Raw genomic sequence first — 134,560 nt, 5'->3', positions numbered from 1 at the left:
AGTAATTACTATTATCAGAGAAGTGGGACTCAAATGATCAGGCTTATCCTCGGGTCCTGATGTGACGTGAAACCCAGGTAAGATGAAAATACACCCGAGTGACACTTGTCTAGATACGCCACGCAAAAAGGCATCAATCAGCGCATGCATCAGTCAGAAGTGCAGCTCGGTCTGGTCCACACTGTGCTATACGCAGCAGCTTCTACCATCAGGGGAGGCTGAGGGCTGGACCTGTGCAGCCGCACATCCACAGTCATGTGTCTGCAGGTCTTCCTCCTCTCCTCATGTTCAGCTTGGCACATGTTTGGACACCACTGCTTTGGCACGTCCCACTCCATAACCCCGTGCACCCGCTTCCCCTCCCCTTCCCCAATCCATTCCATGTGCTCCTGGTGTCCTGAACGTGGATAATCAGCGTCAGTTTATCACGCCTCCGCATATTTCCCTCCCTCTCCTCCTATAAAAACCCTCACCTCTGTCGTTGGACCCGGTTCTGTCATGGGAGATTACGGGGGACCGATTGCACAAGACTGAATGTGGCGCGAGGAGATTAGCCGGGGACGCCATAGAAAATAGCAACGGGGCCAACAGATTCCTCGCGAGGGGGCCTTATCGTGCAATTACACGTTGACACGTTTTAACCATTTTTCAGCCTCTTAATCCGAGCATCCCCCCGCCCCCCCTTTCCTCCCCCTCCTCTTTTCCAAAAGCAGACCTATTGGTGCTGAGGGAGCCTCGCTGCTCTCTGTCTGACTCTCTCCATCAGTCTCTGCTGCCGTCTAAAAAGTCTGCCTCATTTGCTCTCTTTATCAGCTTCTGTCGACGTTCCAAAATCTTTCAAAAGAAGAGGGGAAAAAATACGGATGAACACAACGTTATCTTTTTTCTCAATTGGAAAAAAGACTTTTAAGATAAATTAGACCCCCAAAAAAGTTAACTCCTTTGGAAGAGATATAAGAAGATCAGTAACATCTAAGATCGAAACTGGACAGAAAAAGTCTAATTTTGTCAGCCTGGAGGCAAGAATCAAAAGTCCCAATGAGTATGAACAGTTTTTCTGTCCATATTCACGTTTGTTTTTAAAAATTAATTGATGCTCTGCTCTGGATAATTGCTCTTGTTTTGGTTTTTCTGAGACTGATTCGCAATGTGAGGATCTAATTGTACCCAAAGTTGGAGCACAAACTGGACTATGGTTATTTTAGTAATGTGAAAAGCAGATACTGAACACATTAGCTTAAATTCCACATCAAAAAACACCAGCTTCTTGTATGTTCTCTATTTTAGAGTGCAGGTCCATGTTAAGCTGGTTGGGATAGTTAGATATTTAAATATTTTCCCCACTGCTCACCCTTACCTTTTTTCTGTTATTTGGAATATATGTAAGATATTTAAAGCTTTTAAATATGCATTAAAACTGGCTTCTCACACACACTGATCAGCTTTTTATTAACCTGGTTTAGTTGCCTCTGAATGTTTGCAGATTCACCCACAGACCATTTCCATGATATGATTGAATTGAGCTGTTTTCTTTATGTCCCTTTTCTGTTTATTCCAAGCAAACATGGTCCGAGGTAAAGGTCAATATAAAGGCAGTCTCTCACAGGCAAACTGTGCACAAATGCACAATTTAAAAAAAAACAATATATGAGGAACAGGAAGGTTAGGTTTTTACATTTTAAAAAAAACAAAAGAAAAAAAACCTGAGGGCAAAGCAAGTGACACAAATAATAGATTTTAAAGCACAAGTCCTGGCGTCTATAGTCTAAAAGTAGCATTTTGGCTAATATGAAGATGACCTCAGTTAAAGTTAATGTGAAAAAAAAAGAATTCCATTATAAATCTCCCTGCACTTTTTATAGTGGAGCAGCTGCCTGGAGGCATTTTAAACAAGTCACCAGGCATCAAACAGACTGTGTGGTGTCTCGTTCCCCACCGCTTCTCAATTCAATTAGAGCCTTTCATGACAATCAATTAGGGAGTACCCCCTAGATCTCCCTGGGGACCTATAATCATCACTCGTCGTCTGGACGCTTCAGTATAAAGTAACAGGGCCACTGGGAACTGCAAGGAGACAGTCTGCGGTTTATTTCAGGGTATTTTACTTCATATTATCCTGTGTTTGTTTTTTTCCCCTTTCTCACTGGCTGTGTGTGTTAAATGTAGATTTTCCCCCTGTAAGTTTTACCCGCCTGCGCCATTTTCCAGCATATTAGGGGTTTACTAGGAAGGCTTTACTGCCTGTCTTTTTATACTTCTTGTCTTTTTTTGTTTGTTTTAATAGTTCTTCCAGCTTTCACTCATAGCCAAAAGGTTAAACCACAGCTTCCTGAAACGCTGTTCTTAAAACAGAAACCATGAAGTACTTAATGATGGCAAAATTCTCCGCTGCGGGTCTTACCTTGCTTCATAATGGAGTAATTAGATGACTAATGATGTCTTGAGTTTTCATCCAAAACCATACGCTCCTGCTGTAGCTAAATATAATTTTCTACTCTGCTATATCCTCTGCTGTCTTATACTTCTAATCTGTGATGCACTTAGAGATAAATATTTTACATATATTTTTCACTTTAACACACATACACACACACACACACACACACACACACACATATAAATCATATGATCACAGGTTTTTGAGTCAAACAAACACACACACATCCCATAAATGTCTGTCTGTTCAGGATTAGTTAGATTTTTTCTCTACAGCAGAGATGTCTTTCTGAGGGCATTTTAATCTAGATGCTTTTCTTTCATATTTTCATTACTTTGGTGGGGAAATTGCTCCAGAACTGCTCGAGTATGTAACTAAATAGATGATTATACAAAGACACTGGTATTGGTAACAATATACTATAAAAATACCATCATTGTAGATATATTTTGGTAGTCTCCACTTCCTAATTCTCACCTATCAGACAATGATGGAGTGAAATAGACTGTTTATTACATCATCGATCATTATTAGATGCCCTTATTGAACATACAGTAAAATGCATTAAACTGGGAGCTGTCCAGGTGCTGAAATGAGCCAGTAGTGAGATTGCTTACCACAACTACCACATCTCTATTTATTGGCCCTTTTAAAGTTTGCTAAACCAGACTCATGTTTGCTAACACTATAAAGATTGTTACTGTCCCGCGATGGCCTTGTCTATGTTTCAAAACACCAGCAATTTACTTGCACACAGTTTTAAACCTGTTGTGGTCTTCTTCCGAAGGAAATGTCACAATTTTGAGCCACTGAACAACAACGCAAAATGTTTGCAAGTGGCTGTTTAAAGGCCTTAAATGAAGCAGCGAGTGTTCTTTGAGAAAAACAAAACACTGGTCGAAAGAAGGCAAAGAAAAGCTTCAGGCTATCTACCTTTAACCAATTATAAATGCAGGAGCAAAAGTGAGGTCTCTTCAAGCCAATTACCTCAAACACCAAGGTGCTTTTCCTGGAGGGTTAAAGCACTTTAGTGCGGAAAGAAAAACGCAGGTGAGAGAAGAGGAAGGAATGGAAGAGAGCAGGAAAACGCTAACATGATTACAACTGTAGCTCGGGCTCAGGTAATCACTGGAGTTAAAAGGTCTCCTGCCAGCCCAGAAGCCAATGAAACACTCTCTCTTCCTTTCACCTCTGCAGAGGGGAACTCTGTCATTTGCAGATTGCAGGTGAGATCTGGTTCAAATCTCGCCACATTTCCACCAAACCGGGTGCCAAACACACTAGTGAATTAGCGCCATTCATCAGCAGCAGTTCCATAATTATCTGGTGTAGTTTGACATGGGGAGAACTCTGTGTGCATGTGTGTGCATCTGTGTGTGTTTATATCTTATTAATCTGCATTTTTAACACATTCAGGCTGAATGTTTTGTTTTTTTTTAATTTAAGATTCAGACCTTCAAAACTGAAAAAAAAAAAAATATTTACTGTTAGACGTGTCTAAGCAGGAGCCTTCAATGCTGACTGTGTTCCACCCATGTTTATGTCCTCGGCTGTGGACAAGGCTGAGCTCTGATTTTTGCTTCATCCTAACTACCAGCTTTCATTTTAATGAGTAAAATAACCGAACCTCGTGTCTGCAAACAACAGACCCTGCAAACATAATACAAAGTATTTTGGTATACTTGTATGACAACTATCCTTTTATAGACAAGACATGCAGACACGTACATCTCTCATTAAACACAGTGGTTTACAGAATACCAACAGACTCCCTCATGTTGCTGATAGACAGGTGTATCCATACAAGAAGCTGCAAAACTTTACAGGTAAAGGAACAAAATGAAGGTTACTTTGAAGATGGGCGTGGTTCTGACTCAAAAGTACTGCGTGTTAGTAATGATTATCTCACATTACTTGGCAAGTGTCACCATATGTCTGAATGTGTCGTGTATTCAGCTCTAGTTTCCTCCACTGAGGGAGTTGTGCTTTTGGTGGCATTTGACTGTGTGCATGTCATTCTGTCTGTAAACATCCTGTGTTATATCGTTAAAGAAAGTATGATCAAGAGAAAGAGAGTGAGCTACCTAATTAGAAATATGCTGTAGCATAATATAATATAATAAGTTATTCATGCCCAGTTATGTGCAAATCAATCGTAATGTCACATAATCTTATGTATAACCAAAGTAAAGATCTGTCATGCTAAACCTTATCCGATTTTTGCTGTTTCACTGCTTGTTTTTTCCACATTAATTGTGTTTGATTGTTCTTCCAGGTAAATGGAGTTGTGCTAGAAACCCTAACTGTTACAATGCACGGTGATGCAGTTACAGGAACACACACAACCTTATTGGGGGAAAAAGGGAACCATTATCTACCTGAAATTAACAAAATGCACATATTTGATCAGTGTTGTGAACACTTTAAAGTAATATAAAACGTGTGACTTATAGACTAACACACCAGAGCACAATCCTCTTTTTTCCCCCTAAAAAGGCCTAAATAAGTCACCTCCCCAAACTGGACTGTGAATAGAAGGAGTGTGCGTACATATGTGTGTAAGTGATTGTGCAGCCTCTACAGGCAGTTCATGCACTCATTATAACATGGTGACCCACAGTAGCCAAGGTAAGACACAGGGCAGAGAGCCATTAGTCGCACTACTTAGGCTGTCTGTCAGAGCAGTGTGTGTGTGTGTGTGTGTGTGTGTGCGCTACAGAGAGGGAAAAGAGGCAGAGCACCAAGCCTCACTGCATCCAAACTGCATCAGTTCTTCAGTTCTGTTAAATGCTGCCACTCTGCACATGAATGATTTGATCTTTTTTCAGCATGTGTACAGCTGAAACATCCTAAAGACTTTGACTTTTTATTTGACTTTAAATCAGTAGTGACATTAGGGATGTTACAGTCTCACTTCAACGTATGCACTTAAACGTAAACTCCTTATGAAAAAGCGTGTTTATATCACTGCTGATGGCAGACCATTTATTTAAAATGTTAACATTCTATTTTACTGATGGGACACAGAACACGTTAGCTACCATGACATCATCCATTGGTTTTTGAAGTCTTGTTTTGAAGCCTCAATATAAGTTTCAACCATCTCCATCTTGGTTTCAAAAAAAGGTTGATGGAAAAAAAAGAACGGCTTGTTAGCCAATGAGCATGCGATTTTATTCCGCAGACAGTGCTCCATTTTCCAACGTGGTATCACGAACATTCACAAAATAAACGTATTTTAATTCAATATGATCTAAAGCGAGTGACTGAGTCCTTAAACTCAGCAGGAAAGTGTTTATCCAGTCACAAAGCTGCTTTCCTGTAGACTTCCATAGGACCGGAAGTACTTTTACAACCACAGCTATCACCACCTGGTGGCCATCAGACATAATGAAGGCTTGTTCTGTGAAATATTTTGGAAGACACCAGCCTGTGAACCTATATATTAAGTAGCCAACCTGGCTAATGATGAGAAGGCGCACTTTATCATTAGTTTGCAGTTTGTCGCATTTCAAATCTCAACTAACACTAACATCTGATTCACGGTCACTTTAAACAATGTTCCCAGTTTATTACAGCTCTGCTCATAGTTCAGACCAACAGTTATGTTAACATAACAGGGATGAAACAAGTCTAAAGAAACTGTGGAGCCTGGGTCTTAAAAACCAATTACTCTGAAGGTCAAACTCAAAGGTGAATAAAATCTACGCAGTAATATTTCACATGTTTCTCACGTATCTGCAACTGCAACTTTGTAATTACAACCTTATTATAGCTGACAGGGATGCTTACTAACACAATCAAAATAAGACCCAAACTGTAAAATGATCATTATTGCCAAATTAAAGGATTTAATGCATTTTTTGTTTGTTTATTTGTTTTTTTTATATTAGCTGTTTTATTAAAGCTGTTTACTTTGCAGTTCTTGGTGCCATTAGAGAGTGTCTCTGCTCAGAAAGATTAAGTATAAAACACCCTACTGTTTATCTACCCAGCAGTGTGTGATGTCGCTTACTAAAAACTCTCCAAAGAGGGGAAAAAATGTTACTCTACCTCTGTTACGGTAGAGGAATGACTTTTTTGAATTCTAACTTTTAATTCGTGATACTGCGAGTGAACATTTCCCTCCAGTGTCCATGCAGACTTTATCATCTGGGGCAATGCAACGCTACATGTTCATAATCAGTAGCAGAGAGTGCGTATGTGTGTGTGTGTGTGTGTGTGTGTGTGTGTGTGTGTGTGTGTGTGTGTGTGTGTGTGTGTGTGTGCGTTTGGGTAAAACAATATGCTAATCTCTGGCGTGGAGTGGAGGGATTTGCTGTATAAAGAGCGAGAGAGAGACAGGGAAAGAGAGGGGAGCATGCTTGTTAGCGATAGCCTGGCTGAAGTTTCCTACACACACCCACCTCCCTGATCCACTTATGTAGGCCTTCTAGTGTGTGTGTGTGTGTGTGTGTGTGTGTGTGTGTGTGTGTGTGTGTGTGTGAGAGAGTGAGAGAATAATCTGTCAGAATATGTGGTGTCATCCATACATGCTTTTCCTATTTGTGTCATTTGTGGATGTTGCATATTGAATATTGATATTGTTGTCTTTGCTGCGATTGTGAGCGTGTGTGTGTGTGTGTGTGTGTGTGTGTGTGTGTGTGTGTGTGTGTGTGTGTGTGTGTGTGTGTGTGTGTGTGTGTGTGTGTGTGTGTGTGTGTGTGTTTGTGTGAGTGCAGGGGGATGATCTGTGTTGGCAGCCAGTAGTTATGGACTCAGATTAAACATGGAGAGGGATTCAGTCTGAGGGTATTTACAGATTCTCATTATAGCCTCAGAATCCGAGTGTGTGCAAACACACACTCACACACACACTAATCTTATCACCTATATAGCTTAATCTGTTTACTGTGATTAGACCAAATTTGAACATAGCATATTTTCACTTTAACCTGGCTTATTTGCTTGAGGTTTGAATGTACATGAAAATACACTGAATTTAGAAGGTAAAACCATATTTATAAATGTAATAGTAGCGCAGTGCCTAACGGGGTGTACCTCTGTCCAGCCCTGTGCTAAACAAGAAAAGCTGATTCCTCAGTTTCTACTATACATGATGTTTCTTTATGACGTGCACACTTGAACTGACCTATGAACTGACCTGACTGGGGCGATCGTGGCTCAAGAGTTGGGAGTTCGCCTTGTAATCGGAAGGTTGCCGGTTCTTGGACAGTCTCGGTCGTTGTGTCCTTGGGCAAGACACTTCACCCGTTGGTGGTGGTCAGAGGGCCCGGTGGCACCAGTGTCCGGCAGCCTCGCCTCTGTCAGTGCGCCCCAGGGTGGCTGCGGCTACAATGTAGCTTGCCATCACCAGTGTGTGAATGTGTGTGTGAATGGGTGGATGTCTGGTTGTGTAAAGCGCTTTGGGGTCCTTAGGGACTACTAAAGCGCTATACAAATACAGGCCATTTACCATTTACCATGAACTGAGGTAAGTCTGGGAAGTATGTACAGTATGAATACAAATAATATACAGAGAAAACCCAACAATCATATGACCCCCGATGAGCAAGCACTTTGGCAACAGTGGGAAGGAAAAACACACTTTTAACAGGAAGAAGCGTCTGGCAGAACCAGGCTCAGGGAGGGGCGGGGCCATCTGCCGCAACCAGTTGGGGGTGAGAGAAGGAAGGCAGGACAAAAGACAAGCTGTGGAAGAGAGCCAGAGATTAATAACAAGTATGCTTCAATGCAGAGAGGTGCAAGGATTGTCAGTCCAGTCCTTGTATCTGACCATTTTCAGAAGAATGTTTTTGTTTGTTAAGCCATTTAACACCGACCTATGTTAGGTATAAAAAAAGGCAACTAAGGCAAAGAATGAACCAGTGATGTGTGTACAAATAACAGAAAAGTGAAAGCAAAGAAGCCACTTTATTTTGTATCACAAGGCACTTTGTTGGCCCTCAAGTTTGTCAACTGAAGATGATCACTTAAGCCTCATCAGAAAGGAGAAACAGCCAGAAAAGACTAAGGAATGCCAAGTTACACAAGTACTGGACTGAAAATTAGTGGCAACAGGACTTTTAGAAAGATTAATCCAAATTTGAAATTTCTGATTCAAATCAAATTAAATGAAATCAATCATCGATATGTGCAGAGGGTGTCAGGAGAGCGTGTGTGCAGGCCTCTGTAAAATGTGGAGGCTCTCTCACAGTATGGGGCTGTATTTCAGCCAGTGGTGTTGGGGAGCTTGTCAAAAGTAAAGGAATCCATCATCCAATACCATGTGGAAAGCAGCTGACTGACAACAGTTTCATTTTTCAGCAAGACAATGATCCCAAACACACTGCCAGTGCAGTAAAATCTGGATAGAAGAACACACGGTGGAGCACTATCAGTCATGGATTGGCCTCCCCAGAGCCGGGACCTCAACATTATTGAAGCAGTGTGGGATGTTGAGAGAGAACAGAACAAAAAGCAGAAACATCCAAAGAGCTTTGAATGTCCTTCAACAAATCTGGAGAACTATTCCTGAAGACTACTCCTAAAGAAATTACAAAAAAGCTGCCTAAGAGTTCAGCAGCTCAAGAGTTTTGCACAGTACAGTAAACAGAAATTACTGTACAATGTACAGAATACCTGTACATCTACTGTCCAAGTCCATCTTGGAAAACAGCACCTTCAGGGTATTTATAGAGCTGACGTGATGTAAATTGGCAGACTCGAAACAAACTGTGATAACAATGGAGAAAAGTTCTATGTTGATTTTAAAAATATCTTAACCTACTCACTATTTAGATCATGTCTGATCAATAAAAATAAATCATGTTTATTAAGATGTGAATGAGCACATCAAAAAGGAGCCAGTTGAGGTGGTTCGGGCATCTGACAAGGATGCCCCCTGGGCGCCTCCTGGGCAAGGTTTTCCAGGCATGTCCCACCGGGAGGAGGTCCTGGGGCAGACCCAGGACACGCTGGAGAGATTATATCTCTCGGCTGGCCTTGGAACGCCTTGGTGTTCCCCCGGATAAGCTGGAGGAGGTGGCTGGGGAGAGGGAGGTCTGGGCTTCTCTGCTTGGGCTGCTGCCCCCGCAACCCGGCCCCGGATAAGCGGAAGAAAATGGATGGATGGATGGATGGATGGATGGATGGATGGATGGATGGATGAGCAAAATACAAAAACCGGCAAGAAAATACTGCAGTGCTGATGAGGGATTATTCAACCTTGATCTAAACTTTGTGGATACACACAAAGTATGTGAACACTGCAGCATTCTTTATGTTGTGCACTTTACCCCAGACCAAACTCTTTAATCTAACCAACACGCAAAAAATAGGGAAGCTAATAAACTTGTGACTTATTCTGTTATTGCCACATCTGGTGTGTCAGGGCACCGACACCAAAGGACACCTTGTACATAAAGGGAAGGCGCAGGAGGCTTCTTGCATAACCTCATTATATCGCACGGTTTTCATGGAATAAATATTTTGAAGCAACACAGGGCTGGTAGAACAAGTTGTGCACACAACAGTGACACACTGATAAAGCTGATGGAGTTAAAGTCATATTTCAGGCGAATCTATTATTCATTCATTTGGCTCATTAGCTTCTAAATGCTCAGTAATGTTTACTGTGACTCTGCATCTGCTGTTTGCAGATGAATGAACCAACTGCTGCTCTACAGAGCCGAGGGGAGTTGGTTTTTTGTGGGTTTGTCATTACCGCGACCAGTTCTATGTAATCATTTAACCTGGACCTTATGACAGCTGATGCATCTTTTAAATATTTAAAACACAAGAATAAACTAATAGGAAGAACAAAAGCAAGACATCAAACGGCACGCCAACTCTACAGTTGTGTCAAACATCCTCATGAAGAAACTTTAGACAATGTGGCTCTTGTTTAGACACAAACTTTTTCTTGTAATTTTTTTTTTTTTTTTTTTTGTCTTTAAAGTAGACAACTTGGTCGGTGGAGATGAGAAGAAGAATTGAGGGAGTGGGGGTGATGGTGAGGGATGTGGAAGGATGAGAAAAAACAGAGGGAGGGAAAAGCAGTGCTGAAACACAACGGGAGCATCCATCCTTTAACCGGTGGGGAGTTATCGCCTAACGACAGAGCTTTTCCAAACGCTTTAAAAAGCACATTTGAAGATGTATTAGTGCATCCCTGGATCCACTTGCTGCCAATAGGGGGCTGCTCACTGGGATTTGTGCATGTCTGTGTGTATATACGTGATTTTTTTTTTGTGTGTGTGTGTGTAGCTCCCTTCAAATTCCCTTAGCGAGCGTTGCTAAGGTGCTTTAGGGATGGGATTAGCTGGAGGCTCATCACACATTCCATAACAGGAAAAAAAAAGTATGAAGGAAAAGAGAGAGAGAGACAGAAATGATGGAAAGAATTAAAGGAAGAATAGGGAGAAGAGAAGGAAGGAAGGACTGTGATTAAATAAACAAATTTAAAAGACTAGAAAAACTTTTTTTTTAAAGAAGGGAAGACGTTAAAGACAGGAAATAAAGAGGGAGGGGCAATGTGATAAGAAAATGAAGATACACATGGATAACAGACAAGAAAGGAAAGCAGACGAGAGCAAAAAGATGGAAAGATGAAAAAAATATAGAGCTACTGAATAGTTGTAGAAGGCCATGATTTTTAATGGCGAAAAATAATAAAAATTTGGAGTAAGCGAAAGAAATAACAAATGGTGAAAGTGTAAAAAGGAGGAAGGAGAAATAAAAGAAAGGAGGCGACATGGAAGGAGGTCACTGAGAAGGAAGAGAGGACAGAGTAGAGAGAGGACGGAAGAGGAGTGAAAGAGTGAGCTTGCTGACTGTTGCATCAGCGTGTTAACCGAGGGCAATATGAGGAGAATAAGCCGCATAATGAAGCGTGCAGGCAGCTGCAGAAATGTGTCCAGGAAGCCACCTTGTCTCCACTGCTGTGATGTCTGAAATCCATCAGAGGAGCCGTCTGCCAGGTTTGGCATCCTGGTTTAACACGACATTGAGATTAACGACACGCAGGCAGATGAAACCGCTAATCTTCAAGATCGTGGGTTATTTTTGGTGAGGTGCTTATGCACTGCACTTCCAAGGTCTCAGTCGCGTTTTTGCTGCGATAGCTGTTACTGCCTGTACCAATTTTTTAAAAAACAACAACAACAAAAACGCCTCCCAATGACACGACAAAATGTTTGTTACTGTAAAGTGTTTTCTGATCTGATGCTGCTATCTAAGGACAGCAAGGAATACAATGCTCAAAAAAATAAATACTCAGATCTCAATGGGAAAAATATCATGCTGAAATATTCATGAAATGAAAACTATCAACCTACAGAGGGCTGAATTCAAAGACTCAAAATGATGTGGCAGGCTAGTCCAAAATGGTGTTCCTAATGAGATGATGGATGGTGTCCTGGAGGATCTGCTCCCAGATCTGGAGCTGGGCATCACTGAGATCCTGGACAGGCTGAGGTGCAACCTGGTGGCATCAGATGAATGAAAACATAATGTCCCAGAAGTGTTGTGTTGGACTTAGGTCAGGTAAGCGTGGCAGCCAGTCAGTGGTATTAATTTTTTTTACCCTCCATGAACTGTCTGCATACCACAACATGTGTCCAGGCATTGCCGTATACCAGGAGGAACCCAGGACCCACTGCACCAGCGTAGGGTGTGCCAACTGTCCAAAGATTTTGTCCTGATGTTTAATGGCAGTCATGGTGCTGTTGCCTAGGCTATAGAGGTCTGTCCATCACTCTATGGATATGCCTCCCCAGATCATCACCACCAAACTGGTCATGCTCACTGATGTTACAGGCAGCAAAATAGTCTTTATGTCACATGTGCTTAGGGTGAACCTGCTCTCATCTGTGAAAAACACAGGGTGCCAGAATGTGACATGCCAATTCTGGTATTCGATGCCAAATGCCAGGCAGTGAGCACAGGGCCCACTAGAGGACACAGGGCTCTCAGACCACCCTCAAAAAGTGTTTCTGATTGTTTGGTCAGAGACATTCACACCAGTGTCCTGCTGGTAGTCATTTTGTAGCTCTGGCAGTGCTCATCCTGTTCCTCCTTGCATAAAGGAGCAGATACCGGTGTATCCTGCACACTCCATTCATAAAAAAGGGGAAAAAGGATAAAAGGCAAGTTGTCCCAAATTGTACAAAATGATAGCAGGTGTTATGGAGTGAGGAATCTAAATTTGACATTTTTGGTTTTAACAAAATTCAGAAAAGTAACATCAGGTTTTATGCAATATCATCTGGAAAAGCATCTTCAGCATGACGATGATCAAAAGCAAACCTGGATAGAAATAACAGACAATGGAACATTATCAGTCATGGATTGGCCTCCCCAGAGCCCGGACTTCAACATTATTAAAAGCAGTGTGGGATCATGTTGACAGAGAACAGAACAAAACATCCAAAGAAGAGCTTTGAATGTCCTTCAAGAAGCCTGGTGAACTATTCCTGAAGACTACTTAAAGACATGACAAGAAAGCTGCCTAAGAGAGTTCAGACTGTGCTGAAGAATAAAGGTGGTCTTGGCAGATATTGACTTTCAAGCTTGTCAGAATTGTTTTGCCTTTATATTCTGTATTTCCATGATTGTTTGCACATATTTAAAAATTGCTGAGATGGTGTATTTTATTCATTTTAGGGCTGTTTGTCATTTATTATTTTACTAATAAATAACAACTGTGAGCTGGAAAGAAGTTGAGTCAGTGCATCCCTACTGAGAATAAGAAGAAAAACAGCATTAGTCATGGTCCCTGAACCACTCGCTCTACAGTAAGTCCTGCACATTAAGCAGAACAGCTGCCACCCACTAAACTCCTATAATAGCCTAATGTACATGTCAAGTCTCATGTTTTACCTGTAAGACTCATATTTCAGTCCCTCTGATCACCATCTGTGATATGAAAACATCAAATTTCCACACAGACAGAGAAATACAGCATCTCTCCTGTGCCGTAAAGTTTCTTAGGTAAGAGGCTGAGAACAGGCTGCCCAATTTGCACCCACATTTAACCCTACTGTACTTCTACATCAGGAGCTACATATCCTGCTATTCAAAGTCTTTTTTTAAACTTTGTTGTTGTTGCACTTAGCAGCACTGTGGCAAGCCAACTAATGGACGAACCAATTATGACAAGTGCATGAGGGGGGGGAAAAGTTAAAAGCAGCAAAATAATAATAATGTTGATGTTTTCCTGTTTTTTGAAGTCCAAAGTCTTTTTTTCAGCTGTCTAATAAACTTCAATATTTTCAAATATCTGTTTTTCTCTTCTTTTTTTTAAGTCAATGCCAGTTATAGATTTTAGTGATTTCTTTAAAATCTATCATCTTTAGACTGTCGTGAAAACCAGCCACTCTATACATTTACTGTATTTGCAAGCGTTTGCTTGTAAAGCAGCGGGATCAATGTTGCATAGGTGTGGTCTGTCAGAGCTCGTGTTACCTGGCCCTGCAATGCAACCTGAGTTTCCTCTGTTGGACAAATTGACACAGTGAACTGAGCCGACAGGCAGCCAGATTTCCCTCTCTGTTTATCTCCATCTCACTCTATTTGTATTTACTTATCACTTTCTCTCCATCCTATTAAATAAACAGAAGTGCAAACAGTTTAACAACAAAGTTATTGAATTTTTAACATTAATGGTGTGTTAGATATTTCAAAATTTCTCATTAGGATAATTCAGCAATTAAGAGCATTTTATTCGTTCATTTTTTTTTAATCTAGAAACTTTAGATATCTTAAACTTTTCATCTATGCCCTGTGATTTGACCTCTCTTCTTTTTCTTTTAATATATTTTTTAATTTCCATCTTTCTTTCTTGCCCCAACCATCCGTTTAAGGTTTCCATGATCTCATTATGTGTCTATGAAAAGGGACAGGTAATGCAATCTGGCATGACGTGGCATGACTTATGTGTTTGTGTGTGTGTGTGTGTGTGTGTGTGTGTGTGTGTGTGTGTGTGTGTGTGTGTGTGTGTGTGTGTTGATTACCTGAAAAGCGGTCAACAGAGTCTCCATTTCACCCGCTTATCTTGTCGAGAAATAATCATCTAATCAGATGCACACACACACACATACACACACACACACTGTATGAAAATTTCTCATGCTTGCACAGCTGAATGCTTACACTCAACCAATGAGAACAGTGTTTACTTACAGCCCTTCTCTGTAAACTACCTTAAAGGGTAACTCTGCTGGTACTGAAAAGAGGAGCTTCTTCGTTGTTGAGGCACTATAATAAATATCAGTAAGCGAAATATTATTAAGTTGTCATATACTTTCATTATGAACACGAATACTAGGGGAATAGTGTGTTTATTTTGGGTTTATATAAACCCTAGGTTTTGCAAATTTTGATGCTTTTTTTTTTAAATAGAGGATTTTTTTCCAATAAAAAGAAGTTCTAGTCAGAGAAAAACCACCAAAATGATCATTATTAATAATAACAACAACAACAATAATAATAATAATAATAATAATAATAATAAAATAATAATAATAATAATAATAATAATTGAATAATAAGATATTTCCTACTAAATTTTCAGAAATAACAGGACAAGACAAAAGTCTCTGTCAAATAAGATCAATTGTTGTAAAAGCTCTGGTTCTGTGCATTTCATTTCAGGAAAGGTTTTAAAGTCTTGCTTTATATGAAATCTTTATCAAACCAATAACGTGGTTAAGAACAATAAACTAAAAGGAGCAATGCTGATATGTTCTTATTACTTTATCATCTATTGACAGTTCATCTATAACATCTCTTAGCATTTTTGCTGACACTTAAATGAGCGAATGGGATATATGGCATTAAATCTGTGATAGAGCATTTATGTTACATTATGACTGAACACAAACTTGTGAACTAAACAATAATAATATATTATAATAATAATATTGTTGTTACAGTGTGATGACAGTGGCTATATGTAACAGAGGATGTCTTACAAGCGAGGTGCTCATGGATCCAGAAAATTGTTGTTGTTTGGTTGTACAAGGCACCATCAGTCTGTGCACGCTCTAACAGTATATAGTTTGACTTGTTTATAATGTCTTACACATCTGTATTTTATGTCCTCGTTATCAGCTAGAGGCCATATGTTGGTCAATTTCACAAAAACTAGCTGACAAATGTTGGCATTTAGAGATCTGTATGATGGGCTTCTTCACAACGTATTTAAGGATACACTAGAAAGGAAGTTCAACACAGCCAGGCTTTCTTTGGGTTAGCTGACTTGATAAAACCCCAGTCAGAGATAATGGGTATCACAATGGTGATTATCACCTTTCTCTGTTAAGCCGAGCTTTCTGCTTCACGCTCTGTGCATACTGAAATAAAAAGGGGAGTTTCGCGCGTCACACGACTCTTCTTCAACACAAAACGATCCCCATGAGCACCGCCTGCTCCAGTCGGAGATGTTATAAGATGATGATGATGATAAAATGCTGTTTAAAGGGGGAAAAAACTATAAAGACATAAATTAAAGAAAAACGTATCAATGTTGCAAATAAGACAGGAAATTGATGCTGCAGAAAATCATCATTCCGACAGTGGCAGAATCAATATTTCCATTTGAGTTCCTTTATTTTAGCAGACTGCATTCATGGTGCTGCTGTTTATTGCTAATGTGATAGAACTCCTAAACTTAATCATCTGCCCGACAGCCTAACAAGAGATAGAAAACACTTCAGTTTGTTGGCAGATCAAAGTGAGGATGTGTTTTACTGACTGATCAGACTCTTGGTGTGTTCTGTGTTCTACCAGCTGTAATTCCACTAGAGTAAAAGAGACTTAGCAGCAGTTTAGAAGATCAGTATAAAAATGTTCGTACATTTTCTTCAATACCATATCTATATACGCACCTTCAAATTAAGACACGATGCACAGTAACCTAACTACCTGCACATATAAAACATGTTCACTCACCAGAGAATCTGTATTATACTTAAAACATACTGTAAATCAAAGGATCAGTGAAAACGCAGCACTTTCAGCTGGTAAAAAGAGAGACACTTTCATGACAGAAAACTCTGACTTCAGCCCTTCAGTTCACGTCTGCCCACAAAGAACACGACACAAAAAACGTTGTAGCTTTGGGAGGTCTCAGCATTTGTTCTCTAGTTTTAATTCTGCACTCCATTTATGCCTGTTAAAGTTTAGTAAAGCCACTATGCAGTACCCAGAATCAATTATTAAGCCTCTGTACATATGGTTAGGTTAAAAAGCGAGATGAACACAATCTGGATCTTTATCTTTTCATGGCAATCACAGCAGGTGATTATTTTAACCCTATTTTTCTTACATTAACCTAAAACTATGACTCAACCCAAAACTGTACCTAGTTAAGACATATAAATATCAAGACAGTGAGACAATATGACACAGTAATATCATATAAAGATGTCTCAGCTGTGCATAGGCCTCGTGCTGGAAGTCTCCTCTCTCTTATATAAAAAAAACACATAATTCACATAATTTCACTTCTAGCAGTGTTTGTGTCCACCAATGCTCTTTCCCAATGCTCAATTGGCAGGTGTCTATGATATTAAAAATCACATATTGAACTGCAGTAAAGTCACAACAGCAAGAGAACTGAAAAATAGATCAATCGGGGGGGTGGGGGGGGTGATGAAAAGAAAGGGAGGGAGGCTGATCGACTGTAGTTCTGACCTCTCTGCTCACACAAAACTCAAACCAACCAAAAAATAAAAAATAAAAAAAATAAGCCTCTGAGCCCTGCACGGCCAGGGCATTTTACTGTAGCAATCGCCCCCCCACTCCCACGCCCTCTTAGCCACCAACCCCACATGGCTGGACAGCCGATAAGTTGGAGCCGAGGACTAAAAGCTCCCGCAGGGCGAGCGACAATAGGACTCCTACAGCCATGGAAAGGAAAGTGCTCTCTCTCCTCTCTCTCACTTTCTTCCTCAGCAACTCTCTCTCACTCTGCTTCGCTGTAGGGAGACATTATGGAAGTCATTATTCTGGCCCTCCAAGTTGCCACAGAAGCTTCGGGGCTTTGACCTGGCCGTGTGTGTGTGAGTGCATGCGCACACATAAGCCCCGCAGGACGTCCTCCAGCCCCACAGAGTGTGAGATGAGGAGAATTAAGAGTCATTTTTCCTGACTTTTTTTCCCGCTGAGGAGCTACGCCACACATTTTACATTTCTACTGGATAAATTTTGATGTACACACACACATGCACACACGTAGCATGGGGTAAATTTAAAGTAGGTAATATTGAAAAACTGAAAACCAAATCTACGCTGTTAGAGCTAATGACTTGCCTCAAACAAACTTATTATAAACATGAAAAACTGTCGCCCACGGAGAGCGTTTTCTTGTTTTATTTTGAAATAATTATGCGTCAAAATGAATTGTTAATCAACATCATACTGGTCAGCATTTATATAGAGTAAAGAGTAGATGTTTTTTTTATATTATTATTCAGCACCCTTAACACTTATTACCATTTCCTGCCGTTTCAGTGGGGATTTCTTTTTATATATCAAACTACCCTTGCCTACGGAAGTAGAGGACAGCTTCTGTTATCAGCTTGAATTACAGAGCAATTACAATCCTATTTTCAAAAAATAGTTTAGAAAATGTTCAAAAGATGTAAAAAAAAAAAAAAAAAATTTAAAAGAAGTTGTGGTTTGATTTATTTTTTTAAAGATATGGTCTTTTTACATTAGCAACATATTAAAAACATTGGGACAGAAATTATGGATACCCCATTTTCTGAAAAAAAAAAATACTCTTAGCATTTGGGAACTGAGGAGATTAAGCTGTAAATTTGAAGGGAAACTATTTTCCTATCCTTGCTTTACATGAGATTCCAGGTGCTCACCAGTTCAGGACCTCCTTTGTTGTATTTTCTGGTGTTATTAATGGAAATACATGCATTACATGGTTTGATGTCATCTAGCTTAAATCAAGAAGGCACTTCAATGACTAACACATTACTTGGATGTGTTTGTGTCGTCCTGTTCTGCTCTAAAAGCCTTCTGTTCAGCATTAAGGTTGCCTTCACAGTTGTGCAAGTTACAGAAACCGTGTTTACTAATGAATCCAATCATAGATGCTGGCTTGGAAGTTGGGAGCTTCCCATGATGTCCTTTTTCCCGTCTCCCTCCCCAGACCCCCAATCAGGAGTGGTTTGAGGAGCACAATAACGAGTCTCCACATCTTAATCCAAGTGCTGGACAAACAAGTTCGATCCACAGAGGCCCCACCTCACAGCCTACAGGACTTTAAGGACCTGTTGCTAACATCTTGGTGCCAGAGACCACATCTGAGTCCATACCTCGATGGGTCAGGGCTGTTTGGCAGCAAAAGGGGGAACAGCACAAAATTAGGCAGGTAGTCACAATTTTATGCCCAGTCGGCATTTTTCCCAAGAAAATAGAATCATCTTTCAGACCAACAGGTGTCATTATGTTGAGCACTGAAATCCAATATATCCCTCTCTGAGAAAACAGGTTAGATAAAGTGTCCCCTCTGGTTGGAAGAGTTATATGTTCAAGACCAATGAAATGCAGGGTGGCAGGAGAGCAATGTTTACATTCATGATAGTGTTTATCTATGGCATACACCATGTTTTTAGTATGAATGGCTATTATTATCTGAAATACATTGTTTGTCCAATAAGAGCTTGACTACAAGCGCTGTTGAGCATGTAGACAAATGATGTCATATTGTAGTCTATCCATCCAAGACCCGGGCCTGATGGTGGAATTGAACTCAGGACCTTCTTGCTGTGAGGCAACAGTGCTAACCACCGTATTGTAGTTGATGAACTGCTTAATAGGAAATTTCTTAGGTGATTTCTTCCCTTAGCTGTTTTTTATTATAAATTGTTGCTGTTATAGTGAAGAAGAGTATTGCGATTCATGGGTTTCGTGTAAATCGCAGTATAGATGCATCGATCTTGAAATTTAGAGAAGGCTAGATCAAAAGTGGTGTTTTAATCACATTTCACTGTAAATCACATTCAGAAACAAGTCCTTGAAGTTATATTTATGTTTATATACTTATATAGTTCTTCTATTGTGCCATTCCAAAACATTAGGATTTCATCCAAAAATCTTTTCCGCAACTTTCTCTTTGATCTGAATGTATTCACATTTTCATTATTCAGAAATTACCTCCTCCTCCCAGTCGCTGTAGTGGAGCAGTTGCTGTACCCATGCCAGTGTCCTTCATTTGTAAAAAAGTAGCAGTCCTCAAATCTGAAATAATTATTTGTTAAAACTAAAATCAACTCTTTTGTTGAGAGTTAAACTCTGGGGGCCTTGTTGAGAAATATATTTGAAGTTAAACCCGTTTCATTCAGAGTACAAATATACAGGCTTTCCACAGCCATAGATACAAGCAGAGTTGTCCACAGTATAATTTTCCAAGCAATTTAATACATCATAGAAGATGTTGATGCTACAATACCCTTCAAAAATGTTTCTTTTATTTGTCACTCATTTTAAAAATAAATAGAAAAACAAGCATGCAGCTTCAGTGCCCAGAAGTGTCGCTTTAAGCGCCAAATTTGTGATGTGTTGGCAAAATAAGGCAAGTGAATTTGCTCCAGAGATGTCTATCAGATCATCCTCAGGACGATGTTTTTTAACTGCACTTTTTTAGGGGTAGTGTTTTAATACCAGCTTCATCCTGTGGTGTTACAGTTCAAGTTCAAGCAGCAGCAGAAAAAGCATGTGAAGATTCAACTGCATGAGATTATTGTTGGTTCGGTTCAGGTAAACTGCTATTTTGTGCCAAAGAATTTCAGTTTATTTTCCAACATAGAGCCTGAGTCAGTGCAAAATTAACAGGCAGGGCATAAATCATTTTTCTAGACTTTGATGATGGTGACATAACTTTAGGTGAGCTGGTTTACAGATGAGCAATTTAGACGTCATGAAGAATGATGCAGGGCTGGCTTTGCAGACAGTTACTGCCACCTAATCTAAATGTTACAGCCAGATGAGGATGCAACCAAATTGAATTGCACGGTGAAGCAGGGTAGCTGCTTAAATTGATGCCACAAAGACAGATACATCCAAAGCTGGTTTCCACTTTTCTCCACAGATGGTTTGTGAATACATTTTTTAAACTGGCTAGTCCTTGTAGGGGTAATTCACGGGAATCCATACTGTCAGCTCTTTACTATAGCTTACTCAACATTAACTGAAGGTTCAGGAATAATCCCCAAAGTAAAATAATCCGGTCAATTTTATTTTTTCTTGTGGTCATGTTACACTCCTCCCATCGTTCAGTCTAAGACTATACTTATCTTTAGTTTAACTAGACTACTTAAATCTGTCATCATCACCTCTAATCTTTACATTATTCCCGTATTTGTCATGTTAAAGATCGTCATCATAGGTTTCTATCTGCCGTTATTGTGTCTGCCATTGTCACGAGCACCTTTATTTTCACCCTCATCATCATCACTGCTGTTGTCGTCACTTTCCTCTTTAGGCTCTTTGATTGTTCTGGACCTCTTGTATCTTTTTATCCAGAGTCTAGAAAGGGCCTTTAGCTTTTAGGCTGAGCGCCTGATGGTTAGAGAGAAAAGGGGACAGAAAAAAAGAGGAGGGACGGAAGAAAGAGGGGAATCAGGATGGAGGCTGTAATAGGAGACACGCAGCAGGGGGGCTGTTTACTGTCACTGAAGGAGGAGAAAGAAGAAAAGAGAGATGGGGGGTGAGACGGAGGGAGACGAACAATGAGAGGGAAAGAGGGAAGATTAGAGGAAGATGAATAGATGAGGGTAATGTTCAGGGGAAAAAGACAGACAGCACAGGTTCTATACAGTGACAGAAAACGTTTCATAAGGCTTGTACCATCACAGTCTTCTACCATACCACCGTACAGTAACAAAGAACCTTTGTCCAACTTTCTGAAATCATCTGCTCCAGGGCCACTATATTCTAAGAAATGTTAAGGATTTTGAGACATCTTTGACCTGGCAATGACCTTGTCTGACGTAAAATCAACAGTAAAAATTGTAACAAAATCTTCTGTATTCAATGACTTCCTTGTATAAAGACTGCTATATATCATGCTTGAAGATAACGCTTCATTCATTTAGAAGCTGTTCAGGAGGTACATATAGAGAAATATGTCCACATCGTTAGCAGCTCATGCTTTCACTGGAGTCATTTGTGAGGTAAACTATGACTGTCTACAGACAAGAATGGCACAAAAACAGGATCAGACATTCAAGAGCTGGTTATGTCTCCCAATTTACTCAAACTGTGATACTAAAAACACTCATTAGACTCTCATTTATTTAAATTTGTTTTCACTGGCAACTCTTTTGCAATATTTAGATTAATCCATTTTCACTTGATAGGAACATGGTAAATGGACTGTATTTGTATAGTGCTTTACTTAGTCCCTAAGGACCCCAAAGCGCTTTACACTACATTCAGTCATTCACCCATTCACACACACATTCACACAACAGCCTAACTAAAACAGCTTTAATAGCTTCTTCTCAGAATCCATCTCTTTTTTGGCCAGGCATGATACATAACTTCCCTGTGAATCTCTCTTGACCTCTAAACTATTTAAATACACCTACTCTGGTTCAAGTGGGATACGAAGACAGAATTATTCAATTCAGGATCAGAATAAGTCCACATCTATTACTTTGAGCTACTAATATATCAAAAACAACTACACTGTGGATAAAATCCAGAACAGTCATAATGAACCCTCTTTTCCAACAATGTGGACTGTCACACTTCCACACACAAAAAAACAACGATTCCTGGCACCAAGCAGCAGACAACAGCCCGCTCACAACCACAAAACTACTGATCTGAAAGCTCAAGAACTACTGATTCCATCAGCATGAAAGACGCTCTGACTTGCAGAGACACCATGAAGATTATGACCATCAAGATTTTATTCCCATGAAAAGTATCTCTAACTGTCTCTGTTTAACAAGAGATCATGCTTGGCTAACATGTTGACCTTTGGCAATGAAAAGACACCCCAGTAGAACTGGTTTCCCACCAGCGCCAGCTCCGACACCGGGTCAGTTGAAACCACTGCATGAAATTTGCCACAGCTCGGCTTAATCAGAGCTAAAACATTACATCTGCTTCTATAGACAGTTGCATTAAATGAGATTTCTTTTGAAAAACCTTTTAACTGCTACTTTAAAGTAGCAGATCAAGACTCTCTTTGTAATGTGAAGTTTAAGTATTGCTTCGCCCACAACTTAACCTTGATGGGCTACTGCTTTACAGCCCTCCCCAAACTCTTTCACTCCTCTCCCTCACATCACCTCTGGTTTCACAGCAGAGACCATTCAAGGAAGCAGCTGCCAGCCACCGATGGATGCTTTGCTCTGCACTCTTCATGATTTTGTACATGAACTGGCACCTGGCTAGTTGAAAATAGGATAGCAAAAGACTCTGTGAGGGTTCTGCAAAGAAGCATGACTAACCACAATCAAAGGTCGGTCTTTGAGAGCCACTGCTCTGACATATACTGTCAAATTTCCATTACATAGAGATACACACACGTATTCCACACTATGAAGAGACATGGCCAGAAGCCATCTGGCGGGCAAGACGCCAATGTGTTAGACATGATAGGAATGGTATAAAGCCTGGCTTACTGTAATCATGTTTTGGTGTTTTCAGGTTTGACTGAACTGCAGTGAATACCTGCCACCTTTTCCTCCAACCACCAAGTCCTGGCTGGATCTGATAAACTTTGGAATATACTGACCAGTTTATAATGACAAGTCATTAAAGTTACAGAAGTGATGGTGAATGTTCCAAGCAGGTAGACGTAAAGACCGTCCAGGATGTTATTGGAGGTTTTGTTCTTCCCGTAAGTACAGTTATTATATTTCTTTGTGAGTATTAAAACAAACAAACAAATTTATGTGTGCTTGTAGACTTGTTGCACACACATATATGCAGAGACGAACATGCACAGATACAGTGTTAGGTCCTGATGCAGTTGGGAACATTCACACACCGACACTAATGTATGCTGCTGCTTTGAAGATAGCTGAGCAACGGGGTAGGAGGAAGGAAAGAAGCACAGTTTCTAGCAATCAATAACAAAAAGGCTTCCAAAAGTAGCATGAGTGGTTCCTAAAATGTTTAGCATGTTGCTGTCAAGCCACTTTTCGAATTTTGGACATAAATTTCCAAGAAACTGCCCAAGATGACATGCATTGCTTTAGTTTTAGCAGCAAGGTTAGAAGCAACTTTGATATGAATCAGCTGCAAAAAGACTGAAAGAACATCATTTAATTTCACCGTTGAAATGAACAGTACTGTCTTACCTCTGCCACGGAAATATGTTTTTGGTAGCGTTTGCGTGTGTGTATGCGTGCCGGTCTGTCTCTAAACACAACAGCTTGAGAATTCTGATAAAACTTTGTAGGGTGTAAGAGAGAGGCCACGTTAATGAGTCATTAAAATCTGGCTTACATCTTCAATGTCAAGTCAACCCTTTATTGGCAGAAAATTGACAAAACAAAAAAACAACTTGTGTTGTGTGTTGTGAACATTTAGAAATATGTCACATTTGACCTCTACGTCAAGGTCAATGGCTTGATCTGAAGGTTAAAGTGATAATAATGTGATAATGATGCCACAGATATACTTAAACCTACGTTTCTTATTGCCATTGTTTATATTGACAACATTTAGGGAATGATATATGGGGATTTTAAATATCATGTCATATTGACCTCACTTTCACATATGCTTTTCTGTCAAGTTGACCCCATAATGTGTTATATCTTTAAAGTATAATAACGAGAAAGAAGCTGCCTAGTCAGAAATATATTGTAGTTTAATATCATATAAGCAGCTTAGGTTATTCATGTCCAGTTCTTTGAGTATGATATTATCTCCTAAGTGTCTCTGAGTTTGTGATCTTTGCTTCTAGTCTTTGGTTCCTTTTTAGATGATGATGTTAGTTCTCTTTCGTGTCCAGCCTATCCCAGTCTTGCGCGTCCTGTGACAGGTCACTCTCGTCTCCATGTTTGTTTCCCTGTCTATGTGTCAAGTTCAGATGTTTGAGTCTATGTCTAAGTGTTATTCCTTTTTTAATTTTGATAGTCTCTTGTCTCTTGTGCATTGTATTTAGTCCTTCTTCCTTTGTCTCATCTTCAGTGATTAGTCCCAGCTGTGCTCCCACCCATTTCCTTTTCCCTCATTACCTTCTATGTATTTATTGTCTCTCTCTCTCTGTTCTTTGTTGTGTCCTCCCTAGAGTCTAGTCTTGTATTCCCAGGCCCAGCCCTGTCTCACTTGCCTTCTTGGTCCTAACCCTCCCTGCCACAAAGTGTTTCATGGCACAAAGAAAAAGAAAACAAACAGAATATAAAGAAAATCCAATACTATTCTGTTCCATTACTATTCCAATACTGACCAGAGTGTGAGCTGAGGTTTGAGCTCTTGGAGTGCTTCTTGTTTCTTTATATTTTCACATAAAAATTAGAAATAGGTGCCACAACTTACTGAAACTTGCAAACACACATTAACATACTGTATATAAGGCAAAAACAGTTTGTACAATTTTAATGAGCTTAAATTCCAATATTTGGCATGACTGCCTTTATTCTACAGCACAACCTGAACATGAGTGGAGGGGAAAAAAGGAGTCAATGTGTGAGATGTGATCTTACATTCTATTTTATTTAAGATGCACAAAGTAAATACGATTAAAAATTAAATAAATAAATCTTTGGGTCCTGGATGTCAAAATAAATGATCCTAAATACCTAACTGAGAGTTGCCACCAGTGTGTTGCAAGCCTGGTTTCATGTTTAAAGTACAAATATCAGCTTGTTCTCGTGAACATTCCCTTCAATGAAAGGACTGCATCTCTCATTTGTTCTGAAATACTCAAACAATGTATACTGTATGCATTCCTCCACTTAAAAGGAGAGAAAATCCACAAAAGAATGGAGGTGGAAATGGTAAAAATATATCTGATGTTTGCCCGGGAACTTTTAAGGAATTTTTTTCTTTGCTTGCCACTAACTGCAACTGATTTTTACTCAGATTTTGTTGACAGTTAGTCAAGTGCCGAATACACCACATGTACCTAAAACAGCTGATGGGTCTCTTATAAATCCAGTATGCACAGATAACCTAGGGGAGGATAGTCCTTTGTCTAATTCTTAATGACAACATGGATCAGAAAGACTCCCGAAATGTATAAATGCTTCCTTTAAGCTCTTGGCAAACAGTGCAGATGCTCTTCACACAAAAAGACTGTGCTATAGATTAAAGAGTGCTTCTTACTCATTCATGGAAACACTCTTAACCTCTACGATTGATTCTTATCAGATAACACAGCCCTGCAGTGTACCAAGACCTCACTTACACTCACACTACACACCCACTCAAGCCCTCACCTGTCGTGCTCTTCCAGCATTCTTTACCTGGCACTGGGATCAGCTCCAACAACTGTCAATTATCTGTAAGCCAATCCCACAAACGATTGACAAGCCAGTAGAGCCAGGGATCAAGTTCAGTCTCTCTGGGATCTGTGTGTGTGTATGTGCGGAATCAAGCAACAACACTACTAAGCTCTGACTTCAAGCAGCTCATGTTGACTAGAAGTTGATGGGCTGATAAACCGCAAAGTGTGTGGTGTCAGCCTTGTTGTCTCAAGACAGAAACCATGGGAACACATGGACACTGCTCATCCTTCAGCTCCCACTGAGACAAATCAACATATAAAAGCACGCATAGATGTATTTTGTTAGACTGGGCAATAACATTAACCGATGGTTTACCATAATGATTTAATTATGAACTTTGTAAAAGCTACAAACAAATAAACTGTTTTCATCACAGATAATAAAACTATGACATTTCTACACAAAGATTAAGCTTGGGGCAACCTGGAAAACAACAACTATTGTATGATTACTTAAAGCCTCCAGGGAAAACAAGCACCATTTTGGTGTTTCTGGTGTACAAACAAAGTTTCTAGCACAACTTTACCTACTTCCAAAGTTAGGGTTTGGTTAACTGGTAAACTGGCAGAAGGCCACTACATTCAGACCCTGAATTTGGAGAAGAAAAAGAAATGGTATTTTATACAGGACAGGAGTAAAGTAGGGAAAATACAAAAATAATCAAGCATTTAAATCCACATATATACGGCTTGAGTGAGAAGTTTACAATCATCATGAGATATGTCATGGTAATTTGGGGCTTTTAATGATTTATTTGAACTGTTCTTTTACCAGGGCTCATCTTTAATGACTTAAAAAAATAGACTGGATGCACATTTTTATTTTTTTTTTATTTTCTAATTTACACAGTGTCAAAATTATATATATAGGCTCAGATATATACATATGCCCCACTGGTATTTGGTTAAATTACCCTTCATCACAATGAGATGTGATGCGCAATGGCGCGCTGCGAGAGACCCTGCTTATGCAGTTCAACAACCCGACCACATTCAAAAAGGGAAAGTACCCGAACCCTTTGCCACCAGAACATCATGACAGTGTGACTACCTGACAGAAAATGACAATAAATCCACATTTTTCCACAGATTTGGACTTTTAAAGGCATGTGCTCCTAAACTTTCGATCAGCTGTAAAACAGCCTGTTTCAGTTTAAGCGTTGTTTTCAGTAAATTGCATCCTCAAAAAAATGTTTTGTCTAACTCCCATTTCTTCTTGTTGCATGTTGAAGCTCTACTTGGAACCTTGTTAAGATCCAACCATGCAAAATATGATTTTTTACCATTTTTCAAGTGGCCTTAAATTTTGATCCAGACTGTATCTGGTGGGGCAAAACTACAGACACATGCATGCATGTTTGTTGCATTTATAGGGACAAGGTCAAGACTTCTGCTTCTGAACTTTGGTCACAGCAAAAATGATTGCCTGATGAAATATAATTAAGTAGAGATTATTTTCAGCAAATGTGTTCCCTCTTGAGTCCTAACACACTTGGGAGATTTAGTTTGTCACAGACAGTCAGGTGTACAAATTTGGACATCTTTATATTTTAAGTAGCTCACATAATCCAACATAAAGCTGAGAATAAAGAAAAAACTCTGATTATTAATCTAATTTTATGTGTTCAAACATTAAGTATATTTTCCAAACACCACTTCTGCCATGAATGCAGTCTGTCTTAAACAGGTCTTTCACACTGTGTGTTTACAAAGCAGCAAATTGCAACACCCAGTTCCCCTCCCTTATAATTAAATTACACCCACGATCTGAAAGTTATAAGTGTTTTACTATACAATGAGAGAAACAGCTTCTATGTCCAGTGTTGGGAAGGTTACTTTTAAAATGTATTCCACTACAGAATACTGAATACATGCCCCAAAATGTATTCTGTAACATATTCCGTTACGTTACTCAATGAGAGTAACGTATTCTGAATACTTTGGATTACTTAATATATTATCATGCTGTTTACAACTACATGAATGTCCTATTGCTGTGATTTATTACTGTTACTGAAGGTCCGCGGCTCTGAAACGTAGTAAAGGGACCTCTGGCTAATACGTCCGGTTCCCTGTCGGGCTGGTAGCCGAAAACTAGCTTTACTTTTTTGTCTGGGTCAACTTTGCTTGCGGGAGACAGAGAGAGGCGTTGAAAGGCTGCTCCAACGGAACTTATTTTTTCCGGAGGAAAAACACGAACACAGTGTACAGTTGAGTCTTAATAGCTTACTTACAAATGGGCTCGTCAGGCACTCTTCTTGGCTGCAGTGGTTATTATTATATTTACATGCTTCCAGCTCCCGTTTTTGCTCCGTGACAGCTCGGACTTTTCCTTTCTCTCCCTCCCTCGCTCACGGACACATAACGGGTATGGTAGTCCATTCTCCCTGCAGCACGGACTACACTGACCATCAGGCTACATGCTTTAGAGCTATGCCTGTAGCATTCTGCCTTTTAGCTTAGCACAACAACAACAACAAAAAAGCGCTCTCTCACCCAGGAAACACGCAGAGAGAGAACGCGTCACCCTGTAACCATGGCAACCGTAACGCTGCCGCCTGGAACAACAGAACATAGCTGTCAAACAAACCCAAACAGTCCTGACCCGCGACAATATGAAACAGGGAAGTACCGCCGTGTATTCCATTTATTTCAACAAAGTAACTGTATTCTGAATACCACCTTTTTAAACGGTAACTGTAACGGAATACAGTTACTCATATTTTGTATTCTGAATACGTAACGGCGGTACATGTATTCCGTTACTCCCCAACACTGTCTATGTCATTATTAAAGTTAGTTGTGAAAATATATAGTGAGTTAAATGTTGGAACAGGAGGATATAATAATTTATATTCAGGCTTATATTCAAGCTATAATTCTAACTGAACTTTTTTAGATCCATCCATCCATCTCTTCCGTTTTTCCTTATCAGGGTTGTTGGGGGGCCTGGAGCCAGCCGTCATAGGGTGAGAGGTGGAGTGTTTGTAATAAGAATTTTCATAGAAAATAGGATCAAGTAAGATCAAGACAGGTTTAAGGATGGCTCTTAACCTCTAAACCTGTGTGTGGGTGTGTCTCTGTGTGTGTGTGTGTGTGTGTGTGTGTGTGTGTGTGTGTGTGTGTGTTGTGGGTGGGTATTAATTTCCCGAGTTTAACAGTAATTATTCTCCTTTATTGTCCCCATACTGGGCCATCCATCAGATCCTGACAGTGCTGAATCAAAGAGGCAACTTTGAACTCCTATCAGATATCTGCTGGGGGAGAGAAGGAGGAGGAGGAGAGAGTGAAGGTGGAGGAAAAGAGTATTTTTCACATGGACTTTCTGTGTAAGTAACGCAGATGGCAAGTGAGTTGTTAAAAAAAAAAAAAAGTACTGCAGACAAAGAAGTATTTTTGTGAGTAAATCTGTTCTCTGGGGTATTAATCCACGTCACAGAGGTTAAAGTAATTCTGTCAGTTTGCACAGACTTCACATTAGGTGAACAGCCAGAAGCTGAGTATAAATGGCAGCTTGTTATGTGTATGAACAACGTGTTCTCAACCTGAGGCATCAAATACTCTTTCAACTGAAGATACTGGCATCACACACCTTGTCCAATGTGCAAGTGACTGCAACTCCCTCAGAGATTGGTGAAGGTTTGTAAATAACTGTTGTCTAATTTATAAATGTAGACAGATTTCCTTTGTCAATGAGCACAACTCGAGGGAACTCGACTCAGCTGGCTACCAGCTGGTTGTATTCTGGTTATATTGCTATAGAACAGGAAGGATGATGAGCACAAATGTAATGCTTAAATGTGAAGTTATGTCTATGTAGACAGTAACAGATATGTGATTTTTGACAATTTTCACAGTTAATTGCTGAATTATCAGAAATAGATATTAACAAGTTTAACTTTGGGGACATAAATTGCAATAATATTGTATTGCGTGTTGTCTGATAATTCCCACCTCTAGTAGACACATGTCACTCCAATACTGCATGCAGAGCAGTAAAGGTCCATTTTTAAAGTGCGACAATATAAGCCTTAACAGAGGGCTAGAAGTGGGCTTGGGCTGTTGGTTGACAAACTTGTCATGCTTTACTGTTGAACATTTTTTTTAATGCTGTGGTCAGGAAAGAAGCTCCGCATTAAAGAAGTTGATGACACCAAATAGCTCCAAGCATCAGCCCAACCTGTGTCTGCACTGCATTCAGCTCCACAATCCTTGAAAACTCCCCGAAGGTTAAAAAACTTCACGAAGTGCCGCAGCTTCCCAGGCAAGTTCTATTCAACAGCTCCCCCTTGAGAATAGCAGCTCTCAGAAGCATCCAAGGTTGGAGGGAAAGAAAAAAACAGAGAGGTAGAGAGGCAGAGTAGAGAGAAAGAGTGAGATGAAGACGAAAGAGGAGATGAATGCTAGCAGAGCTCAATGCTGTTTTCCAAGGCTGCTCAGATGGGATCAATTCAGAAGCGAGTGAGAACTGTGAAGAGAGGTAAACATATTAGAAGGTGTGTGTGTGTGTGTGTGAGACTGAGTTTAGCTGTGAGTGTAGGAGTTTGAATTCAGTCGGGGAGGTCTTTGTCTTCAAGTGAATCCAGTTAAATGGAGGGGTGATGAGAAATATGAATCCTCGGTCCAAACCAATTGATTGCCTGCAAGGTTAGCCGCTGTAACAGAGAAATATTAACCAAGACAGCCAGAGCAATGGACAGACGAGACAAACAATGATATCAAGATCTTCTATTCTCGGTGTCCTTGCTCCTTTGAGTTTTCTCCATCTCTAGCATGGTTATTTTCATTTATTTCTCCGTAATGGTGAATAAAAAGAAAGTGTTCTCCACTGAAACGTCTTCTCCTTTGAAGTCCCTTAAAAAGAATTCATAAGCCCCGTTTTATTGATCAGTTAAAAGCTTTACTTCAATACAAAACACTAAAACAATTCGACTACATTTTTTCTGGCACTTAAAAAGCAAACACACAACAGTGCAGCCAAATAAAGACAATTACACACACAGACAAAAACAACCAAGAGAAGATTGCAGTGAAAACCAGCACAGCCTATACCTCGGCTTGAAGTTCCTTCCACATAATGTTCGCGACTTTCTGAGTAAGATAAGTAGGTAAAGTATGTCTTATGTGTGGAACTTGTGCTTTGAAGTCCAGGTGTAAAGGCCACACACAACTTGCAGTCTCAATCTGTAGACTGTTCTAAATGTGGGAAAGAAACAGGGTGGTCTTGCAGCCCAGGAAAGGTTCATATAAAAAGCCAGAAATCCCTTTTTGTGACCATGCTATAGTTTCATTCCTGCATAGGCTGTTATTTTGAATTCTTTTACATTTGACCTCATGAGTCTTAAGTGGGGATTATACTTTCTGTTTCTTCGAGTCGACCAGGGTCCAAGTGACATAAATTTCATTAAGAAAGAGTGAGCATGAGGGATCACAACGATGTCCACATGCCTGCCTGATTTTTGTGACCATGCAGACCCGTCTGCAAAAAATTTACATTACTACACCAACTACACATGAAACCATACAGCAGACTTCAAAGTAGTATAGCAAGAATGACTATAGGCTGTCGGGTCTCCAGCTGCCCATGTCCATGTCCGCAACAGAGTATAGTCCAGGCTTTATTGTTAATAGTACCAGGACTTCTACACCTCACAAATTAATCACTGAATGAGTGCCAAGGTCCACCCTTCATCGCTTAACTCCTTCAATACAGCATTTTTACTGCAAGAGCAAAACTTCCTGCAATTTCTTTAGAAAGGAAAAATATCTGGCAGTGAAGCACGATTTCATCTTCATAATCAGAGGTCGGCATCGTAACCCTTTAATTATCAAGTTTTTATTTTCCTCTGAGCTGTTAAGCATTTCTTAGCTAAATGTCTCTTTTGTATGTCCAACCTTGACTCCAACACTGTTTGCCATTTAACTAGAGATCCAAGTGGAACAGTTTTTTCCTGTAACTGGACAACTTTTCCTTACTTAAATTGTTTAAAAGGTGTGTTGCACATGAGGCAATGTCAATTCTGATCTTGGCTGTTAGAAACATAAAAGAACAGAAATTAATTTGAATGTCAGAAGACTATTTAGAGTCTGTAAGCCTGGCCAATCCTGAGTCTGTCAGTCACCATGACTTTAATACACACTGTATAAAGGTTATTTGAGTTCTAGTTGAGGTAATGCAATGTTTTAAAAAGATTCTACCTCAGCTTTCTGCTTTAGTGACGCTTAAAAAATTAACAAGTCAAAGTTAATCTAAAAACAAAAAACTTTATTAAATCAGATGTTCTTTATTAAGCCTCATAAAATGACACCGGGCAAAACAGACTACTTTCTCATTTGCATGTGTGTGTGTGTGTGTGTGTGTGTTTGTATTTAACATTTCACAACCTCACAAAAAAAAAAAAATAAGTATGATTCAGCCAGAGATCCTTGTGAATATACTGGAATTGCAGTGTTGATGTTTCCCTTCCCTGGTTGGCTTGGCCTAATTATCCGTGTAATGATATAACCCTTGGGGGGAAAGGGGATCTGCCTCCATCTGCCGCACATACGCACATATAGACACACACACACACACACACACACACACACACACACACACACACACACACACACACACACCTGTGCACAGCCCCATCCCAAATTCCCAGAGAAGACCTGAAAGCCTCTTCCTGAAAGCAGCCATAGCAGTCATCTGGTTTCACCTGCTAGTAAATAAGAGCTGCACCATATATCTAGAAACATTTGTGTCATTCATTAGGTGTTCTTTAAAAAAAAGTTTGTTAGATTATCAAACGTGTGCCTTCAGGTTGGTGGGTTTCACAGCTAGTATTACATTTCATACAGGAATACTTTTTTAAAACAGTTCCAGTAGTCTTAAATCTTACCTTCATTGTTGAAAGATATTTTAAAATGTTCTAATGTTCTCAGTAATAATTTTCATTCATTTTTATGCACAAAATACAGACGTTTACATGGACCCTCATCCTCATCGTCAAATGAAAATATTTACGTCACAAATTTATGTATCCAAGCCGACCTGTGGATGCAGAAAGTGTAATGAAGGCTTTCAGGCTTCTGCAGCACTAAATGTGGGTCTGTCTTTGGCTTATTGGAAATAATTAAAATGCAGTGATTAGAAGTGGAAAATCAAAGCACACACACACATTATACTTGTCACACCATTGGGCTGCTTATGAAAATCTCTAGAAGTTGAAGAGCAGATTCATGTTAGAAAGCATATTTCGGATTAAAAATATATCAAACACACATGAAAATATGTGACTGCGGTCGTAAATGTCATGAAGTTTAAAAACTTCATAAAAGATAATGTGCAAATCTTTTAAGTATTATCGTTCTCATGTTATTGCATTCAAAAGATTTTCAGAAAACTTCAAACTTGTGCAAGATTTTTAGTAGATACACCCACGGTATCAGTTTGGAAATCCTATGTCACCTCGTTCTCAAGTTATCGCATTCACAAACTTGGGTGTCCAGGTTGCCCACCCAGCGGGGTAACAACAATACCCAATCAGCCTTTTACAGCTGAAGGGTTAAAAAAAAAAAAAAAAAAAAAAAAAAACACACTGCATCATAAAAATCGAAGAGTACATATAGTTGCAGTGAAAAAGTATTTCCCCCCACCTGATTTCATTTTGTTTTTGTTTTGTTTTTTGCATATTTGTCACCACTTACATGTTTCAGAGAATCAAACAAATGTTAATATTAGTCAAAGATAGCCAGAATAAATACAAAATGCTGTTTTTAAATGATGAGTCATTAAAAAGCTATCCAAGCTTAGTTGTTCCTATGGGAAAAGTTTGGGTGGCACAATCACTTATTAGGTGTGGCTAAACTTTTTCTATTAATAAATGAAATTATTATTTAACAACTACCATTTTTATTTACTTATTGTCTAATATTAACATTTTTTGATGACCTGGAACATGCAAATGTGACAAATAAGCAACAAAAATAAGAAACCAGGAAGTGGGCACATTTTCTTTCATGACACTGTATATATAATTAATGTAAATGTATCACTGACACAAAATTTCAGTTAAGCACAGTTATAAGCAACTTAAATCTATTTTTAGCAGGATGATCCTGCCTGTGTTACTACTGGATCATTATCACACACATATACACATATATATATATATATATATATATATATATATATATATATATATATCTTTCTGTCTGTCTCTCTCTCTATATATACAGTTAAGCCCATAATTATTCATACCCTGGCAAATTTTGACTTAAAGTTACTTTTATTCAACTAGCAAGTTATTTTTTGACTGGAAATGACACAGGCGTCTCACAAAAGATAATAAGATGATGTACAAGACGCATCATTGTGGAAAAAAATATTTCTCAGCTTTTATTTACATTTGAGCAAAAAGTATCATGTCCAGAATTATTCATACCCTTCACAAACTGTCACAGTCTCTGGGAAAATCCAAAGTTCCATACCATTCCAAATAGTCAAAGCTGTTCTAAAGCATCATAATTACCCTGATTAATTGAAAATAGCTGTTTTGATCAACTCAACAGTTGAAAAACAGCAGCTCTTTGCAGGTGGTCTGTGGACATTCATGGCTAAGACAAAGGAACTCAGTGAGGACCTGCAGCTGCGCATTGTGGCTGCTCACAAGTGAGGAATGGGCTACAAGGCCATATCCAAATGTTTTCAAGTTCCAGTGGCTACAGTGCAAAGTATTATTAAAAAATACAAGATGTTCCGCACTGTGGAAAATCTCAGAGGACGTTGTCGGAAGCCAAAAATGAAACCTGTGCTGGCCAGGAGAATAGTGAGAGAGGTGAAAAAGAATCCAAGGATCACCACCAAGGCCATTCTGGTGAATCTGGGCTCTGCTGGTGGCAATGTCTCAAGGCAGACAGTCCAACGGACACTGTTGGGTTCCATGGATGCAGACCAAGGAAAACGCCACTTCTCCAGGCACTTCTAAGGCATGCCAAAGCTCGTTTGGCCTTTGCAAATGCTCATCTGGACAAAGAAGAAGGTTTCTGGTCTTCAGTGTTATGGTCAGATGAAACAAAAATTGAATTATTTGGTCACAATGATGTTGCCTTCATTTGGCATAAAAATGGAGAAGCCTTCAACCCAAAGAACACCATCCCCACTGTCAAACATGGTGGTGGGAACCTAATGATTTGGGGGTGTTTTTTAGCCAATGGACCAGGGAACCTAATCATAGTAAACAGCACCATGAAAAAAGAGCAATACATGAAGATTCTCAACAACAACATCAGGCAGTCTGCAGAAAAACTTGGCCTTGGGAACCAGTGGACATTTTAGCACGACAATGACCCAAAACATACAGCAAAAGTGGTGAAGAAATGGTTAGCAGACAACAACATTAACGTTTTGCAGTGGCCTAGCCAGTGTCCTGACTTGAATCCAATTGAGAATCTGTGGAGGGAGCTAAAGATCAGGGTGATGGCAAGAAGACCCTCCAACCTGAAAGATTTGGAGCTCATTGCTAAAGATGAATGGGCAAAAGTGCCTGTGGAGACATGCAAAAAGCTGGTCTGCAATTATAGGAAGCGTTTGATTGCTGTAATAGCCAATAAAGGCTTTTTCTATTGATTATTGAGAAGGGTATGAATAATTCTGGACATGATACTTTTGCTAAAATATAAATAAAACCTGAGAAATATTTTTTTCCACAATGATGCCTCTTGTACATCGTCTTATTATCTTTGGGGAGACACCTGTGTCATTTCTGCTCAAAAACGAACTTGCTTGTTGAACAAAAGTAACTTTAAGTCAAAATTCGGCAGGGGTATGAATAATTATGGGCTTAACTGTATATATATTACCTTTAAAAAGAGGCATTTCATAAACAAGGGAGTTCTATGTTTATTTTTCCGCACCTTGGCAGTGTCTCTCAGGGTGTTACTGTCTTTCTTTGTGAAATGTTTTGAAAAGCTACTACCAGAAAGGCAATCCACAAAAACTGAATGATCCCTCCCCCATTCTCTGTCTGTGGCTGTGTGAAATTGAGGAAAAGACACTGGCAGGTTTGGCACCTTTTCAAATGATAAAATGTCTGAACCCATTTAAATGATAGTTAAGCAGAAACAGAGGAAGAAGAAAAAAACTGGTCATATCTGGTTTTCTAAAGATGTGCGGGTGCTGAATTGCACCAGGATTTATTTGGCTGGTTAAAGTGTCATCATTTGGCTATGTTTAGGTTTATACATAGCTTTAACAGCATTACCTGCACATAAAACTGGAGTTAATGCTCAAAAACCACTGACACAGGCTGCTGAAGGCCTACACAGGGTTTCTGAATATGATGTCAATCATACCCACTTCCAGATTAGGTTAGAATTAGAGCATGATCATTTATTCATAGTTGCTCTTTTACTAGAAATGTAGTCTAACAGCAGAGGTGAGATAACGGTCAGCATCAAATAAGGAATGCACACTTTACACAGTAGGACTACATTTAAGTCTAATTGTTTATACTGCAATAGTTAGTGAGTGCTTGTACTGGATAGCAAAGCCCCACTGGTGTTGTAGGTCACACAGGACACAGGAGGACTGATGTGTTGTGCAGAACTGCTCATCAAGCAAGCTGATGAGTTAATATGACTTCATTTTGAGTTATACCACCAACGCCAAAGTATTCAAGAGGCCCAATACATTTCCTTATGTGTATATTTAAGAAGAGCCCAAATTTTAAACACAAACATTTAAAAAAAAAAAAGATCATACAGCATCAAATCACTAGTACGATAATATGGCTTTTCAACTTTAATTGATAAATTATTATTATAACCAAAATAACACACAGTCACAAAGCAGCAAGTGAAGAGAACTATCAGTTGATTAATGAAACGCTATATACTTGTTAATTGAACTGACTGCATACATGTGTACATTATACTGAATATTAAAAGCTACTTTCACTTTCCCCTATTAGGAGAATGTGTAAAACACTACGTTATGGGGGCACATGGGCACAAACTGCATGTGCTTCCTCCTGTGGGACACCAAGCAGACCACAGCAATACAATCCCAGCCTTAACCCTTTATCACCCAAATACCATACAAGTTGCCTGGAATTATTTAGTAATTTTGGCTGTAAAATCACAAAAATAAAATCTTTCAGGAACCATTTGAATATTCTCTCTAGATTAAAATGTTTGCAGAGTTACAGTAGTATTTCTCTCTGTGATTAGTCCCTGTTCAGACAGCAGTACATTGTGAATGCTTTGTGCTACTGTGATACACCAAACATCCCCATAAAGCCAGTCTTCTCTTCTTTCCAAAAAAGTCTGAATTTGGATTCTAACACAAACAGTAATGGAGTTAATCACTAACACTCACAATCACACCTTTGGGCTAACCTAACCCCCTGTTCACTCCGGGTACTCAGAGTTCTCAAACACTTTAAATTGTTCATCAAGCCAAACTTGCGTCCACCGTAAGTAACTTTTTGGCTGCTCCAAATTATTCTTTAGCTTTAGAAGTAGTGTGGAGTAGGTACATCTGATTTGGCAAACACGGTTTTCATTGGATAACAACAATGGGGTGGTTCTTGTTGTCTCCTGCCAAACATTTGTTAGGAGATTTGATTGATCTCCTGATTGACAGAGACACATAGTCACTGCTCAGATGTGATTGACTGGACTACAAAGGTCATGATTAAAGACAGTTTCATGAAAAGCGCACCATGTGGACTCGGCATGAACTTCAAAAAAGCAGCTAAACTGAATTTCTCAGCTCTCCCTGCCGTGCACAGGTCTGAGCACAGACAGGCGACAGGCGATATTTATTGACAACGGCTGCTCCGCTTGATAAGACGAGGCATAAAATCAATCAACCTGATTGGTAGACAACATGAAGCAAGGGAGGGGGGAAAGGAGAGCGCCAAGAAGGCTGGAATGTGTGGTGCTGAAATAGAGGAGTGACTATAAGAAATAAAGGAGGATTGAGGGGAGAAAAGGAGAAGAATTGCTGTTTTCAAAACCTCAAAACATAATTCACGTTCAGAGCAGCGATTTAGCTATTCCTGCGAAAGGGAATCGCAGTGAGTTAGTAGCAGAGAAATGTCAGGTTTTTGCCTTGAGTGTTTGGACTCCATTCAGCATTGAAGAGGGTGATGCACGCTAATCAGATTAGTTTGTTTCAGCACTTGTAAAAGGAGACAGTCAGCAGAGTGATGCAGACGGTGTCCCATATTTAGCCTCCGCCAACATGAAACAGGCCATCACCTCTTTTCTGTTTACTGGTGCTTGCAGCCCATTGAAACTACGGAGGACAGGCTGGGGACAGCAGAATCTGAAACTATAGGCATTAAATGGGATGTTTGTTTTTTCCTATTGGCTTCAAATGGCTCGTAAACTGATTTTTGCATTTCCTTAAAGTGGCAAAAAACTGCAATTTTATTTTTACAGCACATTTCATTATATGCACAACTTTAAAACCTGTGTAGGCTTACAATGACATAAATTGTACTATTAGTACACTCAAAGCAATTCCTTTTCTTTGTGGAAATTTTACAATTACCTACTTTTTACTTGCTAAAAATAAATAAATATAATCCAAGTCACTGTAGAAGACATTCTTTGAGCATTATACAGCTCTGCAAACTTAAAATGAACAAGTTAGTATTCACTTTAAAGTAAAGCCAACTTTTAGCCAGCAGTGTAGCTGCCTAAAATACATGGTTTGCATTTATATTACTGGGATTTAAAAAAAACTGAGCTCCAGGACCTGCAAGCCTTACAATACGTTAGTTACATTACATAGCACAACAAAACAAGAAATTGAGGCCTTCTCCTTCTGCACCGACAAATCTCGCAGTCAACACAACAGGTGACAAAATAACCAGCAAACACAAAACTGGGAGAAATCACATACTTTCAAAGCCTCGGCAGGCTCCTTCTCTCTGTGTTGACAACAGCAAGAACACTACAGCCTCAGACAAACAGCAATCAGCATAAAAGACCTGCAGCCGGTATAAAAAAAAAAAGTACCCAGCAAGGAACTGAATCACCAAAGAAAGCCCGCTATGGTAGGAGGAGCAGCAGCGAAGAGACACGCAGATACAGAAAAAAGGCGAACAGAGCCTGTATTTGACTCACATTTGATGTTCAAGAACACTCTCCTTCAGGTCATGAATGCAGTATTCATGTGCAGTTTGTTTGTTGACAGACCTCCTCCTATCCTCTCCTTGCTAGTGCCGCTTGCTTTCAAAGGCGCCATGGCTGATTTAATGTTAGCGGCAGCTTCATTTAAATGATGTTGTTGACTTTCTGTTGCTTTCTTTTCACTTTACGCTGAATATTTCACCTCCGAGTTTCTTTTCCAGTGGCCTGTCAATTCACGCTATGATGCCGGTGTTTGCTTTTGATAATTTTTCATAGTTCAACTGTTTTATTTTTTTTTTTTTTTTTTTTTTGTAAAGTCAAGGATGTCAACTTTCACCCTCCGTCCCGTTAGTCAAGGCTGCAGTACCCACTTTGACCACTAAGATTGGGTTACAATAAGCAGCCTTTACAACCCAGAGAGGCGCTGTTTCACCGTTTCACTCTTTTGGCGGGAAATCGGTAATAAACTATAAATAAAAGAAGAAAAATAAGCAAGATGGGGGTTTTTTGTTGTTATTAAGGTAACTAGTGTTATATCATGTTAGCACGAAGAGATTTTAATAGCAATATCGTGCTATCTCCTTAGGTTTTTGTCTTTTTAGACAAATAAAATACTCTATTTTTCTTACTTTGGACCCACTGTACAAAACTGATATTTCTATAGCAGATAGTGAAAAAACTTTTCTGTCGTTTAATTGTTTATATTTTACATAATAACATTTGTGTTTATGAACGGGCATGGGGAAGGTCTTTATCAACAGGAAATGCTTAAACTTATGAAAATACAGATAAAAGTCCACAAATCAACCCCTCCTTCACATTTTATGAAACAATTCAGTGGGCCGGATTGGAGTCCTTGCCGGGCCAATTCAGGCCCCCGGGCCTTTTGTTTGGCACTCCTGATTCATAATATATATTAACCCAAGTGTGTGTGTGTATTTTACACTGCATGCCCTTGTTATAGCAGTTCTCATAAAATATAGGCTATGAAATCATTTGCAGTTCAGATGTGAGACACAGAATTTAGCAGTAACCTTGGGAGAAACATGTGTGTGCATACATAAATTGGTTGCGTGCACTCTAAATGAAGCTTACAGCCCCCTCAGCCTTCAGCTAACTAGAAGTCTTTACAGCTTCGATTGTATTCTATTGTATTTCATTGTATTGTGTGTCAGGACATTGACAAGAGTGACAAAGACATGATGAGATGACAGATGGGGGGGGGGGGTTTCTGCACAATTTACCTCGTTTAGACAAGATGCAGAGGCAGAAGGTGATTGAAAACATTAGAGACGGAGATAAGATGGAGAAAGAATGAGCTAAATCTGAAGCACAACATATAGGTAAAATGTTAAAACCTTCCTTGGCGTCCCCCCCATTTATGAGTGTGTGCATCCATCCTGAAAACATCTCCTTTTGAAAACCATAATAATGATAAGAAAACCCTTTGTGCGGACAAAAGAGAAGGCCAGAAAAGAAAAGAAAAAACCCTGTGTACCGAGTCATAAACAATCAGTGGCAAATAACAGCAATTTCACAGCTAATTCGTAGATTTCACGTGTGGATGGCTGCATCACCTCCCTCCATTTAATGCTGTGAATAGATACACGCTGACATTATAACCATGAGATCAAACTCAGGGTGTGTGTGTGTGTGGAGGTGGAAGGTCTATACTAATAATTTAAGGCTAGCTTGAGTGTATGAACTGCAGGGTGCAGCAAAACACGCTCTTTCCCCGTTACTGCACTTGCCAGTTTTACTTTAGCTAAAAGCTGGCTGGCAACAGGTCAGCCAATAAAATCCATGCAAATGGACACACAATCACTTCCTGGATTATTTTCTGTCGTATAGTAACTGTTATAATGGCGGATCCTTGCATTAAACATGGCCAAAGTTTCAAACAACGAGTTTGGCTTGTGTGCAAGTAATCACTGTGAGGGAAAGAGAGACTTCGATTTTGCGTCAGGGACACAGGAGCCCCTCCAACCTGTTGTTCAAACCTTCTTTTTGTGAGGGGCAGCCAATGAGATGAAAGTAGGGTGGTCTAAAAGAGAGAGAAGAGAGAGGCTGCAGTAAGGCCACGTATAAGCTAAATACAGCTCTGAATAATACAAATCTAATTAAATACAGAGACTGAAGTCATCACAGTAAGTCTACTTTAATATTTAAAAAGGCCTCTATAGAGAGAACAGTACAGTGAGGTTGTGCCCCCCAAACACTGCATGTGTGTTTGAGTCCTAGGACATCCTGGGTGTGTGTAGAAGAAGTGAAGCCTTTCTGTGCCATCTGTTGGGAGCAACTAGTTGAGTTAAAACTGTCAGTGTGGAGAGCCCGAGACATTTAACCCATCTAAGGGTGGAGAGGAGGATGTGGCAGTGTGTAGTGGCACTGGGAGTGCAAAAGAGGGCCATCACAGCTGGAAGAGTAAAAGAGCCCTCCATCCACAGATAAATAGGATGAGAAAACACACACACACACACACACATTCACTTTCATCTCAATGAAAAAAAATGTCTGTTGGTTACTTTAACTTGACACTAAGACATGTTAAAAAAAAAAAAAAACCAAAAGCCTACCAGCACCTGTAAAGTTCACTAATTAACATGCTATATCTCATTTTCTTAATCCGTACAAAAACCAAAGTGGAAAACAAAGACGAATCCACATTTTACTGGAGGTTGAAGTGTTTCCTGACTGGGGACCATGAACATCCCGGAGTCTCCTGTTTGGACGGGGGAAGCGGTTCCACATGGGAGCTTTTGTGAGGATTAAGCAAATGAGATAAAACTTGCTGAATAATGAGCATTAGGGGCACTAGTAGGTGGATTTTGTTACCTTTGAACCGCTTGCCGTTTCCACCTATTTCCACCTCTTTGTGCTCAGTTGAGTTAGCAGTCTAGTTTTAACTCTGGGCAAAAGTGCTTTTCTCAACAACAAAAAAAAAACATGTCAAACTTCAACACTTATTTCAAAAAGAGGACTTACAGGATTAGCGCCTATTGAAAGCTTATATTTTTAAAACAGTCACCTGTTGCTTCCAGAGTTGCTCTTTGCAGCTTCAGGGAGATAAGTGTGGCCCTTATATATGTGACAGATACGCCGTCTCCGATTGGGAGCCACATCCAGATTTTTCCTCTGCCAGTCCCATTTCTGTCTCCACCGTTTCATTACTTGGGGGTGTGAATTCATCTCCCGTCTTTGTCACGAAACCTTCGTAAGCACACACCAAAGTGCTCCGAGCAATCCAACCTCAAGCAGCGCGAGAAGAAGGAAACAGGTGATGAGGAGGTTGTAAAGGACTCTGTTACACCTTAAATTTCACCGCCCACCTTTCTATATAATTTTGGAGTCTCTACTGAGTAAGACACCGTAAAGATTCGTTTAAAAAGGTCTTCACACTGCGTATTTATGGTTGAAGTTTTTAAGAAGACTTTTGGTTTTTTGATCTGAAAGGTGACTGCATGAGTCACTGCACTTTAACTCGTGATAAAAAACATAATTCTTTTAAAAAAAAAACCTTATACAATATAAACGCGATGCAGCATTTCATATCTACTTTTCTTCTTCTGTGCAATCCCCCACCTCTTCTTCTTCTTCTTCCCCAGATTTCACCTCTGACAGTCTTGCCCTAGATATTTCTCTATCCCTGTCAGACACACTTGCAGGTCTCATCGGCTGCCAGCTGTGGAGGAGAGGACGTGGAGATCAGCGCAGATGAGAAGTGAAAAGGATGAAGGGAAACCAATCGATCGAAAAGCCTCCATCCTAATCTTGTTGACGTCCTCAGATGGTGCAGACAGGAGCCCTGGAGCAACTTTGGGGAACATATTAAATCCAAAACATAAATAAATTTTAAAAAATGACTTTTTTAACCATTTCCTGTGTTGTTTTTAAACAGAGCTAGTATTTTAGCTTGAGACAACACAACACAGGCGTGCACACAGGTGGGTTGCGTGCACACACACACAGACACACACACGATCTCTCTACTAAAGAAACTTTTGATTAATTTCATTTCATCGGCGTCACATATGTTGACTTGTCAACTCCTTCAGCCTTCAGCAGCACATCAGAAGCACTCGGCTGCACCCTTCTGGCTGAAGCGTGTAGTGCATCTTTTTTCATAAGAAGAATTTTGTAACACATTTTCGCTTTTATTTCCAAGCAAATGTACAGATGTTCGCCATTTACAGCCACAGAAAGGTTGGCAAAAATCCACAAGATATGACCGTTTAAAAACTGTATACAAAAAGAGCCCCAAAAACTGTACATTCATTAACATAACTACATTTAAATATTGTTCATATATGTATATACAGTACTGTATCTCAGTTCGTAGATACTGCCGGTTATGTGAAGTACAGCTCGCTATACAATAACACATTTTCAAAAAAAGATAACATTTGAGCTGAAAGGCCGTCAGTTCAAAGATTCAGTGTGGACAGGAGTGACTGGTGCAGAAGGTCTGTTGATGGCTTCAGCAAGGTGTCGGTCCTCAGGAACGACGGTTCAGTGCACCTCCGAGAAACAACTAACACCGCAAATCTCTTTGTCCTTGTTTCGTTTAAAGCTATGCATACAGACATACACGTGTCCACTTTTTTTTTTGACACAATCCAGTTTTGGTTGTTGGAATACTCTGAGATATAAACAAGACACACATTAAATACTGTCTCTGAAAAGTAAAACAAAAAAGAGGGGTTTCTAAGATACCTCTCCCCCAAAATGGCAGTGCAGTAACTTTTCATTTTTGTAGGTTATTGAGACTTCCAGATGCCTCCAAGTGTCAGTAGTATGTCAGGTTTCAATGACCAACCGCAACCATAAATATAAAAGGGTCTTTTCATTTTGAAGTAATCCCCTAACCCACTACAGAAAGAATTAATCCATCCAAGAACTTTCATCAGTTAAAGAATAAGGACCATGCTTAGTCACCGCTGTGTAAGTACTGATCTGAGATCACAGACAGGATAGGATAATGGATTCTTCACTGTCATGGTTGACATTTGAATATAAGTGACTCTCTGTCGCTTAGCTAGTGCTAAGAGGTCACATTTGTTGCAGAGAGCCATTTACAAGCAGCTTCAGTTTGATTATACTTATTGCTTCTCCCAGCTAGTTTAGTCCGGTGGTCATAGTGTATCAGCTCTCACATGGCATTATACTGTAGACTTTTCTTTTTCGCCCCCTCCCATTTCATTAACAATTGTTGTGTTATTTGTGTGATTCTTTAGCAGTTAAGGTACTGAAGCCTTGGTACATTGTTTGCAATGAAAAACATCTTCCTAGTCCAAAGGCCAATCAGAATTCAGGGCAAACAATAAAAGGAGGGACAGGATCTTTGTTTTCTTCATTCAGATAATAAAAACATCAACAACAACAAAAATCCAGTATTTTCTAATTTACTTCAATTGTTCTAAGTCGTAGAACCCGACAGATATATGATTTTTTTAAACTGATACCGATATATGGTGATTTAAAAATCCAATTTTCTGATATATGTGCTGATTTTTTTTTCTCCCTTTCAGATACAAAAACACATTTCCCTAATGTTTGTCACGTGTAGTTATCAGTTTGCTTATTTAGGCTCAGCCTGCTCAGATAACCTGTTTATTATGTTTGTTTGTTGCCAAAAGGGATGTTGCACAGTGCCCTCTGGTGGAAAAACTATGCACTGTCCTCAAAACATATCTGTAGGTTGTATTATTGGCTGTTACAAATACTGATGCCAATACATTGGAAAATAGCTAATGTAGGAGCCATTTTTGGGTTAATGCCTTATGTGGCCGCTAGAGGTCACCTTTTTCTGTTTTGCTCATGTAAAGGTATTTAAGGTAGACGCACGTAATCAGCGTCAGATGTGTCGTTAATTGTGAGAAGGCAAACAGTTTGTGACCGCTGCGCTGTTATGTCAAGATGGTATTGGAATAAAGAACAAAAAGGACAAGATAAGTACAGCTGGATTTCTTGGACTGTTTACTTAATTCATACATACCAGTGACATCGCGTCACCCCCCGTTAACGACCACCTCAGTGGCTTCAAGTGTAGGCTTAGCCTCTACAGCTAATATCATTCGATAAATATCGGCTGGCTGATAAATCAGTCGGGCTCTACTAAGCAGATCAATCTGGAATGTTCTTCTTTTTTTGGTGCGTAAAACAGCAACACAAAATACTTTTACTTTTTGGAATTTGGCCCAACCAACCCTTCATTTTAGACAATTCCAACAGTACAAGAAACCCTTTTGCTTTACCATCAACTTTAAATCTCCAAAACTTGGAGATGGAAAAAACAAAACAAAAGAAAAGCTACCATTGATCACCTGTAGCTGATTGGAAAAAGCAGAGCTGGAGCTCTTCAAGTCTATGGTCATAAAAGTCATTGTACATAATCAAAAACAATAAAAAAAATAACATTTCAGAGACAAATGCCCTCACGGGCATTTATTTTAAAGAAAAATTGAATACAAGCTATAAAAAAACAGATACTAAACATAAGTGGTATTTGTTCATTGATTGTGTGTCAGTTCTGCTTGTTCAGTAGAAGTCTGCATAAAAACTCGATTTCACATTCACCTTTTCACCTACAGTAGTTATTTCATTCCTCCAGTTACATCCATCATCTGCTGTGCCCTTGTACCATTGAAGCGCCTATTAACAGTATCAAATTGACCACAAAGCAAAGCAAAGACAGGCTGTGAAAACTAGCACAAGGCACCTAATGTAAAGCAGCTAAAGAATCTCTAGCAGCAACAAGGCTTTGGTTCATAGAACTAAAAACATCAGATCTACTGTCTCATGATGGATGAGTCAATGTATGAACGGAGGAACGGCAGAGAAGACGCAGAATGGGACGGATGAAATGATGATGATGAGGCAGATGGAGACAACTGTCACAGAGGTAGGAACAGCTTCAACATCGCTTCAAGAGAGGGAGGGTGTGAGGGAGAGAGAGAGAGAGAGCTAGAAGGAGAGACACAGAGGGTACGAGTTGAAACAGGAACGTGTGAGACAGAATTCAAAGAGCGCACTGTAAAGGCCCTTTTTTTAAGCTGGAGAATCCCATTAGACTTCTGTTATAAGGCTTTTAAGGGCGGGAGCACTAAACTGTTAGATGCTACAATCAACCTGATCTGCAGAGCTAAAAAGCATCTTATTCTGTTGAGATGAGGTGGAAAATGAGTATGAAAGGATATCAAGACGCTCGCTTCTCTGTCACATTATTAAAATAGATTTTTTTCACATTTTTTGTACATGCAAATTTTTTTTTTTTTTTTTGCACTTAAAGAACCCCATATATACTTATTCTGCCATTTTCTACTGTACACAGAATATGAGAGGGCACTTTGCTGTGCTACTGGTCAGTTAAAGGTCCTCTCACGGCCATGTAAAAAAAAGTGTTTCTATCTCGATTCCTTTTTTTTCTTTGAATTGGTTGTGCCGGCTGTTTGTTTCATAATTTAATACATTATAAATGATTTGATATTTATTTAAGGCATCAAACCATTTGGGGCACTTTGAGTGAATTATATTAAAAGGAACTATATATCATTTTAAAGTGCTTCAATCAAAGTAAATACAAGCAACCAGCTAATATCTAAAGGATGTCATAAAGCGTTACCTGCTGTTTCTTTGGTAAATGATATCAGTGAAAAATACCGCAGAGTTTACAAGACGACATTAAGGCAATAAGAAACGGCCAGGTAGCGGTCACACAAGCAGTTCCTCTGGGTCCTACTACAAGACATTTAGTCATCTAAAGATAAGGTAAGTTTACAATCTACTGTTCAAGATGATAGGATAGATGGAGATTAAAAGATACACACACAGACACACAGTCTTCTATCAGCACACACAGATACGCACACAAACCTCTACCACACCAAAGCTCTAAGCTACCTAAATGTGACTCTGAAAGTTTAAATGTTGGATGTATAACATGATAAAACAATAATTGTTCACAAAGACCAACTCCTACTGACTCTGCTATTGGAACCCAGGAGTAGCCAATGAGATGCGTACGTGCATTATGACTCGTTCCCATGTTTTTGTCTATTTGTGCCGTTTGCACTCGCTCTCTGTATTTACACCCTGTGTGCTGTACAGTATGATGATGATCTCAATGCTTACATGTTGGCTTTGGTATGGACTTAAACACTGCTTTTGTTCACTTTACTATCAAAGTAACAAATTACCATGGAAACAGGATAAAAAAATGTGACAAATTGTAATTTGCCTACAATATTTGCACTTGTTGCATTTCAGCTTACATTTAAAAAACATAATCGTGCTCAAAATACTGACTTTAAGTAATCAGATTACATGTAAATTTTCCATGTATTTTGTTATTTAAGTAAACTGTTAAATTTGTTACCAGCATATATTTCTTAATAACAAATTATTTAAATAAATGAACCTTTGTTTTTCTTTTTCTATTTCAAGATCATTTTACTCTAAATTATTGCTTCATGTTTATGACAGCCAAGAGGCTTTTCTGTGTTTTGTCGTTAAAGGTGAGCTAGTTTAAGAGCTTTCAAAGCTCCCCACACATTTTTAAACCAGACATATTGTGACACAGAAAGCACCATGAGCTACGCTTTTCTGTCATTATTAACTGACTTGACCACCGTTTTCCATCTAATCAAAGTTAGGACAATCAGCTTGCTGTATCGTTTGCACAAATGAATCAGAAATTAAGCAAAAATTGTATCTCATCCCAATATAAAATGATTTAATTCCCCTATACGGCTACTTCCGGGCTCCATAGACTAATTTTTCAACATTTATTCTTCCTTCTACTACAACCCTCCTTACAATGATGCAGTTTCTGATCCCAGAGTCCTAAGCAGTGTTTCTGGATAACATGTTTGCACACAGGCAACACCAGTTAGTCCTAAAAAAGAGGCAAAACAGACAGAAGGGAATAAAGACAGATGGCAGAGACTGAAGACAAGAAAATGTTTGATCACAGAAAGTTTAAGCTAGCTCGAGCACTTCTACAGTCGTCCTCATTATCATCATCATCATCATCATCCCGGTCATAGAGCATCAGCATGATTATCACAATAGCCATTAAAACACCCTAATAATCAGAGTAAAGTACACTTCAGCTACCATCAAAGGCAGGCAGGCGTAAGAGCCAGTGCACATATTTTTCATGTGAAACCAAAGCTCGAGTCAGTTTGTTTGCTGTGACATCATTACACTGAGCCCTTTGCACGTTGTGGCAGCGAACCAGGCCCTGCCGACGGGGTCCATTCCAGAGCCGTCCCATAGTGCTTTGCGCCACACTTGGCTGCGAACTTGACAGAAATTATGAAGGTCACTTAGCATTGCAGTCTCCTCAGCTGTTTATTATTTTACTCCAACTCAGTAACGTCGAAGTAAGTAAGTAAGCTCCAAGTTTGCTTTCCACCAATTTATCTGAGTAACTCCATGTGGATGACATTGTTTCTGATATTAGAATATAAGGTTTAAAAAAAATACCCCAGAGAAGAAGAAATAAATTAGACTGAGGTCTCAGGCCCCGCCCCGCTGTAATTGTACCCCTGCCTTGAATGGCGGGAGCTATCAGCAAACCGGAGGAGGGGGGTGAAGGTGCAGTAGTCTGGCGCTTTTTGCCAGCGTGTGAACATAACTTTCTTGGTAAAGGGTTCAGACCTTCGAGGGTTCCTTTGGTTTTCCGAGCCTCGCCGGTGGCTGCTACCCTTAGACGGAGCGTGGAGGGAAGCCAAGGGGGTGAACTCAGACAGCTGGCCCTTGTAGAGTTTATCTGCATTCTGTATGAGGGTACAAAGGGAGGAAAAGGGGACAAGGAGGAAGAGAAAGTTCAGAGAAAGTAAAGAATAAAACATGGCACTTGTGGAGTAATGCAAAAGAAGAAGGTGGTAACACGTCGCAGCTGGCCATAGTTTGAACAGATAGCATGTGACTTGGTGGAGTCAAGTCTCCATCCTGTAACAATGCCTCTGTGAGGTCCTGAACTACAAAACTGCCTGTAAACCAGGACTCTTCACCTGATAGCCATCACCCCCATCAGTGCCCCCAAGGCTTAATGGGAGCAATGAGCATTATGTGCTGTTAGAGCAACTTATTAATGCTCATTATAACTAACAAATATTAATACATCTGCAAACTGCAGGCACCTGATCCTGGGCACAATGCTACATCCTCAAGCTTCAGTTGTTTTTAAATTAATAAAGTTTTTCATTTCCTTTAATTTAACTTGCCAGCTGTGAGGTTAAATTTTCCATCCATTCTGTTCAGGTACAAAAGCAAGCATGTTAAGAGCAACAAAAAAAATAATAAATCATAAACACCAAAAACATGCAAATGTCAACAAAAAGCTAAACATGCATTCATTTCCTCTGCAAATATTACTTTTCTGTCTCTGCAGCAATACATTATACCACTAGATGGTGCTAAAGCTCCATTTGAGAAATCACCCAGCTTTAAGTAAAGTCAGTTGAAATACCTGGAGAAAACGGTTGAGCTTTTAGGACCTTCATACAAATAAAGCACACACTCCAACCCTTGTGTTAGTCAAGTACAACAACCCAAAGTCAAACCGCACACCACACCAGTTAACCCACCATCACACACAGCAGCAACGTGTGCATTTTACCGTGCTGAAGCCCAGTAGGCTTCTGTGACAGCTACTCCATCAACAAGGAATCAGAGCTCATGTAGGCCAGGGCTATCTCATACCTTTTATTATTTCTCCCTTGCTGCAAATACACACACACACACACACAGACACACACACATTTGAAGACAAACACATCTACCATACGGACTCAAAATTGAAGCATTAAAGTAAGAGTGGTTTCTAAAACAAACGGTGATTAAGGCCACACTGAATCAAGATGTAGATGCACAGGCATGCAGTCAGATAAGACTGTAACTTCATGCAAAACAGTGGAAATGACAAAGTAACAGGATACAGACTGAAAGGAAAATAAAGAGAAAGACGAGACAGTAGGAAAGGCAGAGGGTCACCTACAGAAGGGCTGGGTTAGAAACTGATTCTGCTGGAGGTCTGAGACAGCATAAAGATGGTGGAAGGCTCGGAGGCAAGGCACCGACGCTTAGTCTGCCACGGAGGAGAACCACAGAGGGAGAAGGAGGAGGAAGCAAGAGATCAGGAGGGGTGAACAAAGGCAGGGAAGAGTTACAGCTGGGAAAGAAACATGTCAGATCTTCCAAATGTAAACATTCTTGTTAGGCTTCTCAGGAGAGGCTGGATCATACTGAGTCTTTGGTGATGGTTATTAGCTCTCCACAACCACAGTTATGAGGGAGGTTACAGGAAAAGGAGTTTGGGATGTAGAGGGAGAAAGAATTAGTATCTGTAGGAAAAGGAAGTGAAGCAGACTGCACTCCAGCCTTCCCAGAAAGGCTGACATCACTCATCCAGTGCTATCCATACAATGCACCTACTCATACAAAAACATTTGTGTTGTGTTTTTCAGTAACTCCACTGTAACTGGATCCCAGTGCTTCATATATTATGTATCATTGTATCGTCTTATTTTTTTTATGGGCATAATTTCTTCTGTCAACTTTCAGTGGAATACTGAATATTTCAGTATTTTGCTGCTAATGAATGCCTTCTGCCATTCATTATTTCTGAGCCACATGTCAGTGTTTATACACCTAATCATGTTTTTCTGGTCCAATCTTTCAGTCCTGATGAATCAGTACGCATCAGATAAATAACTGCTGTTAACGCTGCTCTTGCAGCACCTCAGAGTTCAAATCAGTGCATAGCTTTGAGTTTATTCTCTTTTTTACATAAGCAGGATGGTGTTTTTATCCCATCTTTCCTTCTTTCTTCTTACTGTGCAGCATTATTTAACGTTCATTTTCAAAACTGCTCTGGAAATAAAGTTTCGATTGCAATTTTCCTTCTTTTATACACTGTTTATGAAACTCTAATGCACATTTCCACACTGCAACCCATTAACAATTAATGCCTTTAGAGGCACTCCTGGTTCAGCAGAGGACACTGTTCTTATTCTCCATTAATAAAACACAGAACTCTGAGTGTTAGCCGCTAAAAAAATAGACACTATTGTGCGCACTCGTCTTAAAAATTAAAGGAGCGCTGCACACAGACACAGAGGCTTAACTACCAAAGCAGGGATGTAGCCACACCCTGCATCCCTCTGCTGACCCACAGTTGTCAGTTCGACAGCTGCGGGTCAGGTACTGAAACATCCCAGTTAATAATAAACAGTAAATTGTGTAAACGCAGGTAGCTTGAAGGTAAATATACAAAATTGATTTCTGCCTTGCAAAAGGCAGGGGGCGCTGTTTGACCTGTGTAAACTGAGCTTTCTTGCATTTTTCATTATTAATATTCAGGTAGAAAAGAAGCAGCGACCTTTATTGAAGAACAAATGAAGTAATGGCTAACGACACGTCCTACTTTGGCAGGAAGCAAAATATTTACAGGATGTGTGGTCATCAGTCTTCTTGCATTACTGCAATTATTCCAAAATATCCATAATACTTTAAAAAAAGATTAGTCTTCTTTTAGTTTTTTATGCAATTACTCTCTATTTCTGCAAGCATTTGTACCCACCTGTATGCGCTCAGTAGTGGTGGGCCACAGTGTCCTCCATATGACCTTCTTCACCACATCTGGCAACAGACTGGCTGTTATCAAAAGGATTATACTGAGCCAGGCTGGGCCACTGGACAACATCTGCATGAACACATAGTACATCCTCTGGTAGTTGAGGAATGGCCTGTAAGAGAGGAAAGGACTGCATGAAAACAAATGCAATAAAACATCTAATAAAACGTCACTCTGACTGACACAGTTTTACATCAAGTAAACATCAAGGAATCCATCCAGCATTTAAATACGAAAATATTTCTTTAAACATACCAGATGATTCCGCCCCACAGCAGAGAGAATACGACAAAGAAGATCAGTGAGCCCCAGATAATGAAATGATTGATCCAAGTCCAGTAATGAGTATCTAGGGCCAACTACGACACAGAGACCATGGAAGTGAGACTGGAGCCAGACTTGCCTGGGTGTTTCTGTGATGTTCTGATGTGTCTGTGTGGTTACCTTGAATGTAACAGTGAAGACTAGCACAGTGAAGACGAGTGTCCCAAATGTCCAGTTTCCAAACATCTGCAGAAAGTAAAAAAGCAGTTGCTGTTATTGATCAGGAGATTTGTGCATGAAAAACTTTTAACTTCTTGTTTTTGTTTTTTTGTTTTTTTTATTTTATTGTATGTTTGATGTGAACAGATTCTAAGCAACTGTTAAAGTAAATAATTTGACTTATGCTTATTCAGTACTTAAATGCTCAGCACACCTGCGTTAACATGCTTTTCAGATGACATGATTAGGCTATGAGGTAAAAGTTGACATATTCAAGTAAGGAATCAATCAATCAAACAGATGGCAGGGTGCTCAGGTAGCAACATTCAGGTGAGGAGCTGGTTATCAGATGACTGATGGATGGAAAACAGGAGGATGATGTGATATAGTTTAATATTCCTATCAGTCTCTTCTGTGATTCTGAGGTGTCATATTAAGAGGTACATGGAGAACATTTAGTGATTCTAGCAAACCATAACTGAGAAGTGACTGTTGCATAATATACTGTTTTTCACAGGCCTGTGGCAATAAGATGAAGCCCAAAACGAAAAATTAACTAGTATCATAAAATTACAAGTATGGGTACACTGAAGGTCATCTAACTACTTGGGCTACACTACACTTCGGCTAAAAAGAGGTACCTTGGGTGAAACGTGATAAATAAAGTTAAAAAATAAAAATGATGAGCATGAAATGATAAAATAAAAGCTTTTCAGAGGCCGCTTCCAAATGCAGCTCTGATTTTTACATTGTTAGTACAAGTATAGTAAAAGCCACTATCAGATACATTACAACATAAACTGTAGCGCTACAGAAACACTCGCATGAGGCAGAAAAATGATTTTTATCATTGATCAGATGCATTTCATGTTTTTCTTTCTCCTTCTCTTTTTCTAACATTTCAAAAGCTTCAGATTTGCTTCCTGTCAGATAAAGATATTACCACTTTTGTTATGTGTTTATAAGTAATCCTATAAAAAGTTGTAATGCTTTAGGCAATGATCTCTAACTGTTACATAATGGAAGCAGGAACACTTATGCTCTGCTTCTAAGAGAAATCCTAACATATCTGCCACAAACAAAGCACACAGGACGTATAACTAAGGTGTTTGGTCACTGACAGCTGGACACATGAGCATGGGTCTGGGAAACAGCGAGTCACTACAGAAAAGCCTACAGCTGACGTATCTACAGCAAGCACTGAGGGCTGGACATGAGATGAACAGCAGTTTGTATCGGGCTGTGTGACGGTGGCGAAACAGGGAAGTGAAACTAAGGAGAGACGACAGAGAGACAGCGACAGGCTTACCATCTGTGTGTTGGTTGTCATTAGCTGGGAGGAGGAAAGAGAAGCAAAAAGAAAAAGCAACACAAAGGTAAGAGGATAGGAAGAAGAAGAGCATGTGGCCAGAAGAAAATCATAATAACATAAACAGTTTTATGGTTGAAGGGAAAAAAACGAGAAAAGAATTGGATGCAAAAAAAGAAGAAGAAAAACCAAGTGAAATCAAGCAACTCAAAAACAGTTCAACGTGTTTCTGGGAGAGTAATGCAGCTTGAGAAATTAAACAAACCAAATAGAGAACAGAGAGGAAGATGGTGGGAAACCCGCCATGCTGTCGTGTCTTACTACAGATTTATGCTTCAGCTGGAAATCTATGCTGTTACCTGCAGCGTAAAGGAAAAAATCCCAGTATTTTATCTGTTTCTGTCGTCCAGTACTGCATATAAACACCGGGACACGACCACACAGTAATTACCACATAATGCACCAGCACGAGCATGAATCCTGCCAACAGCATCGGCCACTTATGTAGGTTATGTCCTAGGCTCTAAAAAGATTTCCCACAGAAGTCTAAATCAGGTCTTAGATGTAAACCACACGTCATCAGATTTTACTTAAACATCTCCAACTGACATTAAATATTATTTACTAAAAGGCAAAATAGTCTTCAAACTTTATCAGCCAACAACCTGCATTTTCAAGTGAAATAAATAATGTAAATTAGATCAAAATAATAAATAACCATCCAGTACAAGGTCATTATTATGAGTAATTATTACCTCATAACTACATGTAACTACCAGATAGTTACTTTTCAAACGAAATAATGTGCAGTGTCAGGAAAATACATTTATAATACCAGATCCATTTACACTATAGGTTTAATGTTAGTTTGTGCTACAACTTGATCAGTTTCTGCAAGCAACACAATAAGCTACGTGTCAGGCATTAGCCAGGCCATTAATAAGTGTCAGCAGAGCAAAAAGTGGTTGAGGAACAAGCTGAGATCTAAAAAACTGTCACTATGTTCCCTAACTAAACCCAAAACATCCCAAGAAGACTAAAAAGTCAGATGACAAACAGAAAACAGATGTAGCTTGTGGAAAACTGAAGCAGCCTATAGATAAAATAGCCAGTTACTATTTTTCCTTTACTTTGAACTTTACTTTAAATATTTTCCAGGCCTTTTTTCCTTGTTTCAATTAAAGAGTCTGTCAAAGCCACATGGTTATTACCTGTCCATTGCTGGTGAAGGTGGTGTTGTCAAACAGGAAGTAAGCACCAAAGAACATCACAATGGCATCATAAACCCCCAAGATGGTCCAGTATATGAAGGTGGGCCACCGCAGCAAAGAGTTCTTAGCAATATCTCTGTGTAGATATACAGAACAGAGATTACATGTTTATAGATTAATACCACAGTACACTGCTTGCCTCACAACCAATAAGTCTCTAATCAAGTATAATATAGACACAAATACAGACAGCGTCATTGTTTGTGGGCAAGGTTGATTCTTTTTTAGAAGAATACAACTTATGAGTAAAGCTAAAAACGTAGCTTTTCAAACCCTGAACACATGCAAAACCAAATCCAAGAAGGCGGTTATCTGCCTTATGATAGATGTAAAATAAACTGTAATGTAAATATAAATGAATCAGAGTAAAACACCAAATCATCTCCTATTACTCTGGAGGCTGTTAGAATTTTAAAGTGTATAAAGTGTCTAAAGAATTATTGAAATATTTATATTTTCTGTTGCTTAGACGACTTTAATTCAACACTGTTCTTGTTACATCACGTCTCCGGAAGAATCCAACTACCACGCAGTCTGCTTTGCATAAAACAGATGGTTCATTATCTGCTGCAGAAGACTGGATTACTGAAACATGCGGAGAATTTCTTTTTCTAATTTTCATGTCATGAGAACAAGTTCCTGAAGAACACGTGATATTAGAGTCGATCCAGCTGGTCGATTTGCAGTCTTACTAAACAACACATTTCTGACATGACGATCTTGGACAGAAATCCACCTGTAGAGACAAGGGTCTTTCTTCAGGATGTCCATATTAATGTGCTGCTCCATGAGACTGTAGAGCAGAATGGGCAGCGAGGTGAAGCTGATGTTGTAGAGAGTCAGGTAAGCCGTGTCATACAGCGGCTGGGGTTTGGGAAAGAGAGCTGTGTTAGTATTTTTGTTCTTGTTGTTTTTATGGTATTTAGGTTTTGTGAGTGCACACCTGTTGTGAGAAGCCACAAAAGAACTGGTAGAGGAACTGAGGGAAAATGAAACAGACATTCTGCGAAAAGAAAGAAAAACAATTTAAATGTGTACAAGTCTTTTTGTTGCTGAACGCTAATTTTACAGAGTATAAATGTCAAAAATATAAATTTTTCTCTTAGAAGCATTAACTACTAAATAAATTAATAAATTAAATCTAACACAAAGCATTCCTGCACACTTAGTCTAAAGCCACAGACTCCGCAATTACAATCATTTTAAAACAAACTAAAAAAACTATACAAAATTTTTTTTAAAAATGTAAACTCAAAACATTCAGGGCGACTACCTTGTAGAAGAAATATTGTACAAGTTCAGAGATGCGTATGTAGTAATAGTGTCCGTGGACGAGCAGCATCTTCTTGAGGTGTTTGAACTTCGGGATGGCGTAGTCGCTGTTCCTCACTGCCTGGCGACCCTCCTTACCCATAATGCCTGCGTTGTGACAATTTACAGGGCAAAATATTATTGCAGTGATAATAGTATGTTTCTAACAGTTTTAGCACTTCTGCATAAATTTAGTCTTGGAGATTCAAAAGCATTTTTTGTGTGGAAAAGGATTTTGTGTGAATGCAGGTGCTGTACACAGTGCTGTCGTCTGTACACAAGGGGCTGCTTTTAAGAATTTCTATAGTTTCTTCAAATTGAAGCTATATTAAGAAGGAAACAAACTTTACCAGAGCGTGGCATGTTGCATAGGAATAGACAGAATACTAACCAATACCAACGTGGGCCTCCAGGATCATGCTGACATCATTAGCTCCATCGCCAATGGCCAGCGTGATTGGGTGCTCCTCCGAGGCTTTGATCAACTTGACAATCTGCAGGATGTGGATTTCAGCTTAGCTTCCATCTGACTCTTAATGACATGAGTGAGAACATCTGTTTCATCGGCAAACTCAGAGTACAGATGGCCTTCGTACCTGTGCCTTCTGAAGCGGCGCCATTCGACAGCAGAGCACGGCACTGCAGTTGCGGCAGATTTCCAAGAATTTCTCTTTGTAATTCCCTGAGTTTGAGCCCTCCTGGCCGGGCCTCATTACAGCAGAGAGGGTAGCTCCGTCGATGATCAGACCATAGTCGGTGCAATCACCTGATAGCCTGGAAAAAAACACAAAACCTGTCAAATACGAGTAACTGCAGGATGACACTGTCTGAAGCATGCTGTAAATATAATACCCACTCAGAGAAGGTGTCCCGGGTCATGCCCCCATGCTGCCTAAGGACCGTCCTGCTCAATTCAAACAGGACGTCGTGAAGGCTCTGCTCCTCAGTGCGTTTGGTGGTCAGCTCCAGGATTTGGGTGTTGCGATGAAACAGCTTGCTGGCATAGCACGTTGCAGCTGCAGTCTCCATCTTGTCTCCTGTCAGCACCCACACCTTTATACCAGCTTTGTGCAGAGACTCGATGGTGTCTGCTGCTTTTTCCTGTAGCCTGGTACGCACCCAAGAAACAAGAGGTAGCATGTTTTTAGCTGCATAAAATAAATAGGTTTGTTTTGTTTCTCTTTGCCTTTTATTCAACAACAGCTCAACTGTGCAGTACTCCAGCACTTGGATTATTTCCTCTCTGTGCTGGATGGGTGAAACGCCCTCTGGGCTGACAAGTAGTTTTAAGCCTGCACTATAATTGCCTTAGTGGCACGTGTGTGATTGGAGGGTTAAACTGCCACTTTCCCTCACTCACTTTGGTTCACTCAGAACTAGGACAGCACTGTCCATGGCAGCAGACACAGAATTACTGTAATGTTAAGGGTCACTTGAGCTGAAGAGGTTTAGACATTTATAGGAAAAAAAGGTACGTAAGTGTAATTTTTGAAAGGGCATTTCACGTAAAATTTGCACTTAGAAGGACAAATATCTGAAATGACAACAGCATGCAATGTAAATTGTGGTTATGTTGCCAAGCTACCAGCTGTACAGGAAAACGTTTGATGAAAAAAAAAGTGCAGGATGTTGATATAATTGGTTGTTTAGGTGTCCTTAATAACAAAAAAAATTCTGCACCTGTCCTCGACAGCAGTTGCTCCCAGCAGTATCAGGTCCTTCTCGATGAGGTCGTAAGCCTCTGCCAGCTGTTTGTCTCGGTCTTGTAATGCTAACTTAGCTCTGTTCAGCTGTTGGAAAACCTCCTCGTACTGTTCTGGGTTCAGAGAGCGATAGGCAACACAAAGTGTCCTCAAACCCTCCTGGTGGAGAAGAGAGATTCACACAAGGTTAGGCTGGTATATAATTAAGACTCAATAGAAACTAATCTACAGAAAACACTGTTTCTTGAATACAGCCTCTGAATGTGAGTGTATGGTGGGTGGATGCCAACTACCCATTCAGCCTCAATAGTACAACACTCACCACATATTTTTCAGTTTCCAAAGAAACCTGTGATTTATCTGTAGCTGCAAGCACAACAACATTTGTGTCACTCGTCTGCTTTTTACTGCATGCAAATTGAAGCTATCGCGGTATTTTTATGGGTAAACTGAACTTTAAATAGTCTTATTCAGACTGCGATATTTATTTTTGCACTTTGGAAGTCATTATGAGATTTTGCAGTTAACTGCTTAGTTATGTGCACTCTCTTACTATCTGCCTACTTATTACTATTTCCTACTTTTCCCACAAGGATTTTGTGGGTGTATAAAGAAAACAGTATGCAGAGTCCATCACTGTTTATGGTTCTGTTTAGTATTTAAAGAAAGCTTCTTTCTGCCTTCTGACCAAATCCTACAGCAGTCCCACAGATAGAAAGACTGTGCTGATGCAATTATTAAATATATGTTAATAAAAAATGTAAAAAAAAAACAAAAAAACTTGTGCTTTTGTCAATTAAAGGCCACACCAGACCCACTTAGAAAGAAGTTCTGTTTAATGGAACTACATGATGCTAATCATGTGGTTGTGTAAACTGTAACCATGCAAAGAACTTAGATAATCAGATAAACTCTAAAATTCTCAGAAATGCTTCAGGAAAAAACGACTTCCTGTTATATTGTATGAGCCTATAATGATATGAGAAAGATGAGAGTGAGCCTGTACGTGTGTGTGTGTGTGTGTGTGTGTGTGTGTGTGTGTGTGTGTGTGTGTGTGTGTGTGTGTGTGTGTGTGTGTGTGTGCTCTCACCACTGCGTTTTGCTCCACCCGAGCTCGGACCTGATCCACTTTGCCTGAGATGACCCTTGGGAAGATAGAGGAGTCTGCACCTTTACAGAAGAGATAAACCTCACCTGCTCAAACGCATGCACAGAAAACAAAAGAGTATCGGATTAAAGAAAAACATAAACACAGACACATAGAAATCAATATAAAGAATATATATATATAGTTTTGTGCGCATTACCAGTGCTGGCCCTGACAATAACGCTCATCCTCCGTCGGACTGAGTCAAATGTCAAAACCTCTAGCAGGTCAAACCTGATAAAAACAGGAAGAAAATCCCACAAATACTACTGAAAAAATAATAGCTAACTATCAATTAAAGAAATTAAAAACAGATAAAAATAACAATAGTCATCTGATTTTCAAGGTTCACAGAGAATAATAACATTGCTTAAAGCGGCACACTCACTTTTCAACTTCATCCTCCCTATTTAAGATTTCCATCCTACCGTCCTTGAGCCTCAGATAGGTGAAACCGAGCCTGCAGCACAGAACAACCATTATTGGAGTGAATAAAATGAATGTCCAAAAAATAGAAATAGAAAAATAAAAAAACTAAATTCTTCTGAGCGCAGCAGTGATTACTGCTGCCATTGTGTGCAACGTGAGTGTGTGTGTGCTGCACCTCTTCATGCCCTCCACCAGTGCAACCTCGTCAGGAGAGGAGGAGATGTAGAAGGAAGTGGACTTGCCCTGGTGAATGCCATGTTTGATCCCATCTACAGTATCCTCCTCTTTCACCTGCACCGTGTGGCACAAACACAACGCCCGGAAAAACAGCTCCTCGTGCTCCTGCAGTGGACGACCGACACTAGATTACCCTCATTCGCACGAACCACACACGCACATTCAAAGCGAGTCAGCACTTACCCTGGCTGCGGGACCTGGGGATGAGTCGATCATGTCCATACCGGCAGCTCCAGGCATCACCTGCAGACATACAGACCACAGATCACTCTAGGAGTCACTGGTTATCAAACACAGGCTATGATGATATGTACATTTGGCATTTTAGTACTAAAGCTTGATTCTAAGGCTTGACATATACAGCACGATGTGCATGTTTATGTGACAGTAACCCCTTGACTCTGAAGTTTGAAGTCCTATGTTAAAAGGAGTAAATTGTAATAATATTGCAACACAACAACTTATCTCTCCTAAAATTATGACAGACCGTCTGTTCATCACATGTAAGGTTGTACGAGCTGCTGACTTGTCAATTAATGCTCATGATCAGTTACTTGGCAAACATAAATGGCCATTTAGCTCAATAAACAGCAGCAAGACTTGCTGGCAAAATTTGATTTCCTCGTATGACCATTAAGCACTGAACACAGATGATTACACTTAACACACAATGCCCAGGAGTTTTATTGTCAGGAAATCTGTATTAATCCAGTGAAAACACAGAAATGACTAAATACATGAATGTTACATTCTTCTCACAGATTTTTATTAGATCTCAAAAAACACACAAACAAATAAAAAACCAACCTAATTTGGCCTAAACTGTTGCCTTTCTGTCATTTGATTTTTACACCTCCATTACATAAAATATGAACTCTTTGCAAATAAATGAATGGCTACAAATGAATCAATCACAAACACTGATCCATCTTTAGCTTGTCCACAGAGACTGTATATAAAGGATGGAAGTAGTGTGACATCATTAAAATGGTTTTGAACCACCCTTGGAATCTCCTTTAGAATGCCTTTATTTGTATCTTTAGAAATGCACTACATTATCCAGCAAGTCTTATTAGCAAGCTGCATCCATACAAACTGTGATTCTTTCATGCATACACAGAAACACCCACAACATCTACTAACTGGAAGGCCGGTGGTTCAATCCCTCGCTCCTTTAGTCTGCATGCCAAAGTATCCTTGGAGAAAATACCTGAACCCTGAACTGAGTTTCCCCGGGTGCATCCACTGCACTGTGATTATGTGAATGTCAGGCTCAAAGTGCTTAAGCACAGAAAAGAAAGTGCTTGTAGGACTGTGTATGAATGAGGCTTGTAGCAAGAAAAGTTCATGGCTGAAGCTAAATATCTTACAGATCAATCTAGTGGGACTGAACGTTTTACCTGTCCATTACAGATAGCGTGAGGTACGTAAACGTGTCCATCCACACAGCACTCTATAAACTCCATGTTGTTCTCTGTTAGCGTTCCTGTCTTGTCTGTAAACACGTACTCCACCTGGAAAGAAAGCAGGGTAAGTGTCTTTTATTCTCATCTCTAACTCACGTTTCCATACAGTAATGCTTCTTTGCTCATTAGTCTGCTCAGAGTGAAGTGCACTTTGCTACCTGTCCCAGTTCCTCATTCAGGTCTGATGTGTTGACCACGGCTCTCTCCCCCAGCTCCTCATCGAACATTTCATCATCCCACATGATGAAGTAGGAGCCCAGGAACTTCTGCATCTCCACAGTGACATACATGGACACGGGAATGATGTAGTTGAAAAGAACCATGAAGGCCAAAAAGTCTGTGAACGCCCTGATTAGCTGAGGAGGAGGAGGACGAAGACAAGTGTGAGACAATAAAGAGGGGATCGAAATATTTTTATTTTCCAGGATTCGAGACTCACAACATGTCTCTGTCTCTCAGCTTCCGTCTTCTGGTTGTAAAAGGGCTCGTCTTTGTTGGGGTCGGACTGCCACACGTATTTCAGTGCCGTGTTGATGAGAGCTTTGCTGATGAGAATGCACAAGTAGACCACCAGGTAGGCATTCATTGACCTGCAGAGGGAGAAGTTAAAGATCTGTGACATATTTGTTCATGATAGTGATAGATGAGTTTTTCATTAATCTGCTTTGAACAATGCGGACAAAAATTTAGATTGAAAACCCCATTTGAAAAAAGGATTATGGAAACTATCTGCCAAGGATGGAGGAGTCTGTGCCTCCTTTAAGTACTGCCTTAAAACATTCCATTGACTTCATTACATTTTTCCTGCATTGATCTGTCTTTATGACTTGTGTGCTTTATTCTTTCCCTGAAAAATTACGCACAAACTCCAGAGTAGAATTTAATATGACTAAGTGGAGAGATGGAGCATCAGCATGGCAGTTTGTGGATCCAGATCACATGTTTTGATATAATTCACATATACAGGTTGTAAGCTTTGGACTTTGTGTAGGATGTGCTTAAGTGTCTTGTATCACTGCCATGATTGTGTTTCTTGATCCCTCTTTTCTCCTGGTGATAACACATGTTCTCATGAGTGCACACAAAAAAAATAAGGGGGCAAAGCTTGGGGCCCTGGTACTATTTTTACTATTTTGGTACCATTTCCCACTGTGGTTGAGAGTGTAAAAAGCACAAGTATGTTCAGGTGCAAATGAAAGTAGTGTGAAAGGCAGTTAGAAACAATCCATAAGAGATTTCTGACTGCCTGTCACCCATTTGGCGATTTTAACAAACAGGAACTAAAAAATAAAAGCACTAGAACCCAGAAAGACTCGCAACCCAGTCCACCATGTAAAAGGTAACTTGGTAAACAACTCAGTATACTTGTCAGAATATTCAAACTTGAAAAAGGGGAACAGCTGAGACAAGACATTTACTCTGAGCTGAGTCAATGAGCCGACGAGTTAATGAGACACACGCAGTGAGCAAGTGTGAATGTAATCCACCTACAGTCACTCATTTATACATCTGGATACAAGACACTGTCTACGCCAGATGGAAAGAAAATTGATCCAGTCAGCGCAGCGAGCCAAAGAGACACACACAGACGCTCAAGTCTCAATGAATAAACGAAGACATGAGAAGTGAACAGATGGAACTAAGGATGGGTAAGAAAAATTTCAGTTATTATCTAAGCTGGTGTTAGAACAGAAACAGCCAAAGACTGTGAAGCCACACACTGTGAAACTTGCATGAGAGCATTGATCGATGCTAATAGGCTCCTTTCAGAAACAATTCATAATATAATATAAAAATGAAAGAGGAGGAAACGAAAAGAGCTTACTTTTCCACTGCAGATCGTTTCTGAGACTTGGACTGGTAATTGAGAGCCATCTTGGTTTCCATGCCAGTGTAGATGGCCACAGCTACAGAGGGGAAAAGGAAAAGTCTCATTTAAAATGCTGCACTGTACATTTTTTAAAAAGAATATTAAAAAGTGTAAAGTTGAGGTAATTTCTAACATTTATCATTAATGGTGTAGAATTACCATAGATATATTCAGTGTTCTTGAGTGTGGCTCCTCGGAGCAACAGGTTCTCTGATCCTAACGGCCTGCAGACAGTCCAGATGATAATCATTTATTTCTTTCACAAACAAAAAGATCTAATGTTAAGAGTCAAATAAGGAATGCCATTTCCATCTGAAGAACTTTATATCTGGCAGCATGGCTCTGTTCTGGGAATTGCCCACCATTGCATGCACACATACAGAAAGCTAGAGACAGGAAAAGCAGGCTTTAAGAACAACAGATATGACACTTAAAAAGTCAGCTGCAGAGTAAAAGTGGGTTTCAAGGCATCCTGCAGCAGTGCAGCAACTGAGGGAAAGATAAAGTAGTAGTGTACTCCATAAGAGATTTGCCAGTTGGATGCAGAGGTGTATCAGGTGAGCCATCAGCTGATGGGGGCTTGGATTGTTATCAGCTGATCTGCTGGCATTGCAGCTGAGGTGAACTAATGCTGAGCTTAATTAAATCTAATTAAGATAAACAGGTAAGCTTTGCACTAAGTCGTCATTCTGCAGAAATGCGAAATCTTCTTTGAAAGACTGAGCAGCATCACACTTTGTTATCAAAGAAATTTAATACATGTCTGGATGGTTTTGAATTTTATTTTTAAATGATGGGTGAATACAATAGAAATATGTCAATTTCTGATGATCTTTAATATAAAAGTGTAATATTTTTGTGCTATGTTACCTTGCCACTGGCTCAGTGGTCATGTAGATGTTGATACGCCCCACGAATCTGTGTAGGAAAGAAAAGAAGTGAGATAAGGCACGTTTATTTTGCAAGAACGCTTTGTTCAAGTCTGTGTGCGTGTGTGCGTGTGTGCGTGTGTGTGTGTGTGTGTGTGTGTATGTTACTGACTTGTACAGGTCTGGCTGTGGTTGTTCACATTCTATTGTGGCGTGGATGGTGTCCACCTCTTTCTCTGCGTTGTAAGCTTTGGTTTCCTGAACTGCATAATATGTCTAGGTTGGAAGAGGGAAGGGAAACAGAAGAAATGGATGGGTAAATGAACAAAGAGAGAAAGATGATGGGAGTGTAAGTAATAAGGCAACACAGGAGGAGAAGTATTAAAGACACACGTTGTGGGATGGTGACAGAGGGCGGTAGGGAGATGAAGGGAAATAAGAAAAGCAATAAGGGAATGGATTAAGAGTTAGATGAATGAATGGATGAATGGACAGAGAAAAACATAAATCACAGCAAATCAGAATACATCTAGTACATATTTAAGTGGATTAAGTTTATCCAGCACACCTTGTGACTGCTCTCTCCATCCAGGCTGGCTGTAGTAACAAAGCAGGTCCCGTCATCTCGAGACGAGGAGAGGAGGATGAGATCACAGGGGAAAGCCTCATCTTCTTTCACCAAGACCACATCTCCAACCTGTCACACAGACCGAGACAACAAATCCTGTGTTTACTTCTAATACATGCAGGGCCTTGATACCTTGAAGCCAACAGCTGGAGCCTTTTGCATATTTAAATTAATTCGCTGGTATAGTGGGGTCTAATTTGCCACTACCCTCCTGGCTCTGACCACCTAAGTGAGCATATCAGTGAGGAGTCCTAGCAGCACTTTAGTAGAGAAATATAGTCACTGAACAAAAAATGCAGTCAAATGCAACTCACCTAATGACTTACCAGCAGTAAGCTCATATCATTTCAGTCTTATGTCGTTACATAACATACATCAATCTAACAGTTCTTTTAAAGCTAAATTGCTTTTAAATGCAGGCAAACACACACACAAACACACACACACACACACACACACACACACACACACACACGTACAGAGAGCTTAGTAGCAGGAAAATCCCTCAGTGTGAGCCACTAAAACAAATGCACCAATGCTCTGTTAGATGGGGTGAGTGAGTTATCTGGTTTCACACACACACACACCCTGAGTTTGCGGCTTTGTTTGCGGACCACTTTGCCATGATGCACCACGTGGACAGGACACTGGTTGACAGCGTTGTCTGCTTTGTGTCTCAACCAGTCCTCATAACCCTGAGAGAGAGGAGGAGACAGAGAGGAGAAAGTAAAAGTGAACACGTGTGCCTGCAGGTGTGGCTGCTGGTGTAGAGTTTACTGTCAACAGTCACATTAGGTGAACTCACCTGTTTAATGGCGGTGACTGTGATGACAAAGAACAGTGGCAGTCCGCTGGTGACCGGACTGGTGGGAGTGTCAATAATCAACTGAAGTGACCGCACACACGAACATACAGCGAGAGAGAGAAATGAATGCCAGAAAAGGTTTCGGGGGAAGAAGAATATATAGAAATGACAGACAGCAGTAAATAGGCACTATTTACGTCTGAGCTTTATGGCAATAAACAAGAAGGTAAAGGAGGTATAAATATGATGAATGAAGCTACTTTAAGCTGTCCCCTTATTCACAGTGGTGAATAAGTATAGTGACAGTAAAGTGACAGCTCACCCTGAAATCACATATACACGTTTTTCCTCTGGTCTATCGCGACAGTTTTAGTGTGAGTTTCCCAGTTTTGAGCAATTTAAGGTAGAAACCATTCTCTGTATATTGAACTGCACATGTCAACAATGAAGCGTAAAGAAAAATATGTTTCTACGTGAAACATTTCTTCGATTGACTGTAATGATTCATAGAAAGAGGTGTTTCTGCTAAGTTTTTCTAATGTATGCTTCTGATGCAAGTGCCATTAAATTCAAGAGAAGGCAGACTTCTCTAGATAAACAGCACACAAGGAAAACTCTCCCTTATGGAAAAATATGAATTATCTTTACAACATGCTTTGCAAAAGCCTTGTAGTGAAGTTCAGTCAGTGTGAGCAGGAAAATGTTTTACCTGAACCAGAAATATGATGAGAAAGTAGAAGTTGGCGACTCTCCTGAACTGCTCAAACATATTCTTTGGGATGAAGTTCCAAAACGTGTACTGGAAACAAGATTTTTTTTTATTTTTTAAGATATACTGAGTTTCACTTATCAGATAAAATCTTAAAATCCCAGCCTTTAAAAAGATGCCACAGTGTTATCAACATCTACCCACGCCAATGGAAACAAAAGCAAAGAGGCTTAAGACCAGATTTCCTAACACAGTTAGTGTGTTAGTGCTAACTGAGTTTTGGAATTGGAAAAAAAAGTACTGTTATTAATAACAAACACAGCAGAGTGACAGGATTCAATTCAATTCAATTTTATTTATACAGCGCAAAATTACAACAACAGTCACCTTAAAGCGCTTTATATTGGAAGGTAAAGACCGTACAATAATACAACAGATAAAACCCAAGCAATAATATGACCTCCTATGAGCAAGTGCTTTGGCAACAGTGGGGAGGAAAAACTCCCTTTTAACAGGAAGAAATCTCCAGCAGAACTTTCTCAGGAGGGCCAGTCATCTGCTGTGACCAGTTGGGGTAAGGGGAGGAAAACAGGACAAAAGACATGGCGTGAAAGGGAAACAGAGATTAATAATAACCAGTGACTCAATGCAGAGAGGTCTATTAACACATAGTGAGTGTGAAAGGTTACTGAAGAAAAAATGCTCAATGCATCATGGGAATCCCCCAGCAGCCTATTGCAGCATAACTAAGGGAGGATTCAGGGTCACGTGATCCAGCCCTAACTATATGCTTTAGCAAAAAGGAAAGTTTTAAGCCTAATCTTAAAAGTAGAGATAGTGTCTGTCTCCCGAATCCAAACTGGAAGCTGGTTCCATAGAAGAGGCAGGCACCTCCCTCGTGCTTTACTCTCGCGCTGCTCTGTGTGGCAAATCGAGCGCACCTCTCTGCGTTTCAAACACGCGCCACAACAATTAAGAGGAGCTAACAGAGGGAAGCTCGGAAAGCTTAGCAGAAGTTATTTGGAGAGGAGAGTGACTGCCGTTGGTTGAAAAGAGAGGTACAAAAAAAACCTTCAGTGGTGTGGAAACATTATGGGTTCACTAAACATAGATGTTTACATTTTATTTTTTATATTGCAAACATTTGCACTGTAATCAGTATTTGCACACTATTTTATACTATTTTTGACAATCTTTAAAGCCATTATTCAATACATTGTTATTGTTAAATGAATATCGTCAAATAATTGAGATCTCAATTTCAGAGAAAATAATCGTGATTATCATTTTTGCCATAATCGAGCAGCCCTATATGTGACATATTGAAATTGCATTTGAATTTGCGCTTGTTTTTTGCTTTCACTTTGCAATCGTGCAAACTGTGTATAGAGAGCGACAGTACTGATTGGTGAGTGACGATAATTTGCGCACCAATTCCTCTGACATCGTCTTATCAATCGTTAGCTTACTATGCGAACATGACAAGTGAAATCTCCCACAGCAAGCTTAAACATGTGAGAGGTTGATCGCGCAGAGAATCGCTGAGCGTTATGTGAGTGCGTGTGTAAAAGAAGCAGGATATATATTTTAGTTCTGCTGAGCCAAATAAGACCGGTCAGGGTGAAGAAGTGACAGCCAAAGGAAAGCTTACCACAAAACGGAAAAGTTATGACAAATCAGACTATAAGGCAAAAAGAAAGTGCAGCTTTATGGTTTCATGGACAAAAGAATTTCTGTGGCTGCAATATGACAAGCTAAATAACCAGGGGTGCACATAAGTGGTCCACAGGTGCGCATTCGCTGTCAAAATAAAAAATGCGCACTAGATAAGAAGTTGCAACGCGTGTTTGCGTACATAATTTTCTGGAGGAGGACAGGCATTTGTTTAGAACTCTTAAAGATGTCGAAGAAGCTCCTTTAAGCAATTACTTTGGTGTTCCTCCACCTCCAAAGAAATGTCAGATGGAGAACCACAAAAGAAGCGCGTATTCTCGGAAAAGTGGTTGCAGGAGGTGAGCTGGCTTCAAACAAATGATGAACGCACAGAGATTTGGTGCAGAATGTGCCGTGAAAATCCCACTCTAGCAGACAAAAACAGTGCCTTTCATATGGACGCAAACGTGCATTGCAACTTCTTATCTGGTGCGTGTCTTTTATTTTGACAGCGAATGCGGACCACTTATGTGCACCCGTGTAAATAACATAATGTTCTGCCGGGTGTGTTGTTGGTTTCCCTTGATTTCTGAGTGGACAAGTGCCTTTGTAACTGGGATCAGTAATTTTAAGAAAGGCCCCCATTAGAACCCATGAGAAATGCAAGAAATGCATTATCGCTCAGTCTGCAATATCTTTCCCAGAACAAACACCAATTGCAAATAACATACTAATAATCAACCTGAAAAATCTGTTTAGAACAGCGTACTATGTTGCAAAGAGTGAACTACCACTGGCAAAATTTAGCAGTCTTTGCAAACTTCAAAAAGCAAATGGCCTAGATCTTGGTTCCACTTGCTTCTTATCCGTGACTTCAGTGGAAATTTCAAATTCAGGATCTGACACAGACTGATTCCTGTTGTACACAGTTCTTACAAGTTCATAGAAATTTCTGTTCAATTAGAACCAAGTATTTGAGTTGATGATTGTAATTTTTATACAATGTTGTAATTTGTGTTTCAACAATTTTTTGATTAATGTTTTGTTTCCGTTACAATATTATACTTTAATGTATAATATTGTAACGGAAACAAAACAGGAAACAAAACATAAAAAAATTGCTCCCTTTTTTATTCGGGCTACTTAAATTTATTTCGGGCTACCACAAACTGAAGAGTCCCTGCCCGAAGGGCTACCAGGGATTTTGAAATTTTGCGAGCCCTGAGAGGGGCCTGAAAACTGAAGGCTCTGCCTCCCATTCTACTTTTAAATACTCTAGGAACAACAAGTAAGCCTGCAGTGTGAGCCTGTTAGTGCTCTAATGGGTGATATGGAACTATAAGGTCATTAAGATAAGATGGGGCCCGATTATTGAAGACCTTGTATGTGAGGAGCAGGATTTTGAATTCAATTCTGGATTTAACAGGGACCCAGTGAAGATAGGCCAACACAGGAGGAATCTGCTCTCTCTTTCTCTCTCTCTTTCTAGTGCCTGTTATTACTCTTGCTGCAGCATTTTGGATTAACTGAAGGCTTTCCAGTGAGGTTTTAGGACATCCTGATAATAATGAATTACAGTAGTCCAGCCTAAAAGTAATAATTGCAGTAGTTTTTGCGTGTAATAGGTAGGAAATCATAATTTTGCACATGAACACACATGCTATAAAACAGACAAATATAGAGTTTACTAAATGTTTTTTTTTGTTTTTTCCTTTTTTTGTTTGTTTTTTTAAATCAGGCAGCAGGAGGAAGCTTTTTTTGGGCAAAATGTAAAATAATGTTTATTGGTACAAACTCAGACATGAAACACTCAAAGGACCTGTGATGAACAGTTGAGAGAGGCCTGGTTAACTTGCTGTAATAAGTGAGACTTAGTTATGCCAGTTGGACCATATCAGCGAAAGCTTTCTTCATACTACAACTGGATGTAAATATTACATCCAGGTCAGAAATCTAGGCTCCTTTTATTTACAGCTTGTAAAACTAAAATTAATGTTCATGCAGCATAGCTTCAGTTTATAACAAGCTGACATTTAGACTGGAGGGACAGAATTAATCAACACAAAGTCCACTCCAAGACCAGCTTAGCAGTTGGAACCAGAGTAAATACCAGCTGGTTCTACCAGTCCCTGATGCTGTTTGCTTTAACAGTGAAAAAAAGTAATAAGGTATAATCAAGCAAACTGGTACAAATATACAATATATATTGTGCAAACCACAGACATAAAATTTTCAAAAAGTTGGAGAGGGCTAAACTGATTATTGAAATTAGAACACAGCACAGAGTGTTCTTTCCCAAAAACAGCTCATTCACTGAATAGTCTTTGTCCCATTACCAAGAATAAGTCGCCCACGCTGTAAAAACAAGCATGAATAGTGCTGGAGTACTAACAGCTCTGTTCTGTTGTGTCCTTTTGTTTAGACACTGATGCTTCGCTCAAATCATAATTGATTTTAAAGCTGAAAGAATAAAACCTGTTTGTGCGTTCTTCACCTCTAAACTCTCATTATATTGCAGGCGGACCCTGATAAAGCAAGTCCTGCTTTGAATATGTGTGCATCTGTGTGGGTGGGCGTTTCACTGACCTTTGAAGAGACTATTCTGTTGTCAGGAAATCTTTGCTGTATAAAAGCCTCAGTTCCTGGAGGAGGCTCCTTATGTCCAATGTAAATTGTCCGGCTATCAACCCAGTTCTCCTCCCCGACACACTATGGGAGGAAAGACACAGAACAAGTTTGAGTATCCTGAAGCATACATGATGGTTTCATGTAGTATCAGTTTATATTGTCATTGTTTTAGTTTAGACAGTATGCAGTACGCTGACAGATGTCTATGAGGACCAGTGTGTACGTACGGGACACACAGAAACAGACTCACAAACACTGAGAGAGAATTACAATGAATGAGTTATTTCTTCTCAATGAATGAGAGCTTTTGTTGCCACAGATACACAGACCTGCATGTGACTAAGACTGGAATGCATTACACACACACACACACACACACACACACACACACACACACACACACACACACACACACACACACACACAGATGAAACACCAGGATTGTGTCTCTCTGCGCTGATGCTGCTTTTTGTTATTTTGACAACCCTTTGTTTGTTTGTTTGTTTGTTTGTTTTTATTTCTTTCTGGTCTTCAGGGTAGAAAATTAATTATTTTCATCACAATTACCATAACATGTGTTAACATAAACTCCTTCCTAGTGGTATTTTAAAGCCTCTAATGCTAATTTTTTAAACCTAGAAAATAAAACCTAGAAAAAACTTTGAGCCATTCAGTTTATAAGTGATGAAGACAAACTTGAATACTCAAAGCTAACATGTGGTAGATTAGCAGTGGTGAGAATGCAGCATGTCAGACAAACTGGTTTAAAGTAGAGCTGGGCGATAAAACGATAACGATATGTATTGCGAAATAAATTTTTCTCGATAGAAAAATTAAACTATTGCGATAGACCTCATCTCTCCCTTGCTCTCTTAAAAAAAGAAAAGAAAAGAAGAACAGCCAATCCAAATTAAGTAGCGCAGAGCCGAACCAATCACAGCCGCAGCGTCACGTCACGTGACTTGTTACGTACAGTACAAGTGTCAAGCCGCGCATGTGTGGTTTGGGAAGCAGCCAGCCGCTGGTAACGGAGGAAAGTGTGTTTCGTAGTGATGTGTCGGTCGCGAACGAAATGGCTTGACGTGAACGACGCCAGCCGGCTCCTTATCGCGAGCCGTGGGTTTTTTGCTTTCTTTCTCTCACCCTCTCTCTCGCACTTTTTTTCCGCTTCACTCCGCACGCGAGCCTTGTGCTTTGCACTGAGCAGAGGGGGGGGGGGCGGTAGTTACAGTCGCAGTAGCACAGGAACAGAGCGGGAGGGAGAGAGAGAGAAAGAGAGCCAGGGACAACAACGTGACATTAGAAAGGTATAGTGATCATCCACAACTATTTTCAGTTGCAGATGATAAAGGATTCAGAAAGTTAAGAAAGCTACACAACAAGGAGAGATTGAAAATTTCCTTTTAGTTCTCAGTTTATTTGATATTGACAAAAGTTAGTCAATTTTGTCTGTTCTTCTGTAAAACAAACTAAGATTTATTTTTAGAATTAAAATTTTGTTTCTAAGTGGAATTGACAATTTAGTGGTCTGTTTTGTTTGTTCTATTTTGAAACTTAAACGCTTTAGCGGCTGCCTTTTGTGTAGTTTGCAATATTTGCCTTTATTTATCTGAAAAATTCTCATGTTCCTTAAGTACATCTACCCTGTTGAACTTATTATGGGAAATAAATATTTAAATCAAAACAAGCTGCTGATTATTTCACATTTTACTTGTGAGCAACGGCACATTTAAATCTTACAAATATAGTTATTTGGCTTATATCGTGATATATATCGTTATCGCCTGAAATGAAAAAAACATATCGTGATATGAAAAAATCTTATATCGCCCAGCTCTAGTTTAAAGTATTTAAGACAGGTCTGGACCTGCATGAGAAACACACTTGTTGGTCCGCTACCTCCAATGTCAACACAATCTTTCCCACTAACCCTGAGAAAGAAATCAGTTACCTGATATTTTTTCAAATCCACCCCAACACAAAGATGCAGGTAGAGCACCTTTCTACAACTATTTTCATCCTCTTTTAGTGCTCATTGACATTTTCATTTGACACAATTTAAAGAGGCCCGCAAGTGCCGCAATTCAAACAAACATTGTGCTTTATGCTCTGCTGCATTTATTTGAAATTTATAGGTACTTAAAAAGCAAGCATTTACATACAAAACAGGCTGTTTGGATTCCTCCATCAACAAATGACTGTGGCTCCGGTTAATGGCTTTGGATAACAAATGGGTGACCCTGAACATCTCAGCATGGAGCATTTTGTCTGACGTCTCAGCTCTGCTGCCACAAGGACAGCTGCTTATATTATATCATGTTTCAGTTTTGATTTATCGACCTCTTCCTTTCTTTCCATTTTATGCTTTATTGAGCTGCTTTTGTGCAATTTTAAACATCTTAATTCTGAGCTATTTTGTTTTGGGATGTTGTTGTTGTTTTTATTATTGGGATTTTCTTTTCCTTTTCATGGTTTTGGCTACTGTGACAAAGAAACTGCCCAACGTTTGAGCATAAATAAAGTATATATTTCACCTCTGAACATGGATATCAGCAACCTCAGAGCTCTACACGATATAACATCAGTCCTCTCACACGTAGCTCTTTGTATTTTGTCTAAAATTTCAATGATTCAATCTTCACTTCTTATCCATAAGTACTCTAATCACAAGATTTATGCACAGTGTAGTTACTGTATAAAAACATCCAGGTGTGTAAAATGATTAGCAGATAACACACTTTATTGTTTACAGTCAATGAAGCACAGGTAGCTTCCGTGACAAGTCCATTTGAAATACCTGCAACAATGTGCATCTGTTTTCAGGGTCAGAGGCGGGCTGGAGAGCACCCTGAACAAGTGGTCAATCACTCACAGCGCTAACACAGACAGACAGACAATCCCTCACATCTACTCTAATGTAGAATCACCAGTTCACCTAGCACGCATGTCTCTGGGCTATGAGAGGAAGGAGGCATACAGGAGAGAAACCAGCAAACAACAAATACTATTTTAGCCTTCATATTTCTGTTTGAAAAATGTCCATAATAACCATGGCTGTAGTCTTTTAAGTTGAGAAGGGTCATCCAAAGCTTCAATCAAACAGTCTGAATTATATCTAGACAACCATGTCATCGCAGGCAGCAGCCATCTGGCCATTTTGACCTGAAGTAACCAGAATGAAGAGCAGGCCTGGGCACCTAAGTCTGTCTCTCTCTTTTAGCCATGAAACTATTCCCTGCACATATTACAACTGTCAGTGTCAGCAATCACAACAAATAAACACAGCGAGTCGTTTAATTTGTCCCCAAATCATCTGCCTGCACACACACACACACACACACACACACACACACACACACACAGAGGCTAACGAGAGGTGACAGTAATCTGTGGCCAGTGAATGAGATTGTGTGTCAAGAGGCTGCATGGCCCAGATTTTTTACTCTTGCTCTTTCTGTCTTTTACACACACACACACACACACACACACACACACACACACACACACACAGAAACAAGTTAACTCACAGCTCTAAGATTACCTTGTTTAGGATGGAGGTCTATTTATATCCCGTGACCTCCAATTATCTATGTGACACAGCAAAGGAATAATGGAAATGGAAGGAACGGGAAGACTAGAAGCAAAATGGAAACTGATGAATACTGACATATAAAGCTTAAGCCATCTGCCTACTTCCCTCTCTTCCTTGCTAAAAGCCATTGTCGATGCCCCATTGAGACCAAAGTTGCTAAAACCGGAGTTTAATTTCTGTGCTGACATTTAGATGGGTTCACATCATGCGCCTCACAAGCCGTTCTATAATAAATCCAAACCAACATCATCCATCATATCTGAGAATCACCACACTCTGATATCTTGTTCACTGTGAAGACGGGGATGAAAACCAGATAGCACGGACAGCTTGCCAATCCTGACGCCCACACAGTGTTGCTGTTCCTCCTCTTCTCTCCCACCTGCCTGCTCCGTCTGCTTCACCTCACACATTTCTTACATATTTCCTGTTAGCTGTCTGCTTATGGAAGACTGCCATATTTCTATACAAGACTTTGGCTGGTGAACTATATAATATCTGGCATGCAGCAGAAACTATTTCTCATTTCTGTCTTACAGTTACTGATGAAAACAGACAGAAGGAAGGGGGCAGTTAATGTTGTTGTGGTTTTATAATCAATCAATGCGTAATGTGGCCCAATATAAACATGTTGCATAATAACAGTTAGTAGGAGATGCTCCGATTATTAACTCATAATTGGTAGCAGCGCCTAAGCCTAATATTAGGATCTTGTTCACAAATGTAGCACCTGCAGGAGGCAGTACCCGCTTTCTTCTGTGTGAACACTATGGATTTGAGGACCATCACAGTACTAAGAGCTGGGGGGGTTGTGTTTTTTAAGCTCATAGTACCATTCCTAGCATAACAGGAAGTTTGAGTGTTGTAGATGTAAAATGGTTGCTCCAGATGTACGTCTAAACATCAGCAGCTCTTAATATTAGTGTTGAAAGAAAAATCAGAATTAAACCTAAATTAAATGAACAAGCTGAAAAGTTTAGGCTTTTTTGACCCTATTAAATATTAAAATATTTACCAGCAATACCCTTGAACTTGCTACATGGAGAAGCAATAAAGAGAGACACTGAAGAAGCTGAAACAGGATTAAAAACAGAGATAAATGAAAAAAGGGATCAAAATAAGAGGCGATGTTGGAAAACTAGCTGCTGGCCAGCTTTTGTATTACTTCAGAGTTCCTATTAGTCAGGCAAATACAAGCAAAAATTAAAAATAAATAAGGATTCGAAAGCAAATAGCTCCCATGGGACCTACTCAGAGGGTACTTACCCTCAGACAGTCCCCAGAAGAGTTTGGTCTGAGGTGGCTAATTAGACTAAATTACTGCGCTGCTTCAGTTTGTTTCATCCAAACTACTGAATGGATCAGGGATATCATTAAAGGGATGAGCCCGGGATAATTGTTCACATTTTTTGGCGATAAAGTCAGCCGTCTTATCTGTGACACAGATCAGCAACTGCACAACTATACTAACTGTACACTATTACTACCAGTGCAGTAATGCTGCATGACTATTGTTTAAAAGCTGAGTGAAAAGTTGCGCAGAACAATGAATTTGTTTGGATGTTATGATCATTTCAGAAATCTGTATTGATCAGTGTTGTTGTTTTTCTTTAGTCTAACCAGATGGCACTCCACAAGAATCAGTGGGCCTTCTCTCTCACTGTCCATTTTGCCGGTAATGCAACTTTATTGGTTTTCTCACCTCTTTCCTCTCCGTCTCTCACCACAATCCGGTCGGCCTCTAAGTCCACATTCTCTCTCCTATCGATTATGTTTAGCTTTCATCCGGATTTGAGCTTTTTACATCAAAGGCTGTCTGCGTTTAATCAAATAACATAGCATCTTTACAAAATAAAAGCGGGGCTTATAAAATAAAGGTCTGCCGTATTAGCTCGGGCTTTTCGACTTTGAATGTAACTGGAAACTTCGGGCTATTCTGGACCTTGATAATCACTTTTAGCGCCGGTTCACGTTTCAGGACGTGGGAGGTTTCAGGGGCGTATTTATAGTTGGAAGGGAAACATTTGTGGTCAGGAAAGAAAGATGGAGAGAGCTCAGAGGCTTTGTTCGTGTCTGTCTCACTCAGCACCCATATTCACTTTCCTGAATGTTAGTGGAAAGCGACGGGCTCACATACGAGGACTAACACATCCCTGCAACATCAAAAGACAACTGAGAAGCCATACATGAACAATGGCATATAACGTTACCTGTGCAGACACAAGATATATTTAGACAAGCCTAACTTGTGTTGTCATTGTGTGTCTGTGTCTGTGTGTCTGTATAATACAAGAATGATGAGGTAAGCCCACCTAGTGTCAACATTAACGTAACAGGCACTGGGCTTATTTTAGGAATTTCACATTTAGATTAAGTGCCTGAATGTACACACAGGTGCAAAGATCAGCGGCACAATTCTCTGAGAGTCTTAGGAAGTGAAAGTAACTCTGCGAATTCTATTTTTAATGTATTATAGCTTTTTAAGTGACAGTGTCACAGCTGTCACTATTGTTTTTAATATTAGTAGTAGTAATATTATTATTAATAAAGGACAACCAGCTTGATGCCGGATCCAGGGAAGACCTGTTTTCTATGGGCCTGGGCCACATAACCCAAACAGCAATCGAGCCAGATGTGGCATGCCATCACATAAACAGTGGCATCATTGCCAGACCTGGCCCATATCTGGATGACATATGTCTTATCATGCCAGAAGTCAATCAGCAGTGCTGGCTTGATACCAGATCCGGTATCAAGCCGGGGTATTTCTGTTAGATTTAAAATGCTAAAAGATAAACATGAAGTGAAAAAAAAGGAGACGAAAAGGTCTTCCAGTGCATGACATTATTCACATTATCCTGACTTAGATCTCATTTAAATGTGTGAATACGTCAGAGTTTTAATAAATCACACACTTTTAAAATGCCCTGAGAACTGAACGCAGCATTTGAGAGCCAGAAACTGAAGCCCCACTGTGACGAGTAACACAGGGCCATATTGTAAACAGGAAAACATTGACCCACCCACTCACACACAAGACGCTTCCTGCAACAGACACACACCCCAGCCCCAGCCCCACCAACAGTGGCACAGAGGAGCAACAAATTCATGTGTGAGAGAGAACGAGAGACGATGTTCGACAGGCAGGACCCAGAGAAGAGAGACAGCTGATACTGTTCCTTCCATCAATACCAACAAAAAAGACATTATTTTGATTAGATAAGGCATACCTATGTGTTTGCTCTCTAATGAGACATTGGAGTACCTGTTGAGTGGATTTTCATTATGTGGATTGTTTCATTATCGGGATCTTTTGATATGTGCCCAGCTACAGAAATGACAGCTGGTAAATACAGAAAGATCCATAAAAATCCATCATCACAGCAGCACATGGCCGAGACGTGACTTTAAGATTGACATCAATAGAGCGCACATCAACAGTGTCACCTGTAACTGAACTGATTGTTAAAATTATCCTATACTCTTTATTAAATCTATGACGAATGCACCCTTAGGTGAACAAGGTCATAATCTGGTCTCTTTAATGACTGACACAAAGGTTGTTACAGTAAGAAAACCACTAAATGTCTATGACCTCATCTGGTGTCAACAACATTAGATTAAGTAGACACCAGTTACTCTGGTGTGTCTGAGTTGGTTAAACTTCCACCCATCTCCACACTACTGAACTCATGACTGAGTGCTTCTCATTTGATCACATGACAAAAATGAGCACATCCACTCTACATATCTGTTCCAGAAAGCCTGGAGCTTATTAAGAGCTGCGCAAGAAATGAGGAAATGGAGCCACTTCTCTCTTCTCTTACTCATTTTCCTAATCTGAATCATTGGTTTAAGGTTAGAGGGCTAGATGTGTGTAATGTAGTTTGTGATTTTGATTTATATAAATAAAATCAACTTAAAAGAAAGAATTTATAATGACCAGGCTGAATGTAGTCAAATTAACACCTTCTTACTCACTGTACTAACTGCACAATCTAGAAACCAACCTCCACATTGCACTCAGTCAGTGCTGTATGATGCCTGGCAGTTAAAGATAACATTTACAGGACAATGAGCAGCAAAAGAGGAAATCACCACAAAACACACAAACTATTGTTCGTCTGCAGATTTAAAGGCTGAGTTTGTCATTTCCACCGATGACCAGCCCGGCATTGTTTTATCTCCCACTGCAACAGGCAGCGCTCAAAATGAGTCAACAGCTTTCTGCCATACAGCCGATCTACGTTCTATGTCATACATCATGTTTGCATGTGGAAACACATTTCTCACGTGTCACATGAGTGTTTATTATCGCTCAGCTGCCACTGCGCCACAGAGATAAAGCAAAACAAGCTTTCTTCTCTAAATCACTAGCTGATAAATGCAAAGTGTGTGTGTGCATTAGCAATGACTCGTACACTTGAGTCAGATGAAAGGTAAATAACTGATAACGTGCAGAAGCGGGGAGATTCTCATACTAACTTTGAACCCATGAATGTTTTCCCATTTTCTACACAACAAGATTTTTCACACCATCTCTGCGTGGCTTCTCTTACAGTTTTTTCTGATTGTTTAAGCACATTTTTTGTAACTATTGGCTATTTTTGCAAAACTCTACACACAAATAAGAAAACCTGTCACCCAATTATCAAAACATTGTAGTTCTCTTGCAAAAGTGAACACAGCTAGATTAACTCTTCACACCTTCGTAAAAATGGTGTTTTCGTATCAAACAGTACACACAAGCCATCATCTACTAAGCACACAATGCGGCAACTGCACACTGATGGTATGAATACAAAACACATCTGACTTTTGCTTTCTCTGTGCACAAGGTAGGCCATGTCAGTTTGAGCTCATACTTTTGTCATAGATCCGTAAGCATAGAGGGATCCAAATTTCAAGTACTGGTTTTTATTCACACACATCAAAACAAACACAAGTGTTTATTTCCAAGTATAGGATTATTTGCAATCACCATATTGACTATATGGGTTTCTTGGTCTGCAGTGAACATGCTTCCTCTGCCCCCAGCATCTGGTCGTCTAGCAATTCTGTAAAGTAACAATTTCAGTATTTTTACATCTATGCTATTGTTGTGTTTCTCATTAGCATGGCAGTGCTACAGATCTTAGTGCAAAGTGACTGTACTAACCAACTGTCATTTCAAAATGTCCTTATGATGCTTGCTACAGTGTAGCGGCTCAAGTTAGGCTGAACCCGTTGGTGAGCTTCCCTCAGCGTCACTCCATGGTTGATTACATCGTCCACTATTGTAGCTCTGATGTCATCAGCAATTCTATTTCTTACTCTTCTTACCCTTCCTCTCCCCTCCTCTCCCCCCTCCTCGTCCTCCTCTCCCCTCCTCGTCCTCCTCTTGCTCCTCCTTGTCCTTGTCGTCCTCTTCATCCTACTTCTTCCCCTCCACGTCCTCTTCCTCGGCCTCCTCTACTTCTCACTCTTCCTGCTCCCTCCATTGTACTCCACACACAGAGCTTACCTGTAGCTTATTCATAGTGCTTAGGCTGATTGCAAAGTGAACTAATTATCTAAAAAAGTTTTCACATGTGAAAGTGTGCCAGACAGTTGGCAAAATAGTGTAAATAATGGCCATAAATGTGTATAGTTTTGCTAGGAGTGTGTTGAAAATTTGGTAATTGAGTGTAAGCAGTGAGTTGTGTTTAAAGTTCTGCAAAGTGTGTCTTACAAAATGGCAAACTGAGTGCAAAGCAGTGTTTGTGCTTTTAGTTTTGCAAACTCAGTGAGTGGTTTTGCTATAAGTATTGATAGTTTTAGAAATTGTGCTATAAGAATCACAGTTAGGGTTTAATCATTTAGAAAAAACTGTAATGGACTTGATAGGGAAAAAAGGCAAAAGAGCAAGCCAGAAATAGCAGTGAGCATGTACTATCATGTGTTTCGTGGGGAGGGTAATAAAACAATTGACTGTTGCACCTCCAGAGAAATAAAAATAAAATAAAACACCACACAGATGATATGGAGGTTCACTCACCCCGGCTGTCTGTAGTTTATCTTTATGTGTTTGAGATGTTCTGATAAGGGTGTGGATATGTGTGTGCAATCATCTTGGCATGTGTGTTACCTGAATAACAGATTAAAGACCAGCTGTGCTCTCCAGCTGTCACAATGTTGTCTAGCCTTACCCAGGCCACCCTGGCCAGGCCAAATGAGATAATGATAAATCCTCATCATCTAGCCTTAAATGCCTTCAATCATAACGCTGTGTTCACCCCAGAGAGAAGTTAGCAGTCATGCATTCAGAGCTGAGTGTCTGGGAAAAGTGATCCAGAAGCCTGTAGTTAAGATTACACTACATCCTTTTTCTAACACAAATTCAAAATAAAATGCTGACTGTTTCTGTAATAGGAATTTATGCATTTAAACATGACAAAGCAGCTTGGACTTGGACTTTCTGTTAATGAAGAGTGTGTGATACAGCTGATCTTGCCATCAAGTAACCCACCGCTAAATTTCTTTCCCATGTTTGAGACCAGACAAAGGCTCTACGAATGAGCTCTTAAAGGGTGGCTCCATCTCAGTGACAAAACTGATAAACTGATCTATAGCACAATCTGCACCCAGTCTCCACAATTTCATATTGTCCATCAGCATTACACATTGCTGTGGCCTGTATAACATGGTGGCACAGGGAACTCACAAAGTAAAGGTCAACATTGTAGCAGCAGTGCTTTATGCTGTGAGAGAAGAATTAATTTTGCTAGAGACCTGGAACATTGTAGCTTTGCAAAACTGCATAATGGGGACACTTTAATTCTGAAAAACACTACTGTGTGTGTGTGTGTGTGCGTGCGTGCGTGCGTGCGTGCGTGCGTGCGTGCGTGTGTGTGTAGGTAAAATACCAAGCCACTATGGCATCATAAAGATCAGACAACAGAATGCTAATCAGTTACCCACAAACTAACTGTGTCTCTGTCTCTGTGTGTCTCCGGGGGATTTAGTGATCTGACTGCTCTCGTCAGTGTTTTGTAACCTTCTACATGCACTCACACGCAACCACACGCACACACACAATGGCCTGATCACATGAGAGCACTACTCGTATTAATCAGAGTCAGTGGAATTTACGATTCAGCAGTTGTTCAACCTTTATGTGTGTGTGTGTGTGTGTGTGTGTGTGTGTGTGAGAGAGAGAGAGACAGAGAACTGTTTTTAACATAACTCTACACCTGCATGTCCTTAAAAACTCTTGTATCTGTAGAACTAAGTTAAACCAGGAGCAAAAAGGAGGGAAACGCAGGAACGATGTATTGACAAAGAGCTTCAGTTTCCAGTATTCTTCAGGTCAGCATGAACTCCTTTGCACTACAATGGAAATATTAAGTGCTTTTCTTACTATACTGTGACTGCTACTTTTAATGCAACTGAAGTAACTATAGTTGTCACATTTGCTACATAATTGTTAACACAGCTACATACAAAGTTTTTAATTGCCAGAAAAAGGTTGGCAAGTAATGTTTGCCTAAAAATCATTCTTCTGATCTTGTATGGACATAATAAATAATCAGAAGATAATCATTTGTTGTAGTCCCAGTTTCTACATCTGCTAGATAAGCTACGACTAGCAGTTTAACTGCAATGGCTGCTGTGACCAGGTGTTATTAGTAACACCTCTTTTTTAACAACAACTGCTCTTGTTACCACTTCTAAGGACTACTTCTCATCCCAATGCTTTCAGCATGCTTATTTAGTCAAAAATTATTATCAGCATCTACAGGTTACGCATCAAAATTCATGCAATAAAATTTCAGTAAACTGTCTCAGTCAGCAACTCCACAAAGTAATAATAAACTGAGCATCCAGGGCTTCACTCGACTCTTCTTGTCTATTACCGACTGAGCGCATCACTCAAAGTGACAGACAGTGTCAATTGTCAAAGACATGCACTATTTATCAACACAAAACAAAATTATTAAGCAATGCTTATAAAGAGCCACAATGCATATTTCTGCAGTACAAAATCTAGTCTGATTCATTCACTGATTGTCTGGATACGTAATGAAATATGACATTTTGTATTACTGCAGTGATGAACAACAGTATACTGTGTGGCTTTAATGCATGACTTTTAAAAGACCGAGGTTCAGTTAGATTTAGTACAGCACTCCAAGAAAATACTTGAACTAAACAAAGTTATTACTATTTAAGTGGAAAAAATAATTATAGTGGATTCCTGGTGACAATATTCACTGAAACCTGCTATAAATCCACTAAAATTAAATGTTTTCTGATTTTAATGAATACACATAAAATAAAAAGAAGTCTTAGTGTCTTGTGCACGTTTAGTCCACAGCTTGTTTTTATAAAAAGACTTAAGTCATAACACATAATTGGTTGAGCTAGAATTAAAATTGAACTATAAATCAATTACAGCTTAATAAAATCTCAATAAAATACATGTTATGTTTCATGTAATGAAATGAATCCTAAGGGGAGGTATGTGAGCGTAAACAGCAGGGCTGAAAACTCTCATGAGATCATCCATCACTGAGATAAAATGAGCTGAAATGGACATTCACCTGTTTCCATTCCTTATGTAGGTCAGCAGACCACTCACCAACTGTGTGTGTGTGTGTGTGTGTGTGTGTGTGTGTGTGTGTGTGTGTGTGTGTGTGTGTGTGTGTGTGTGTGTGTGTGTGTGAGAAAGAGGGTATGTGATGGTTTGTTTCGTGGTGTTAATGCTTAAACAGCTGAGTAACTTGGTTTTTGGAAAGTGTTTTATTCATTTTATCCACATAAATGAGCTTGAACAAACTTAATTAAACCTAAATTCATGTATTACATTAACAAATAAATTATTCTGTAGAAGATGTTCTCTTTCTACAGCCACACAAACCACTGCCACGTAGCCGACCTTTCCTGCTCCATAACCATTTCCTCTCCTTGATAAACTGTTGAAGGACTGTGGGAAAAGGAGAAGATAAAGCAGCAGAGGAGGAGAAGAACTGGTAACCTCAGCCAGCTTCTGGCAGCTAAACAGAGAAATTCATTAGCCTGGTTTTCACAGAGCACATCTCGGTAGGGGACTGAGATAATATACCTGCTTTACCACAATGTACGCTTGTCTTCCAGTCTCAGTTTTCACCCCCTCTGATGACCCAGAATTACAAATATTCCTTCTTTCCCCTGGTGTTAGACTTGGGAAATCTCTGGGGCAACATATATAGCTGCTGCTGTTGGGCAGTTATTGCCCTCAGTGAAGTAGATGGAGGGTAATGCGGGAGAGATACAAGGCAGGAGGCAGACGAGCTAATAGACCAACCACTGTGCTGCTCCTAAGAGCTGGATAGAAGGCCATTGTTGTGGATTTCCTGTGGATAAGCACAGTCATTCTTTGGATAGCAAGGGAGTAAACGTACACAGTGCTCAAGCTTGCTTCATTGTCTGCTGTGTGGGTGTGAAAAGAAGTGACTGGAGGAGAGTACTGCTAGGTGTCACATGACCCTCCCATGACTTGACCCAATGCTGTAAATCAAAGGACATGTGAATAAATACATGTTTTAATGATTAAAAGGAGGTTGATAAAGCCTAATATCCTAATATACAATATTATTCACACTAGAATGCAGTATAGATCACTGTATAGATAAGCAGTCTATGAATATCAACAAAACCAGTTAACAATTCTGGATACAGACACCTGTTTTGGCACAACAGGTTCAAGAACAGAAACACAAAATATCACTGAATCCAACCAACAACAGTGAATGCATATATCCAGCGACAACTATTAAAACCAAAAAGAAAAAGCATTTATACCACAACATCTGCTCTCCTTAAACATGTCTGTGTTTGTGTTGAGTACCCAGGTCACACTAAGTGCCTGCATTGATCTGTGGACATTCAGTTGGCTTTAAATAACTGCAGCACTTTCACTCAAAGGAAGTGGGTGCTTATGACTTGGTAGCGCTGCTCAGCTTTTGCAGTGATAGCGCTGAGCAAAAGGGCGAGCTATAATAAGAGGTGCACTAAAGCTAGCAGGAGGTTTAAGGATATCTCAATCAAGCCTGAAACATCTTGTCAAAACAGACTTTTAAAGGGGACATATTATGCCTTTCTGTCTTACACACACAGGCAGCATGGGCGCCATAGCGGTAAGGAACTGTTGCTCCTGGGTTTCACTATGCTGGCATGTGTTCTCTCTGAGCATTCCAGCAAAAATGACAAACACCTTTGTATTTAAATAAGTGGCAGATGTGAGAATGTGAGAGTTTGTCATCTGTCTCCATGCGTTCTGTAATGAACTTGTGAGTGGCGACCTTTCCAGGATTTACTTCTCCCCTCACCCAGTGACAGTTGGGATAGACTCCAGCCCACCCTGAATTGGATAAGCAGTTAAGAAAATGGATGAACATACACTCTTACAATGAAGAAGGCTCATACTAAACAAAAATGTGAGAGCTCAAGCTTTTCAAAATGCTCCTAGCACTGTTTCCGAGTATGATGTCACAGAGAGCGGATATCGCTACTATGGTCACCTACACTCACCCTCCAATCAAACCTTCTGTTTGTGAGCGGCTACTAACTCAGGTGTACTTAAATGGAGGAAGGATGGAGCTAAAACAGCTTGTTTCAGATAGATGGTGAACTGAGGGGCTGCACCAAGGCCCAACATAAATCTTAGAGAAAATAATAATTTTGCAAAAGCTATTTGAATAGAGACAAAATAAAAACATAGAATACAATTCATAAATTAACACAATACACTTTAAATATCTGCATGGAAATCAACAGCTTCAAAAACACAACTGGCAGTGCATACATTGACAAATGTTTGTGTCACTGGGTATCGTCACTGGCATATTGTTAATACAGAATACTTTTTGCAGTAAGCAGGATAACGGCTCAGTAGGCCAGCCTGAGTAAACACACGAGCTCATGGTATGGTACAGGGTTAAATACGAAGCATCAACCAGCTGGAGAAAGGTACTCCATACATCCACATTTCTGGGAAAATCATGAACATTTTTTCTCCTCTAAGAGTTAGATAAGATGATTGAAACCACATCTAGAAGATGAGCTTAACTTAGCACTGGGACTGACTGTTCTGTTGAACAAAATTTACAAAAAAGTGTCATCCACTGCACGTTTTTTTTTTAAACAGGTGTTATATTATCCTGAGTGAATCGTCCAACTACAAAGAAATTGCAGAAAATTGACAGCACTATTACTGTACACATATTTGACCTCTCTCAGTTTCACTTCCTGCATTAACATCAGACCTTCTACGAATCTCTGAGGACATCAGAGAAAACTACCAAAATGCTTTTATATCTCTTCTTCCGACGTGTTTATTTCTCAACTTTTCATTCTCCTCGTCTCTTTCCTTCTCGTTAATGGGAGCCTTCTCTAATGTTTGTCCTAGGGGCACCTCTTCCTAATGGTGTTTATTATACTGTTTGTGTTAGCAGCAATCATCCTCACACACGTGCACACACACAGGGAGTATATGAAATCTCTGTCTACCAATGCACCTTCACATCCCATTATAAGTGCTCCAACTGATCATTATTTTAAACTTTAAAAAAAAACCCTCAAAATTGCAGAATTATCACTGAGAAAAAACAAAACAAATCATTTCCAGTTTTCAGCGTCTATACAAAGACAAAGTGACTCATCTTACTGCATCTTTAAACACGTCATTACTTCCCCAGCAACATAAGCTAAATAAGCTGACTGTGTGACTCAACCCAACTTCAAAAACATTGTTCAAATATTTCAGCATGTTTGTAAACTTTACAAAATCTGGGTTCAGGAGAGCTTCCCATACAGCGTGTCATCAGCTCCCTGGGTTACTGCTGTCTTAATAAAACTGTGCCAGTGTGGAGCAAGGTCAAACAAAGAAAGCAAAAACACAGAGGGTGACTGAGTGAAAAAGACAGCAATGAGGTAGACAAATATTCAGGGAAAGTCTAGCATGAATCAGCCTCTTCAGTCTTATTGGCCTTCAAACTCCACTCATTCTCTGGCAAACAGAAACTGTAGCCAAGCTGTAGTTTAGGTTGTGCTATGAGGAGTCAGTCGTGGGCCTTGAAAGAGGCTTCACTCAACTTGACTGTTCATGTCAACTGTCCTTTACCTCTATTTTTATTTTTCTCCATCTCTACACCTCTGCTGTAAGTGTGTGTATGTGTGTCCCTGTTGAACTTATTTCTAACTGGTCCACTTTTCCAGTTGTTTGAACTGATCCAGGCTCGGTGGAATTTAAATCGATCACATGATGTTCAACTGATAAAAAACTGGAGTCAAAACCTGCTTCAGGCCTCTCTCTTTTTGTTTCCATTCAAGTTTAATGAAACCTTTGAACAGCTGTTAAACAAGTATCAGTATTTCCTAACAGATCGTCAAATTAGTTTTTCTGAATGAATGCCGTGTCTTCTGTTTTTACTGTATTTACATTAAAAGATTTTGAATTAAAATCATGCAGAAATCATGTTCTCTTTTAACAATATAAATTTTTCTGTTTGAGTGGACATCGTTCAAAATTATGTCCTGATAAGTATTCTTACGCATTTAAGTGGAAACCCACTAATTTCCTTCGGCAACATGTGGAGCATGTGCTGTGGAGTATTACCACAATTTGTGCAAAAAAGTTGCATAAAGCCTTTTGTTGCTCTACGGTAAAATCCTTTAAATTACCACAATAATGCCACCTGCCTTCCACTCCTTTGTCTTCCTGGTTAAACAAGTAAGAAGAACGAGTGGAACTGAAAACACAGCATCCTCTGCTCCAGCGCTTCACACATTTTATTTTTAAACTAGCTGTTGTGATTCTGACAGTGCAGTGTTAAATCACTGGGGTGCTCTTTTAGGTCCAGATATCTAATAGTCTGTTACATTCAATTACATTTTGAGAGAAGAATGGCTCGCTCCAGTTCGGTGAACAAAAACAGGGCGACACAAAAGCGTGAGACTCTTCAAACTTTTGCTGGACTGCGATCATCATCTCATGTCTCGGTAATCCTTGGAGATGGCTGTTCTGCTCTTTAGGGTTATTGTGTATTTGTTCTATGCTTTGTGTTGATGTGGTACATTTCTTTTCACTTTTGTTCAGTTCAGATGAGCTTCATTTCTCTGTGCTACTCGTCGTGCTACACTCTCATGCACCCCCATGAATCCTGCTGCCCTTCCAGGTCACCTAATTGATACACACACACACTTGATGAGAGTGAGCTGCACCCGAACAAAGAAGAAAATTACTATATGGTCAGTTTGTTCTTCATCTCCTTGACAACCATGAGATTACATCTTCCTGTTTCTCATGCTCTGCACCCACTTACTCTATTACTGTATCTTAATGTCTGAATCATCATTTTGTCTGTCATCCACCATCCTCTAAAATCCTCTTTTCTGTCTTCTACTGAAAGGAGTGTGGTCAATTTTGTGGTCAATTAAAGAGAACGACACATGTTTTAAAAACTTTTTAGCAACAATTCCCAGCTTCTCAACCCCCCCCCCCAAAAAAAAAAAAAATTCACAGCATAGCAGGTCAGTGGGTGGAGGGAAGCTAATGACATCATGTGGCTCCCATAAGATCAATCACCTGACAGCTGCCAAGCAGCATGGTGGAAATGAATTCTCTGTGGGTTGCAGATAATAAGAGCCCCAGTGTAGTAGTTATTTCATATTGTATGCATAGTCACAATTACATAATATGAATAAAGTGGCTCTCAACACCTTTCTACTGGCTGTTCACTGAAGGATGATGCTTCAGCTGCGGGTCAAAACAACCAGCCATGAAACAAAGTGAATGACTTCCTGAACATAAAGCAGTTAAAATATTAAAAAATGCACCGTCGCCTTTGCTGTAGGAAGAACATCATGTTGGTTTGATGCATAAATCCTGGAACAAGTCCAGTCCTCTCAGGTGCACATCTACTCCACCACCAGCGTACCCTCTGCTATTTTTATCATGCTGCTGTAGTTGAGTTGTACATACATCGTGTGAACAATAAGAGTTACTCCTCCTTATTCAGCTGAAAATAACAGTACTATGCAGATATTGCAAACCCAGCAACAGGCCCTGTATATTATTATTAAATATATGTTCTGTCTTTGGTTTTTGCTTAACTATAATTCCAAATCTTGATCGAACAACAGCACTTTATCCATTCTTGCAAATCAATCCAGCATATTTAGATTTAATACCTGATCTTGATCCACAATATGAGAAATATTGTTGGGTTGCAGATTTATAGGTGCCCCTCTTTTGCTTGTGGTATTTGTACTCAAATATTCATGTGGTGATTATTTATTCATGTTAAAATGCTGCACATGGCATGTTTCAGTGATTTACTTTATCATTTGGGTTCACTCACAGTAATTTTGCAATCAGGGCTATATCTATATTGTTTTTCTGTGCTATCCTTCTTCCAGTCCTTTCCACTGTCAGATATATGACATTTGCAGCACTACATATATTACAGTTCATAATTAAGCAGTATCAAGGAGTCACTGGAAACTGAAAATACATCTGCACAGTCCTTTGTGTGTCCTAACTATTATATCACTTGGGGCTGAATGTTTTCTGGCAGACTGACAGTCTGAGCAGTTAGATCACAGTCATCTACTGATGGGTTCCTGCTAAAGTGCATTCAAAATGTTATAATTAATGTTGTTTCAATGTGCATCAGCTGCTCAACTATAGAAACCACTTGAGAAACCAGTAGCTGTAGCTTGATGTCGAGCACAGACATGAGATTCACTTGTATGTATCATCTGGTTCCCAGATAGTAATAATAGCTAGTTTGTATTTTGTAGCTTAGCAACAAATGCACCTTCAGGAGGGGGCTTTGGTGTCTTTGATAAGTTGTTGCACAACAAAATGCTGCAAGGCTTTGAACTGTAAACGTAGCTTCACAAGTGCTCTCTTCAGACGTCTTTGAAAAGCTTTTAACTTTCCCTGAAAGTGCAGGAGGCTGGTACCATGCAATAATTACTATTATTCATGAAAAGAAAGATAAGATGAATACAAACAAGGATGACTTCAACTATTGATCATTATACTTACAATTCTGTACCAATACAACATTACTGCACTAGCTGGGATGTCAGCAAATGTATACCTAATCGCTGTCCAAAGATCATACCACAATTAATGTTTTCATGCACCTGTGATAGAAGGCTGGAGATATACCCTTTGTGCATTTCAAAGCAGAATTAGGCTGTCAAAAAAATGATATTTTTAGAAGTGATCAGCAGCAAATATTCTAATTGTTGTTCCATGCAGTGATTTAAGCTGGCTCACTTGTAGAGCCATTTGGAAGAATTTGGTCAGAGAACTGCAGTTTTCTGCTTTGTGACTTTAATGAATAAAACAAAGGAGACAGAGAGAGCTGCACAGGATGAGCAAGGACGAATTTGCAGTTTTCTTAGATTTTTTGTGTTTTTATATATATAAAATAAACCCTTACTGAAGGTGAATGAAAAGTCACTAAATATTGCAACAAAGTCACTAAGTTGGCAACAATGAGGTAAAAAAACATTTAGAAAAAATACCTGTCCCCTTCAAACAATTTAAAGCTAAAGACGAAATATTCTGGTACAGCCCCAAAGGACAGGTTACAAAAAGTAAAGTAACAGTTTTAAGAGTTCATTGTTTCAGTTCGACTTTTATTCAGTGTTGCGTTGTAGATAGATGCTAATTCCTAGACCAGTGGAGAACATCAACAAAAGGAGCCAAACCTTTGAAGTAGAGAAAATTTTGCTTCACTTCCTGTGACATCACATTTATAGATAAGTACAACCTGCCAAAACTCCAAATGATCAATAGCCTTTTATGACTGTCTGCTAATGTCTCCAACCAACAAAGGAATGGAGAAGGGGGAAAAGGGGGTAAGGCATTATGGTTAAATGGAAGTGGGGTGGGGTGATATTTATAGTGCACCGTCAGCTTTTTGGAAAGAGGGGTGGCGACTCACTTCACTTCTCTTCCTCTCTGACACGCGGGCCGTGGGGAATGGTGTTCCTGGAGAGAGTCGACCGGCTATCATTCCCTCAGACAGGGGGAACATTAAGGTGCACACCTGCCTCCCTCAGCACTTTCACTGGCAACCTGGAGCAATGTTATTATGATGACCCAAGTTCAAACAACATCTCTCGCCCTCCATATCTGTTATCGGTCTCTCTCTTTGGATAGAGGTCTCTATGCACCATTAACCTAAGGCTATTTATCATCTGTCTCCTTGTTCATTGAGCTGTAATATACTGGTAATGTTACTGCGACGACACTGATACAGGCTCTTAATGGAGCTATAACACTCCACTGCAGGTATTGCTTAGACAGTATTGTGAGGAGCCAAAATGTTTTTCAAAAGTGTCAGCACATAAAGAAAAAATGTTAACAAGCTGGTGTAGAAACATTAATGCAACGAAAATGATTTACTCCTTTGAATTAATTCAGAACTGAACTGCTACAGATTTCGAACAGGTATCCAAATAGCACAAGGAAAGAAGTAATGTTCTGTTTGACTTTGTCACATATCAATGGATATATGCAGCAGGTGATGATGGACCACTAGCTGAAATTCCTTTCCTTTTAAATGAAGGAATTTGAGAAATGTTGCCATATCCAATAGAAAAAAAAAACATGTTGTTACAGTACATGAAGAATAAAGATACAACATGGCTGCAGAAGGTTTATCTGCTCAATACTGAAAAACATAATGTGGCTCATACAATAGTTTTACATGATCAACTGATTAAGATAAAATTGGAAATTTTCCCTGCCTTCTGAATCTGGCATATTTGTGCGATCTACACATATTAAGAAAGTACTTTTAATTCTAAATCACTCCTTGTCACTTAGGTTTTCTAGTGAGTCCTGGGAGTTAACGCAGATAAACAAAGAAGCAGCAACTAGTGAAGCAGCAAAACAATCTTGAGGCCAGATGGCTTAGTGAGAGTCTGTGAATCCTTCACCTAAAGAGGTTAACCCAGGTGAACCTTGTGGATTGCGACATTATGGCTGAGCAGCTGTTTAATTGTTAGCATGGGGGTCACTAAGAGGAAATCCACCGATGCAGGACGAGGCTACACGTGAGTAAACTTCAAAAGCCACTACTGAGCGTTACAACAACTTGGCTCTTCTTTAGCATAAAAACTGCCTTTTTCTGGCATACCATGGCACGCCTCCGCAACGTAGAAGGAAATTACAAATTGTTGCATTCACAAGTGCTGTAATCTAAAGAGCGGTGGCACTCCTGAAGTGTGAATTCTGCTGTCTGAACCCAAGGACGTAAAAATGGACTGTTGTACTATTAAGTAGGACTCACGACTCTAACCCTTTCTTCAGGCTTGATTAACTTAGTTTAACCTTTAGGCACTTCCTTATGGTTAAGCCAAGTTAGACTTTATTTGCACAATGAAGTCTTCCATCTGTACTCATTTGTGAGGTTTTGGGGAATTGGCATTAGTTAGAAAAGCCAGCATAGGACATTTTTTGCAGTTTCCACCAAACCTCGGTTGTAAAATTATATCCTGCAGTGATTAAAACACAGTGGTTAGATGGGGACCCTCTGGAATCCCATCAAGCCACCTGGGGCATCCCTGAGCCCCACAGTGAGCAGACTCCTAAACAAGTTACACAAACATCAGTCTTCATTGTCAGCCAGTCTACTAATGAATTATTGACAAGCATTTGGAGCCAAGTAGTTCATATGATCTGATGCCCTCTGCGTCAACTGGCTACAACTATCCCATCTACCTGCTTCTTACTAATGTGCATGAATGACACTATAGAGACAGCAACATGATCATCAGCCACTACTGACGTGAACATTTATTGTGGCCTCATATGCATGGATCAGTTAGCATACTTCACATACAGCCTGCTGATCGGTGAGCTAATTAGAAAATAAAACTAGGCTGAATATAAGTAGTAAGGTGTTTAGTGATAAGCTTAGATCTGAAAGTATAGCTGCAAACTGGATTAAGTTGGTGAAGGTATAGTGAACAGCAGTAACCCTTTAATCTAGTATGTGAAGGCAGGAAGCCAAAAAGAGACCAGCGGGACTTCCAGGAAACCACATTAGGTAGCTGGAGAGGAATGCTGCCTGGCTTCTTTAACACGCCTAATACACGAACATGATATCTCCGGTTTGTTTCATTTTGGATTCATCCAATATTGTTTGATTTTCACAGTTACAGTCTACAAAGCAGTATTAGTAGTAGTGTAACGTAGCAATATGAAATTTATTCTGAATAAGATTTACAACCACTTTCTAACATTATGATATGATATGATAAAAAACTGGTGATATAATTTGCTTGGAAAGGAAAAGATCGCAGGTTAGATTCCAGCCGGAGTCACCGATCTCTCCTTTGAGGTTGTGTCAGTAAGGACGTCCAGTGTAAAACTCTGCCAAATCACACAGAGTTACGCCCTGTGGCAAGAGGGCAGCTGAAAGTAGCTTACTTATTTAATCAAAAAGTAACTGACCAAATGATAATTGTAGTCCTAAATAATACAAATGCCGTATATTGATTTTGGTGCATTGGTCTATGTGTGAGTGTATGGTTTCGCACAAGCCCAATGCTTTTACACTAAACATCACTTGGCTAAGCATGGGTTTTATTAAAAGCACAGAAAAGCACATTTAAAGGATTTTTAACCCTTTTCCCAAACTGTAAGTTCCAAAGATGTCAACCCGATAAGACGTCTGACTTTACCCAGCCTGTAAACCAAAATAATCGTAGTTTGTCTTTTTTCTAGTCTTACATGGTTTGATTATTTAGGAAAATACCTTCAAAATGATGGTTAATGCATTGAATGCCTACTAATACTATTTTAAAATATAGCAATGTATTTATCCTTCAGAAGAACCAATAAAGAGGCTAGTGGGCAATTGTCAGGAAACTAGTGAGATCTCATTTCTGCTCCAGTTCTACATTTCAGTGTCCTGGTATTTGCTACTCTGCTGTTTTTCATTGTAACAGTAACAGTCCAGTTCTGCTAAGATGCACTGAACTCTGTTTGCAAAGCAAACAAACATGAAGGCTGTCAAAATGACATTTCCTTGGTCCTTAAGAAAAAGAAAGAAAATCACCTGCACAGTGTTAAATGAATACAATATTTGTATTGTGTCCACAACAGGTCAAACCAATACAAATGTGCTGTGTGGGATGAATCAGTCGGAGCAGAGCTGGACTGAGAACTCTCTGCCACCATTACAGTTCAGTTATTAGCTAGTTTCAGCTGGCTTGATATCATTTTCAGATAGTGAAAGTAAAGCGATGCTGTGCAACTCCTGTCCATTATGTTTTCAGCATATCCTCCTGTATTACTAAAGTGTGTTATTAACCTACTGTTGCAACCGTTATCATGTCATTGACTCTTTATAACACAAGTCCAGTCTCTACAAGTCTGTAGGGCTATGAAGAAATTTAAAAGGGGGAAAAAAGGGCAAACATTACAACTTAACACCATTTACATTCAGCTGCTCGGCTGATATCTGTCTCTGTCCCTTTGCACCAGCAGCTGTGTCTGCTGTTGGGACGTTACACCCATTATACAGCATTGTGGGTGATTTGCGTTGATAGACAATCTGGAGAAAACTTAACTTTGTATTTTGTTGCCACTCCCGAGACAGAAAGCTGACCGTAGCGTTGTGCTTTTTCCAAACTCTTTTATAATTCTGTTATATAATCCGATTAAACAGTGCTTCTCCTGATATCTCCTAAAAAAAGACTTGAGGAGAAGCACTGAGGTTAGAAAATATATAAAACAGTACTTCTAAGAATTTCAGTGACTAAAATTAACTCAGGAAAAGAACAAAACAGGCTGAGCCACCTGTTTTGGAATAACTACACTACATCTCAGAGCTCTTGGTGCTACCAGCGTCACATTTGATTTTAAACTGGTCTAGACAGGACAGGCAGCCACTACATGAACAATTCTGCATGTTACACTTTTAAAGAGAGCTATACTGTAGGCTTATATAACATCATTTAGCCTTTACCTAATCTGAGGCAGCAGCGACTGAAGAAACTGATTTTACCACCACGATCCACACCCTATAGCAGAGCAAAAGGTAACAAACAGGTACAAAGCAAACCTAGTTAAACCTGTTTAGTTCATTTGTACTTTCCCTCTGCAAGCCTGTAACATAACACAGAAAGTTTTGGCACAATCGCAATAATAGAATGTACTGTGACTTCTACTGACATCGCACAAGACCGATGGCACAGCTTTTTAAACACAAGGCGGTAGATTATCCACAGTACAGATATATTTTTCATCATGCGTCCACTCTAAACGTTCCTCACACCACCTCATTTAAAGAAACAATGAGCCTTGACACAATATTTACTTTTTTTTAGAACAAAAATGCACTGTAGGTAACCCAATACTGTCAGTTGCATTCTGTTTGCACAAAAACATTGATTTATTTATAGAGTGAATAACTAAAATTTCAGTACATGCACACTGGGCCTTTTAATGTTTCTGTGTGAAGCATCATAATTAACAAATTCACACAACCTCAATTCTGATCTTTGGCTGCTTTTTTAAAATGTTTACCGCACGTGTTGGCATGTTAATAGAAACACACACTAACATTTAATGATGAAAACTCTCTCATAGTTCAGTTCAGTTTATTGTTGAGCTATTGTGAAATCACAGGGATCCTTTATCAGACTGTAAAATCTGTCATGGTTGTTACGTCTATTTGTGAAACAAATCTCAACATGCCCAAAGCCATGAGACTCAAAGGGGACTGGTTTCTGAATTACAGCCACAAACGAGTCTATACATGAAATAATTAGAAAACTCAGAAGATGTGTACATGACTAAGATACCAGGCATATAATTACTGTGTGTACATCTCATTAGAAACACCTGAAAATTAAACCAATTATCATATTTAAATACTCTACAAACATTTGTTATTAGTATGTTTTTAGCAGCCTGTTCGTACCACAGGCTCTTTACATCATAGCAGAAATGGTATAAAGCCTGAATTTACATTTAGCTTCACTTTACAGATGTGGTCACAGGGAGAATCCTTCTTCTGACAAACAGATGAATGTTCCCGACCCTGATCTTAAGTATTCAGCAGCCTCTTTCCATCACAGCAGCAATGCAATCAATTTAGCCCTAACCCATTTACCTAAAGCATTTATCCAGACCAATTACAGCAGCAGACCTCATCAGCATCCCACATCCTACACCAGTCACCGGCTTCTCTCTTCATGCTTCTAGCTACATGGCTCCATTTCACCCTCCACACAGCAGGGAATTGTATTTAATCAGCTATTTGCAACAGTTGGGAGGCAGTGCCTAAGCTTCAGCTGAGCACGGAGCTGGGGTATAAACCTCACTGGCTCTCATGTGAGCAGGGCTCGCACTGTCTGGATTATTGTCAAGCACATTACTGCCGAGCCTAATGTAACCCATATAGATGCTGCCCATCGATTTGACTAGCAGGGAGAAAACAACTGGATTACATAATTCATGTTCCATTTTGTTCTACTGGGAGGTAGCATAATAAATGAGACTGAGTGGCAACGATGACATGAATGATAATAGGTGCCTGTCTGCATTTCTTGGCATGTTCTGTCATGAGCAGATAGGTAATCACCCACCCCCCACTTACCGATACTGTGAGGTGACTCAACCTTTCATTCATTCAAATCACACCGTGTTTGTTGTTTAAAGTTGTCTGAACAGTATCTGCGAGAGTACTTGGAACAATTTTGTAGATACCAAATAATATCTCTCTCTCATTTCGACATATGTATATATATACATATATATATATGTATATATATATTTTTTTTTAAATGTTTTTCAGGACTAACAGATATGTGAAGAGCTTATTATTTAACACATGCTTCAAAATAAATAGCTGATATATATTTAAAGAATATCAGTGAAAGGTGCATTTTACATGTGCTTTCACTCTTTCAGAATTAAGTGGGGAAAGATCAGAGTAGTGGGGATCTAGTGTCATTTGTGGAGCAATGAACTTTAAAAAAAGTAACTTAAAACTGCCGAAATGTCATTGTTGAAGTCGAAATAAAGGGAAATGGGGAAAGAAAAAGTTAAAAATATATAAGTTGATAAAGGTTAATTAGTCACACGATTTTTTAAGTGTCGGTCAGTTTCCCAACCACTCCTCATTGAATTGCTTTCCACTCCCTTTATTGAAACCTAATCCTCTGAGAGCCGCTTCCTTGGAATTTAAACCAACAGTTATAACAAAAAAAGTTCACAGGTCTGATTTAAAATGGAAATAGCTTTGGTTTGTAGGCAACTAGTCCCACATGTTAATGTGAACATAAGTGTATTTAATTTAAAAAAAAAAAAAAAAAAAAAAAAAAAAAGGAAAAAAAAAACTTACGTATCGGCTGATAAGAGTACGCAGAGTGCTGAAATCCATCCCCATTCTGTTCCTCTTCCCTCTCCGGACACTTCTTCTGCTCTCTGTCTTTTTCTCCTCCAAAGGTTATTTTTACTGCGGGCGCTAGCTTCTTTTTAATTCTACTCCTCTGTCCATGACTTTCTCTTCTCCCCCTTCTTCTTCTTCTGAATTGGAATAAAAAGGACTCGCTTCCAAACTCACCTACGGACCCCGTGACGGGCTTTAAACGGGGGTAGTGACTGTCTGTGCGTCTTCTCCTACAGTTTGAAGGCAATTCACACGGGTACCGAGCAGCTCCTCCTAAAGACTAGAAGCCAAACTAATATCCAGCTCTCTCGCGCTCCCTCTCTCTCTCCCCCCTCTGCGCGTGTACTAATAATCTTCTTGTCTCGCGCCGCGGCCAAAGGAGATTTTCTTTCATGTACGTCACGCGGAGCCAGGTGGTGGCTTTGGAACCGGGGGTGAAGGCATGCGCGCTCTAGTGTTTGTGAAGAGTAATTATTGATTGGGTGTCTCAGTTAACTGTGGGATATTTAGGGGATTTTTTCAGGCGCCGCAGAATTAAATTTAACTTAAAATAAAATAAAACAAAACAGCCCGGTGCTGTCCATAGATATGGTGCTGAAACCATTACATAAAATGTCAAAAATACACATAACTTTCAGCATAAGACTCATCTCATTTATTTATTTATTTAGTTGTTTGTTTATTACTTGGGTTAACTAAAGTTTCGTGATACAACTAATAACTCATTTGAAAGGCAAAATTTCTATTCATTTGCATCTCAAATCTCACCCACTTTTTCAAGCTCGGTTTAAAATGAGAAGAGATTTTCATAATATTTTAGAATCATTATTACAAGTTATTACTGCTGTCGTGACGCATCGGTTTGTAACAGGCAGGTCAGCGGGGTCAGAACAAAATAATTCATGGCACCACGTTTCAGGAGGGAAATATTTTCATCCACTTGTCCGCGCCCTGTTTCCTGGAGACGCTTTTCGGCGGGTTCTGTTGAAAGTCCGCCGTAAAAATAGAAATAATAACAACGGTTTCCTGTTAGAACCTTCAAAATAAAACCTACGTGATGGATTTTGGTTTGAACTGTAACAACTTTATTAATGATATGTCATAAATAGGCTTTTAGTTATTTTGCTATTTCTGCCATTCATTATTTATTTATTAATGGGACTGGTAGATAATTAAACATCCGGCATACATGTTGCACCTTTGGCCTTACTTACCAGTCAAAAGGGGTTTTTTACATTACAAGTTCCCCTTACATATTAATTTATCTGGTTATCTTGTCTTCCTTGTCTTTCTTGACACAGTATGTATTATCGTCTTGTTATTTTTTTGCGCAACAGTGCTTCTAATTTTGATTTGTACATTATTAATTAGCCTTCGTTAGTGTTGTGCAAGTTTTTAACGAAATAGGTAAGAAACTTTGTGCTTTTATTTTGAAGGCAAATGGCGCTGGTCGTTGGCAAATTCTTCCTAGCTTGCCTGAAGTTGTCAAAATGGCGTTGCTCGTAGCGGGGGATTGGAGTTAGTTCATATTATTCAGTCACATTTATTCATTTATTGGGGAACACACTGCCCATTTGCCACGGACAGCATGGCAACCCTGGATCAGAAATCTCCAAACGTCCTTCTCCAAAGCCTCTGCTGCAGAATCACGGGGAAGAGCGAAGGTACATCCATTACTGCTAGCAAGCTTCGCGCTACTGCACTACTGTAGTAGTCAGGAATTGCCAAACCTAACCTCATTCAAAAAATCAATTTTTTGTTGTTTCGCGTCCTTTTATTAATCATACATGAGTCACACGAAGCAGTATGTGAGTGTTGAACTTCCAGTGGCAAATTCGGCATTAATATTTCACATTAGACCGCTCTGATTCTTCTGTTTATTAAACGTTTTAAGCAGCGGGCGCCGACTCACCCGGTTTGTTTTGCAGACTGAATATTGTAGAAAACGGTTGAAGTTTTACTTAAATAACTGCTGCTCAGTCTTTCGGGCAACTGCCGAATTGAAGATATGATTTTATTAATTTCTTAAGGCCTTCAGGAGTCAACATGTCACTATAATGTCAAATTTAAATTTATATTGAGATAAAATATATTGATTTCTTTTTATGTGGCTATCGCTTTAGCTGTGTTGAAAAACGGCACGTAGCGGGGGCTCGGTTCGCGTGTCTGTCAGCCAATTGGCTTGGCCAGATGCTGCACATCCAGCTGAACAGCTTCACGGTGCTTCCACGAGTCGCTGTCGTACACCGTTACTTTTGCTCAAATAAAGTGCCTTTCTCGGTTATCTGTGAGATTGCTAGCCACTTAGCTCTGATTCTAATCTGTGTGGTAAATTGGATGCAGTTGCCTGGCTAGCTGTAGGCCCCTGTTGTAGATAGAGACAGAAGCCGTGTTTTTTTTAGTCACTTTTGATTAAAGGCCCAAAACCTTTGCAGTTGGCAATTGCAATGAAAAATAGCTTTTAAAATCTGTATCCAAAGTGTTAGTAACTGTCCCATCATGCATTATCCTTATTAAAGTAATGGCAAATCTGCACTCTCCTGGTCTGTAGGTTCATTTTGTTATATCCTGCTTGTGCTTTTGGAAAAGAAGTAAAACATTATAAGTAAAGTAATGATGTAACAGGGGGAAAAAAAATCCCCCAGTCAACACACTGTCATTTGTACATTCCTTCAAGCTGTTAGTCATGTCTTGATATTTGTTTTTTTTCCAGCTGAAGTTGCCCACCAGTTCCAGTACGCAGTACGAGTCATTGGCAGTAACTATGCTCCCACTATTGAACGAGATGAGTTCCTAGTGTCAGAGAAGATCAAGAAAGAGTGTGAGTGGCATTTGGATTGATGCTTTCCTCCCTCCCTCTGTGAAAGTAAATCCATTATAATCCACCGTATATTACTTCATTTAGTCATTGTGACATCTGATCCCCTTATGTCAGAATGCCAGCTTTAATACATGTGCTGGAAAATCTTTATTCCACCATACTACAGAATCCTATTTGACTTAAATGGGAGCAAGGTCACACCATTAGTGGGAAAACATTGATCCAAGCTTTGCTGCAGACTGTAAAACCAAAATAGCACAGCACTTACTGTACAGCATTTATTTATCCCAGGTGGACTTATCACAACAAGTTTTTGCTTAGTCTGTGTGTTTTTTAATTGCAACATTGCCACAAAAGCAATAACTGGATATTTTATATTGGTTAATGATGTGAAACAGTCAGACATTTAAATGAGATTAATTTGAGTGAGTTTAGCATATGAAATAATGTATTCTAGTAACTACTAACGAAATAGCATTTGTCCTGCAGCTCTAAATGCCAGCAGTGACGGGGTGTACCAGAGCTGGAGGGCTGGTTGTCAATATGAGGGCAGTTATAAATACAAACACAGTAACTTTGGGCTTTCAGAAGGGCTCTGCAGTCTGCTGGCTTTCTTTTTGAACTTCCACAATACATTTCCTACTTTTCTTTGTCTTGGTCTGCAGTTTGAAACAATATCCTGTCTGTGGAAAGTTTCTTTCTGTTATTTAAAAACCTGTTTGGCACAGGAGCATTTCCAGCTCTGTTCATTTGTTAAATGAGCCATTCATGGAGGGAGACACGACACCTAACACAATCGGTCTTAATGCTCTTGCAGTGCTGAAGCAGCGGAGAGAAGCGGATGCAGCTCTGTTCTCGGAGCTGCACAGGAAACTTCAGACACAGGTTGGTATTTGGATTTCTCTCTGAAAGGTATTATTAACCACAGAGGTATTAAAGCTTTAATGGAACAATTTCCCACTTGACTCATGATACAGCCTGCTTGCATAAAACAGAGGCCTGTTTAATTTGGTTCAGAGTAAGCCTCTGAAGGGCTGATAACACAGTACTGGTCATTAATTGTATGTTAATTAATTTATTTATTAATATGTCTCACCAGACGCCACAGTCACCCCTCCAGATAATAATACTGTTTTGTTTATTAAATGAAAGAGTCTTCCAAAGCATGCTTTTTGTCCTGTCTCACTCCCCTCACCCCTACTCGATCATGGCAGATGGCCGCTCCTCCCTGAGCCTGGTTCTGCTGGAGGTTTCTTCCTGTTAAAAGGGAGTTTTTCCTTCCCACTTTCACCTAGTGCTTGGCCATAAGGGGTTGTCTGATTGTTGGGGTTTTCTCTGTATTGATTTAGGGTCTTTACCTTAAAACGCTTTGAGGTGACTGTTGTTGTGATTTGGCGCTATGTAAATGAAATCGAATTGAACTGATTTGAAGGTGGTATTTTTTTATTCTGTTTTCCTGTTTGCAGGGTGTTCTAAAGCATCGCTGGTCGGTTCTCTACTTGTTGCTTAGCCTTTCTGAAGACCCCCGCAAACCATCCAGCAGGGTGAGGAACACACACACACTTAAAAACTCTTAAAAGCTTTTAGAATAGAGTAACTTTGCATGAATCAGAGTTAAAAGTCATTCTTATATATCTTACACTGGCCCTCACCCCAGGTGAGGTTTCATCAGATTGGCTACCCCTTTACAAACAGATGATCTGAACTGCAGATGGTGGAAGCTTCAGTGCTTATAGCCATTTATGAGCTATGATGAATATATAAGGATATCCCCTCTCTGTGACATCATACAGAGCCAAGAGTAGAAAGAAAATTAAACTGAATGTTTAAAATCTCGAGCGTTTAGATCATAATGATTACGTGTGTATATGCACTGATGCCTGATACTTGATTCTGGAGACCTTCAATGTCTGACTTTACTTCCTAGGTTGGAAACTACGGGGCACTGTTTGCCCAAGCCCTCCCCAGGGACGCCCACTCCACCCCATTCTATTGCACCCGTCCGCAGAGCCTGGCCCTGAGCTACGGGGAGAGGAGCGCTGGCCTGTCAGGTAGTGTCGGGACCAGCGGGATTTCAAGTCTAGGAGTTTACACACTGAACGGACCTACACCAACACCACAGCCACTGCTGGCAGGGTGAGCATCTTCATATCAGCTTGTTAACAGTTCAGATTTCCATGTCAAAGCCACGTACCAGAGGTTTTAAGCAGCCCCGAAAAGCTTTGCAGTGAAGGGTTGTTTTTCTGATGTTTTTGTGTAAGAAGCCCTCTGCCAGATACAAGAGGTATCATTTAGTAGCAGAAAGTGAACTTGCCTCTTTCCTCTCAGCCTGACCCCTTATAACACAGTTTAACAGTCCCATTTTTTTCTCATTAATAATGCAGAGGGCCTTTAGTAAACAATGACCATTGGGCTGTCTGGGTTCACCTTTACGTCTTTAAAAGGCAGTTTTTCTTCTTGAAACATAAAGTTTTCCCATGACTCTGGACAACACACAGTGATAATTAAGTAACAGTACAAAGATGTGTGCTGGGCTTGCTTTATTGAATGACTGTTCCAGTACTTTCCAAGGGGTCAAAAAGTAACTGCTGAATTTCCAAAGAAATTCCAAATTTGAACACAAATCTTGATTGTGAGATTTCTGTTCTCTGCTGTGATTGTCAGCCACATCATCCATCTTCTTCCACATCCAATTCAGGATCTTGGGGAAGGTGGGACACTGTCCCGATTGTGATTGGATGAGAGGCAGAGTACAGCCTGGACATGTCACCAGTATATTGCAGGGCTGAGGTCCCATTTATGCTTTATGCAAACAGTGAGCTCCATACCATTTATACGCACTTTATACTGTTTATAATGTTGCAACATCTCCCTTTATATAATCTGTGAGTCTGGCAGATTACGATTGCAGTAAAAACTGACTGATTGCACACACGTGCTGCGGTTGCGGCAACATCAGCTTGAGGTTACACAGAGGGCCCAGATAGCCAGTGGATTTGAACCCAAGACCTTCTTACTCTGCAGTGCTAACCACTTCAACACAGTACCACCCTCATCCATTAGTTTCTAAGGCAATCCTGTACTCACTCGCATGACCTCTTATTTTGTCAATATTTGCATCTTGGCTGTTGCCACGTTGTGTTTTTTAGAATCAATATCATTTAATAGCTAACACTAGGAAGCTTAGTTAGGGAGCTGTACCCAACGTATAGACACAAGAACCTGCTAATTAGTAATGGACTAATAATTTAATTTCACTCATCAAAACTGAAGCACAAACATTTTGGTCAGATAATTGCATTTAAAATGCTTTAAAAGGCACCAACAGCACAGTTAAGAGCTTCAGTTCAGTCACTCCACTTATCTAAGGTGAGGTCCAGCAGACAGCTGCTGCTTACAGCTGGCTGTTGTTGCAAAACTGTCGGCAAAAACAGATGAAACGCCCCAGACTTTAAGCCAACCACACCCTTCTTAATGACTGGTTAGACTGAAAATGTTTTTGGAAGAAGGGTTTTGTTGCTGTTAAGTTGGTCGTTTTAACATGTTTAACAAGGCTTTAAAAGTAGTTTGGCAAATGTGAGCCTTAAGTGGCCACACTGTAAAATATAACTTGTTGTTTCAACTTAAAAATATGAGGTAAAGGGCTGCCTTAAAATTTTAAGTTAAGTCAAGAAATAGAGTTTGTTCTTATAACACAACCAATTGTTATCTTAATGAAAAATCACATGTTGTCTAAACTTTCATCTTAGTTTAGTTGACTGAGATTTGTTAGTCAGTTCAACTCCTTTAATTGTCATTTTTACTTGGGAAAACCCTTTCAGCTAAATTAAAATAATCTATTGTTTAAACTCTTGTCCTAGTTCAGTTGACTTGGGTTTTTTAGTTAATTCAAATACTTAAGTAGTTCTTTTAACTTAGGAATCTATTTTAGCTTAACTAACATGATCTGTTAGCTAAGTTGATTTAAGTTTATTAATTACCTGAGCTCCTTAAGGTAGCTGAGTGAACTTGTAAATCAGTTTCATTTTAATTATCAGAGTTGATTGACTGGATGTAAAGAAAAATGTGTATTAAACATCTTAAGTTTTGTTTTGTTTTTTAGCTTTCTAACATCCATTTCAGCAAAACTACCTGTTAGGTTTATCTTAGATCTCAGGTTTAAATATCTACATTCCTTTAAATTAATTTTCTGTTGTTTACAGAAAAAAAAATAAAACCCCACAGATTCCATTAAAGTCTATCTGATCATTTCATACAGAAAGTTTGTTTTAAGAACATGACAAGACAATTACTCATGAGCACCCAACATTCACCATTTATTGTGCCATCTTAGTCATCTGAGAAACAGAAAAATCAGTGACGTAGCTCATCTTTCTCACAATCCATCAAAACTCAAAGGCTGCTCCCTGTGAAACAAATTTGAACTTGGTCTTGAGCCCAGTTCGGGTGAAGATTAAATTCTGACCAATACTCTCGGAGCAGTAGTGATTCTTGTGAAGTAACAACATAAAGTCTGCATTAATGTAATGTATCAACAGAACACTTGCTATTTTAGAAAAGTTATTCTTTACATTTACAAAATTTTTAAACTTCATTGTGCTCAGTCACACCTGTTAGCATAAAACTTGAAATACTAAAATAGTACAAAACCTTTGATAAGTGACAGTAAAGATCAGTTTATAACAAGTAAGACATCAAACTCTTGTATTTGTCTTCGTTTACAATTGCAACAAATTCCACAGAACCAATATCTCTGAAAATGAGTGCATGCTTCTGAAACATTTGATAAGATGGATATTTCAGAAACATCAGTTTGAGTCTGCTCAATTGCAAAACAAAGGAAAACTACTGACTTGCATGAGATAAGCATCTGCAAAGTCCAGCATATTGTTGTTCACATAAGTTTCTTAAACCATGAACAAATGAGTAATTGTCTAATATGGAATGTAAAGTGTAGTCATTTAGTGACATACAAAAGTGAGAATGAGAACTTGCAAGAATAAAAAAACAAACAGTAAAATAAAACTGTCCTTAACACTAAGGAGCATACAATTACAGTTCTGCATGGCTTTCTGCAAGAGTCTGTTTCTTAGACCATGCACTAGTGAGATGCACTGCCTTCCACCAATGTTCATTTGGATGTTCTGAATGACTTCAAAGATGTCCTTAAGTTCCTTTGGATGGTCTATGTTGAGGGCAAAAAGAAGGCCCATCAGCATGGAAATGGCACTTGAGACATCCCTCAGATTAGACAGGATTACTGCCGCCTCAAGGACAACCAACACATCGATGATGTCTTCTTCTTTCACCATCGCAATGCCAACTTTCATCCTCTTAGAAAACGTGTCTTCAATACCTGTCGGCTATAAAAGGGTTCAAAGACAAAAAAAAGAAGAAAAAAAAAACACACAATTACAATTACACAATATCCCTTGTGCTTAACAATTCATGTCTTTCCAAAGAAGAGCCATACTGATGCTTTGGATGATGGTGATTGGCTTTGGGTAACACTTATTAGTTGTTAAAGTTTTTTCAGAATGAGATATGCACCCCATGTTACAAATCCATTTCTTGCTTTAAACAAAGACCATGTTCATAAATAACTGAGCATGTCTTCAATTGCAGAATTCAAAAAAAATTTCAATTTAAATGGTAAATGGCTCAGATTTGTATAGCGCTTTACTAGTCCCCTAAGGACTCCAAAGCGCTTTACACATTCAGTCATTCACACACATGGGTGGATGACTGAATCGTGGCTGAAGAGTTGACAGTTCGTCTTATAATTGGAAGGTTGCCGGTTCGAGCCCCAGCTCCGACAGTTTCAGTCGTTGTGTCCTTGGGGCAAGACACTTCACCTGTTGCCTACTGGTGGTGGTCAGAGGGCCCGGTGGTGCCAGTGTCCGGCAGCCTCGCCTCTGCCAGTGCGCCCCAGGGCGGCTGTGGCTACAATGTAGCTTGCCATCACCAGTGTGTGAATTTAAATCTACTTATGCTAAATATTGGCTGTGCTCTAAACCAAATCTGGCTGAGAATACATGAAATGTGCAAACTGCAGCTACACTACAGGATCAGATTGTGGCTCCATAGACAATGCTTCTTTAATCAGTTTATTGATTAAAGTTTATTTTTCCCCTATATTAACAGCATGAAAAAGAGCATATAGACATGGCTGAACAGGTTGCATAATTGGCACTGAATATCAACATCCACCTTTACCCGGCTGCCCAATGACTCTCGGCCAGTAACCTTTAATTGCTTACCCAGTCTACACAGTCTCTTTTCCAGGGTCCAGGACATTTCACCAAAGTATTGCCCCACAGCTGTAGCAGCCACTGCAGCCCCTTAAATATCCTAATATCTCTGCCATTACAATATACAATGTGAGAAATCAAACGTAAAGCTGAAGTGAACAGTACAGCAGCGAAATGTCAAAGACCCTGGTGAAGACATGAATAAACACAAGACACTAATAATATCAATGCTAGCTTGCCAGTTAGTTTCTCTGAAACCCAGACCAAATCCAGTGTCAAAGATCTTGTAATAATACATTTGGTGAGGAAAAAGTACACATGTACTTTTTAATTTAAAATCCACTGTGGTGCTGTCATTATTAAATTTACTAAAAGAAACAATGCTAACCTTCACAGTCTTGAAAGTGTGTGAGGATCTTCCTTTAGAAAATGAGGTCCTCTGTCCTCTTCCTTTGTGTAGGGCTCTGGTCAAAGAAGTCAAAAACAAAACACTTTTTAAACAGTGTTTATGAAGCATGTAGACAGCTCCAAATTCACAGCTTTTTGATACATAATTCCATCAATATATGATTATCATTGGAGATTTTGAATCAGGCTTATCAGGATATTCAAGTAGAATATGATATCCAACCTACCACCAATATACACAGATTCTGTAAAAGTTACCACACTAAATGTCCAGTTGTGAATTATGATGACAGACTTTACTTATCAGCTTTCTTTCAATGAGTTCATCAGTTGAACTGGATAACCTAAAACTTAAACAAAGGATTAGATTTCGCAGTTGAACACTTACATCATCTCCGAAGCATCTTATGAGCCTAGTTAGCCCTCCTATGCCGCTCTTGATTTTGTACAGCTCCACGAACCTCTCCATAATGGTCAAGCACAGCAAAAGGAACCCTTTCAGGTCAACAGATGTAAGACGGGCAAATTCTGCTTCAACCTGAGCAATAGAAGAAGAGGGGTGGAGAGTACAGGCAGAATAAAAAAAAAGATTCTTTGAGACCCAAATTTAAGCAAACAGTCATCTGAGGCCCATTAGAGAAAACACAAACACACAAAAGTAAACAAACAAAAGATGCACTTTACCTGCCGCTCAGCAAACAAGGAAGTTCAGAGAACAATAAGCTCTGTCTTGAAATCTTTTAAAGTAGAATGATTGTGAAAATGACTTATGTGATGTAAAACTTTAGTAAACGTGCGATTAAAAGAACACTGAGTATAAGGACAAGTAACAGTTTCCTTATTCCTCAGATGTTTACCTTGATGAGCAATACTGTTTTAGTCCAACTGCCTCATTAAAGTTACACAACAGGCTTTTTACATTAAAGCCAGCAAGTCCATTACATACTCCCTTTTTAGATCTGAAATACTGTGCACATTCTGTGTATATGTAGTGGACAGCAATTACCCAAAAGAGTGCAAAGTTTGCAAGTCCACCTCATTTAAATGACAAAGTCAGATGTGATCATCTAGACCTGTGAAAATAAATTAATGACAAACCTGCAGTTATGGATGTTATTACAACCACAAGAACCTAAACAGTCTGCTCCATTGCTTTTGTTAATGAATCATTTGTTGGTAACACGCCTGAATATTTAGTTTATGCCACCTGCATGTGATCATCAATAGTGCCATATTACTTCTTAAGAAGTACCCTGACACTACAATCTTTATATCATTTGTTCTACAGAGCTATTAAGTTACAATATAATCTGTGGTGTTTCCAGTATGACAAAATGCACAAATTGTAACTTACCATTTGACTCCACTGACAAAAAATAAATCCCCAGCATCAAGTTTGGCTTCACAGACCTAAAATAAGTCAAATAAAAATATATGTTATAATTATATTGTTTTCGCCATTTATTCATGTTTGCTAATTTTCTGACATATAAACAATGTTAGTTTTGTTACAATACAGAGAATGTAGTTTAATTAAAAGGTAAATTATGCAAAAAAAAAAAAAAACTTCTGCAGTATACCATGCCAAAAATCAGTGTCTCTGATGCCAGTTATTTTATCACTACAGCTCGTTTAGTATGGAAACTCACACAATCTAGTCATACTGATCACAAGAGTTCAAAAATAAGTCAAAATAGTGAGCTGTGTAACAAATAACTGCACAATATAATTAAAGCAAAAAATAAGCACACTGGAGGACTATCTGATAAAAACTAATATAATGCTGGTTTGTAGACCATATTTTGTCTCAGTCCTCAGTGCACTCTTGCAGCTTAGCATGCAGCAGTTAATAACTTAAGTGATTACATAGGGGTAAACAGATGACAACAAGCATCGGAGTCCTGCCAAAAAGTTCTTTTTGAATCCAGTCAGTTATTGGAAATATTGCCAAAATGAACTTCCACCAAAATACAACAGCCTGTGAACTTGAAAGAAATTTACAAGTACAGAGACAATATGAAATAAGCTTTATTAATTAGCTGAGTTAGCTTGCTAATATCGCAACAGGGTGAGTGCACAACCTTAAAGCTAGCGGCACAATACTTGTGATTTGGTCAGTGCCACATTAAACCCATAAAAAAGGCCATGTGTCAGTTTATTAGGTCAAGTTTGGTCATGACATACAAGCTGGACCTTGTCGGCTAAAGTTACATTAGCTAAAGCAAACATTTCGGTAAAAGAGAAAAACACACATCATGCCATAAATTCAAAACATGTTCCAACTTTTGTAGCTCTCTTTCCTTATAGTTATAACCAATGTTACTCACCTTGAAAGCATATTCCAAAGAAGACGATTAGAAAACGTCCAAGTAAAGTGAGCATGTCGTTAACCGCCAATTCCCCATGATGCACCTCGGTAGCAGTCACGTGAGGCAGTTTTGAATCCTGCTGTGCTCAACTTACCCACGTTGTCAAGTTCACATAAGTTTCTGATTTAGCTGGACATGAGTTTTCAAGTTAGCTTTTTTTGGTGTAATTGGGACGTTTTAACTTGTAATTCTATGTTATAACAACAACTTCAGTCATCTATCGTCAAACTGATATAGAATAATATGTTGAAACAACAAACAGCTAGAATTACATTTTACAGTGCACTAAAGGAACTGCAGTGGCCCATGCTGGTTTAGTTTTTCAGCCCTAGAAGTTGCCACTCGATCAGAACACTAAAACTGTTCCATTGAAAAGAGTATCAGTCTTTTGTAAACATGAACATGGTCATCATCACTAATTATTATGACATTCAGTGCAGTAAATGTATATACAAAAATCCAGAACTGTTGGTAAAATGACAATGGCACAGCCATGACTAAAGTAAATGTGCTGTTGTGTTTCAGTCAGCCACCTCAGCCTGCAGGTGGAGGCGGTCAGCCTTTGGGTTCACGGTTAGCCTGGACTTTGCCTGTAAGCTCCTCACCCAGCTCAACTCTGGTTCCGCCCGCCGCTCGGCCACCCCTCGGGCCTCCGGTTCCCGCTGCCAGAGTAGTTCGTCCTCGCCGAGATGGTGACCCAGCCGGTGAGTGACGTGTATACAGTGTGGGTTTCAGGTCTGCACAACCGTGCCAAAAAAATAAAACCCTCCATGAGATTAATAACAAAAGTTAACACTTTTTGACCTCCATACATTCTAAATACATAACATGTTGCATTCAGAGGAAGTATCCTGGAGCAGGCTCTGAGCAGATCTCTCTCAATTTATCACTCAAAAATCACGTCCCCTCGTATCTCCCATTGTTGTGTCATGTGTCGCATTATTCATTCAGTCTGTCCTGTTGTACATTTGAGTTTATCTGAGAAATCCATGTACCATGAGATCTTAAAGTTTCATTTTCATTTCCCACCTTCCCTCTAACACAATATAATCCTCCACAATCTGCGTGCGCAGGTGAGGTGAACGAGGCGGCGCTGGTGCGGGACATCCTTTACGTCTTCCAGGGAATTGACGGCAAGTTCATCAAGATGAGCGCGCAGGATAACTGCTACAAAATAGACAGCAAGGTACCCAAACCGGCGTCTAGCCTTGTAAAAGCTCTTAATAGACCAATCATCCCGCAATGACTTGCAGGAAACATGAGATCCAAGTCCTGGAGCTCCAGCCGCTCAAAGATCACTTTTCCTTATTAGGCATAATAGATGATATGAAATCAAGACTGTTTTTGTTGACTGAACTTTAGAACCAAGGTTCAACAGATCAATATAAAGCTTTTTGGCTCCAAGTCACATCGATCTTCTCCCACTTTCTCTTTCTTTTTCTTTTTTTTTTGTCTGTCCTGTCAGTTTATTTAATTCTCCCTCTCCTCCCCTTTTCACCACATTATCGATGGGAAGGCCATAGATGGAACTTGTCCCATATTCTCACTCCGTGACGCTAAACTTAGACTTGTGTTCGATCTGCCGACACGGTCCTCCTGATGGAGACGGAGCCACTGAGAGCACAGATATATTAGTCAAGGATGGAGATATTTTGGAGGCTGCTTTGGCCACTTAAGCTCTCTGTAAGGCTCCAGTGATAAAAGGTTTTTGTTAAGCAGATGAAAATTTAATGCGAACTTTTCAGCCCGGAAACAAGGTCGTCTGCTGCAAGACGGCCTTGTTAGTTATAGATGTGTTGCGTAAATTATAGTGACCGATTTAATGAAAGTGGCTGATTAAGATTTTAATTATACCCTGATTATGTCTATAAACTCTGTGCTAGAGATTCCTTTCCATAGGCCTAATATTATACTGTGGTTTAAAAATAAGCTGAGAGTAAATATTCCAGTATTTGGATCACTGTCAGGGTCAAATCATGGCATACATAATAGCTACTACATGGCATTATAAATCACGCTGGCCCTTTTTTGTCATACGCTTAACTAGAAGAACAATATGATAATGCAGTCGTCTTCCGAAGCCAGTTCTGCATCTCAGAATTAGCACTAAAATTTAATGGGTTCTTCTTTTGCCCACTTTTCTACCAAGTTTAATGAAATACACCCTATGAGTTTTTGGCAAGTCCTGCTGATAAACTAGCAAACAGACATAGCTTTGCGTCGGCTCTGGTCTTGGTGGAAGAATAAACAAGCAGATGTTGTTATATGTGTTGTAATGTCTGCTCTGACTCACTAGGTGGTGCTGTGCAAGTCCCTCAGGGACACCAGCAGCAGACTGGCTGAACTTGGCTGGCTCCACAACAAAGTCAGGAAGTACACTGATGCCAGGAGCCTCGACCGGGCCTTTGGATTGGTTGGACAGGTATGTGAGAGCGTGTGCACATTTGCCATGTGAATTAATTGTTCACGTCAGTTTTATCACACAGTCCTCAACTAATGCTTACCTTTCTGTTTTTGTGTTTCTCCACCCGCGACCTCTCCTCCTCTCCACTCAGAGCTTCTGTGCCTCACTCCACCAGGAGCTTAAGGAGTACTACAGGCTGCTCTCTGTCCTCCACTCACAGGTAAACAAAATTAGTGCTGACAATGAGGGAATGTGTAATGGAAAAAGTCAGCAGACGCTCGATCTAAGGTAATTTCTCTGTGCTGTAGCTGCAGGTGGAGGATGACCAGGGTGTGACCGTGTGTACAGAGAGCAGTCTGACCCTCAGGAGGCTGCTGGTCTGGATGTACGACCCTAAAGTCCGGCTCAAAACGCTCGCCGCCCTCGTCGACTTCTGCCAGGGTGTGTGGACGCGTGCTTGTTGGTTTTAATGTAGGTGGGTGAACATGCTAAACTTAATATAGCATTCTAAGTGTCCCTGCATTGTGTGTCATTAGGTCGTAAGGGTGGCGAGCTGGCTTCAGCAGTTCATGCCTATGGGAAAACGGGAGACCCACAGATGAGAGCGCTTGTTCAACACATCCTCAGCCTGGTGTCACACCCCATTCTCAACTTCCTCTACAGGTGGATATACGACGGGGAGTTAGAAGACACCTACCACGAGGTACACATGCCTCTCTGATCTTTTCTGCGCAGTAATAAAAACCTCTTGTAATCAAAATAAATGCAGAGCAGTGCATCAAAATTCAATGAGAAAGATGAATGTCTTTACAGAGAAACTGAGAATTACAGCGCATGTTCTCTCTGACTGCTCTGATGTTTGACCCCAATGAGAAGGAACATTACAGAGAGAGGAGAGCCAGGACGGCCCCTTAAATGAGAACTGATGAGAGGAGTGTAATGGAGACCACAGTGATGAATGTGTCTCCTTTATTTCTCCCCGCCCTTTCTCTCTTTCTTTTGCTCTCGCACACACAGTATTTATGTGTCCAGCGTGGACCATTACCAAGCGCTTGGACTTTTGGTTTTAAGTGCTGTGTTTAAGAACACAGAGTTAGAAATTACTGGAGCTTTCAGGAGTGAAATTACCCAGGAGATCTCACACAGCCTGTGAAAACACACTCTGTAAACAACAGCTGTAATTATGGCTGAAAGGCTTAAATAAATAAGGCGCCGTAGGTTGTAACATTGTAGAAGTCTCAGGCAATGAGCTAGTAAATGCTTATTCGCACTGTTTTCTCCTTAAGCACATTTGACAGTGCGCAGTTATTAATAATCAAACTAGAATCAAACCCAACTTTATTGCAGCAGCCACATTGTGTTTTCAGAACAATACATATCACTTTTATTACCACTGAAAACTTGTTACTTTGACGTTTGAGCGTAGTTGGACATTTTTCATCATTTCAAGCAAGTACAAGTCATTAAGCAACAAACGATCAAGAATCATCTTAACTAACCGAGCATGGTATGAAGTAAATGTGGAGTTGGTGTAGCTGACATGGAGCTACACATCATTAGCATCACATAGCTTACCAATGCATGCACACAAACAGTTAGATCAAAATTTGGCACTTTTTTTTTCCACAATTTTTTTGCAGAATTTTTAAACCTTCATAACTTAGTAATTACTTAAAAAATACTTAATCCAACCTAAGGCTTTAGAATTCTAAAAGGCTGTTTGCTTCTGCGTGTAGATCAGGCATTTAAATCGCATCCTTGTGGTTTTCATTGTGACACTGCTTGTGAAAGTCTTATTTCAGCCACACACAGCTTCATAACGATGAATTTAAAGTGAGCCTGACAGTTGATATCAGTTTTTAAAATGTATCCTTGTACACAGCCTTCAGCGCCCTCATTAGATGGCCAGTTGAGGCTGCTGTACTGACAATGAAGTAAATGGATAATTTAAGTGAATGTGACAAAGGATGGAAAGGATGGTGCCACGGTCTGGACACACTGACTATAGACTTACTTGTTCAGTGACAAATGTTACATTAGACTCATTTCAGCCAAGCGCCTCTTCCTGTCTGGGTTAGTTCACATCCACTGATCATTCATGTCCATGTCAGCTGCCATGCAGTCAGCTAAGTGTGCTGCTGCTACTCAGTGAAAGGAGTAGATGCAGGGAAAGCTGTGCTCATAGGGCAGTACTGGGAGTGGTCTTCAACTAAAAGCAGCTAAAGTTTGTCTAAAAAGTTGCTTGTTTTGTGGATGAAGGTGTCTGAATATTAGGTGAATAAGTCAGCAACATCTAGTAGAACTTCTGAGGGAATGGGTCAGGGCTTGGAGGACGGTGAGGGCTGGTTGTAGTTGGAAAAAATGTCAAATGCATTCACCGTGCTGGCTATAGAGAAATTAAAAAAACAAAACAATTATGTAACACAGCCTCAGGCTATATCAATATCAGTGGGAATGTGGGGTAACGTATGTCAATATACCTTCAAAGTCAATATGCGTACCAGCGCCTGTCTGATTGTTACACTGGATATTAAACCCAGCAGGCAAAATAAAACTGTTAAGTGTGTGTTTTTATATGTGTGTGTTCATAGTTCTTTGTAGCATCAGATCCCAACGTGAAGACCGATCGTCTGTGGCACGACAAGTACTCCCTCAGGAAGTCGATGATCCCCTCGTTCATCACCATGGACCAGGCGCGCAAGGTACGCGTGCCATCACAGATGTCTTCACTGGATGCCAGAGAGCAGGCTTTTATAGACGAGACAGTGAAATGACTGAAAACGAGCCCCTATCTCCTCCCTTTCTCTTATCCCTTTAGGTTCTGCTGATCGGCAAATCCATCAACTTCCTGCATCAGGTTTGCCACGATAGAACGCCGCCAGGCAAAATCACGGCAGCGTCGAAATCTGCAGACACTCCAAAAGATGGTAAGCTTCTCAGGAAAGCAAATTCATAGATAATAATTCCATTTGTTTTGTTTCTGACAGCCCATAATGGGACATTAAGAAGAAAAACCAGCATGGTGAAGATGTGAATAGAGGTTTGCTGGCTTTTTCAGAGCGCTGTGTTGGTTTAAGTTTAGTGTTTTCATGAAATACACGCATACGCTCATAACCAACTTGGAGCCTCCTTTGTGTATACGTGTGTTCTGTCTTCATCGTATTGATTTCATTACACTGTATTGACGTTTTTTTGGGGGGTTTTTTAGTGGACACTGGTCGATGCTCTAGGGCCTTGTCCTTCTCTCCTTTTGACTGGAGAGAAGAACTGGGTATACTCAGCTGTAGTCTATTGATTCTGTCTGTAGGACTTCATCTAACCAGTTTGATCTGTGGCTTTTAGAATATGAGCTGAAGGACACTCTCTTTCTCTCTTGTTGTCTAGTAGCACAGTTCAAAGACTTGGTTTACCCTGAATCCAAAGGAAAATAGGAGGGTTAGTCAAAAATGTGAAAATTACAGCAAAAATCTAAATGCTTAGGAATAAATAATTGTAATAATTTGATAAATAAGTTAAATTTTTTTATCCATATTAATATTTGTCCATGAATCAGCAGTTTTGAACTCTAATATAAAAGATTTTCTCTGTAAAATGTTTCATATATTTTTTTTCATCTTATTTAAAAGACAGCCATTCATTAATGTGTAAAATGTAGCCAGCAGAGAAACTCCAGTTGATACCTTCTTGCTCACGTAGCCGCAGAGCTGCTGTCGGACCTGGAGGGAGCGTTCCAGGAGAAGATCGACGCGGCCTACTTCGACACCAGCAAGTACCTGCTGGATGTCCTCAACCGTAACTACCTGTTGCTGGAGCACCTGCAGGCCATGAGGAGATACCTGCTGCTGGGCCAGGGAGACTTCATCAGACACCTCATGGACCTACTGAAGTTAGACACTTTTCAATATGGTTTTCCTTCCCGATCTAGAACACTGATGATCAACCTGCAAAGTCCTAATTTTCTCATATGCTCCGTGTTTTAATCTCAGACCAGAGCTGGTCCGTCCCGCCACCACTTTATACCAACACAATCTGACTGGTATCTTGGAGACGGCAGTCAGGGCCACCAACGCCCAGTATGATAACGCAGAGATCCTCAAGAGGCTGGACGTACGCCTGCTAGAGGTAGCATCATCACCTGCTTGTTAGGGAAGTAATTGAATTAATAATGACGAATGATCCTTTTTCTCACTATGGCTCGTTTTGTGTGGCCTCCAGGTGTCTCCTGGTGATACAGGTTGGGATGTTTTCAGTCTGGACTACCATGTTGATGGACCGATTTCAACGGTGACTACACACAGCCTCCTACATGTTCTGTTTATTTTATTTTTTTGTTTGTGGAAGCTTGAAGATGCGAGTATTACCATTTGTCTGTGTGTATATTGTCAGGTGTTTACGAGGGAGTGCATGGGCCACTACCTGCGGGTGTTCAATTTCCTGTGGAGGGCCAAGAGGATGGAGTACACGCTGACTGACATCTGGAAGGGACAGATGTGTAACGCCAAGTTACTAAAAACCATGCCTGGTACATAAACACACACACATACTTAGTGGAGAAGTCACCTGAAATTAACTCTCATCCTTCGTTCAGGTTTTTTGTATATAATCTTTTGCAGCATTATGGCAAAGTATATTTTTATTTTGACAGCATGCCTACTTCCTGTTGTATAACGCAACCCGTCCTTGTGCTCTTTACCCTGCAGAGTTGTCCGGCGTGCTGCATCAGTGTCACATCCTGGCCTCCGAGATGGTCCACTTCATCCACCAAATGCAGTACTACATCACCTTTGAGGTCAGGTCCATTAGCAGCAGTGCTGTTACTATCGCAGGCTGTAAAAACTCAGTAAACCGTATCAGTTACAGTAGTAAACTGTGATGTGTGCGCAGGTGTTGGAGTGCTCCTGGGACGAGCTGTGGAACAAAGTGCGGCAGGCTCAGGACCTCGACCACATAATCGCTGCCCACGAAGTCTTCCTGGACACCATTATTTCAAGATGCCTGCTGGACAACAACAGCAGGGTAACACACACACACACAGGATTTCTGTGTTCTGTTAGTCATTCCTCTTTTTCCCTGTTTTGCATACCCCTAATGAAACTCTGTTATTGTATCTCCAGTCTCTTTTGAACCAGCTGAGAGCCATATTTGACCAGATCATCGAGTTTCAAAGCGCCCAGGACTCCCTCTACCGCTCAGCGCTGGAGGAACTCAGCCTCCGGTTGCAGTATGAGGAGAAGAAGCGGCAGAGAGAGGAGGAGGTAAGAAATGAAAGGGAAGAGAGGTATATTTGTTGTTGTTGTTTTGGCTGGAGATGGATGCATAATGAGTGATGCTATGTCATCTGTTTCTTGCATCGTCTTTCAGGGTCAGTGGGGAGTGACAGCTGAGCAGGAAGCAGAGGAGAAGAAGAGGATTCAAGAGTTCCAGGAAACCATACCAAAGATGCGCTCACAGCTCCGGATCCTAACACACTTCTATCAGGTACCAGCTCGAGCCACCACCTAAAGCAGCTCCTCGTCATGAACTGTATTCACTGGAATCAACCATGCAATTAATTTCACTTTTTTTTCTTCCCTTCATCTCTCCCTCTCAGAGCATCGTCCAACAGTTCCTGGTGTTGCTGATGACCAGTTCTGATGAGAGCCTGCGTTTCCTCAGCTTCAGACTGGACTTCAATGAGCACTACAGGTTTGACTTTAAAGACTCCGAAACCAAAACGACCTATTTCAAAGTTTATTCCGTTAAGTTGGTGTCCTTTGAAACTGTAATTATTACTGTTCTAATACTTAGTAGGCCCATTTATAAATTTTACTTAAATCTGTGACTGTAATCTAAAATTATGCGCATTGTTCTCGCATAAAAATGCAGAAAATCATGCGTCATGTGATGTTGCAAATATTTGATGACTCCTGCATTTTCCGAGAAGTGGTTAATTTGTTCGAGCCTTTAGCATTTTGAGTGTGCAGATGGACTCTAAATGCGAATAACTGATGTGACTTACAGTAGCCAGGTCTCAGTGGATATGAATCACATGTCAGGATATGACCTAATCGGCCTAATGCATCTGAGGCTACATCCACAGTATGTAGCCAGTGGGGGAAATAATCCCCTGCTGAACTTCCAAGTTTGCCTTTTTTCAAAGATGTGAACAATCTCTACTTTTTATGATAGTTTAATTTTAATGTAGAGGCATTACTCACATTACATAAAAGTTATACATTGATTTGAATGTCAACTACCAATGTAGTTGGTACAGAGGTTCACTGGGTTCTTCTCACCCTTAGCAGAAAAACAGCCCCACAGCATAATATTTCCACCTCCATTGTTGACTGTGGGGATGGTGTTCTTTTTTTCTAACAGTGATTTATTTGCTGAGGAGATGGTTTCTTTCATGATATCACTGCTAACATATCTATAGTTTACAGAGAAAGTGTTAGATGGGGGGGTCTGTGTGTGTGTCTGTGTGTGTCTGTGTAATCAACTCCTTTCCTCTACAGGGCCAGAGAGCCGAGGCTGCGCGCCTCAATTGGTGCCACCAGAGGGCGACAACTGTCAAATATCTGATCCAGCAACAGCAGCATTGGCGATGCTTCCCACATTGGAGCGCAGGGTGTGACATCACGGACACGGGCTGAACAGCAGACTTCAGGCGCTTCGTGTCGAGGTGATGATGTCATGCCTTGGAGGAGCGATCCAGGAAATGCAAAAAGCATTCTGGGATCGCTGGACCAGCGGCAGTTGCCAAGTAATGACATCAAAGCAGACGGCTCCAATGAAATCAGCTGAGCGGGATCACAAAGGAAGCAAGTCCAGCGCTCGAATTCCAGCGAGAATTCTTCAAATTCTAAAATGAACTTTGGGAAAACTGGAGGAGGAGGTAACGAACGCTGCTGTCCGACCGAGTTCCCCACCACAGCGGGCCACCTTCCATGGCATGCCTTACTCATGAGAAAACAACAACAAACCTTTTTTCCACTTGGCAGGGTTCCCAAATCTAGTCCCAACACACATAATGTATGTACATAGTGTTTAGGCAAAAATGTCTGTACGTGTTTCTGCATCTGTACACAGCGACACCTGTGGCTCTCCGAGCTGTCACTAGGGTTCAACCGATACGGCCGATATTCATAACACTGTCAGTTTTGTGGTTCTTTGTACAGCTTCTCAACAAGAGTGTTTATGCTGGCGTCGGAGCATTAAAACTGACAGATGAATCAAATATTAAAGTAATGTGATCAAAGTTGGCACACCCGTTTATCGGCCAAACCCTAGTGTTCCACTCTCTCCTACTTACAGTGCAGAGTGTTTCTTTTTTCTTTTGTTTTTTTAAAGTGTCAGCTTGACCACACATCACCCACTCAGACGGTTGCACTTGCAGGCAGAATGAGTCCATACAGACTACTTTATTTATTAAGGATCAAAATTAGTTTCATTTTAACCGGTTTCTTCTGTAAATAATTAGATTAACTGAGTATCAGCCGATGGAAAGACTGTTAAGGGTTGTTTTAGTTCATATGCAAGTGTGGGTTTCACTTTATTTCTCTCCTTAGTTTTGTGTTTTTGTGTCCGTATGAAAGAGATGCATCATCTTAAGGAACACAAAGAAGCAACCACAACAACCTCACTCCTCCTCACTGAGAAAACCACAGGAAATATAAAACGCTCTGATTTCTGAGTTTCTTTAAGAAGAGAGTGTAAATAATAATTTGTTTATAAATGTCAACTTGGTCTGTTTTATTTTCTGAGGCTTTTCTGACTTTATAAAGATAAGAGTGCTGTTTAATAGTCTATTAAAGTGAGGTGTGCCTCATATGAGAAAAAGTATTGTAGCATTGATTCAGGCTGGAAATGTGTCAGATATTAGGTTTCAAATCTCAGAAAGTCCTCCTCGTGTTCATTCATAACCTTTGAGTTTTTGTTAATAAGGAGGAAAAGCTTTGAAAAAACATTTACGTCCATAGCGGTGAATTATCAGTCAGATTTGTGCAGTGAGGTGAAAGTGTTGACATTTGCAGATAAAGGTGCACTAACGGCCCAAATTACAGTTTCTGTCAAATACATTATTAGCCCCGCCCTCATTAGCATTTAATTATACATTCAAATAATAAGTACTTTAACATGTCTGTTAGTGGGGTTTTTTGTTGTTGTTGTTTTTTTAATAAGTTTTGTTTTGAAGCAGTGTTGCTGACTGAAAGAAATGTTTCACAGGGAAAATATGTACTTCTGCTGATTTATACTCCAGTTTTGGTAAACTGTCAGTATTTGTGTAGATTTTTTTTTCCCCCCTCTGAGTTAAGAAGCCCTGGCCTCTCTGTGTAAACGCGTGCGCAGTCATTTTTCCCACGTTTGATTTTCCACGTGTGTGTTTTTTATTGTCAGTGAAACACATGGGTGCTGCGTATGGTCTGAAGACCACTTAAATGCTTTTGGACAATGAATTCCTTCAAATAGACATATAAAGAGATGAAGTATCACTCTAAAGCTGAACCTGGGTCAGCGTTTATGGGCTGTCTGTTTCTGTCTACGTTGTATAGCACATAATGTATAGTTAAAAAACAAAAAAGGGATACAAACTGTCCTGGTTTTTCTTTAATAAATTTGCTTTTATATGAATGTGTGGTGGCTTTTTTCTTTGGTAGAGGTGGTGCTATGCAGCTTTGCCTCTGGGCTGGATTTGTTTGAACTTGCTGCCACCTCCTGGGGATGAGTCAAAAAGAATCGACCTTGTCTAGGTAAACATTCCAGAAGAATCTGCTTCGCCTGAGTAGGCGTCCTTCTTACTTACTCTAGGCCTCGCCTTCATTTTACCTGGGAGAATTTTCTCTAAAGTATAGAAAATATTATTTAAAAGGCCACATTTTGCTAACATCAGACCAGCTTTTCTCTTTGAAGCCAAATCACTGCAGAGCTCAGCTTCTCCAAATAAGACATGACCAGTCCTAAAAACCCTTTATGATTTTTTTTTTTTTTAAATTAATTTTGGGTTTATTTGATTGTGTTGTGATGCGTGGCCATTTTTCCCAGGTGTATACTTAATAAAGTGCCTAACCATATTTTTACCTATTATAGTTACTGACAACAGGTGTGCATAAAAAAGTGCTTACATAACTGATTCAAAATTAAAGGTGTTTGTTTCCACATATAGTAAGCACAGTTAACATTTCCACCAATCAGAGGACGAGAGGTGACAGATTTAACCAATCACAGGCATCAAAGAGTTTCTGTCACGAGTGTGTTTGAATTCAGTACCAAGGACAGTGACACAGTCTTGCTATATAAACAGTGGAACAACACGTTTATTAAAATGACCCAGAAGTGTGTTATGGAACTATTATTGCAGATAATTCATGCAGGAGACCGAGAAGCCTCCTGGATGAAGCTTGAAGCCAAAGAGAACAAAGATTAAGCAACCTGCTAATCAGAAGTATAGTCCCCAAGTTCTAACGATTACCCTCAGCTTTATTTTTTCTACCCCTTTCTATTCTTATTCTGTGGGATAAGGGAGCACACTGAGGTTTTGTAGTATCTTCAATATTGGATAAAGAAGCCCATAAATAGAAGATGTCTTAAGCAGTGAGACGCAGCGAGAAAAGTGCACTCCAGTAAAAGCTCCACTGAGCATGACCTTTTTCAGACTCCTCGAAAAATAAAAATAGTAGAACTGCAATTTTTATTCACATGGCGTATTTAAATTTAAATAAACTCAGTATGCTTTAGATAAAGAAGAATTCAGAATAATGATCCTCAGTGTAGAGTGAAGGCTTTGAATATCTCATCAACTAGAGTCCAAACTAGAGTCCAAAAAATTGGAGAAATCTCTGTGTGCAAGGAACAAGGCCAAAAATCCGTATCAGTGACCAGAAACCTGCCATGTTCTGTGGATAACTCATTTGAAATGGACTGAGGCAACTGTGGAAAACCGTTCTGTTGTAAAACAATACGAACACACACACACACACACACATTTATATATATATATATATGCAGGATGTGTAAAGCCTGCAGGTGCAGGCTGTGTAAAGATGCCCCTGAGACAGTGTAAGATGCTAGCAGGCAGGGCATACATGCAACGCCATAACCAAGTGGCCAGCATAGTATACAGAAACAATTCGGCCTGGAAGTCCCAAGGTCAAAATGGGAGACGCCCCCTAGGGTGGTGGAGAATGACCGAGCTGAGATCCTGTGGGACTTCCAGATACAGATGGACAAAATGGTGGTGGCTAACCAACCAGACATAGTGGTGGGAGACAGAAGAAGACGGCCGTAGTGATAGATGTAGCGGTTCCCAATGACAGCAACATCAGGAAGAAGGTAACAGTGGTCCCAGTGGTAATCGGAGCACTAGGTGTGGTGACTCCCAAACTAGGTGAGTGGCGCCAGCAGATCCCAGGAACAACATTGGAGATCTCTGTCCAGAAGAGCACAGTCCTAGGAAAAGCTAAGATACTGCGCAGGACCCTCAAGCTCCCAGGCCTCTGGTAGAGGACCCGAGTTTGAAGGATAGACCGCCCACAGCAGCAAGCAGGGAAATATATAGGTTTGAGTTTGAAAGGGGACTCAGTTGAGATGGCTTTTAGTTCAGCAGGCAGCTTGTTTCAGAGGCAGCAACTCTGAGCTCCCTCCATTAGCTTTAGTTCTAAATTTGGGAACAGCTAAGAGACTTTTACCCGCAGATGAAAAGTAGACCAAAAGGACAATGAAGTGGTTTTCGTTGTCACACCCATGTAATAAGCTCACTTTATGTTTTAGAACAAACTATGCAAAAGCTGAACCACTAGAGGGAGGAACAGCTTCTCTTTTCCAGCTCTGTGTGGCTTCAGATTCTCTAAGCGTGCCAGTGTGCCAGATCTGATTACTTCAGCAGCTCTTTATTAAGAAATTAAACGCCCTACCTTTTCTGTGGGGACGCACCTGTGGCCAGATGTGGCCAGATTAAAAAAAAAGATCCCCCTTCCCGAGATCCTGTTACACACAGTGTCCATGTGGCCTCTTTCTATTTTTCTGCTTTCCTTTTTTTTTCTTCTCAAAAACCAATTCTTTCCACGAGTCACTTGCTCAGACAGTTGCTGGAATGCTCTGTATACTTGTGTATCAATACCTGTTTTCTTGTCCAGAGCGCTCTCTCGTCAGCCCTTTATAAAAACAGCCTCTCATATTTGCAGATAACACTTTGAGGAAATTGTCAATTTGGGAAGCGGGAGTACAGAGAGGCAGAGAGGCTTGACTGCTGAGCTGGAACAAACAGATCTGCATTCTTTTTTTCTTTTCTTCTTTCCTTTTCTGCGCTCCTTCCTCTCTACGTATCTGTACTGGTTATAACTAAGCCCGCAGATGTGTTTGTCCGCCCCGGTCTATGACATCGAAATGGTTTCTGATCATTCCAGACATTTCTCCCAGTATTCCCAAGGCCCCTCATGTCATTTTTCCCCTCAGAAAAGAAAGCTTTTCATTGCTGACCTTTTTATTGAGAAAGCCCTCCCTGAAAAACCGGACTGGTGTCGGTTCATTCTTTGTGCACTGGTGTTTTTGAAGCAAATACATTTTCACTTTCACAGTTTTAGAAAAACTGATCAGTGTTGGTACCTAATACAGGACCAATCCACAAGTGTATTTGTGAGTTTATTTGCATGCTGTGTATTTCAAACCTGTGTATCCTCACATCTGTCTACGTGCAGTGAACCTTCTCTAATACCTGTCACATAGATCCAGCTGGCCCCAACAGTCACGTCTGCACTTTAAGCAGCCTCAGGGCTCACAGTCGCTCAGATGTGATGGTCAGATCCTCCACGGATGCACTGAAGTCATGTGTTTAGTAGAATCTCTCCTTTCACATTTTTAATGGCATTTTAAAGGCTGATTGAATTTCATTGTTAATGATGATGATTCTTTAATGCTGGTTAGACCTGACTGAAATATTGGATATACTGATACTTCATCGTTTTATCACAAATATACTGCTCAAAAAATAACATAAAATAAAGTAAAGGAACAGGAAAGATCTCAATGGGAAAAAAGTCATGCTGGATATCTATTCTGATATAAACTGGGAATGAAAGGATGCCGCATTGTTTGATATGAAAACAGAGTGAAAACATGATGCAGCAGGCTAGACCATTTTGCCAGTGGTGGTCCTGCCAGTTCTGGTATTCTATGGCGAATCCCAGTCGTGCTCCACGGTGCCAGGCAGTGAGCGCAGGGCCAACTAGAGGCCCTCAGTCCACCCTCATGAAGTCTGTTTCTGATTGTTTGGTCTGAGACATTCACACCAACATCCTGCTGGAGGTCATTTTGTAGCTCTAGCAGTGCTCGTCCTGTTCCTCCTTGCATTAGGAAGCAGATACCAGTCAGCTGATGGGTTAAGGGTCTTCTACGGCCCTTCCAGCTCTCCTAAAGTAACTGTCTCCTAGGATCTGCTGCATTCTCTTGACACTGTGCTTGTAGACACAGCAAACTTTCAGGCAATGGTACATATCGATGCACCATCCTGGAGGAGTTGGACTACCTGGGTCACCTCTGTAGGTGGTTACCAGTAGTGACACTGATTCTAGCCAAATGCAAAACTACTGAAAAAAAAAAAACAGTCAGAAAAGATGAGGAGAGAAAACATTTTAGTAGCTTCCAGATGTAAAAACCATTGCTGTTTTAGGGGTTGTGCCATTTTTCCCTTCTAGTGCACCTGCTGTTAATTTCATTAACACCAAAGCAGCTGAAACTGATGAACAACTTGAATTGATGCTGTACTGTGATTAAAAAAAAATAAATAAATAACACATAGCTGGATTATTACTAATGTTTACAGTGCTCTCAGCACTGTCTGCAGCACGTGTAGGAGCGTAGCATCACAGCTGAGCACATGGTGGTGCAAGGTCAAGCTGTGTCTACATGGAAAAATGTCAGAAACTTTGTAAAGCACATGGCTGGAATAATGAATTGTGCACATGGAGAATATCACCAGCGTGTACCTCACCTTTCACTCTGTTAGAGCTGGGATAGGCTCCAGCTCTATGGATGGATAGTTTGCATTGCCTATCATGCATAGATAGTACTGGAAAGCAGTTGATAGTGAAAGTTGCTTTTCATTCTTCTTATTTGATCTGACTGATACATTTCTACCATATTAAAATTATAATTTTGTGTTTAGATATTTGCTCCAGTTTCTGTTTAACATCAACCTTTGATGTTAAACAGAAGTTGATAGATGATTGATAGATAATAGCGGGACAGTTGGTTCAATCTGGGGTCCAGTTTTCACTAAATAACGGAGCCACGAGGACAGCATGTAACCCCCACCCCCCATTTCTGCAGAGGAATTAAACTCCGTTTGACCTGCGGAAACAAAGCAACAGAAGCAGCTGTCATATTGTCATGTCCCATCATGCACAAGACTCGCTGCAGATGCATGAATGCGATCTGAAGAATAGCCTGCCAGCCGTTCTGTTCTCTCCGTGCTCCCCATTATTTCCTCTGTGAATGTCATTAAAGGAAAAACTTCATTTTCCTGTGACCGACTCAAGCCCTGTTTGACCTTCCACCGGTGTTTTAAGGCTAGACGGAGGTGAGGAAAAGAAAAAACCTGTGTGTATGTGTGTGTTGTCAAACCAGGAACAGACAGCTGACATTTTAATGGCATTTCTGGCGGCAGGTGTGTTTGAAAGAATCTTTTCAACCAAAAAAAAGAAAAAAGGCTGAATTCTTGTCTCTTCTTTTGATCCCTATTGTCTCTGATGACCGCCAGCTGGACCCCACAGTTTGCAGCGGAGAGCAAAACAACACAGCCGCTACAACTTTCTGCTCCTTGAAGGCCGCACGTCCAAGACCTCCACCTCCTTTTGTTCACAGTTTGCTTTTACAATAGTCTCGAGGATAGAAGTGCTGAATTAATTGGACATTTGCATTTGTTGGATTTTAATGAGGCTAATTAGCCCAGCAGATCGCAGTTAGGTCTGAGAGCTTTGCCCGGATACAGAACAAGGTGTGAAAACGCGCTCCAAGCTGAGGATGCGGTAATTGTCCCCTCATCCAGCTCAAAACTTTCACCTTTTGAAGTGGTTTCCCAGGTTAGAGTCTCCCTAATTGTGACCATCTAATTAAGTGTGAGTATAAGTGGAAGCACTGGGAATGCTTTTTCTTGCTGTTCTTCCTCTGAGTGTGATTATGTTCCAAAATTAGCCCAAACGAAATGCACAAAGCAGATTGCTGTGGCATGTGCTGCACACAGGAATGTTGTTAGTAACAATCTCCTCTCGTTTCGTTGTGTAGCCGATGTTGGCGCTGTGTCCTCAGTATCAAACAATCAGCTAAACGGTGAAAAAATATCACAGTGGCCCTGAAGTGCAAAGCAACAAACATTCTCCAAAGTGTTCTGTCAAGTGCCACAACTTTTTGTGACAGCTTGTGTGAGATGTGGTGTTGTTGTGACTTGTTGGGATGTGGTCATCACAAAAAAGGCAAAGGTCATTCCCATCATTGAGGCCAAGGTGTGAAACCTCTGTGATATGTTGCACTGCCCCAGCATCATGTGAGTTATGGCAGTTACCGAAGTTGTGAGTGGGGGCTGAAACACCCTAGAAGGGATCTAAAGACATTGTAGGTGGTTGATATCAGCCACCTACAGAGATCCCTTCCCAGACATTTCGACTCCCACTCACACCTTGCCTCAGCTGCTCAAGACTTCCAGAAACACTTCTAAAAAATCACAGGAGAAAAACAAAAAAAAGGGATCTTATTCTCAAATGAGAACGTTGGGCCATATGGAGGACACGTTTCTCCATGAAAAACAAATATCATGCCATCTCGTGTTTTATGGGTGAAAAGCACATTTTCATACACATCTCACCCCACAAAATGTCAGGCCCCATCACAGCCAACATGTATTATCTTTGAATGGCATGTGATCAACACTGACTGTATCTAACATGGAAATATAAGCAACGTTTCTGTCTTCTGTAGTCGCTGGTATGCACAGAAAATCATAAAACTCATTATTAGAATCACCTTGATCGAATGACGTGTTTCCATCTGAGTCATAGCCTTAAAGGTGTATTTCACCATTTTTGACATATTGATGTTTTATGTAAAAACTGTTACTTTGTTTCTAGAAATGAAGTAACAACGTAGCAATGTAAATACGGTATTAAAATGATTTTTTTTTTATTATAACAAAACTGTGAAAGTTTTAACTTGTGCTGAGGGCAGTCTATTTTTGGGAGATTTTATTTAAGAAAAAGAAAGCATCTGAGAGCTTAAAAAATTTTATATTATTTTTTAAAGAAAAGAATAAAAAGAGAAATATCCTGGTAATTTTCTGCCATTTTTACCATAAATGATAAATGGTAAATTCAATGTGTGGTTAAAAATAGGACTAGGATCCATTCTGATCATTGCTGAAAACCACATATAATAGTAAATGCTGTCTGTGTGAGTCAGGTGGGAGTGTGTGGAAACCAGAAAAGATTGCAGCAGAGTTACTCTGAATGTGCAGCGCTTCCTTCTTTTCTTTGAAGTCTCACAACAGAAGGTGTACATTTCTTTAGTTCCTCAAAAGGGTGAAAAAAATGACAAACATTATATTAAAGACAACACATAAAGGGACACTAGAAAGGGGGAACGATTTCATTTGAGTCTTCCAGTTGCTGACAGCTTAAATTTTTGGGGAGAGAATCAGATCAGAGAACACACCCAGCAAACGAAACCCAAAAAACAAGGATGAAACAAAACTTCAGACCAGAACGAGGAAGGCTCGGGAGATAACTCATAAAGAGACGCTCGGGTATTAAAGGAGCCCTTCACCTGCACGTGTTAATCCGTGTTTGCTCCATCTTACGTGCTTCTTCTCTGCCTCTCATCTCACCAGCTTTCCACCTTCAAACACTTGGGCAGGTGAGCTTACTTCAGCTCAGCTGGATTTCTTCATGTTGCAGCAGGGTTACTATCTTTTCTGCTCCTTCTCTCTTGCATTACCCTTCTACTGCACACATCTACTTCTTGACAGCTTCGCTCTGTACTTTTGTATTTTGAATTTTAAGCAAGCCTCGCGCACCCGTACCATTGCCGGCACTTCTGGATTCTTTGAGTAAGCCCTTGTCTCAGCTGTCTCAGCCACGTCTCTTTCTCTTGGAAAAAGCAGCGAGACCTTGTTTGGTTCCTCTGATACTTAGTCCAAATGTGCTGTGTTGATTTAACAACAGAGAGGTCGGTAGATTTGGGTGGAAAACTCGAAGGAGAGGACGGTGTTTTCCGCTTCTAAATGAGTCCTTTCAGCTTTTCATTTTTGATGATATCTCCCTCCTCACTTTCAGCCTGGAAAAGAATCAGGCCACCTCTGTGGGCGGCCAACCGTTCAGACAAGGGAAGACTATTCAACACGTGGAGCAGACAACATGTCGACAGTTCCAGCTGAGTTGCCATCACCCCCGGATCAAATGATTTTCAGTTGTGGATGGTGCTGTAGCTCCTCAGTGTCCACAGGACAGCAGAGCTGCCTGTCAACAGGCTGCAGAGAGCCGTGACAATGCAGTCTCGGCTGGGAGCTGTCTAGTTATACTCATGGCTGCAGTGTGCTGCTCCTACTACAGTGAATTATATGGCCTTACAGTCTCACATGCTAAATCTGTAATAAATACAGAGTAAGCATGCCGCTGGTTTAGGGCTCATTGTGACATTGATAGTGTCACTGATAAGTAATAAACCTCATCTGCGATAAACATTATGGACAAAAACTATTGGGTCACACATCTTAATCTTTGAATTCAGCTATTTAGACTACCTTTACAAACATTTGTAAAAGAATGGGTTGTTCTAAAGAGCTCAGTGAATGAAAGTGTGGTGCTATAACAGGATGTCACCACTGGAACAAATCAGTTTGTGAATTTTTTTCCCCTCCTAGATGTTCCACACCAGCTTTAAGTGGTATTTCTGCAAAGTGGAAATGTTTAGGAACCACAGTGACACAGCTTTGTAGAGACACAAAGAACTCCAAACCTCCACTGGGATTAACATCAGCACAAAAACCGTGTGCCGGGAGCTTCATGGCTGAAAAGCTCCTGTGGGTGTAACTTGTAGATGGTCCATGTTGAGCAGGGATGTCAAACTCAAGTGAGATGATAGATTTCAAGTGGGCCAAACCAGTAAAAACTGCTCTTTGTGTCGGTGTAAAGACGTTTAAGTATGCATTTTGTCTTAATATAAGAAAAAGAAGTATAATTTCAGAAGTACATTTCAGTTTTTTGACATGATAAAAAAAAATGATGCTGTGGTAAATTAAACAAATATGTCAGCACAACTCTGACCTTAGAGGTTCTGGTTGGTCATCACACATCGACTGTCCTGTAATCAGAACAGAAAGTTTTTGTTAATTTGTGAAAAATGTCCTTTTTCTTTTTTTGACGACCCAGAAAAAGCTGCAACTTCTATACTAGAAAGTAAAAAAAAACTTTTCTGTCATTTTATGTATTACTTAATTACTTTGTTGTAGTGTGGCAGACCACATGAGAGATCTTTATCAGCAGGAAAAGCTAAAAAATGTATTAAAAAACACTTAAAAGTCCAAAATCTATGTCCTCCTTCACATTTTCCAAAGCAGTCCAGGGGGCCAAATTAAGGTGTTTACTGGGCCGATTCTGGCCCCCGGACCTTATGTTTCACACCCTTGAAATAAAGTATCTTAGGTTCAGATCTGGTAAGAGACTTTTGCAGAATTTAAATAATTTCTTATCTAACTCCTCCTGCTGAAAAATGAGCTACAACATTGAAAACAGTTTGCCCTGCTGTGCAAAGCTGTGACAGATTCCTCTCGCTGTCCCACTGATGTGAGCTTTCTTTTCTTTCTTTCTCTGCTTTTTTTTTAATATAGCTGGAGTTTTTAAGAAGCTCACATTTCTGTCTTCCTCCTGTTTCTGTTAAAAAAGTGAAAGCAGGGAGAAGAGGAAGCCAAGACATTTCCTCTGGAACAGTGAACAGTTGATGGTGTGCTTGTGTTATACTGCAGCTGTTGTCTGCTTGCCACAGATTTTTAAACATTTGAAGTTTCACATTAAGCTCTTTATAACCACACTTTTGTTTGGCATCCATATTTAATTATAAATCTAACAACGTATCTGTCCTGTCTCCCTCCCCTCATCCCAACCGGTCACAGCAGATGGCTGTCCCTCCCTGAGCCTGGTTCTGCTGGAGGTTTCTTCCTGTTAAAAGGGAGTTTTTCTTTCCCACTCTCACCAAGTTCTTGCTCATAGAGGTTTGTCTGATTATTGGGGTTTCTCTATATCAGGGGTGGGCAATTCCAGGCCCCGAGGGCCGGTGTCCCTGCAGGTTTTAGATCTCACCTTGGGTCAACACAGCTGAATCACATGATTAGTTCGTTACCAGGCCTCTGGAGAACATCAGGACATGTTGAGGAGCTAATTTAGCCATTTAAATCAGCTGTGTTGGTTCAAGAACACATGTAAAACCTGCAGGGACACCGGCCCTCGGTGCCCACCCCTGCTCTATATTATTGTAAATTAAATTAGGTTGATTAAAAAAAAACATCACAAGCTAAACTGTAATGCCCCCCATATGTGCATACAGGGTCAATAGTTATAAATTAGTGAGCAGTGTTTAATTATTAAAAATTTCAAAAGATCTACAGTCTGTGTGAAAAAGATGCAATGTAGCTGAGGCTGGGACTTTTGGGACTGTCCAAAACTATCAAAAATATTGGTAAAAATATAAAAAATGAAAGTATAAACTGTTTAAATATAGATCTAAGGCTATATATGGACACTGCACGAATGCCAGAATCCACAGACTGACTTTTGATTGAGTTGCACTTTTACACTGTGCCTGTGAAATGGAGGACGTGAATGATTGGACTGTCTGATTGCACTTGATGAATAGAGATTTTTTTTTAAAGACCCTCTTTGTGTCATTCCTTTTCAAATCTTCTTTTACTCTGGCGCTAGACGAAGCACCGGTGACATTTTCACTACTGTTTCCCACCTGCGGTTTATCAGCGCTGTGCATGTGCTCATTTGGGAATGATGCAACTTCGCTGTTCAAATATTCCAGAGTAAAGCGTGTGAGGCAAATCATCTTGTGAACTCTCCAGGTGTGATACTCTCAAAAAGGTCATGAAGACAGCCGGTGCACAGGGTGTTGGTGATGGCGGGAAAATGAGAATTGTCTCTGAAAAGTCAACTTCTTTCTATAGGCATTAGTCTCAGTAGGCTGCACAATATTCACTGCTATAAATCTGAAGTGGAACTCTGACACTGTATCCCAACACTCATGCCATCTAGTGAAAAAAAGGTTGTTGAGATTTAATGCAGTGGAACAAAGTGCTGGATGGACAAACAGCTGATTGACACCACCGCCCATTAAGCCAGTGCGATTTCAGTTACTGGGTGTGACATTTGTGCAGGGCAAGCCGCAGCTGCTTTAAAGATATTTATTCAGCCAAGATGGCGAAATGGATTGATGGACACATTAAAGTACGAGCAGAGAATCGTTTATTATCACACTTGTATTCATGCGCATGCACAAGAGTTCCAGCGTCAGTCATGAGGCCTGATGGGAGAAGCTGTCTGCAGACTGGAAATGCCATCGTCTCCAACGCTGACAGACAGCAAAAACAGAGGGAGAGCCAGATCGACAGACAGAGGGACGTGGGAGGAAAAGGGTGGGTTTGTTTTGCCTATCTGTCGCATATTTTAAGCAGTGAAAACAAAAGATGGTATGTCATCATTGTTCCTCTACTGTTCAGTCCAAGGGCTATACATGAGGATGATACATCTGTGAGCACACGAGACAAGCGCAAAGGTCATTTTGACAAATATACATTCTTGGCATGGCGTCCTGGGAATAAGCACATGAATTCATTTGGTTAATAATTAGTTTACTCGGAAAATATTCAACACATGTCTAGTTTATACAGCAGCTGCTAATTATCACGCAGTGGAAAATGAGGGGGAAACTCTCTGTGCGTTATTCTCCTGGGGTACAAAGGCACTAAATCAAAACATTAATGTCGAAGCTCAGAGCCAAACAGACACTGGTTAGATCCAAACCTACACTCATTTTTCTGAGGAGGTGGTCCAATTGTCCAGAAATTGAAGTTGTTTATGACTGAAGACAGGAATTGCATCACTTCAGCTTTGTGTTTACTGCTTGTTCAAGAAAGGTAAACATGCTACAATGATCTTGTTTTTGATATGCTCCCCATAACAATCCTATTAATTTCAATTCAGTTCAGTTTTTTTATATAGCACCAAAAGTTGCCTCAAGGCACTTTATATTCTAAGGTAAAGACCCTACAAAATGCAGAGAAAACCCAAACAATCAGACAACCTCATATGATCAGGCAATTGGCGACAGTGGAAAGGAAAAACTCCCTTTTAACAGGAAGAAACCTGTAAAAAAAGAGAAAAGGTCATGGGTCATGAATGCCTTTTTTGATCCTTTTATTTCAAAAGTATGCAACAACAGCAAGATTTTTTTTTTTAAAGAAGAAGAAGTGTCCTTTGCACTAATACAGAGTCCTGAGATTGAATCCACCAGTCATCTGGGACCTTCCTGTGTAGAGTTTCCATGTTCTTCCCCATGCTTGCGTGGCTTCCCTCTGGATACTCAAGCTTCCTTGTGCAGTCCAAACACATGCTTGTGAGTTTAATTGGTGATTCTGGTCTTTCCGTGTTGGGCCTGCGATAGACTGCCAGCCTGTCCAGGGTGTTCCACACCGTTCACCCTATGACAACTGGGATACTCTCTGTGGTGCGTCTGTATGTCTGCCACTGGAGTAGAGTACTGTTAATTATACAGTGCCCAACACCACTGGATGAGAGCCTGGACCTGCTGGAATGTAATAGAGTCAATTTACAGAGGTACTTTGCTGAAGTACATGTTTAAGTGTTTTTACATTTGCTGATTTCTGCTTTTACTCTACTATATTTGGATGCAAATATTGTGTTTCCTACTCCATATCATTTATTTTAAAGGTCAGGTTACTTATTATTTTGCAGCTTAATTGCATTAGCATAGATTAAGCTACCCAGTGATACACAAGTAATTAAAATCATCAACTGCTGCAGGATTAAAGAGACATCAGTGGATCAATAATTATTATCCAATTCAATTGTGCCATCATACATAATGAGTATGTTTACTTACGCTGACTGTATTTTTATTATATAACTAAGCTTCTTTAACTTTCATTCATGTACATTCTAAATACTTTTCCCCCCACTTTTACATAGCACAAATAATATTTAGACTCGAGTACAGCTCCACTTTTCACATATCCAAGCTGTTGTTGTTGGTTCCATCTGTGCTGCCCCCAAAAATCCTGGATACGCCCCTGGATATGCTACAACCTAGCATTTAATGAAATTGGATGAATGGATGGAAGTGTAGCAGTTACATTATTTTACATGATGTAAAAGGCAGTACACTCTTGTTTATAATCCAAACATGTAACACAGCAAAAGTAGCTTATTACAGCCATTGCTGTGAACCGCTGAACTTCATTCGACCATGGCCTGCAATGACTTTGCCAAACTCTTCAGAGAAAAAATCCAAAAGATTAGACAAGCAATTAATACATCAACAGCAGATCCAGGAAATGTACTGTGTCCACCGAAAAACTGTTTAAACACCATCAAACAGTTTCACCCTATTTACAGCAAAGACCTGGAGGACATCTTAGGTCAACTGAACTCCTCCTCTTGCTGTTTAGATGTCCTGCCAACAAGTTTTTTCAAAAAGGTCACAAAGACTTTGGAGTCAGACCTGTTACAGATCGTCAACTTTTCTTTAACATCAGGTGTGTTTCCAGAATCACTAAAAACTGCTGTAATTAAACCTATACTGAAAAAGGACAATCTTGACAAGACACAAATGAATAACTACAGGCCGATCTCAAATCTCCCGTTTTTAAGTAAGATTATTGAAAAAGCAGTTTCTCAACAGCTCAATTACTTCTTAAAACAGAATAACTGCTATGATGCCTTCCAGTCAGGTTTTAGACAGAACCACAGCACTGAAACCGCTCTGACCAAATTGTTTAATGACATATGTCTGAACACAGACAGTGGAAATATGTCAGTCTTAGTTTTACTGGATCTCAGTGCAGCATTTGATACAGTTGACCACAACATATTACTCAAACGACTGGAGAACTGGGCAGGTCTTTCAGGAACTGTACTAAACTGGTTCAAAACATACTTAGAAAACAGGAAATACTTTGTATCAATAGGTAACTTCACATCTGAGCAGACAAGTATCACATGGGGAGTTCCCCAAGGTTCCATCTTGGGACCCCTTCTGTTTAACATTTACATGCTCCCACTGGCACAGATTATAAAGAACAACAAAATAAACTATCATAGCTACGCAGATGACACACAAATATATATCACAATGTCACCAGGAGACCGAGGCCCTGTACAGGCTCTTGGTAAATGCATTGAGGAAATTAATGACTGGTTGTGCCACAATTTTCTCCAGCTAAACAAAAATAAAACTGAGGTAATAGTCTTTGGTGCAAAAGAAAAACGATTACAGGTCACCAGAGAACTTCAATCTATACACCTAAAACCACAAACCAGGCGAGAAATTTGGGTGTAGTGATGGATGCAGACCTAAACTTAGAAAAACACATTAAGACAATAACAAAATCAGCTTACTATCACCTCAAGAATATTTCAAGAATAAAAGATCTGATGTCTCAACAGGACCTGGAAAAACTAGTCCATGCATTCATCTTTAGTAGGCTTGATTACTGTAACAGCATCTTTACAGGTCTACCTAAAAATCAGTCAGACAACTACAGCTCATTCAGAACTCTGCTGCTAGAGTCCTCACTAAGACCAAAAAAGTGGACCACATCAGTCCAGCTCTGAGGTCTTTACACTGGCTGCCTGTCCGTCAGAGGATAGACTTTAAAGTTCTGATGCTGGTCTATAAAGCTCTGAATGGTTTAGGACCGAAATACATCAGTGACCTCCTGACCCAGTATGAACCTTCCAGATCCCTCAGGTCATCTGGATCCGGTCTGTTATCAGTCCCCAGAGTCAGAACCAGACATGGAGAAGCTGCATTCAGCTTTTATGCTCCTTATATCTGGAACAAACTCCCAGAAAGCCTCAGATCAGCTGAAACACTCAGTTTATTTAAATCCAGGTTGAAGACTCACCTATTCTCAGCTGCATTTGAATAAAGCACCAAATCCACACTTAAGTTTAAATTTCAAAACCTACTTTTTAACTACTGATTTTATCTACTGTTCTGATTTTATTTACTGTTTTGATATTTGATTTTATATACTGTTTTGTTTGTTTGTTTGTTTGTTTGCTTGTTTTAATCAAATTTAAATCATGCTTTTTATTTGTTTTTGTTTTTAATGTCTCTGTAAAGCACTTTGAATCACCTTGTTGTTGAATTGTGCTATATAAATAAATTTGCCTTGCCTTGCCTTGCCATTGTACAGCCAAAAGTGTGACTAAGATGTAATATTAGTCCTACACTGCTCCTGCCACCTTTTCTGCATTAGGTACAGACTCAGAGTGACTCACTGAAGACCAAAACACTTAAAATTACAAAGTATTTAATAAAAATAAATAACTATATAAAAAGAGCATTAAGGGTTTTAAAGGATTCAAAGTATTAAGCCAGAGATATTCACAGTTTTAAACATCAGTCTTATTCCTAGGCTGATATGATTATGCGTAACAACAGTCCATCATTCTAAAGTATTGCAGGTGATGTTAAGTTGATTTTCTTGTAATACAGCTCGACACAAAGGCCCATAAATGCTGCTGACTGTCTCCGTAATGGTTCCATGTGTTATCCGCTGGAGAGGCAGTGATTTATTATATGCTGTGTTTCCGGCAGTTTTGAAGACAAAGTGTGATCAGTGTACCTGTTAATGTATTACCTCCTATTCCAAAGCCCCAAATCATCTCAGGGTTTTGACAACAGCCCGAGCGAAAGGTTAGAAAAAATGTCACCCAGAGCAGCTTAACAAAGTTACGTTCTTTATTTCCCCCTCCCCTCCTTTTGATTTACCTAATTGCGTAACAGCTGTGCCAAAAACTGATTTCCGGTATTTGCCAAAGTTATTG

General features: G+C 39.9%; 2 protein-coding genes and 1 long non-coding RNA gene across 6 annotated transcripts; 2 read left to right on the top strand and 1 right to left on the bottom strand.

Moving 5' to 3' along the window:
* Window positions 1–28,721: 28,721 nt before the first annotated feature.
* LOC120436043 lies at window positions 28,722–30,213 on the top strand. Its single transcript, XR_005610075.1, has 3 exons — window positions 28,722–28,879; window positions 29,115–29,239; window positions 30,031–30,213. It is a non-coding gene; the product is annotated as an uncharacterized LOC120436043 (long non-coding RNA).
* Window positions 30,214–43,176: 12,963 nt separating this feature from the next.
* atp11a (ATPase phospholipid transporting 11A) lies at window positions 43,177–96,638 on the bottom strand. Of its 3 annotated transcripts, XM_039607017.1 has the most exons (32): window positions 96,171–96,638; window positions 70,155–70,277; window positions 65,916–66,005; window positions 65,207–65,287; window positions 64,989–65,096; window positions 64,342–64,470; window positions 63,946–64,049; window positions 63,775–63,822; window positions 63,064–63,128; window positions 62,860–62,941; window positions 61,474–61,624; window positions 61,193–61,390; window positions 60,969–61,082; window positions 59,752–59,811; window positions 59,507–59,673; window positions 59,291–59,362; window positions 59,063–59,136; window positions 58,846–58,949; window positions 57,733–57,914; window positions 56,909–57,160; window positions 56,649–56,826; window positions 56,444–56,546; window positions 56,015–56,160; window positions 55,685–55,744; window positions 55,478–55,605; window positions 54,682–54,817; window positions 53,471–53,494; window positions 52,123–52,188; window positions 51,934–52,037; window positions 51,625–51,790; window positions 49,663–49,765; window positions 48,688–48,817 (listed from the first exon to the last, which is right to left on the bottom strand). In XM_039607017.1, exons 1-31 carry the CDS (start codon window positions 96,213–96,215, stop codon window positions 49,694–49,696), a joined length of 3,432 nt encoding a protein of 1,143 aa, XP_039462951.1. In that variant the 5' UTR covers window positions 96,216–96,638; the 3' UTR covers window positions 48,688–48,817; window positions 49,663–49,693. The 3 variants fall into 3 exon arrangements, with proteins under 3 accessions (XP_039462950.1, XP_031594322.1, XP_039462951.1); XM_039607016.1 differs by lacking the exon at window positions 49,663–49,765 and having other exon boundaries at window positions 43,177–48,817; window positions 96,171–96,637; XM_031738462.2 differs by lacking the exons at window positions 49,663–49,765; window positions 53,471–53,494 and having other exon boundaries at window positions 43,177–48,817; window positions 96,171–96,636.
* A 1,049-nt stretch (window positions 96,639–97,687) lies between these two features.
* Window positions 97,688–119,092, top strand: tubgcp3 (tubulin, gamma complex associated protein 3). Of its 2 annotated transcripts, none has more exons than XM_039607381.1 (23): window positions 97,688–97,882; window positions 98,932–99,039; window positions 99,857–99,924; window positions 100,506–100,583; window positions 100,967–101,175; window positions 108,593–108,771; window positions 109,141–109,253; window positions 110,364–110,489; window positions 110,623–110,691; window positions 110,786–110,912; window positions 111,008–111,174; window positions 113,063–113,173; window positions 113,290–113,398; window positions 114,168–114,357; window positions 114,458–114,593; window positions 114,687–114,755; window positions 114,858–114,993; window positions 115,172–115,260; window positions 115,356–115,487; window positions 115,586–115,726; window positions 115,833–115,949; window positions 116,062–116,156; window positions 116,966–119,092. In XM_039607381.1, exons 1-23 carry the CDS (start codon window positions 97,807–97,809, stop codon window positions 117,030–117,032), a joined length of 2,712 nt encoding a protein of 903 aa, XP_039463315.1. In that variant the 5' UTR covers window positions 97,688–97,806; the 3' UTR covers window positions 117,033–119,092. The 2 variants fall into 2 exon arrangements, with proteins under 2 accessions (XP_039463315.1, XP_031594328.2); XM_031738468.2 differs by having other exon boundaries at window positions 110,780–110,912.
* The last annotated feature ends 15,468 nt before the right edge of the window (window positions 119,093–134,560 follow it).

The sequence above is a fragment of the Oreochromis aureus genome, linkage group 23, assembly GCF_013358895.1.
Source record: "Oreochromis aureus strain Israel breed Guangdong linkage group 23, ZZ_aureus, whole genome shotgun sequence".
Lineage (NCBI taxonomy): Eukaryota > Metazoa > Chordata > Actinopteri > Cichliformes > Cichlidae > Oreochromis > Oreochromis aureus.
The sequence above is the reverse complement of the archived record's forward strand: the minus strand, read 5'-3'. Positions and strand labels throughout refer to the sequence as shown.

What these genes read in the sequence shown, in the direction of transcription:
- tubgcp3 (XM_031738468.2), top strand. Translation starts at nt 97,807, where the DNA reads ATGGCAACCCTGGATCAGAAATCTCCAAACGTCCTTCTCCAAAGCCTC. An exon ending in CCGAGATGGTGACCCAGCCG is followed by an intron (nt 108,772 to 109,140) that starts GTGAGTGACGTG and finishes CTGCGTGCGCAG; the next exon opens with GTGAGGTGAACGAGGCGGCG. An exon ending in CCTCGTCGACTTCTGCCAGG is followed by an intron (nt 110,913 to 111,007) that starts GTGTGTGGACGC and finishes GTGTGTCATTAG; the next exon opens with GTCGTAAGGGTGGCGAGCTG.
- atp11a (XM_039607016.1), bottom strand. Translation starts at nt 96,215, where the DNA reads ATGGGGATGGATTTCAGCACTCTGCGTACTCTTATCAGCCGATAC. An exon ending in ACAGAATAGTCTCTTCAAAG is followed by an intron (nt 66,006 to 70,154) that starts GTCAGTGAAACG and finishes TCTTGTTTCCAG; the next exon opens with TACACGTTTTGGAACTTCAT. An exon ending in CCACAGCCAGACCTGTACAA is followed by an intron (nt 63,823 to 63,945) that starts GTCAGTAACATA and finishes TTTCCTACACAG; the next exon opens with ATTCGTGGGGCGTATCAACA.